Source organism: Melozone crissalis, unplaced genomic scaffold (assembly GCF_028551555.1).
Source record: "Melozone crissalis strain CALT ecotype California unplaced genomic scaffold, PUWL_Pcris_2 ptg000088l_1, whole genome shotgun sequence".
Classification (NCBI taxonomy): Eukaryota; Metazoa; Chordata; class Aves; order Passeriformes; family Passerellidae; genus Melozone; species Melozone crissalis.
In genome coordinates this window covers 4,549,353-4,686,084 of record NW_026535865.1, presented here as the reverse complement: position 1 = coordinate 4,686,084, position 136,732 = coordinate 4,549,353, and the positions used below count along the sequence as shown (strand labels likewise).

Genomic DNA, 136,732 nt, shown 5'->3' with positions numbered 1-136,732 from the left:
ATCCTTGTCCAGGTGACCATCTTTATCAATATCACTGAGATCCCAGACCTACAGTAATTAAGATAAAAAATGATTTGCAGACCAAGTTACACTTTATGTATTCATTGTAATAAGCCCTCTTAGGACTCCTAATAGATTTTGGTGAAGACCATATTAGTTCTACCACCTATCCAAAAATTCTCTGATGAAACACACTGGATTAGAGTTTTCTGGCCACATGAATCAACACTGGCTCTAACAAATTCTGGCTGCAACTCAGGCAGGTTTTTCATCATTCTATGATGCAATTACAGAGTCATCAAGCTGAGTAAAAGCATTCAGAGGTGGCTTTCAGAACTGCCCAGAGGGTGTGGGCTAGCAGATCATTCCAATTCCTCACAAGAAAATTCAACAGAAAATTCAATTCATCTCTAATTCCTATTCCATTCCCAGATGTTTAGGGTTTTCTACTAAAAACTAAAACTATGTGCAACTCCCTCTGGCCCCCTGAATTTCCTGCTGGAGAGAATTTAAGCATTTATCAATGCTTAATTTAGTTCATTATCAGGTGAGGCAGTCAATGAAACTTGCAAAAACTCTGTGAACTCCAACACAGCACTGTTTAATCATCAATATGACCTGGGGACAGTGGAGTACACAAAAAGCCAAGACTTGAGGCTCAATTTTGAGAACTCTGCTTTATCACTGGATCCTTGACAAATTTAAGCTCCTTGATTAGTCCTCTGTCCATTTACTCAGTGCCTTATCTTTTCCACAAATTTCTCTGGAAGAGGCAAAAGCTTCCTGAATTTCTATTGTGACAGTAACAAGATAAAATCCAAAGCCTTTCAAGACTTCTCAATACTCAAGTACAGAATTAAAACAAATCATACTTAGATTTTGTAGATAATACAGAGCAAGAGGCACTTCTTCCTGAAGAGATAAAAGTATGTAATGCAGGTAGAACTCTGACACAGAATGTACTCAAAAATATCAATATGCAAAGCATTAAAGAATGTGGTTTTAATGGAGGCAGAAAAATATTTTAAGGTATGCTTCCCTTGTAAATATACAATGGATGGACAAAACTCAGACCTTGAAAGTATTTATAAATAAACATGAAAGAAAAACCAACCTGACAATTTGCACTATGAATAAAGGAGGATGTTTTAAGGAATTTTCCTGTACAAGCACAGGATGGATTTAATGTATATCTAATAACTCATACTTGTAAAAATGACAAAACAGCAGAATCTAATGTCCTAACAGTTATTATGATTCAGGAAAGCTTTTTCTCATTATTAAACAACCAAAATCAAATTTCCACTTGTAAATGAATAGAGAGACAATGAAGCCAATCTACTCTAGGGTTGAAATTAGAAATAAGAGTAAGAGTTGTAAGTGGAAGACTTCAGAGTCTAAATGTTCCTGCTTTATAGCAAGCACATGATGCAAAACCTCAGCCAAAACCTGATCTCTGTTGATAAATTACATTTTTAACATTGCAATTATGAGAAGCTAAATAGAGACCAGCTCAATCTAAACAACTTACTTACCCTTCCAAGGATATCAAGAGGTAGCTTTGAATTCATCAGAACTGGTTTTACTTTGTCTCCTGAAAGTAAACCATTTACTGGCAAAAGGCTTTCAAAAATACCATCAAACTTTGCTTTTTCTTCCACCTAGTTGGCAAGAAATAGTCTGAATAAGTAAAAAAGTGTGTGTGTGTGAGTAATGAAAATGAGATCTTGCAAGAAATTAAGACTGGTCAGTAATTCATCTTAAATTCCCAAGCTTTCTTGCAAGTGCCACTGTATTGTATTTAAATGTAAACTCATAGAGAAAGCTTTGAAATTAGGCTCCTAAATCTAAAGAAGATTTTACCATGCAGCAGACAAGGTGTGCTTCTGTTTTAAAGTAACTTTGATAAACTCTATAGAACTAAAACTTATTCCTCCCCCTTTAAAGTACATATAACTACAAGTTTTTTTATTCAATTTCTACCTTTTGGAAATGTTTGGAGTTGAAAATTACCTAAATAGAAATATCCCCACATATGCATCAAAAGTTATTTTTTCCAAATTATATCTATTGCTTGTATCATTGAATACTAATTAAAAAGTAGTAACTCAAGCTTTAAATTAACAGTTCAGACTGGATGTGGTGAAACACTTTGCTGTTCCCAGTGGGGTTCCTTTATACAAACAAAGTGCCTAATTGTAGGATTCTGGAAGAAATCCAGGCAGAAGATTAAAATTCATTTTCTTAAAAACATCCCACCAGAGGTTGTCAAAGGGTTGTTTAATACTTATTGCATATCTAAAACTACACCTGGGTGTTCTCTATTGTGCACAGGTTTGCACAGAAAGGGAGGACTTCTGAAATGGGAAATGCATTTGATATAAAATTCTCTCACTGGGAAAATTACACACAAGAAAAATATTTACTTCTAAAAAATGGATGGAATGTGTTCTCTTTTACACTTACCCTAACAGCCCAGTGAGTCTCTGTTGAGGGTGGTGTGATCATTAAAGGACTGCTACTGTCATGCTAAAAATGAGAAAATGGTTTATTTTTATATATATACATTTATAGAAATAGATAAATATACATACTTCTGCCTCTAGTACTTATTAATTGCGCTAAATTTGAGATGGTTATAGACATGAAGCTTAACTACACTGAGGACAACAGGCTGCACATGTACCTAAACAGAAATCACACTCATTTTACAGCATTACAGTCCTTGAGTAAGGACATCCAGAAGATGCAATCAGTGCCCAAACACAGAACCAACACAAGCCAAAGAGGTTCTGCAGCAGCGAGGGCAGGGCAAAGCTGCAGCAATGCCTTTTACTACTCATTCCTGTTGAGCCAGCCCCAAAATAATCATTTTTTGTTTCCTTTTTTTTTAATGAATTAACAGTTTAGCCACAATTTAGCCACATCAGCTTCTTGATCAAGCTGACCAGACTCAAATTCACTCTGGTTTTGCAGTCCAGGAAGGGGCTGGTTTCTTGTCACTCAGCATGACAAGCCTGTGGCAGCCCTGGCTGCTGTGCCCTGAGGAACTGTTTGACAGCAGCCTGAACCCCAGCACCATGACATTTATGAAACATGAGATTATTCCAATGTTCCAACTGAAGCCTTAATCCTCATACAACACATACCTGCATTTAAGTGGGTATTACTTACAAATTTAGGAGGTGGCACAGTCAAATTCAGACTGCTCAGGTTCACATCGTGGCCGTTCTGTGCACATGCCACGAGGCGCAACGCGACGTAGAAACCCTATAAAATATTGTGCTATTAAAAGCCAGTTTCAATCACAAAAAATAACCCACTTCCCATTTTTACTAACACCTGTATATGTGCAACTCAGGAAAAAGAAAACCCCACAAGTACAGCCCCATCATGGCAATCACCCCTTTGTTTTTAAGGATGAGTCGGGAAAAATTTTAGAGTGACAGGAAACAAAGTTAGTTCTTCATAAAAACTCTCTCCTAATTAAAACACAACAGTTTTTCTTAAAAATTAGTTATGTTTTGAATCAGTTAATTTGTAACCTGCTATTTGGTATTCCAAGCCATTTTTTGTAAAAAATGCTGAATTTTTTCACGCACAAAAATTTTCTAAAATCAAATCTTAGTTTTCATTTGTGACTCAATGTCTGTGTACCTACACAGTACACACACCAATTATTTACAAAACAAAAGATATACAGAAAATTAGAAGCAAACTTCTCCTGCAGCCTCACTGAGTAATACACTTGGATATGAGCAGGGGAAAAAAACTCATCTTGTAAATAAAACTGGGGGAAAAACTCATCTTGTAAACAAAACTCAACCCTGAAAAAGATAAAGGAAACTACTAATGGTACCAGGGCTTGATAGAAACAAGGGAAAGGTAATACAGGACGGCTACATGAACATTTTATTTACCTGTTTATCTAAGTATCCTTTACCCTCTGGGTCAGCCAAATCCCATATCTGTGGAGATACAAAATAAAAGCTGCTGTGAATTTCAAAGAAAACTTAGCTCAACAGTTCCTACTGTATGTCTTAAAGTGTTCATTCAGCTTTCAAGTAATGACAAACAATGTTACTGAATTGTTGAGTTAACAACAAAAATGTTACACAAAAACCAAATTTTCTTTTGAAATTTTTCCTTTCACTTAAAAGAAGCGTAAAGACAAGCACTGCATTATCCAATTCCTTCAACTTACTTTTCCAAGGATGATATCAGAGAGACCAGATTTTTTAAGAAACAGAGCAGCTTCACTTGCCCCAACTCTCCCTGTGTATGTTGGATCTACCTGAAGGAGAAAAATTAACATTTAATTGAAACATGGCTGTTGTGAAAGCAGATTTAAGAAATGCAATATGCCTCTAGGTCAAAAGGAGTTACAGAAACTGCATCACCACTCAGAATTCACACAGTTTTAGCACTGCAGTGGAGAAAAGAAAGAGAAGGAAATTTTGGGGAGGAAGAAACTGCACTTTATTTTTTACTTCTTTTTAAGAACATACCTGTTTGTAATATGTTTCATATATTGGATTCCCAGTAGAAAACTGAAACACAAGTTAGAAAACAGAATAAACAACAGTCAGAATTGATAGGAAAAGAAATGTATAGCACTTTGTGCATCACTTCTATTGAGAACCAAAAACAGTGTGTTAATTTGCTGTGTTACAAAATGGACACCTGAAATTTAAGTGTGGATAACAGTGATCCACCAAGACCACAGACTAGTGTCATCTCTTAGAACTTGTCATTCATCAGGATTCCTACCTCTCCTCAGTTTTACTTAGTGACCCTACATAGGGATGAGGTTTTGAAGAACAGCTTTGAATTATTTGCTGAAGTATTTCAGATCTCAGTATGAGAGGGACTGATAACAAAGATCCACCTTTCAACACAATGCTTATCTAACTACCTACTGCAGCATATACATCCTTATAGAATATTTTCAGCAGGCAATCATACACACACACAGTGCCTGTGTTAACACATTTTCAAGACTAGGATCTTAAACTGAAATGGAGTAAAGAAAAAACCAAACCAACCAAACAAAAAAAACCCAAATATATGTATATTAAATGAATGGCAAATTAACAATTTTCAGTTTCCTGACAATGCTTTTGGGGGATTTCAACTTGGTGTAACCACTGCAGACCCAAGGACAGCCCTGCCTTTTCAGTGTCCTAAACAAGCAGATCCCAGTTCCTCTTGCTGACATTCCAAGCAAATGGCAGCTAGAATGCCAAAAAGATGCAGAAAAGGCCCCAAAACCCATTTTCTCACACACTTCCTAGAGTTGCCATGGGATTTCTAACCCTGGGCAGGTTATCCCACCCTGCTCTCCTCAGCCTCAATGCCAACAGCAAAACCAATCTGGTCAAAATCAGGTCAGTCCTTAGACCACTGAGAGGCCTTAAAAAGAAAGCAAGAAAACAACCCCATAAAGATGTCAATGAGCAAAACACAGAGATGTCACAAAACCTGCTTGGGATAAGCACTCTGCACCTCCAGGGCAGCAGTCAGACACCTGAAAAGGAGGATTTCACACTAAGTCCCATCACTGCTATGTCCCCTCCCAAATGTCACCTTCCTCCTTGTTATCCTCGGGGATTTCCAGATGTTCTGCTTACTCTGAGAGGAAGGAAGGCAGGAACATAATGAAAGAGAAAATTTTATTTTACACCAAGAGAACCTTCTTCTGAGTTTACAATAAACATGCTAAATCTTCATTTAAGGAGCTATCCATAATAACTGAGCAGAGCACAGGCAAACACTGACTCTCTAAAGCTAACAGCTCTATTTGCATAGAAAAATCCTGCATTTTCAGAACAGTTTCCTAAGCATCTTAAATGTGCTTCCCTTATATCCATCCACAAAATAAGCTGCTGCATTTTCCAGCTGTGGAAGCTCTCGCTCTCCCGGATGGCAGACAGGATTTCAGGAGGATGCTGCAAACATAACTCATAAATCTGACTATTCTTTGCGCTGGCATGTAAACCATCAGCACATATAAGCATTGTGTTCCTGTCCAAGCAGGAAATACATCACTCAGAGAAAAAGTGGAAGTAGGAAATGGCCTGTTCCACTCTGAATAAAACCATGTTTTCAGCCAACTATCACCAAACTATGCACCTCTTGTTTATCAGAAAGCTCAGACAAGCTCAACCACCAACTACAAGCTCCTCTAACTGATGCAGTGAGTGACCTAGAGCACGCAGAGACTGGATTGGTACCAAGATACACAGCAAACTGCTCCAGCAGCAGGACTGAATGAGCTCATCCCACCACCAGACACTCCTGTCACCCCCATTTGATATTGTCAGCCATGACATGGAGCTGACTTACCTGGCAGAGGTGGCAGGAAGCCAGGGTGATGTGCTTCAATGCTGTGAAATTTCTTTTACAGTAAATTATTCACCCAAGCATTGCTGAAAAGCACCTCAAGATCAATTCTCTACTTGCAGAATTTTAAAAAGATTCAGCCTTTCTGAGCGATTTACCTAAATGACTGCATCTCTGCGATGAAGCAAACCAGACAAAATGGGTTCAAGTGATAAAAATAGCACAGCTCTCTATCTACCCATCACTACACGTGATGACATCACCATCATTGGAGAGGATTCTGAAATTTGGTGGCATCTGCTCATGAAGGACCAACCCAAGACTGCCAACAGTGGCAGAGACAAAAATTTTGAAGAGTGCACTGTTGATGATGTCAAAGCTTAACCTGTTAGAGAGGTTCAGTTTGACCAAGAGTTCATCCTCCCCTGCTCTATACTCTCCAAAACATCACCTCTGACCAATGCTTTAGACCACCTCCCAAAAAGACCCTTCAGAGCCCTAGCACCTTGTTGTTTAACTTCCAATTTGACTTTTTGTTCAGAAGTTGAAGTCCTGAGTCTGCACACTCTGTGGCACACAGTGCACATGCATGGATATTGCTCCAAGTCAATGCTGTGAAATTTCTTCTACAGCAAATTATTCGCCCAAGCACTGCTGAAAAGCACCTCAAGATCAATTCTCTACTTGCAGAATTTTACAAAGATTCAGTCTTTCTGACCAATTTACCTAAATGACTCAGTGCAGGTCTGGAAAAAAGGCACGAGCAAGCACCTGCCACCAGAACAATTAATTCTCGTTCCTGAAGTCATGTCCGGGTCACAAGGATCTCTGGATCACAGTAATTATTTTAAATAAAGTATTATTATGATAATGATAAATGATTAATGGGAAAATATTTTAAGCTGCTTGAATTACCAAAACTCTTTTCAGCTCTTTAAATGTTGGTATCAATAGTCTTATTTTATAGCTTTCTGAGTGGACATGCCTCAATGTTACAACACACATACCCTCTCCTATTCTGTCTAATTCCATTTCTGGCATTTACTCTAATTAACACACATGTCCTTAGTAATCACAAAACTGAGGCTATTACAAGAGGAAGTTTACTACCTTAAAGGAAATTCTGTTTACAGCTAGATTACTCTTGACAGTTCGATGTACAAAAACAACTCTTAGAACTACAATGCTTCCACTGAATTAGTTGGAAAATACTATATAAAAATAACGGATATGTTTACAGAATGTGGTCTTAGTCCCCCTAAACATAACATTGTCTATCAAAAGGAATACCATTGATGCCAGACTCAAAGATCAATGAGAATTTAACCTAGAGAAACTGGATTTCTAGAGTAAGCATTTGATAATTATTTGATTTTTACCAATGTATTATAGAAGTTCACAACTACAGACCCTTTCACATCCAGAGTTTATCTGGCTTCCATATTTTGCACCACATTAATCACTTGAAATTTTTTGATAACAGTTTGTGTGCACATGGATGTTTTCAGATGTTTCTGAATATGTTCACTTAATCAAACCAATGTTAATCAGGAGTCTTACTAAACAGCAGTACATGTTCTTAGTAAGACACACAGCAAGTTATGTTATCCAAGCACCACATAACTCCACTGAGAGATAAATTTTTAGCGTATCACAACTCAAAGATCATTATTAAAAGGAAATTGATATATTTAAATAGTCTGAACTACTAATAGGAGTCATTCAGAATGCCTGACTGGCCTAGGCACAGTATAGAAAACAGTTTTGGTTTTAAGACGTTGAAGGTAGTGGGATATAAATAAGTATACTGACTCTCCTCACATGGCTATAGAAAATAATAAACAGCGATCACACTGCTTAAGCTTGAATTATTTGGGTGAAAAATAAAATTAAAAAAAAAAACTTGTAACAAGAGGAATCAACCAAGGGATCCCGAGCATTCAGCCAGAGCTGGACACAGCCTCTCCCAGGGGTCAGGATGGGCGCCCCGTCCCCTGCCCTGCAGAAGCTTCTCCTCCTCCTCCTGACAGGCGAGCAGCTCCCGCTCATCCCTCAGCCCCTTGCCGGTGTCCCCGCTCCCCACCCGGTCATGGCACCCCGCCACAACAGCTCAGCACTTCCCGGCGGCATCACCCCCGGTACCAACAGGGAAACGGGCTGACGTGCGGAGCACCAACCCTGTCCCCTCCAAACCCCCGGCCCACGGTAATCCCGGCGGTTCGGGGTGGGGAAGCGCCAGGAGACCCTCAGCCCCTCCCCAGGGACGCAGCTCCAGGGCCTCCATGAGGGGAGGGCGGCGGCGCAGCTTGCGGCCCCCCCCAGCACCGCGCACCGCGGTCCCGGGGCACGGCGGGGGCCGCTCGCCGCCCTTGCCCCGCCCGGCTCCCGCTCCCCGCCGCGCCCCGACCCTTATTCCCCGCGGGCCGAGCCCCTCCCGGCACAGGGCCTGTACCCAGCGGCAATTCCAGCCCGGCTGCGCCCGGCTGCGATGCGGCCCCGCTGCCGCTCCCCGCGCCCGCCCGGCCGCCGCTGCGGAGGGCCGCGCGTCCCCGGCAGCCCCGGTACCTGCTGGCTGAGGGGGATGAGCGCCGCCATCTTCCTCCCGCTGGGTCGGGCCGCGGCCGGGGCGGAGCGAGGGGCGGGAGGCGGCGGGAGGCGGCGGCCGGGCCGGGCCGGGCGGGCCCGAGGAGGCGGTGGCGGCGGCTGAGGAGGTGCTCGAGCCCCGCCGGCAGCGGCCGCGGCTTTATCGGGGCCCGGCAGGCGCTCCTGGGCGGCAGTTGCCGCTGCCCGCAGCGCTCCACGGAGTCACCCAAGCATTTAGGACAGAAGAGACTTCTCAGGTCATGGAGTCTTTGACAGATCACCACCTTGTCGCACAGATCACTGTCGCTCCTTAAACACCTCCAGGGACAGGGACTTCACCACCCTGCCCAGCTCCCTGGGCAGCCACATCACCCCAAAACGAGCGAGGTTTGAATGGAGCACAATGGGCCGCCGAGCCCCATCCCAGAGCACATGGCACAGGATTGTGTCCACGCAGTTCTGGAATGTCTCCAGTGAGGGATTGCAGTCTGTTCCAGTGCTCCGTTACTGCGCAGCAAAGTTTTTCTCATATTCAAGTGGAACTTCTTGTCATGTTCTGCCTGCTGCTTCTTGTCCCATTGCTGGGCCCCCTGGTCCGTGCTCTGACCCCTCCCTGCAGACACAGACAGGGCTCCTCTCTATAATATATATTATAAATATCATTCCCCATTGCTCTGTCCCTTCCTGAGTTGTCTTTGCTTTCTAATTATTTTCTTAAGCTATTGTTCAAGTATTTTTCCTCTGTAGTCCTTCCTCCTGCTATTCCTCAACCTACTTTACATTCATTTCCTTTTCAGGACTCTAATTTCAATTGTATACACCAATAGTTTCTCAGTCAGATTAGACAAGGAATCTTTAAAACGAATGAAAACATCCATGGGAATTTCATGTTCATTTCTCGCCAGTTTCTATCTCCAAAATCTTTTGCATAAACCTCAGCATCTGTTAATTTCCCCTAGGATGAACTACATGTCTGGAATACAGTCAGGCAAAGAAAGGGGCTCAAGGTGTTCCCCTAGCTAGGAGAAGGAAATTATTTATAAACTGTATAGAGGAATCTCGACTACAGTATAATACCATTCTGCATTATTATTATTCTTCATCCCAAAATTCAGTCCTCAGCACTAGTTCCACCATGGGTCCAGGTTCATCCCATCCTTTAAAAGACACAGGAAAATTAAGAAAGCAAAACCAGTGCACAGTTCAACTATGTTAAAAGGAAATTAAATAATCCACTAACACAGAATGAGGAGAGAAATTTACCTCAGATCTGATTTAGATCATCAATTGGTCTGTTAGATCACAAATTCGTATTCAGTCATCCCAGTCTGTGGCCTTCTTTGATCATTGATTTTCCTCAGTGGTAAACAGGCTAAATAATCTTCTGGGTTGCCAGATGCATTTGTTATCAGTTTTTATTTCATAAGTCTGATCTGGAATTTTAATCCAAATATATAATTGGAGTATATAGCTGTGTGTATCTGTCAGCCAGGGTTTTAGAGATAGCAAGGGAAAGTTTTTAAGAACATTAAACTCAAGTCTTAGGAACTGACTTACAGCAGAATGATATCACTAGAAAGTACTAGAAAACAAACCCAGAAAAACAAAAAAACTGGGCAAAATAAAAATTATCCATGGCTAAGCTCAATAGCTATATAATTCTATTACAAGTATATATACAAAGGGCAGGTAATAACCTCCAATATGTTGTTTCAGTGAGGGGTTTTAACGCAAATCCTGCGGAACAACCGGATTAATTCCCAACTCGCTCCACTAACTAGCAAATCGCGGGTTCGTAAAAATTCCCATGCATTGACTCCGGTGCATTCTGGGGTTTGTAGTCAGGGCACAGCTACCGGCGGCTGTAAACCTGCTTGTGATTCGCTGGCGGCGCCGAACTGCCGGGCTGAGCCAATCAGTGGGCGGGATATTGGGGAGTCGCGGACTCCAGGAACCGGCGGCACTCCGCCCGCCCTGGCCCGGCCCAGAGAAGCCTGGGCCGCCTCAGGCTGGGCGGGCCCCGGGATGGTGCTCTGTCCGACCCTGTCCCGTCCCGGATGGCCGCGATCTCTCGGGCACCCGCGGGCCGATGGCAGGTGAGGCACCGGTCCCTGTCTCAGCGCGGGCCGGTCTTGTGTGGGGAGGGATCTGTACAAGCCCTACAGGAGGGGGCAGCCAGCTCTGCACCAGGGTACCGGCGACGGGACGAGGGGAGACTCTTGAGCTGTGACAGGGGTGGTTTAGGTTGGGCACCAGAAAGGATTTCTTCGCAGAAAGGGTGGTGGGCATTAGAAGGGGCTGCCCGTGGAGTCACCATCCCTGGAGATGTTTAAGGAAAGTCTGCATGTGGCACTCAGTGCTTTGGTCTGGTTAACAACGTGGGGGTCAGGATCAGTCGCAAGTTGGACTCGGTGTTGTCAGATCTTTCCTAAGGTCGGTAACTCTGTGATTCTTGGCAGGGCCACAGCCGTGTACCCCGCAGGAGCAGCACCCTTGGTGACCTAACGCTGGTGGACACAGAGCTGGAGAGCGCTGGAATTACTCCGTCGCACCAGGGCAGGTTCCTGAAGGTGTGCGATGGAAACGCTGCTGGGACGCGGCGCTGCCCGGGGCCGGGGAGCGCCGGGCGGGCCTGGAGCGGCCGGGCAGCCCCCAGCGCTCCGGGCAGCGCCGCCCACACGCGGCTAAACTCCGTCCTGAACAAAGTGGCACAGCTAGAAAGCAAAATCATGGGTCAAAAAAAGCACCTGGAACTGCAGAACACTGACTCGGGCCTGAAGGCTTTGGATGAGGAGTGCAGCTCATCCACCTCTGGGCATGAAGGTGGTGCCAGGGGCAGGAGGTACTGGAAGAATTATGGTGCCACCAGTGAAATTGGGACCCGCAGAGATGCTTGTTCTGGGGAAGAGGAAAGCATGCAAAGCCCTAAAAGGAGTGTTATGGTTAAACAACAGCTTGATCTGGATAGTGATGAAGAGGAAATGAGAGAACTGATGGAGAGCTCTTTGGGGTTTTCCAGTGGAAGTGGGAATCAGAAGGTTCTGGTAAGTGATGCTCAGTAAGGTAGAAAGGTAAATACAAACTTTGCTGGATTATGTATTTTTATTAATGCTTTCATATAATTGTCTTAATTGGTTGCTTTTTATTTAAATAACACTAGCAACTAAATCTTAAGTTTGCATTTGTGTCTTGCTCATGATAGGATTCAGGTTCACATCTTAACATCTTAAAATTACTCTATTTTACCCACAATGGTTTGTTCTCCCTTTAGCAATCTACACATAACAATGAAGTAACACATAAATCTCTTTTTCATGTTCTTCAAAAAGAGTAAGACTCCAGTGCCACCAGGAAAGGCTCCTCCACCTCGTAAGGAAGTTTCATCAGCAGAATTATCTAAAGCATCTTCTCACAACAAAGACTCAGAGAAAAGTGTGTTTGGTAGAGTTAATTCACCAGCACCTTCACCCACCAGCAGAAACCTGTCAGGACATATCAGGAGATTTCAACTGCTGTCATCTTCCACGAAGGACAACACTGTAAAGCGTGCTCTGCCTAAAGCAGGCTACACCAAGCACATCCAAGAATCTCTTGAAAGTGACAGAAGTGAAATAAAGTCATTAGATGAATTATTTTCTGAAGGAGCTGATGCAGAAGATCCATCCAGCAGCAGTTTGAAATGTAAGTTTTTTCTCAGTAGACTCAGTATCAATTGTACTGATAATCTCCTGATAAATTCTCATGGGCAAATAGGATTCACTGGTGAAATTTCACACAAACCAAGGCCTGATCAAAGTGATTATCTTGATCTGTTTATTTTTTTTCTAGTGTAATAGGTTTGTATTTTTCTTAGCTTTTGACTTAATGGGTTCATATTAATGATGCTGCCCTGGGTGACATGATGATGTCAAAACAATTAGAACATTTAAAGTAGTTTTCCTCTATCAGTGGCACAATGTCCCAATGGGTCAGAGTGAGAACAGCTGGAAATGAGGGGCAGCAAAAATCTCTTGAACTTCAGGAATGTCAGCTGACCAAAGGAGGAAATTTTAGGAGTTTCTATGAAGTTAAAGAATCAGTGACTGATTGCTATTACTTTTCAGTACTGAAGTAGGAAGCTAGTACTGATTTTTTTCCCCCCATTTTTGTCACTTACAGCAAAGTGTACTGTAAATTTCATGCAAATTCTCATGTGTAGGTGTCATTTATTTGCAGATTTTGGACTGAATATCATGAGCCTTGATGATTTGGCACCAGATAATACCAGTAATTCAGCAGAATTAAAGCAGAAAGTAAGTAGAAATTCCCCACTAGCACATATTCCCAGTCTGCCTTTGGCTGAGTGTGGAGGTTCTGAAATAAATACTTTTACAGGGAAAAGACATCCAGTTTACTCAAGAATCAAACAAATATGTGAAAAAAGATAAATTGCTGGTGGAAGAGGACCAGGCTGCTCTAAAAATGACCAGTGCAATAACTGGTGTGGAAGATTCTTCTGAAGAGCAAGTTGAAAAATGTGGCTCTGAAGCTGAAGTCTCGGAACATTTAAGTGGAGCTTCCTCAGATTTCCCTCCACACAAACAGGATTATCTGAATCAGAATGAGAGTACTCTTAATTCAGAATATTCTGAAGACTTTGAAAGGTCTCCATCTGCAACAGACAGGGAATCTGTAGAGGGACATGCTGAGAGCTGCAGGTCTCCTAGAGCACACCCATCTTCAGGGTCATCCCTGCTGGTCACCCCAAAACAGCACAGCCGGGGACACCAAGTGACCGTCACAGAAACTGCAGTGCAGACAGCAGAGCCTCCCTTCACCTACTGCTGGGCAAAGGGTGAGTTCAGCCTGTTAGGCTGTGCTGTGCTTTTAGGGCAGCTGCTGTGCCAAGAAACAGCACAAGAACCAGGCAGTGGCACTAAACCTTTCCCCAAAAAACTGCAGAAGAACCAGGCAGTGGCACTGAACCTTTCCCCTGTCCCCCCAGTAATTCTGATCTCTCCCATGCACAGCAAACCCCACTGCAGTGCTCAGCCCACCCATTGGAACAACCTACATCGACCCAGTGCCAATTGCCAGCCATGTCATCAGCATGGATGCAGTAGAAGGTACCAAAACCACATTTATTCTTCTTTTTTGTTGGAGAATTTTGCTCAGAAATGGCTTATAGAGTTTTGTTCAGACATGCCATAATCATATACACCTGATGGAAAAGTAAAAGGCAGCTGTGAGGAGCAAATTCTCACAGCCTGTTTCTGTAAACAACAAAAGTTCTCAGGCACGTCTATGTAAACAGCAGAGGTTCTCAGGTTGTTTTTAATAACAAGTAAATATCTTGTCCTTGGATAAGTTTTGGGAGAGCAAAAGTTGACAAACATGGAGGCCTTGAGAACTTTCATAACAGGGTGAGAAAATAAATCTTGGATTCAATAACAAACCACAGGTATTGAAAACAAAAGGAGGGGTTAATGTGTAATCTGTGACCTATGATGAGCTCGGATTTTGCAATATGCATGAGCTTAATTAACACCACTATAAAAGTGTGTAAGTGAGATCAATAAATTGGAGTTCAACGCTGATCAACAAAGATGGGTCGTCTCCCTTTGCTTTCAACACTTTTTCACTCTATTTTCTGCACCTGAGCCCAGCTTGGTTTGCTCAGCCCTTGCTGTCCCTTCCTCACAGCCCTGACCGCGTACAGCCCCTCGGTTCTTGTCTTACACACCATGTGCAAGCAGCACCTGATGCTGACCCAGCAGTTTGTCCAGAACGTTCACCACCTTCACACAGCCCTCGTGGAGTCATTGGAGCATGAGAAGTTCCACTACCATACCCTGGAAGAGGCTAAAGAGGTATTTATGACAAACCAGAGACCGAGCGTGAATTCCTTTCCAAACGCTTGTGGTATTGACAGCAAACCTAGTTTCTCTGCATATGAATAATGAATAAGTTTAAAAGGAAAAAAAAAGACTGAAGTCCTGCTAGAGACCATAGTTTTTAAAGATTAAGGTTTCTGCTGTAGCATTTAGCTGTCCTCAAATGAGCAGGGTTCATTCAGATGCTGCAACAGAAGGGTCACTTTTTGTTGCTAGTACAGAAACGTGCAGGTATCTTGACATGAAGATTAGCTGCTTTCTACTATTTAATAAATAATTACCTACATAATGAAGACATTAGCTTATTAACTTTTTTTTTTTTTTTTGCAGTACATCAAGAATCACAAATCCCCACCTCTAACAATTGAGCAAGCACTTGAAGAAATTCGGAGAGAGCCCAGGAGAAATTAAGTGCTTGGGACAGTTACTGAACTTCAAGTGACATTTATATTCACAACTCTAAGGCTGAAACAAGAAACCTTTCCAAGTTGCACGGATAAAAGGTTATAAACTGTATTGGAAGAATTCGTACAAACTGCTAGGTTAGTATAAATTAGTTAGTACACGTTGCTAATTATTATAGATAATTTACTTTTTTATACCTGAATGTTTTACTTGTGTACACAATACAGGGATACACAGGAACCTTCAGCCAGACTATGTCAGCAAAAGAGACATCAAGATAACACTTCTGCCTAATGGGACTGTGATAAGTCATCACAGTGATAAGTCATTAATGATAAGTCATTCACATTTACCCAGTGAATTGTGAGATCTGTGATCTCACCTATGATGGTGGTAGAAGTGAAAGTCTGTACTACAGCCCCTGAGAAACACAACCACAGCAGAAAATTACCATATCCTGACTTCAGTGCCATTATCCAAACAGCATTTCTGTATGATCAGCCTTGTCAGATTACAACAAACCCAAACACACACTTGGGTGTGTTTATTAAGACAAATTAAAAACAAGGAAGGCTTACAGCCAAGCTTCAGGAAATCTCAGCTGCATTTTTATTTTAAAAAAATTGTTTATTGGAAGGCAAAACAACAACATTCACAAGTTGGTAACATACAGGTGTTGTATGCTGATTCACAGACAGGTACAGTTCCACAACTACAGTAGATCTAGAACAAACTGATATTCCACCATACTAACTGAATGGTTTTAAGAGGGTTTTTGCTCTACAAACATCTGGAAAAGGGGCAGACCTGGGGACTGGAAGTGCAGTGTAAGGGCCTAACAGCTCTAGCTGGTGGTCTCTGGAAACAGTTACAAAAGATTTGTTTCTTTTTTTCATTTAGATTACAGCAACTTTCCAAGAACATCTCATTGATAGAAACGTGTAGAGCAGAGAAAATGGATTCTCTTCTATTGAACTAATTAGCTTTTATTAAAGGGTATATACAAAAATATAAAAAGCTCAAAGACTGTGTTCCATTACAAAGCATCACCCATCCCTCAGAGTGCTGGGGAAGCTACCAGAGAAGTGACCCTTGTGTCCTGCCCCGAGTGGTGGCTGCAGCAGCTGCTGGGCAGGGCCTGGAGGTGACTGGAAGGTTCTAAAAGCTTGCACAGTGCTCAGAGGTCACCTGCACTGGAACTAGATGCTTCATTCCCCATTTAGACATTAGGATACACTGCTCAGCATCAGTCTGACTTGATCCCAAGGCAGCACCCCTCCACTTCAAATAGAATTAACCTTTTGAGAGAAATAAATATACATTATGGAACTAGAGAACATAGAACCACATCACATAATGTCTATTCCACAGGAATGAATGAGGCACAGTCCTGCACCAGGAACAGCTTGAGTGGGGTTTAATTCTGCTATAAAATGGGGAACTAATTAGAAAGTTTTGCAAGATAAATGGGAATTTTTAAACTCGCTAGACATGTCACAGTAAGACCTGGCCTTTTTTAAGCACTAATTGACAAGTATTGAAGTACATGTCATCGCTTTCCATTTTTCACCATGGTTTTAAAAGTAATTAATTTGTCACTTTGTCCAGACTTTAATCAGGATTTCTAAACGTTTAATGTTTTGCAGAAGATGCAAGACATGTTTCTTCAGAGAGTCTTACTCGGATGGTGAAGGGTCTTGTGTTTCATGCTTCACTGAAACAACAGGGAGAAGAGCTCTTACACATTCTGCAGTTACCTAAGCTGTCTGAAGTGTTTGGTGGAATGAGGGTTCTGTTAATAAGGAATTTTTCCTTATGGGCTTTATTTGAACCCATTTTCTTGCACTGATCTAGAGGCAGAAGTGACATTTCATTGAGCATGCCAACTTTTTCCTTTTAGCTGCTGGCAAGTGCCAATGTTCAACGTATCACAGATCTGCAAAAATCCATCTTTTGGGTCATTGTCTTTTTCTGAACCCTTCCTGCACTACAGGGAATTTATTACAAATTCTGGCTTTGGCAGAATGTGGTACTAATGGAAGGAAACTCTGTCTAGGGCAGGGGTAAACAGTAAGTGTGGCCTAACTTGGTTCCAACCACAAGGACCTCCCTGCTGTGGCAGCTGTCCCTTGTGTGGCACAGCTCCCCCTCCACGAACTTTGTGACTATTTCAAGTTTTTGTGGGGGAACATTCAAAGATGCAGGTGCTCGGTATTGCAGCCAGGAAGTGACTTACACAGAACACACTGATTAATTAACATTTCAGAAATTAAAACACAACACAATGCCTAAAAAGAAAAAACTTGCTGGGTTAATCAGAGTACACATCCACTTACCTGCTGTTTTACTGTATCAGTTACATTAGAAAAAATTAAGAGCTACTGCTATTTTGATTTGGGTTTACAAAAATCACTTTGAAGTCCATAGAGGTTTCTAAATTGCTGAGAAACATTCACTTACATTCATCCCTGGCCTTCATGCGTGCGATAAATGAGTAACTTTTATTTCTTCTGTAGTTTTCATAAGGGTCGTCCAATGCAACTCCCACTCCTTTGTACTGATCCCATTTGTCTCGGATATCACCTCCTTTAATTGGATCTTGGATTCCTTGCTCCTTGGCTCCCAATCCACCAGATCCACTCCATCCTGCAGCAAGGACACAACATTGCAATCCTTTCACTGCTTTTTTAGGACTATAATTGTGAAGACAAACACATTTTGGAAACAACCAAAGAAAGCATCAGTTTGATAAAGCAGGATGGGAACAGACAACCTGGAACAGCACATGAACTGTCTCATTTATCTCACAAGCATTAATATGCAGAGATTCTAGGAGCTGACAGCAGCAGTATCCCTAAAAACTGTTAGGAGGGTAAGAAGAAAAGCAGAGCAAGTCCAATCTGTCCAGTCAGCCCTGCTGACCTGCACTGCAGGGAGATGAAATACTTCAGGTGGGGTCAGTTCTATCTGATGCCAAACTCACATCCCTGTCTTCTGTATTTTACATCTCTGAATGTTCTTATGCTGACCTTGATGCCAAGGAATAATTCCTTATGAACATGCATTAATTAATTACATCTAAGACTTCGGTGTCTAATTTTGTTTCCTGCCTTGTCTAAGATTCTAGAACAGCATCTTACCCATTTTCACTAGCATTTGATGGCCTTTATTTTCTTCTCCAAGTCTCGATTCTGGTATTGAAGGCCCAGAACTGGAGCCCAAACCAGCAGAAGAACTAAGAAAATAAGAACAACAAATTTAGAACCAGTGATGTTATTCTGACACAAAACACGGTCAGTTCTATTCTGTTAAGCATTAACATCCAACACAATTCTATCCACTCTACTAAGCTATTCTTTACTACAGCCTTCAGATTATGCAGTTATTGAGGTGCCAGAAACACATCACCTGCTTCTCAGCACAAGGGAAATCAAACAGAATCACACACAGAATCACACAGAATTTCTAGATTGGAAGAGACACTGCGCTCTTCCCAATGGAGCACACAGAGAATTACTCCTGCTCCCAAGGAAGGCATACAGACTTCACAGTTTTGCAGTTTTCACTTCTGCACGCAGTTTTGTTAAAATAAAAAGCCACCACAATAGAGTAATATTCTCTCTACAAGCCCATATAGCAGATCAATTATTTCTAGATCTGCTCTCCATCATCTTTCCTGCTCTTTGATGAAATGCTGATTATCCGCTGGTAAGGAGGCAGAGCCCCTGCAGGCTCTGTTCCAACAGCCCAGGTGAGAGGAGACAGAACCAAAGCAGAGCTTACGGAGGAGTGGGGCTGCGAGAGCGGGACCGGCGCCGCCTCCCAGGGGAGTAGGATTTGGAGCGAGACCGGGAGCGGGAGCGCGAGCGGCTGTGCGAGGAGCGGGACCTGCTGCGGCTTCTGCAAGGGAGAGCACACAAGTTACACAGCAACCCCGTGGATCCTTGCGTCAGCCTCCAGGGCTGGGGTTTGCCCACTCCCACACTTCCCAAGGTTCAGCCCCCTGGGCCCTACCTGGACTGCGAGCGAGAATAGGATCGCGACCGAGAGCAAGAGCGCGAGCGGGATCTCGAGTAGGAGCCGGATGATTTTGAAGATCGTGAGTGGGACCGAGAAGATGAACGGCCTCGGCTTTTAGAGCGACTGCGAGACCGAGAGGGCCCACTGCACAAATGAGCAGAGAAACTCCACTGAGATTCCATGGAGAAGCACCACAAACACAAATCTGATCAAATTCAAATTACACACAAGCACTACTTCTGCAGGGAAAGTGAAAGCTTGAGTGTGAAAAACTCTTTCACAGAATCACAAAGTGGTTTGGGTTGGAAGAGACCTTAAAGCTCATCCAGTTCCAACCCCTGCCATTGGGTAGGGACACCCTCCTCACGACCAGGTTTCTCCAAGCCCTTTGTGATTTTGTGATTTCACAAAATCACAAAGCAGTTTGGGTTGGAAGAGACCTTAAAGCTCATCCAACCCCTGCAATTGGGCAGGGACACCCTCCTCTAACCAGGCTGCTCCAAGCCCTGTTTAACCTGGCCTTGGGCACTTCCAGGGATGTGGCACCCACAGCTGCTCTGAGCAACCTGTGCCATGTCCATTTTCTGCAGATTAGACAGAAATTCCAGCACATTGAAACTCATTCTTCCATCAGCATGTTGCTGAACAGACTTTCCCTCTGCATTTAGCCCAAGCACCCTCCAGATGAACAGCACAGAGCAGAAGGTGGCACACAGGAACTCTCACCTGTTTCTCTTCTCTTGACCTTTCCTCCGCCTTGCTCTCATTTTAGCTCTGAAGAATTCGTACAGTCCGTTCTGCTCCCATCCTTCACTGCAACAAATCAACCACACAGAACCCACACGTGTAAATTCCACTTCAGTGGAGACCTTAAGGATTTTCACAGGATTTTGTACAGAAAAAAGGGTCTGGGAAAAACTGTCTCACAAATCGCAGCATAAGATCAAACAGAAAGTGCAGCTGCAATACAACAAGAGCATTAGGAGAACCAAGACACAGGCAAAAGAGAGGGAGGCATTTTGTGATTTGAGGCACCTTCTTAGAGCATTTTCCTTACCATTTTATTGCCTACACCTACTCTTACCTGTTTCTAGGCCTGTCATGAGATGGTGGACTATAAAATGCCTCAACTGCAGCCAGAAGTCTCTCACTGGGGGGCATTGGAGGTGGAAGACGAATATCTTTAGGATCTAAAGGTTTATACTCGTGATCTTCAAGCTGCCAGAAACAAAACAAATTACATTTGTCATGTGTCATGGGGAGGCTACCTGAAGAATAACTACAGATTTAGCTGTGTAGAGATCCCAAATTTTAATACTGGATAAAAAATGATCTGGAAATAAGGATTCTATAGACAAACCAATGCTTCCTCATGCTATCACCATTGTGAGTTCTCTGAGAAAAGCCTGCACTGCACAGGTTGAAATATTAAGTGGGTCACCAGGTAGATAAAATGCAAATCTCATCCACCTTTTGCTGGATGGAAGCCTGGCACAAACTGGTGTCCATCTCAAATACAGAATACATAAATGTAACTATCCCTGAAGAGGCTGATACAGGTATGTTTCCTGTTCTCTATCCTTCTTTGTATATATAACATTGATATTGTAAAACATCTTCAAGAGAATTCTGATTATGAAGAACTAATAGAGTGGCCCCATCAGATCTGTGAAGTCTCTCTGGCCATCTGGAAATCACTGGGGATTTCCATTTCCTACAAAGAGGGGTCAGACTTGCAAGTATAAATTGCTCTTTCACACTGTGGGTTCAACCAGCTTCCTCTAGCACACAACACACAAAAATTCTCACATTTCCACTACCTAGTCCCCCAAACTACTCCTGCTCTTATACCCTAGACTTGCTTGTGGGATGGAAGGATTTGAAATCATACACATCAAAGCTGAACTGTTCCTAATAACAACAACAGGTTTTGGATCTTTTAACCCCACCAGTGTCTTGGTTTGAATCAGTCCCATAGCAAGCACTTACTTTGACCAGTGGAGCCATCAGGCCAGCAGGAAGATCAAAGTAGGGAACATTTGGCACCAGGCTGGGATCATCGTGGTTCATGTGAGGGGGCCCTTGGCGCCGCATGTGAGGGGGCTGCCCGTTAAATCCATGTGGGGGAGGCCCAAAATCTGGGTGCTGTGGCCCTCCCCAGGGAGGATGCTCGCTGATACCAGGGTGAGGCAATCTGTGACCAGGATGATGATGAGGAGGTCCAATTTCTGCAGAGTGGGAGGGTTAAAATGATTTATTTAGCTATTAAAGAAAGAAGGCAGTCAGAGGTGTACTTTAGTTACTGCATTTATCCTAAAACCCAATCTCAGCAGATCCAGCAAAGCACCAGAAATGAAGGACCAGAGGCTGGCTACAGGTCCCTGCAGTGCATCTACCTCCCTGGCCACACTCTCTAGACAAGAGGATAGTTCAGCCCCAAGCCACTGCTTCCTTTGGGACATACTGTGGTCAAAAGGACTCAAATCCATTGGTTTTCAACTATTTTTGGACTTGGAGAATTGAGAAACTTTTAGGATTAATGTAGCAACTCCTACAGAGAAACATAATCTATTTTCTAAATGACTTGTCACACAGAACCAGGGTGATCTTTGGCCTTCACACTGACAAGGATCATTCCAGATTAACAGCAACTCCTGCAGGTGAAATGGAAACTACCTCTGGCCAGGCAAGCTGCACCAGGTTACACTCCCACACATTCCCATGTTCCAACAAGAGAACAATGTTCCCATGTTCCAAACCCAATGAGGAGGAAGAACTGGAGGTAAGGATCGTTTCACCACACACTACCAAGCCACACAACACTAAATGCAGAAAACTAGAGAGCCTGGCAGTCAAAATAAAAAGAAAGAACAAATGAGTGTATGCACAGGAACAAATCCTTTCAGCCTTCCTCTAAAGTTCCTCCATCTACACAGGTCACAGTTCTCATCAGCCCTCACCTATGGGCTGATGTGCAGGTGATTAAATTTACAAGAAAATGCTGCTTCTCACCTTTGAACTTACTACTTTTAAAGCAAAGTAGCTGCAAAAGAGGTGCCTGTTGAGATGCTGACTTGAATTTGGACTACAATTTTTTATTCATTAGGGAAGACTCAAAAAGCAAGGAAGCATCCAACTCTGCACGTGTTTCCTACTGAGTTCTTAGCAGTAGCTTCCCAAACTCCCAAACTAAGGAAAATCACAACAATCCACCGAGAAAAAACTGTCATCCCAAATCACTAAATAATTTTGTAATGGCAATCAGCATTACAACACAAGAAAACCTGGCCTGGTACACACTTTACCTTGAGGAAAATCCCCCTGGGGGTAATCAAAACGATGAGGATAAGGAGGCCTTTCAAAGGGATGGCGAGGTGGAAAATCATCCTGCATGAAGCGAGGTGGAAAGCGGTTGAAATTATGCGGATGCGGGGGCTGGTTGAATTGGGGATGTTGCTGATGTGGAGGAAATGGGCCTCTGAAGTGAGGTGGCCGCTGCATTCGAAATGGAGGTTCCCTCTGACCCCCACCCCATGGAGGCTGTTCATGCTGGTTGTTCCACGGTGCTTCAAACTGGTTGTTCCATGAAGGATCAGGCTGGTTGTTCCAAGGTGTTTCTCGCTGATTGTTCCAGCCTTGATCTCTCTGCTCGTTCCACATTCCTTCGTGGTTGTTGTTCCAGGGAGGACAGTGAGGTGGTCCCTGGAGGTGAAGTCATGAGGTTACAAGAATGAAGAACACAATAATACACCTTCCTAAAGAAATACAGCCCGTGCACAGGTGAAAAAACATTTCAAATACGAGTCTGAATGACTGCAACTTCAGAAAAACGATGGGAAAAGATCAAACTGTTACTGAACCAAACAGCTCTTCGTCATAGGAATAGCGTGGTGGTTAATAAACTGAAATAGGATTAACATTTTGCCTTTAACTGCACTTAGAATGACAAAAGGTTACAAGAATGAAGAACACAATAATATACCTTCCTAAAGAAATACAGCCCATGCACAGGTGAATAAACATTTCAAATACGAGTCTCAATGACTGCAACTCCAGTAAAAAGATGGGAAAAGATCAAACTGTTACTGAAGCAATCAGCTCTTGTTCATAGGAATACTACCATAGTTGTGGTGGTAAACAAACTGAAATAGGATTAACATTTTGCCTTTAACTGCACTCAGAATGACACAGCTTGGCATTGAAATCTGGATTTCTAACTTTCACAGCTTCTAATTTTCTAGCTTTTCACTGCACTTCCACAACCAAGGTGGTCATTCCCAACCTCCACAACCAAGACAGTCATTCTAAACCTCCACACGGGTTTTTAGAACTGTTTCTTACCTGTTGTTGACCCCACGGCGCAACAGGGTGAGGTTGGTCAAACCAGGGTGGTTTATTTGGGGGAATCTGATCATGAGATCCAGGCCCACGTGGTCCACCTGAGGCAGGATCCTGCACTCCAGACCCAGTTGTGTCATACTCTGTAGAACCAGCCAGAGGCAGCTGAGATTTACCATCATCTGGAACAATTTAGAGACTACTGTCAGCATCAAAATCACTTGCAGTTAATAAAACATCAGCACACCAGGCTGCAGATTAATTCCTTCTGCAGAATGCTAATTACTGGGAGACAGGATTTCTGATCCATTTAACACTCATCTCTTTGGTTCTTTTTATACTCAAGCATCCACCTGCACCTGCTGCAAGGTTCTGAACAGGTTCAAGCTGTTGCCTGAACCAAACCAGTCTGAACCAGTGCTTTGTGCCTCATTATTAAAAAAGGAGTGGGGAAAAAAAATCATTACATTGTCAGCCAGTGATTTTTGCACAGGTCCCAGGTCAGCTCAGTACCTGCTTGTGAGACTGGAACAGATGGTGGAGCTGAGGCTGGGGCTGCTGTGGGGGCCTGAGGTGGGGGTGTTGATTTCACCTCGTTCTCCAGTGGGGGGATTTGGATCTGCTGCTGCTGCTGCTGCTGTGTTAAACTGTTCACAAACTCCTCATGTTGAGTTTTCAGGTTCTGAATCTGCTGTTGGAAAGCCACTTGCACAGGCTGGACAACCGTTGCATATTCAGTGATCAAATTTGCCTGATAAAAGAAATGAAGAACAAGTGAACACTGAACCTACAACACCCACCTTATCCACTTGTTCCAAACTCCCTGTATTGTCCTTCATCCTCTCTCCCAAAAGATGCGTGAGGATGCAGGATAATGGTGGCAGAACCACCCAGTGTCATTACAAAGCTTTGTGGAGATTTCCAAAATATTCTCTGCAGCCTAAAACCCGCCATCTTTAGTATTGCCTTTTTCCAATACAGCTCAAACCAACAGCATTCATTATTAATAATAAAAAGTTCCTGCTACCACTACAATTTTTATATTCAATGTATCCAATTTAAAGCCCTGTTTGCTTGTTTCCTTTTAACCAAACACTCCCTGCTATACAAGACACTGTCAAATATGTACAGGACTGTATCAGTCTGTATCCTGTATCCAGGGCCACATCAGCAGCTGGATTATTGAAGGTTTGAAATAACAAGGTTATATTTTACATTATTTTTTGTAATCCCTTGTAAGCAACTTCAAGGGAGGGGAGGGGAGACAAAAATTAACATTATACTTTGAAAAGGAAAGTAATTTTCAAAATATTAGCATAAATAAGAAAACTGATATTTTTGTGGCTAACCTGGTACTGGCCAAGTCCAAGAGCTGGGCTTTGTAACTGCTGAATAATGGACTCATCAAAGTACCCATTTTTCTCCCATAGCTGAAGAAGCTGCATGAATAAGAGTGAAAGGATTTTAGAAATTATGAACAATCAAAGAAAAACTGAGCCACAGCATTTCTGTGTCTTCAGCTTTTCATAAGATCTAGGATTTTTATATTTATTTTTGAATGACTAAAGATTCAGATGCATTCATCATTGTGATAACTCTTAAATAAAGCCAAAGGACTTTGAAGTTCTATTTTAAATGTGTACTAGAGCACCTCCTATAACAGACTTTATGAAAACAATCAGACTAGAAAAATCTCAGTCACCTTCTTGCACCTGCCTATTTGTGAATTTACAGAGCACCAACCTAACAAAGCAAAAGTCAAAGTTAAACCAAAACCAGATACTCACTCTGGCAATTTTCTGTTGCTTATCCTCCTCCACTGCGAGAAAACTGGTACAATAAATAGGCACCACCACCTTCTGTAAAGCAGCCAGAAGATCTCGTGCTTGCTTCCTCTGGCTTCAAGAAAGGAATGGGAAGAGTTTTCTTTTTCACTATAACACTAAGTGCATTGAAATATTCAATACATCTCAACTTCTGCTATACTAAAAGTAGTGGAATCATGAAATAGAGTTCTCTCCCTAATGATTTTACTGTAAAATCTTGTCTGGAGGAAAAATACACAAAGTAGGTAAAATGGTTTTACCTAAATTTGATTACTAAAGTACTAGTAAAATGGACATGTAAGGACAGCTGATAAAAACAATAAAATACCAAGTGACTAGTCAAACCAACACTGTATCTAGGAGAAAAACTTCATCAAAACAGCAAACTGAAGCCCAGAACTGAATTCTTACCAGTGATGCAAAACATCATTGATCAGGTAGATGAGGTGCAGGCGCAGCTCGAAGTGAGCTCCGTCCGCCGTTATCCGGTTCCGCAGGTGCCCGGCCATCAACTCACAGTGAGCAGGAGACTTGGCATTACTAAACATCCAGTTCTTGCCAGCCTGAGAAAAGCAAATTTTAAAATATTATAAGTCAGTCTAATGTGTTCCCACAATATAGGGAACACATATATTTCAGAACTTCCTATAGTTCTGAAATAACTGCAGGAAGGTTTTCAGGTAACAGCTTTCATCTAACCTGCCACACAATATAGACATAAAGCTCTTGTTAATGTACAGAGAATCTCAAAATTCAAATGGACCCACAGTGCCACCAAATCCCTGTGCAGATTCAGATCACTTACTGAGATTGCATCTTTTGTGCAAGTGTCAATTATTGGCTGCAACAAGTTGTCGAATTCGTTCATATCTAACTGGGTTTCCTCCAAAACTTTCTGCATTTGTTGCTCGATTGCAAGGGCTACTGCTGATGTGACTTGTTCCTGAATAAAAAAAGAACAAAAAAAAAAGAAGGAAAAAAAAAAAAGAGAAAGAATTACATTACAGCCAAAACTCTTTTAAAGAATAAAGCTGCTGTATCCTTATCCTCTTGGACCAAAGTGGCAATCTCAAAAACCAAAATCTTTTACAAGCACTGTGACTTCATGAAAATGTTTCAATTTTTGGTTCTGAAAAAACTCTTCATATTTTTCTGGAGAAGTCCAGTTTACTTCTACTTCTAAAATCTATCATGTAATAAAAAATAATTGCAAGTAGCTCTTAAACATAAAGAACATAACCAAGGCACAATGAACTCTTCAGTTTGGTTTTCAGCAGCTTAAACAGTTGAACATCTGCAAAAATCAGCTAGCTGATAGCACACAGTTCCCCTCCAATCTAAGTCAGAATACTACAAACTGGGATAAGTCAGAATAGTACAATCTTGCACTTCCCAGCAATCTGTAGCATCAAACCAAGGTTAAAGCAGTCACAATTTATTCCACTCTAAAACTAACAAGATTTTTCAAAGAGCAAATAGAAGGCTTTAATCATAGATCACTCATCCCATGATAACATAACCCATATGCAATCATAACCCAACCTACACATCAGACACATCCATTCTAGGGGAACGATGGCATTTGCCACACAACAAAAGTAAGGAAAGCAGCATCCCTTCTCCTCACCTCCAGCTCTGCTCAGCACCAAACCATCCTTTCCCCCTTCACTCCTAATCCCACTGACAGGCCAGGACACACCAGATGAGTGCTCATCTCAAACCAACCTGTCTCATGGCCAGGAGATGCTGCTCCTGCTGCTGCAGGTTCCACTGACTCTGCTGGATGAGCTCCTCCACAGACGGGGTGCCCTGAGGGGCTGGGATGGGCGCGGCCGGCGGCAGCGAGGGCTGTGGCAGGGGCTGGATCTGTGCGGAAGCCTCGATATCTTGGCTTTGCTTGCACAACACTATCAGACAGAGTAAACTTTGAAAGTAAACCTCCCAGAGAAACCTGCTACCACCAGCCCACGGGTGAAAATGGCACCAGTTCCAAACAGACCCCCGCGCTGAGGGGGTGAGAGGGGTCTCCAGAGCTGCTCGGACAATGCTCTGACACCTGGTGGGATTCTTGGGGTGTCCTGTGCAGGGCCAGGAGTTGGACTCGATGATCCCGATGGGTCCCTTCCAACTCAGCACATTCTATGATTCTACGGTTAACGCAAAATCACAGGTGGCCGGTGCCAAAGAGGAGAGTCAGCAACTCCCTGTGCACTTCCAGAGGGACAACTCCAGGACAAGCCGAGTGAGTTCCGGCTCTCCGGGTGCCGAGCTCCGTCTCACCACGCTGCCCGTCCCTGCGGCTCCCCCTGCCCGCCTCCAAACCCACAACCGGGGCCGTGAGGAGCCGCGGGCAGCGCTGAGCCAACTACCGGGAACCCCGAGCGCTGCAAACCGGTCCCGGCGGAGCAGGACGAGCCCAGAAGAGACAAAAGTGTCTCCGCCGGCCGACCCCGAGACCCCGCGGCCGGCGAGGGAGGGAGCCCCGAGCCGGCCCTGCCCGAGCCGCAGGCCCCACTCACGCTGCTGCTGCTCCAGGGCCAGCTTGTACTTGTAGTAGCCGTAGAAGTCGCCCCCGAAGAGGAAGGAGAATTTGGGGTTCTCCTTCTGCTTCTCCATCGTCATCTTCTCGAACTCGGGCCCGTTCCGCGCCACAAACTGCGCCAGCTTGTCGATGACATTCCGCAGCTCCTGGTCTGTGGGGAAGCAGCGCCGTCACCCCCCGCTCTCCCCCCATTCCCGCGGTCGCCCCCCGTTCCCCCCGCAGCCCCCGATGGCCCCTCACCGTCGGGCGGCAGCGGCATCTCCATGGCCGCGGCTCCCCGGCCCGCTGGGCCGCGCCGCCCTGCCCGCCGAGCGGCTGCGACACCCGCGCGGCCGCGCTTTACGGCCCCGTCGCCGTGGAGACGGCGCGCGCGCCGGTGACGCGGGGTCGCATGGCGCGGTCGCAGCGGCGTCAGGAGAACATGGAGGAGCCGGGGCTGCGCTCGGGGCTCGACTCACTCGGGGCGCGACTCGCCCTCGCACCCCGCGCCCGGCCCTGGACACCGCAGCCCCTCCGGCCGCCTCCCCGAGCCCCCCAACTTCGCCGTGTTCAGCGGCCCCGGCGCCGAGGGGCTCTGGGGGGACGCGGGGGCCGCGCCCCGGGCTCGCAGCCGCTGCCTCAGCGGCTCCGCCCCACGAGAAGCATGTATTTTATGACTGGATTTTCGCAAATATTGAAATGAATATTATATGTGTTGTGTTAGAAAGGGATGCTGTATTAATTCTCTTAAGTGCTGTGTTAAATGTAGTTTTAGGTTATAAAAATTGTTAAAATAGAAACGATGCTATGTAAGATACTTTTCCTTAAAGGAAGGACTAACACCAGATAGCAGCCACAGGACACCTCAGTCTTTCCGAGAAAAAGAATTTATTGCCCCATTATCAGGAGAAATGAACTTCTTCCTGCTTCGAAGGCACTGTTGGGATTCTAAGGAAGAAGTTGACGATAAGCAAACAAAATCCTGTACTTGAATTGGATTTATGAATCACGTATGAAATGTATGAATATGCAACAGGTGTTGTTTTTAAGGGTTAATCCTCTGTTAACTGTGTCCTTTTTCGGTCTCCTGCTGCCCAGAAAAAGTTACCTGGACTGTCCATAACTCTTTGTATTTTTTGTCTCATATTGTCCTAATTCAGTTTGTCCAAATTGTTATTACTCTAATTGTGTTACTATTCTTTTTAACCATTCCATTACTATTAAACTTTTAAACATTTTAAAAACAAGTGATTGGCGTTTTTCACATTTCTCGACGCAAAATGAGACACTGAACCCTGAAAATTCGCCAGCATTAATCCCAAAATTAGAAAGCACACAAAAATCTTTTGATAATTTTCAACTAACAGACTGGGATGAAGTCAGAGGCCAGATTTGCAAAGAAGAAAGTCTAAATCCTTTAGCTGTGCCTGTGCCATTCAACCAGCAAGGCAGTGGTCCTAGAACATGGGTGGCTATTGTGAAAATTGCATTTATTTTATGATTGGCTTTTCGCAAATATTCAAATGAATATTATATGTGTTGTGTTAGAAAGTGACGCTGTATTAATTCTCCTAAGTGCGGTGTTAAATATAGTTTTAGGTTATAAAAATTGTTAAAATAGAAACGATGCTATGTAAGATACTTTTCCTTAAAGGAAGGACTAACACCAGATAGCAGCCACAGGACACCTCAATCTTTCCGAGAAAAAGAATTTATTGCCCCATTATCAGAAGAAATGAACTTCTTCCTGCTTTGAAGGCGCTGTTGGGATTCTGAGGAAGAAGTTGATGATGACCAGACAGAATTCTGTGTTTGAATGAAATTTATGCACCATGGATGAAGTGTGTGAATATGCAACATCCTTCCCTACAGATCCCCCTTGCTCCAGCAGAACCACACCTGATATTTCAGGAGGGCTGAGCCACAATTCCAATGGGACTGCCACCAGCACCCCACAGGGTGTCAGGTTGGGTTCTGACCCTGGCAGTGTTCTTCTAGTGTACTGCATTGTTTATTTTATCCTTTTATTGTTTTTTTCTTCCCTATTAAAGAACTGTTATTTCCCGCTCCCATATTTTTGCCTGAGAGCCCCCTAATTTAAAATTTACAGCAATTCGGAGGGGTGGGGAGGGTTCACATTCCCCATTTCAGGGGAGGCTCCTGCCTTCCTTAGCAGCCTCCTGTCCTTCCAAACCAAGACACACACATCTCTCCAGGGCAGGCCTTGTTTCCTAAATTCTCCTCACACCTGTCTGTGACACTTCCCCACCATTCCAGCAGTGTCACCTCAGGGACAGTGGCCATGTCCCCTCCCTGTGTCCCCTCCCTGTCCTTCCCCGTGTCCCTCCACTGTGTTTCCTCCCTCTCCCCCCAAGCACGGGCTCTGTTCACGGTCAGCAGCTCCTTTATTGGTGCCAGCACTGTGTCCCCACCCCGCTGTCCCCGTGTCCCCACCCTGCTGTCCCCGTGTCCCCACCCCGCTGTCCCCGTGTCCCCACCCCGCTGTCCCCTACACGTCGCTCTCGGTGACAGTGCCACCCCTGGGGGGGTCACACGGGGGTTTCTGCTCCCCTCCCGTCTCCAGCAGCGCTTGGGTCACCGTGGCCTTGTCCAGGGGCTCGTCCCCAACGCTGGTGTCACCCTTGAGGCCACCCGAGGGTGCAGCCCTGACGATGTCCCACCACAGCACACCCGGGGGACAGCGCGTTGATCCTGCCGGGAGGGGACACCGTGACAGGGAGGGGTGACAGGGAGTGACAGGAATGAGGTCACGGGGAAAGGTGACAGGGACAGGGTGGCAGGGATGGGTGACAGGGGGTGACAGGGACAGGGTGACCAGGAGGGGAGACAGGGGTGGATGACAGGGGTGACAGGAGGGTGACAAGGACAGGGTGACAGGGATGGGTGACAAGAAGGGGCAACAGGGATGGGTGACAGGGGAGTGACAGGGTGACATGGACAGAATGACAGAGAGTGACAGAAATGAGGTCACAGAGAAAGGTGTCAAGGACAGGGTGGCAGGGATGGGTGACAGGGAGGGGTGACAGGAGGGTGACAAGGAGGGGTGGCAGGGACAAGGTGACAGGGAGTGACAGGAATGAGGTCACAGGGACGGGTGACAGGAATGAGGTCACAGGGAAGGGTGACAGGGACAGGGTGTTGGGGGGTGACAGAGGGGGTGGCACAGGGGGTGACACAGGAGGTGACAGAGCCATCTCCCCACTCACCTGGCAGCAGGCTGAGCAGGGCCCCTGTCCCCACAGTCGCCAGTGTCCCCAAGGCGCCGTAGTACAGGTAGGAGATGGAGTAGAAGTCACCCAGGATGGCCGGGCTGTGACAGGGGACAGCAGGGACACACGGTGACGTCACAGGGAATGGGGACACCGTGTGATGTCACAGGGCGTGGGGACAGCGGGGTGTCACCGCCTCCAGGGACACCTGGTGACGTCACTGCCTACAGGAAGACCCGGTGATGTCACAGGGCATGGGGACAGGGTGATGACATCACAGCCAGCAGGGCCAGGGATGTCACATCACAGGGAACAGGGACAGGGATGTGACCTCACAGGGAATGGGGACAGAGCTGTGACATCACAACAAACAGGGACAGGCTGTGATATCATAAGGGACAGGGACATTGTTGTGATGTCACAGGGGCAGTGATGTGACATCACAGCCAGCAGGGCCAGGGATGTGATGTCACAAAAACTGGGACAGGCTGTGACATCATAAGGGACAGGGACATTGTTGTGATGTCACAACAAGCAGAGGTAGTGATGTGACACCAGAGCCAGCAGGGACAGAGATGTGATGTCACAGGAAAGAGGGACAGGGCTGTGATGTCACAAAAACAGGGACAGGCTGTGATATCATAAGGGACAGGGATGTGACATCACAGGGAACAGGGACAGGGATGGATGTGATGTCACAGGGAACGGGGACGGGGATGTGACATCACAGGGAATGGGGTCAGGGATGTGACATCACAGCCAGCAGGGCCAGGGATGTGATGCCACAAAAACCGGGACAGGCTGTGACATCATAAGGGACAGGGACATGGTGGTGATGTCACAACAAGCAGAGGCAGTGATGTGACATCAGAGCCAGCAGGGACAGGGGTGTGACCTCACAGGGAATGGGGACAGTGATGTGACATTAGAGCCAACAGGAAAAGGGATGTGACACCACAGCCAGCAGAGACAGGGCCAGGGCCGTGCCACCCCAGGGGACAGGGATGTGCCACCCCAGGGGACAGGAGCACGCCCGCGCTGTCCCCAGCCCCGCTCACCGCAGCGGCTCCGGGGGTGGCGCGGGCAGGGCAGGGCCGCTGGTGGCGCTGGTGACACTGGTGACGCTGGTGGCATTGGTGGCGCTGGTGGCGTTGGTGGCGTTGTGGGGCGGGCACAGCGTCCCCCAGGTGGGCAGCACCCCCATGGTGGCCGCGCTGGGCGGGTACAGGGTGGCACCCACGGCCACCCAGAGTGACAGTGCCAGGCCCACGGCCAGGCCCCCCAGCACCCCCTGTGCGACAGGGACAGGGACAGGGATGGGGACAGGGACAGGGATAGGGATGGGACAGGGACAGGGATGGGACAGGGACAGGGATAGGGATGGGGATGGGGCAGGGATAGGGACAGGGATAGGGATGGGGATGGGGACAGGGATGGGACAGGGATAGGGAGATAGAGACAGGACAGGGACAAGGATGGGGACAGGGACGGGGACAGGGATAGGATGGGGCAGGGACAGGGAATCAGCAGGGCCCAGGGGAGCTGCAGAGACCCCCCCAAAAATCCCAAATATCCCCATGGCTGCACTGAATGGCAGAACCCCCAAAATCCTCCAAGCCCCAAAATCCTCCCATTCCCAAAATCCCCCTCCCCAAACTCCCCAAATCCCCGATTCCCCAAACCACCCAAACACCCCAAACTCTGCCCCCAAAATCGCCAAACCCCAAATCCCCAAACCCCAAACTGCTGACCCCAAATCCTCAAACCCCCTAAACCCCAAATTCCCCAAAACCCCAAACCTCCAATCTCCAAGCCCCAGACTCTTTCCCGAAATCCCCCAAACTCCAAATCCCGCAAACCACAAACCTCAAATCCCAAACCGCTGATCCCAAACCCCAGACCCTCACACTAAACCCCCCAAACCCCAAATCCCAAAACCACAAATCTCCCAATCCCCAAACACCAAATCCCCGAACCCCAAACCACAAATCTCCCAAATCCCCCAATTCCCAAACCCCAAACCTCCCAAACTCCAAGCCCAAACCTCAAATCCCTCAAACCCCAGACCCTGAACTCCCCAAACTCCGACCCCCAAACCCCAAATCCCCCAAACCCCAAACCCAAACACCCCAAACCCCAAACCCTGACCCCGCACTCACTGCGGTCCCACAGCGGGGCAGGAACATCCCCAGCACGAAGGCGCCCAGCAGGGGCCCGCTGATCACCCCCATCACCGTGAAGGAGCCCTGGCGGTTTTGGGGTTTTTTGGGGTTTTTTTAGGGTCTGGGAGAGCTGCAGGAGAGGCCTGGCACTGCCCCAACCCCTTCACCCTCAAGGGCTCTCCAGGTGCCACCAGAGCGTGGCCGTGTCCTTGTGGTGTCCCCGCTGTGTCCCCACTCAGATGGGCACAGAGAGTGTGGGGGGTTTGGGGTTTTTGGGGTTTTTTGGGGTCTGGGAGAGCTCCAGGGGGGGCTGGCACTGCCCCAACCCCTTCACCCTCAAGGGCTCTCCAGGTGCCACCAGAGCGTGGCTGTGTCCCTGTGATGTCCCCACTGTGTCCCCGCTCGGATGGGCACAGAGAGCACGGGGGGGTTGTTGGGATTTGGGGGGTTTTGGGTTTTTTTGGGGTTTTTTTGGGGTCTGCAAGAGCTCTGGGGGGGGCTGGCACTGCCCCAACCCCTTCACCCTCGAGGGCTCTCCAGGTGTCACCAGAGCGTGGCCGTGTCCCCGCAGTGTCCCTGCGGTGTCACCGCTCGGATGGTCACTGACAGCGTGGGGGAGTTTGGGGGGGGTTCGGTTTTTTGGGGGGGTTTTGGGGCTTTTTTTGGGGTCTGCAAGAGCTCCAGGGGAGGCCTGGCACTGCCTCAATTCCCCCTCCTTGAAGGTTCTTGAGGTGGCACCACCAGAGCTGGGCCATGTCCCTGTGGTGTCCCTGCGATGTCCCTGTGGTGTCCCCGCTCAGATGGGCACAGACAGGGCAGGGGTTTGGGGGGGGTTAGGGGATGTTTTGGGGTTCTTTTGGGGTTTTTGGGGGTTTTTTTGAGGTCTGGGAGAGCTCCAGGAGGGCCTGGCACTGCCCCAACCCCTTCACCCTCGAGGGCTCTCCAGGTGCCACCAGAGCGTGGCCGTGTCCCCGCGGTGTCACCGCTCGGATGGTCACTGACAGCACGGGAGGGTTTTGGGGGGTTTTGGGGTTTTTTTTTTGGTTTTTTGGGGATTTTTAGGGACAGTAGAAGGGGATTTGGGGTCTCGGGGGGCTCTCACCTGCAGGACACCCCCCCCCAGCAGTGAGGACAGAGCGGCCACGGTGATGCAGGAGGTGCCAAAGGTGAGAGCTGTGGGAATATGGGATGGGATGGGATGGGATTTATAGGATGGATGGGATTGGGATGGGGATGGGATTGATGGGATGGATGGGATTTATGGGATTTATGGGATGCAATGGATGGGATTGATGGGAGGAGATTGGGATTTATGGGATTTATGGGATGGGATTGATGGGGTGGGACGGGATCTATGGAATGGGATTGACGGGATTGATGGGATTGATGGGATTGGGATGGGATGGATGGGTTTGATGGGATGAGATTGGGATTTATGGGATGGGTTAGGGTTGGGATTTGAGATGGATTGATGGGATGGGATTGATGGGGTGGGACAGGATCTATGGGATGGGATTGATGGGATTGATGGGATTGGGATTTGGGATGGATTGATGGGATGGGATTGATAGGGTGAGATAGGATCTATGGGATGGGATTGATGAGATTGGGATGAGATTGATGGGATGGGATTGGGATTGATGGGATTTATGGGATGGGTTAGGGTTGGGATTGGGATGAGATTCACGGGATGGGATTGATGGGTGGGACGGGATCTGTGGGATGGGATTGATGGCATTGGGATTGGGATGGATGGGATTGATGGGATGGGATTGGGATTTATGGTATGGGGTTGGGTTGGGATTGATGGGATGGGATTGAGATGGGATCCATAGGGTGGAATGGGACAGCACAGCCTGGCACACCCCAGGCAGGGGTGACCCTGGTGGGTGTCCCATCCCCTCAGGGTGTCCCATCCCTGTCCCCAGGCCGGTGGCACTCACAGAGCCCCTTGGAGATCAGCGTCAGCTTCCTTGGGGACAGCGCCGGCAGCCGCGGCCGCACCAGGTCCTCCACAGTGACAGCAGCCATGGCGTTGATGGACGTGGAGGCCGTGCTGGGCGTGAGGTGGCCCCGTCAGCCCCGTGGGGACACCGGGGTGGTGGCACCGCCCGCCCCTGTCCCCGGGCTGGGACCCCTCCTCACCTGAGCGTGCCGCTGTAGGCGCAGGCCAGGAACAGCCCCGGCACCCCCGGCGTGCTCCCGAAGATGTCCAGGACCAGGTAGGGCATGTACTGAGGGACAGGGGTGAGGAGAGGGGCCAGGGGGGCCCCAAAACCCCCTGGGAGCCCCCAGACTCCCACCCCACTGCCTTGGGGGGTGTTGGACACCTGGGAGACCCCAAAACCCCCTGGCAGCCCCCCAAACTCCCACCCCAATGCCTCAGGGGGTGCTGGAGAGATGAGGATTCTGGAGGACCCCAAAACCCCTTCTGACCCCACTGCTTGAGGGGTTCTAAAAGGGGCAGAACCCCAGGAGACCCCAAAACCCCCTCTGACCCCACTACCTTGAGGGGGGTCCTGGAGAGGATCTGGATACGAAGGGACCCCTGTGCCCCTGAGGGGTCCTGGAAGGGGCAGGACCCCAGGGGACCCCAAAACCCCCTCTGACCCCATTGCTTGAGGGGTCCTGGAAGGGACACGATCCTGTGGGACCCCCTGTGATGCCGGGGGGGTCCCGGGGGGTCGGTACCTGGTCGGGGGCGGCGATGGCCCCGGCCAGCAGAGGGTCACAGTGGCCGTAGAGCGCGAACATGACGAGCCCGCAGGCCACGGCGCTGAACACGATGAAGAAGAGCCCGACCTGATTGACCAGCAGCGCCCTGCGAGGGCACGGGGGGCATGAGTGGCATAGGGGGCACAGAGGGCACGGGGGGCACGGGGGGCATGAGGGGCATGAGGGGCACAGGGGGAATGGGGGGCATGGGGAACACGGGAGGAACAGGGGGTACAGCGGACATGGAGGGAATGGGGACACCCGGGGCATGGGGGGCACGGGGGGCACAGGGAACATGGAGGGCACAGGGGGCACGGGGGATATGGGGGGCACGAGGGGCACAGGGGGCATGACAGTCATGGGGGGCATGGGGGGCACGGGAACACGGGGGGCACCGTGGGCACGTGGGGCATGGAGAACATGGAGGGCACGAGGAACATGGGGGGAACAGGGGGCACAGGGGGCATGTGGGTCATAGGGGGCACGGGGGGCATGGCAGGCAGAGGGGGCACGGGGAACACGGGGGGCATGCAGGTCATGAGGGGCACAGGGGTTCAGGGTCCTGCCAGGGCAGCTGGAGAGGTGCCAGGTCCTGGCAGGGCAGGAGGGGCCGGGCAGGGGGTTGGGGTCCTGGCAGGGGTGTCAGGGGAATTCGGGGTCCTCAAAGGGGTGCAAGGTCCTGGCAGGAGAATTCGGGGTCCATAATGGGGTGCAAGGTCCTGGCGCAGGAATTCGGGGTTCTTAAAGGGGTGCGAGGTCCTGGCAGGGGTTTTAGGTGAATTTAAGGTCCATGAAGGAGTGCGAGGTCCTGGCAGGGGTGTCAGGGGAATTCAAGGTCCATGTAAGGTCCTGGAAGGGGCTGTGCCAGGTCCTTGCAGGGCGCTTTACCCACACAATGACCAAACCGCCCCTCCCAGAGCATCCCTTTCCCTCTGCGACTTCCAGCACGGGATCCGGAGAGTTCTGGGCTTCCCGGGGATCCCGGGGGGGTCCGGACTCACATCTTGGCCTCCCTCTCGCTCCTGCAGGCCACGTAGCGCTGCACCTGCGCCTGGTTGACGCCGTACATGGAGAGCCAGAGCAGCGTCCCGCCCAGCACGAAGGTCCACACGGTGTAGCGGCTCCGCGGGTCCGGGCTGAAACTGGGCACGGCCAGGGGGGCACGGCATGGCACGGAGCCCGGGAGGGCGGGCAGGGGATGGGGGTGACCCCACAGATCACGGGGAGGGGTGAGAGGGGCTGGGGGTGACCCCAGAAGTCAGGGAAGGAGGTGAGGGGCTGGGGGTGACCCCACAGATCATGGGGTTGGGGGTGAGGGGGACTGGGGGTGACCCCAAAACCCAGGGGAAGGGGTGAGAGGGGTTGTGAGTGATCCCAGAATTTAGGGCAGGAGGGAGAGGGGCTGGGAGTGACCCCAGAACCCGGAGTGAGGTGAGAAGGGCTGGGAGTGACCCCAGAACCCAGAACAGGGGGATGGGAGCTGGGAGTGACCCCAGAACTGAGCACAGGGGTGAGAAGGGACTGGGAGAGACCACAGAACGCAGGGAAGGGGGTGAAGGGCTGGGGGTGACCCCACAGATCCTGGGGTTGGGGGTGAGAGGGGCTGGGAGTGACCCCAGAACTCAGAGAAAGGAGATGGGAGCTGGGAGTGACCCCAGAACTCAGGGAAGGGGGTGAAGGGCTGGGGGTGACCCCACATAACCCGGGGAGGGGGGGTGAGAGGGGTTAGGAGTGACCCCAGAACTCAGTACAGAGGGATGGGAGCTGGGAGTGACCCCAGAATCCAGAACAGGGGACGAAGGGGGCCGTGAGTGACTCCACAGACCCCAGGGCAGGGATAGGGGGGTCCCGCGGGGTTCGGGGGGTTTGGGGGGTTCGGGGGCACCCACTCGGCGAAGTTGAGCCTGGAGCCGTTGCTGGCGATGCTCAGCACCTCGGCGGGACCCCCGACCAGCAGCGCCCCCCGGATGGCGATGGCGACAAAGCCCGCGAGCATCACGAACACCTGGAACACGTCGGTCCAGATGACAGCCTTCATCCCGCCCTGCGGCACAGCGAGCGGGGCTGAGCGCCCGGACAGACAGGGACAGACACAGGGACAGACACAGGGACAGACAGGGACAGACACAGGGACAGACACAGGGACAGACACAGGGACAGACAGGGACAGACAGGGACAGCCAGGGACAGACACAGGGACAGACACAGGGACAGACACAGGGACAGACAGGGACAGACAGGGACAGCCAGGGACAGACACAGGGACAGCCAGGGACAGACACAGGGACAGACAGGGACAGACAGGGACAGCCAGGGACAGACACAGGGACAGACACAGGGACAGACACAGGGACAGACAGGGACAGACAGGGACAGCCAGGGACAGACACAGGGACAGCCAGGGACAGACACAGGGACAGACACAGGGACAGACAGGGACAGACAGGGACAGACAGGGACAGACACAGGGACAGCCAGGGACAGACACAGGGACAGACAGGGACAGACAGGGACAGCCAGGGACAGACACAGGGACAGACAGGGACAGGCAGGGACAGCCACAGGGACAGCCACAGGGACAGACACAGGGACACACAGGGACAGACACAGGGACAGACACAGGGACAGCCAGGGACAGCCAGGGACAGACACAGGGACAGCCAGGGACAGACAGGGACACCCTGGGACAGACAGGGACACCCTGGGACCCCTCGGGACACCCCCGGGACAGACAGGGACAGCCAGGGACAACCAGGGACACCTCGGGACATCACCTAGGACAGCCAGGAACACCTCGGGATACCTCGAGACAACCCCAGAACTCTCTAGGAACACCTCAATACACCCACAGGATACCCTGGGACACCCCCAGGACACCTTGGGACACCCCCAAGACCCCCCAGGACACCACGAGACACCCACAGGATACCCTGGGACACCCCCAGGACATCTCGGGAACCCCCCCAGCACACCTCGGGACACCCCCAGGACACCCCCGGGACACCCCATAGAACACTTCGGGACCCCTCAGGACACCCAAGACGCCCCGAGGACACCCTGGGACCCCCCAGGACTCCCCCAGCCCCCCCTTCTCACGATGGTGGTGTAGAAGGTGCAGATGGCCCCCGTGGACAGCAGCGATGCCCAAATGTCCAGCCCGGTCACTGAGGGAAGAGGGGACAGCGCTGAGGGTGGGAATTGTCACCTGGGGAGGGGACACAGGGACGAGGAGAGCCCCCCCCCCGAGCCACAGCACACCTTGGTTCAGGATCAGGGCGGGCGCGTAGATGACGATCCCGGTGTAGAGCATCTGCGGGAAGAGGGGGGTCAGGGTCCCGAGGGGGGCTCAGGGTCTCGAGAGGGGCTCAGGGACACGAGTGGGGCTCAGGGACACGAGGGGGGCTCAGGGACACGAGAGGGGCTCAGTACTCCAAGGGGGGGCTCAGTGCCCCAAGGGTGCTCAGGATTCCAAGGGGGGCTCAGGGTCCTGAGGGGGGCTCAGTGCTCCAAGGAGGGGCTCAGTGCCCCAAGGGGGGGCTCAGGGTCCCAAAAGGGGCTCAGGGGGGGCTCAGTGCCCCAAGGGGGTCTCGGGATCCCAAAGGGGGCGCAGGATTCCGAGGGGGGTTCAGGGTCCCGAGGGGGTCTCAGTGTCCCCAAGGAGGGGGCTCAGGATCCCAAGGGAGGGGCTCAGTGTCCCCTCGCAGGTGACACGGTTTTCTCTCGGCTCCGTTTTCTCTCCAAACAGCGCTCCCGCCGCGCCGCTCTCGCTCCGAGCCAGCGCAAACACCAGCGCGGGGCCGAGGGCGCTCCCCAGGGGCTCGGGGCACCGCCAGCGCTGTCCCCGCGCTGTCCCCAAGGCCAGCACCGCACACGCACCGTGGCCACCACGTACTGCACGGTCCCGCACAGCCGCACGCTCCGGCTGAAGCGCCGCTCCAGGTACTGCGACAAGGACAAGGACAAAGAGCACGTCGGGGCCACCCCGGAGTGAGCCCTGAACGGGGGCTGGGGGGGCTCGAGGGACCCCAAAACCCCGGGCAGGGCGAGCGGGGCTGGGGGGACCCCCAAAACCCCGGCAGGGCGAGTGCGGTCCCGCCGGGTTGGGGGACCCCCAGAACCCCAAGGCAAGGGGGGAGAGGGGCAGGGAGAGACCCCCAAGCACCCCAAGGCAGAGGGAGCGGGGTCCTATGGGGCTGCGAAGGGACACCCCGGGACACCCCCAGGACAGCCAGGGGCACCCCAGAACACCTTGGGACACCTCGGGACCCCCAGGACACACCCCGGGACACCTCCTGGTACACCTTGGGACATCTCAGGACCCCCCGGAACGCCCACCGAGACATCCCCAGGACAGCCAAGGACACCTTGGGACACCTCGGGACACCCCCAGGGACACCCCAGAACACGTCGGGACCCCCGGGACACCTCGGGACACCACCCGGGACCCCTCGGGACACATCAGGAGCGGGGTCCGCATCCCTCGGGGGGGGTCTCATCCGCCGAGTGGAGCCCGGACCCGTTGGCAGCGATGCTCGGCACCTCGACGGGACCCCCCCAAGCCGTGTCCCCGCCGTGTCCCCACCTCGTAGGTGCTGGTGAGCCCCAGGCGGTAGAAGACGGGCAGGAAGAGCTGCGCGGTGAGCGCGCTGTTGATGAGCTGCGCCAGGCACATCCAGAGGAATTTGGCTCCGTAGCGGAACGCCTCGGCCGGCACCCCCAGCACCTGGATGGCCGACATGAAGCTGGCCGACAGCGAGAGCCCCACGGGCAGCGCCGACATCCTCCGGCCACCCGTGAAAAAATCCTCCGAGGTTTTCTGGCCGCCCTTGGCCAGCCCGTGGAAGAGCCCGATGGCCGTGGAGATCAGCAGCATCAGCGCGAACACCCCGTAATCCCACGGGCTGAAGGTGAGCTCCCGCACGTCCTGGGGGCCCTGCATGCTGGCTTTAGGGTGTGGGGGACCCCAAATGGGGCGGCTGAGGGAGCGGGGTTAGGCCGGGGCTCGGCGGCAGGGGCGCATCCGAGGAGGGGGAGACTGGAGGCAGAGAGAATTCCTTGGAATGGGAGCGCCCAGCGGAAAGCAGGAGCGGGGAGCGGGATTTTGTGCCGCACCCCGTGCCCTCTGTGCCCTTCCCAGGCGGGGGTTGTGCCAAGGGGTGCCAAAGGGCAGAGTCCCAGAAGGAACAGGCAGAATTTGTCCTGGGAATTGCCCCCGATCTCTCCCCGGTTCGGCTGCTCCGGCCACCGGCTCCGAAGGGACACGGCCGGGAGGGAGCGAGGAGAGAGACAGAGGGGGAGAGACCCCTCCCCAAAGCAGCACAAACAAGGAGGGGCAGAGCCTCCGGCGGAGCCAAATTTATCTCCAGCCGAGGGGAAAAAACAACAAACCCGAAGGAAACCTTTACCCCAGAAGGAACAGGTTGTTGTTTGCCGGCCGAGCGGGACGGACCGGCCGCACCGAGCCCGAGGAGCCCAGCGGGGGCTGCTCCCCGGGGTGGGGTCCCTGCCGTGTCCCCGGAGGTGTCGAGGGCCCGGCCGTGCCTCGAGCAGCTCCGGGCGGTGGGAGGCACGTTCAGCAGGTCGGGGAGGGAGCCGCGGCGGGGAGGATGGAGCTGTCGGCCATAAATAAATAACCCCTTCCCTCCCGTGCGGCCGCGGTGCCGGTGCGGAGCTCCGAGCCCCGCGGAGCCCCGGCGGTGAGCGGCGGTGGCGGGGCAGGACGGTGGCTCCCGGAGGGATACGTGGCACCGGGCGTGGGGCTGGCCCCGCTTCCTCATTCCCTGCCACCAACGCCACCTTGTCCCGCCCGGGCTCGGACAGGTTTGGGGATTTCCACGCTCTTGACCCAAAGCTCGCAGGTGAGGTTGGGGTTGGGGCAGGGGAGCAGCGCTGAGGTGGGGACAGAGGGGGCAGTGATTTGTCACCGCCCCCTCCGAGGTGTCACCGAGGGGGAAGGGTCCACTCCAGGGTGTCACCGCGGGGGCACTGTCCCCTCCAAGGTGTAGCCACGGAGGAACCGTCCCCTGTGAAGTGTCGCTGCAAGGTCACTGTCCCCTACACAGCATCACCACGAGGTCACTGTCCCCTCCAGGTCATCACCGTGGAGGCACCGTCCTCTCCAGGCCATCACCACGAGGTCACTGTCCCCTCCAGGTCACCAGCATGAAGGCACCGTCCCCTCCAGGATGTCACCGCGCAGGCATTGTCCCCTCCCAGGTGTCACCACGAAGGCTCCGTCCCCTCTGACCCATCACCGCCATGTCCCCGTCCCCTCCCCGGTGCCACCCTCTGAGTCCTCCCCGCCGGGCACACGAGGGTCCCTGTCCCTTCCTCCAGCCCGGGTGGTGGCACTGTCCCCACCACATGTCCCCGGAGGGGGGGGGGACAGGGCAGGGCAGGGCAGGGCAGGACCCCTTCCCCTCCCCGCCGCGGCGCCTCCTCCTCGCCGAGCGGGCTTGGAGCAGCTCCAGGGGAAAAAACAACGAGTTTGGGCCACATCCGCCGGGCGGGGACGTGCGACACCGCACGGGTCCGGGGCTGGCACACGCCCAGCCCCGCGGTGGCACCAGAGGCAGGACCGGGGCACTGGGAGTGGCAGCAATGAGGGGCTGGCAGCGCCCTGGCTGAGCTGCCCTGGCAGAGCATCCCCCGTGCCTGTGGTACCCACGGTGCCAGCACCGGGGGGTGCCCAGAGTGTGCTCGGGGGTGCCCAAAGGGGTGGCCGGGGCTGCCCAGAGGATGCCCGGGGTGCCCAGATTGTCCCTGGGGGTGCCCAGAGGGTCCCCGAGAGTGCTCAAAGGGTCCCCGGGGGTGTCCAGATTGTCCCTGGGGGTGCCCAAAAGGATGGCCGGGGGTGCCCAGAGGATGCTCGAGGGTGCTCAGAGGGGCACCGGGGGTACCCAGAGGGTCTCCGGAGGTGACCAGAGTGTCCCCGAGAGTGCCCAGATTGTCCCCAGGGGTGCCCAGATTGTCCCCAGGGGTGCCCAGAGGGTTTCCGGGGGTGCCCAGATTGTCCCCGAGAGTGCCCAGACTGTCCCCAGCTTTGCCCAAAGGGGTGCCCTGAGGTGCCCAGAGAGTCCTGGGGGTGCCCAGAGTGTGCCCAGGTTTTCAGCCCTCCACCCTCCCGACACCCCCTGGCTGCGCCCCGGGGTGTCGCGTTCTGTCCCCCCTCCCCTGGCAGGAAGCCGCCCGCCCAGGAGGCCTCGGGCAGGAAGGAAGTCGCCCGGGGGATTTTTTATCTCCCCTTCGCTCGCAGCCACCTACGCACCCCCAGAACCCCGATTTGGCAGCGCAGCCCGTCCGGGACCCCCGCCCCAGGCCCGGGGAGGTACCGGGGGGGGGGAGCCGGGGGGGCGGCCAGGCCGGGATGGAACCGGGATGGGGCAGGGATGGGGCCGGGATGGGGCCGGGATGGAACAGAGATGGGGCCAGGATGGAGCCGGGATGGAGCCGGGGATGGGGCCGGGATGGAACCGGGGATGGAACCGGGGATAGAGCCGGGGATGGGTGCGGGATGGAACTGGGGATGGAGCTGGGATGGAACCGGGGATGGAGCCGGGACGGAGCTAGGATGGAACCGGGGATGGAGCCGGGACGGAACCGGGGATGGGGACGGGATGGAACTGGGAATGGAATGGGGATGGAGCCGGGATAGAACCGGGGTTGGAACCGGGGATGGAGCCGGGTCCCCCCCGCTCACACCGAGAGCGCTGAGGCAGAGGAGGAGCGGCCAGGAGGGTGGGACAGGCTGGGAGAGTGGGAGAATATCCAACCGCGTGCCTCAGTTTCCCCTCCCTCCTTCCCAGCAGCGGCCCATCTCAGCTCTGCGGGTGCTGCTGAGAGGTTTTGATAGTGGAGCCCTGGAAAAAGTTAAAGATAGAATCTAAAATTCTAAAATTAAGCTTTGTGTTTTCCCAGATCAACTGCACCTGCGTAAGCAGTATGATAAATTATATAATTGTTAGATGTGATGATTGTTTAGTAATTAAATATAATTACTATATAAACATAAGAAGAATAATGAGAAACCATGTTGGAAATTCAGAGGGGGGCTAAATCTATGTATACAATAGAACAATATAAGTTTAATAATTAACATGAAAGCTATATAACAATAGAGTATAAAAACATGATCATTTCGGATGTATGGTCCGAGTCAGATTTGGGTTGAATATACCCCTGGCACCCAGAGCTCTTAAATAAAAAGCACCGCATACAATCCCTCCGTGATTATTTATTTTTGAACGCTGACACTTTGACTGTGGGGAGGATGATGAGGGTGGGACAAAGGGGTGACCCCGAGTCTCCCTTTCCTTGCAGCGCCCGCCATGGCCCCGCTGGGCGAGGAGACGCCGCTGATCGGGGGCCGCTCCTGCAGCCTCTCGTCGGCCGAGAGCGGCACCCTGCAGGTGTTCCTGTACCACCGGGCCCCCGGCCCGCACCGCGCCCCAGGCAGCGCCGCGGGCACGCTCAGCTTCACCTTCGGCGAGTACACGGCCGAGGAGCTCTGCGTGCGCGCTGCCAAAGCCTGCGGTGAGCGACGGGGGCACCTGACAGGGTGGGGGGTCTGGGGTGTGGGAATGGGGTCATGGGTGTGGAAATGGGGTTCTGTTTGGGGGTATGGGGTCCTGGGTGTGGGTACAGGGTCCTGGGTTTGGGGATGGGGTCCTGGATGTGCGGATGGGGTTCTGTTTGTGGGAATGGGGTCGTGGATGGGGGAATGGGGTCTGGGGCGTGGGTACGGGGTCCTGGATGGGGGAATGGGGTCCTGAATGAGAGAATGGGGTCCTGGATGGGAGAATGGAATTCTGTTTGTGGGTATGAGGTCCTGGGTTTGGGGATGGGGTCCTGGATGGGGGAATAGGGCCCTGAATGGTAGAATGGGGTCCTGGATGTGGAAATGGGGTTCTGTTTGTGGGTACGGGGTCCAGGATGTGGATACAGGGTCCTGGATGTGGAAATGGGGTTCTGTTTATGGGTACGGGGTCCTGGATTTGGATATGGGTCCTGGATGAGGGAATAGGGTCCTGGGTGCGGGTACAGGGCCCTAGAAGTGGAAATGGCGTCCTGCATGGGGGAATGGGGTTCTGAATGGGAGAATGGGGTCCTGGGTGTGGGTATGGGGTCCTGGATGGGAGAATTGGGTCCTGGATGGGAGAATGGGGTCCTGGATGGGAGAATGGGGTCCTGGATGTGGAAATGGAGTTCTGTTTGTGGGCACAGGGCCCTGGATGTGGAAATGGGGGTTTGGATGTGGGTACAGGGTCCTGGGTGTGGGGATGGGGTCCTAGGTGTAGAAATGGCATCCTGGATGGTGGAATGGGGCCCTGGGTGTGATTACAGGGTCCTGGATGGGAGAATGGGGTCCTGGATGTGGGTACGGGGTCCTGGGTGTGGAAATGGGTTCCTGTACTCATCCTCAGCAGGGAATTCTGGCTGTGAACTCCAGATCCCAGCTGTGGGGTTTGGGTCCTGCCTGTGGGGTTTGGGACCTGGCTGTGGCCTCAGGATCCCGGTGATGGGCTCAGCGTCCCCAGCACATCCTTGCCAGGGGATCCTGGCTGTGGCTGTGGGGTCTCAGCCCCGAGCTGAGCCCCTGGCCATGGGCTCAGGTCCCAGCCCCGTGTCTGTCCCCAGGCGTGCTGCCCGTGTGCCACCCCCTCTTTGCCCTGGCCACCGAGGACCTGAGCTGCTGGTTCCCCCCCAACCACGTGTTCACCGTGGACGAGTCCTGCAGCCAGGTGGTGGTGTACAGGATCAGGTGAGGCTCCCACCCTTCCCTGACATCCCTGGGGTCCTGCTCTCTGGGGGACACAGCGCTGAGACCCCTCCTCTGTCCCCACCAGGTTCTTCTTCCCCAACTGGTGCGGACTGGGACAGTCCCACCGCTTCCAGCTGCTCAACGGCCGGGCCAGCCCCGTCCTGGATTATCCTGTCATCGATTACCTGTTCGCCCAGGTGAGCGCTGCCAGCCTGGCTCCTCCTCCTCCTCATCCTCACCCTCCTCATCCCCCGGGCTCTCTCTGTCACCTGTGGGGACCAGGATCATGCCAGGGGTGGCTTTGGGGTGTTCTGACCCCTCTCCTCCTCTCCCCCTTCTCCTCTTTCTCTTCCTCCTCCTCCTCCAGCCTGGGGAATGTGGATTCTCTTCCCTGGCTCACCTGGAGCTGCTCATGGCCACCCCCAGATGGGGTCACCCTGTCCCCTGACGGGGACACACCCCAGGGACAGGGAAGCAGAGCCTGGGCAGGATGTGACTCCTGGGTGCTCTGGGACACGAGGGTGACACTGGCACGGTTTGGGGGGTCTGGGGAGATGGGAGAGCCCCCCCTGAGCCTCGTGCCCCTCCCAGTCCCGCAGTGATTTCATCGGGGGCCGCGTGGCCGTGGGGCTGAGCCTGCCCTCGCAGGAGCAGTGCCTGAGCCTGGCCGTGCTGGACATGCTGCGCATCGCCCAGGAGCAGCGGCAGAGCCCCGCGCAGGTCTGCAGCCACGTCAGGTGAGACAGGGACAGTGACACCCCTGGAGACAGTGTGACACCCATGGGGAAAGCCCAGCATGGCTGGGGACAGTCTGAACCCCATAGGGACAGTGTGACACCCCCAGGACAGTGTGGCACCCATGGGGACAGTGTGACACTCATAGGGACACCCTGGCATGGCTGGGGATGGCCTGAATCCCATAGAGACAGTGTGACATCCATGGGGACAGTGTGACACCCATGGGGACACCCTGGCATGGCTGGGGACAGCCTGAATCCTATGGGGACAGTGTGACATCCCTGGGGACAGCCTGGCATGGCTGGGGACAGTCTGAATCCCCTAGGGACAGTGTGGCACCCCCAGGACAGTGTGGCACCCATGGGGACAGTGTGACACCCATGGGGACAGCCCAGCACCACCAGGGACACCCTGATACCCATGGGGACAGTGTGACACCACTGAGGACAGTGTGACAGCCCCAGGGACGCCCCAACACTCCTGGGGACACCCTGACACCCCCAAAGACAGCCTGAATCCCATAGGGACAGTGTGACACCCATGAGGACAGCACGGTATGGCTGGGGACGGCCTGAATCCCCTCGGGACAGTGTGACACCCCTGAGGACAGTGTGACATCCCCAGGGACACCACAACACCCCTGGGGAGAGTCTGAATCCCCTGGGGACAGTGTGATACCCCTGGGGACAGTGCGACACCCCCGGGGACACCCTAACATCCCTGGGGACACCCGGACACCCCCAGGGACAGCCTGAATCCCATGGGGACAGTGTGACATCCCCAAGGACAGTGTGACACCCCTGAGGACACCCCAATACTGCCGCGGACAGCCTGAATCCCATAGGGACAGCGTGACACCCCCAAGGACAGTGTGACACCCCCGGGGACAGCCTGAATCCCACGGGGACACTGTGACACCCCCGAGGACACCCCACTCCGCTCCCCACAGCTACAAGTCGTGCCTGCCGGCGCCGCTGCGCTCGCAGATCCAGCAGCACAACTTCGTGACCCGCAAGCGCCTGCGGCGCCGCTTCGGCAAATCCCTGCGGCGCCTGGGGGGCTGCGGGCCCGACGCGCCGCACCTGAAGCTCAAGTACCTGCTGGACCTGGAGCGGCTCCAGCGCCGCCGCAGTGAGGAGATTTTCCACGTGCGCTCGCCCGGATCCGCGGCTCCCGTCACCATCCACGTGTGCGGCGACAGCGGCGTGGCCTGGAGCTGCGGCGGCTCTGAGGTGCTCCGGTGTTGTGGTCCCTCTGAGTGTCACTGAATCCTTCTGAGTGTCACTGAGTCCCTCTGAGTGCCACTGAGGGGACCCCAGCCAGCCCTGAGACAGTGAACAGCGTGGGGAGGGCACTGTCTCATGCCCTGGGGGTACCAAAGGCAGCCAGGCTGATCCTGGGGGTACAGAGGGCAGCCAGGCTGATCTCGGGAGTTCCAAAGGCAGCCAGGGTGATCCAGGGGTGCCAAAGGCAGCCAGGCTGATCCCTGGGGGTACAGAAGGACAGAAGGCAGCCAGGCTGATCCCCATCCTTGGGGGTACCAAAGGCAGCCAGGCTGATCCTGAGGGTACCAAAGGCAGCCAGGGTGATCCAGGGGGTACCAAAGGCAGCCAGGCTGATCCCCAGGGTACCAAAGGCAGCCAGGCTGATCCTGAGGGTACCAAAGGCAGCCAGGCTGATCCCAGGGCGTACAGAAGGACAGCCAGGCTGATCCCCTGCAGCAGAGGAGATGCTGGAACAACAGTGGAAGATGAAGGGGCCGACTCTTAGCAGGGGTTAATCCAAGATTTATTTCAGGAGTTCCAAGGAGCCCCTACAAACCTCAGGGGGCTCCTGTTCAGAGCCCCAGAGAGGTGCTAAGATTACATTTAAAGGGAGGTGGAAACCTAAAGTAGATAATAACATTTTACTAACCAATAAGAAAAATTAAGGTATGGATACCGGGGAATGGACATTTAGGACAGAGTATGGGGTAACACTTGGGGGGTTGACCCCTGGCCTCTGGATAATCACTCAATGTCCTAGACAGAAAGTTCTAGATGGAGGGGATGGGATGCTGAGTGACTGACAGGGAGCCAGGGTGGGGATTTGGGGATGATTATAGCAGTATAGTAGGAGTCCTTGTAAACTCTATGTACTCCACTTATTGTAATCATACTGTTGTTATTGTATTTCCAGAGTCCGTACCTTCGGGCTGGTTTTCTCACATGCAGCTCTTCTCAGCAGTGTAGTTCCTTGTGGTCTCATCAGGGCTCCTCCAGAGCCCTCAACCCATCCCCTTTTATCCTAGTTGCCTTCATTAGCCACAGCTGCCACTCAATGAAGGGTATCACACCTGTAGCCTACTTAGAATAACTAGGAGTGGGGCAAGGCCACTTACACAGTACACAGATTTTACAAGGACTCCTGCTATACTACTATAGATGATGTCAGCTAAGGAAAGGGATTACACGGGTAGAGGGAGGGGGAACAATCTGGTGCGTGGCCTGGAGCTGCGGTGGCTCTGAGGTGCTCTGGCGTGGCTGGGTGCGCTGCAGGGAGCTGCCAGGACGGGGTTGTCACCTTTGCTGTCCCCTCACAGAGCCGCCAGCACTTCTGCGACTTCCCCGACATCGCCGACATCAGCATCAAGCAGGCGGCGAGCCGCGACGGCGGCGGCGGCGCCGTGGAGAACCGGCTGGTCACCGTCACCAAGGCGGACAACCGGGTGCTGGTGAGCTGGGGAAGGGCTTGGGGAGCCCCGGGAGGGCTGCAGGGGGACAAGGGGGTGACACCAAGGCTGGCACAGTGTGAAAAGTGCATGTATTTTATGATTGGCTTTTGGCAAATATTGAAGTGAATATTATATGTGTTGTGTTATAAAGTGATGCTGTGTTAATTCTCTGAAGTAGTGTGGTAAATATAGTTTTAGGTTATAAAAAGTGTTAAAATAGAAACTCTGCTATGGAGGATACTTTTTTAAAAGAAAGGGCTTGCAGTGAGATAGCAGCCACAGGACACCTAAATCTTTCAGAGAAAAAGAATTTATTGCCCCATCATCAGAAGAAACTAACTTCTTCCCACCTCAAAGGTGCTGTTAGGATTGGAGGCAGAAGCTGACGATGACCAGATAGAATTCTATTTTTTAATGGAATTTTTGCATCATGTATGAAGTGTATGAATATACAATGGGCTATTGCTTTTAAGAGTTAATCCTGTGTTAACTGTGTCCTTTTTCGGGCTCAGACTGCCCAGAAAAAGGTACCCGGATATCCGTAACTCTTTGTATTTATTGTCTCATATTGTCCTAATTCAAATTGTCCAAATTATAATTGTATTACTATTTTTATAACCATTTTATTACTATGAAACTTTTACAATTTTAAAACCAAGAGATTGGCGTTTTCCACACGCAGGAGGTGGAGTTCTCCACGCTGCGGGAGGCTCGCTCCTTTGTGGCTCTGCTCGATGGTTACTACCGGCTGACCGCAGATGCCCAGCACTACTTCTGCAGGGAGGTGGCACCGCCACGGCTGCTGGAGGACCTGGAGAACCAGTGCCACGGGCCCATCAGGTGGGCACCGGGACACCCTGGGCACCGGGTGCTGGGAAACCCTGGGAACTGGGTACCAGGAACCCCTGGGCACTGGGTACTGGCAACTCCTGGGAATTGGGTACCAGGAACCCCTGGGAATTGGGTACAGGAACCCTGGGGAATTGGGTACCAGGAATCCCTGGGTACCAGGTGCTGGGAATCCCTGGGAATTGGGTACCAGGACCCCTGGGCACTGGGAACCCCTGGGAATTGGGTACCAGGAACCTCTGGGAATTGGGTACTGGGAATCCCTGGGAATCGGGCACTGGGACCCCCTGGGCACCCTCGAGCCCGAGGGAATGCAGGGATGGAGGGGACGGAGCCACCCCCGGCCCAGGTGGGGCTCCACGGGGATTTGCTGGGTTTGGGGAGGGGGCACAGGAATGGGCACAGGGATGGGGACAGGGATGGGGACAGGAGGAGGGCACAGGGCGTGGGCACAGTGGGTGCCCACGATATCCCTGAGTGGCACCACGGCCATCCCTGCCTTTGGCAGTGCTGAGTTTGCCGTGAACAAGCTGGAGGCGGCCGGGGGTGCCCCGGGGCTGTTCCTGCTGCGCCGCAGCCCCCAGGACTTTGACAGTTACCTGCTGACCGTGTGCGTGCAGGTGAGACCCCCAGGAGACCCCCGGGACACCGGGCAGGGGGGCTTGGGTGGCATCATGACCACAACCCTGGCACCTACAGGGCGGTGACACAAGGACGGTGCCACCGTGGTGTCCCCTTGGGGCAGGAGGGGTTTGGGGGTGTCCTGGGGGGTCCCCTCAATGCTGACCCCAGTGTTTCCCCCCCAGACCCGCTCCGGCCGGGATTACAAGCGGTGCCGCATCCGCCGGGACGAGGACGGGCACTGGTGGCTCTCGGGGCTGGCGCGGAGGTTCTGCAGCCTGCGGGAGCTGCTGGGCACCTACGGGCACCGCGGGCTGCAGGCCGAGGGGGCACCCATGCGCCTGGAGGTGGCCTGTCCCCCCCGGGCCAAAGGTGACACCTGGGGGGCATGGCAGAGTGGGGTGTGAGGTCACAGAACTGCTGTGATGTCACAGAGTGGCTGTGATGTCACAGAGCAGTGGTGATGTCACAGAGCAGCTGTGATGTCACAGAGCAGGCTGTGACATCACAATTGCTGTGATGTCACAGGGTGGCTGTGATGTCATAGAGCTGCTGTAATATCAGAGTGGTTGTGATGTCGCAGAGGGAGTTGTGAGGTCACAAAAGAGGCTGTGATGTCACAGAGCGGGCTGTGATGTCACAGGGCAGGCTGTGATGTCACATAGTAGCTATGACATCACAGAGTGGGTTGTGATGTCACAGAGCAGTTGTGATATCACAGAGTGGACCGTGATGTCACAGAATGACTGAGGTCACAGAGCAGGCTATGATGTCACCAAGTGGGCTGTGATGTCACAGAGCTGCTGTGACATCACAGAGCAGGCTGTGGTGTCACAGAAAGGGCTGTGATGTCACAAAGAAGGCTGTGATGTCACAGAGCAGCTATGATGTCACAGAGTGACTGTGATGTCACAGAGCAGCTATGATGTCACAGAATGACTGAGGTCACAGAGTGGCTGTGATGTCACAGAGCAGACTGATATCACAGAGCTGCTGTGACATCACCTGGTGGCTGTGTGAGGTCCCCAGGTGGGGTTCCCCTGCCCCAGCCCCCCCTCACGCCCTCTCTGCCCCCCAGAGAAGTCCAACCTGCTGATCGTGCGCAGCGGGGTCCCCTGTCCCCCCGGGTCCCCTCCCGCGCCCCGGCGCCGCAGCCTGCAGCAGATGATGTTCCACAAGATCGACCCGCAGAGCCTGACACGGGTACGGGGCGGGGCAGGGCCACGGGGGGGTGGCACAGGGGGACAGGAACCCCCCGGCAATGCCCCCCTGTCCCCCAGGGCGAGAGCCTGGGCCAGGGCTCCTTTACCCAGATCTACAAAGGCGTCAAACGGGACGAGGACGAGGAGGACGGAGCCCGGCAGACCCCGGTGGTGCTCAAGGTCATGGACAGCAGCCACCGCAACTGCCTGGAGGTGAGGGGTGGCACCGCCACCTCCATGAGGTCACCTAGGGGTCCCCGAGGCCCGCTCTGACCATCTGTCCCTGTCCCAGTCCTTCCTGGAGGCCGCCAGCACCATGAGCCAGCTCTCCCACAAGCACCTGGTGCTGCTGCACGGCGTCAGCCTCGGCAAGGACAGTGAGTGCCTGGCAGGGTGGGTGGCCACGGTGCCACCTGGGCAGCCTGAGCACAGTGTGGGCACCCCCTGACCCTCCCGGGGTGCCCACAGGTGTGATGGTGCAGGAGCACGTCCGGCACGGGCCCCTGGACCTGTACCTGCGCAAGAAACGGGGCGCGGTGACCACGGGATGGAAGCTGACGGTGGCCAAGCAGTTGGCCTATGCCCTCAACTACCTGGTGAGCCCACAGTGGTGGGAGGGGGTCCTGGGGGGCTGGATTTGGGGTTCTGGCTTTGGGTGTGGGGTCCTGTGTTCATCCTCCATGGGGAATCCTGGTTCTGGGTTTGGGGTCCTGTCCTCATCCTCCATGCGGAATCCTGGCTGTGAGCTCTGGATCCCAGGTGGATCCCACAGCCCTCATACCCCCACATCCCATGGATCTCATGGATCCCCATCCCACAGCCCCCGGTCCATTCCCATCCCACAGTTCCCACACCCCCACATCCAATGGATCCCATTGATCCCCATCCCACAGATCCCATGGATCCCCATCCCACAGCCCCCACCCATCCCTGGTGCTCCCCCAGCCCACCCCAATGTGTGGGACCACCCTGAGTGTCCCAACCCCTCTTCCCCCCATCCAGGAGGACAAGAAGATCCCGCATGGGAACGTCTCTGCCAAGAAGGTGCTGCTGGCACGGGAGGGGGACACAGCCGGGGGGAGCCCCCCCTTCATCAAACTCAACGACCCCGGGGTCAGCGTCACCATCCTGGCCCGGGACAGTGAGTCTGGGGGTCCCAGGGGGTCCTGAGGGTGCTGGTTTTGGGGTTCTGCCTTTGGGTTTGGGGTCCTGTGTTCATCCTCCATGGGGAATCCTGGCTGTGGGCTCTGGATCCCCGGTATGGGTTTGGGGTCCTGGTTCTGGGTTTGGGGTCCTGTGTTCATCCTCCATGGGGAATTCAGGTCTGGGTTTGGGGTCCCAGTTCTGGGTTCAGGGTCCTGGTTCTGGGTTCAGGGTCCTGTTTCTGGGTTTGGGGTCCTGGTTCTGGGTTTGGGGTCCTGTGTTCACCCTCCGTGGGGAATCCTGGCTGTGGGGTCTGAATCCCCTTGATCAAACTCACCCACCCGGGGGTCAGTGTCACCCTCCTGGTCCGGGGGAGGTCCTGGGTGGTCCTGGGGGTGCTGGGCCCCCACACTAGATGCTGAGCAGGGCTGGGCACCCCACAGTGCTGGTGGAGAGGATCCCATGGGTGGCCCCCGAGTGTGTCAGCGACCCCGGGAGCCTGGCACTGCCAGCTGACAAGTGGGGCTTCGGAGCCACCCTCTGGGAGATCTTCAGTGGGGGGAACATGCCCCTGAGCCTGCTGGAGCCCCAGAGGGTGAGACTGATCCCGCTGGATCCCAATCTTCCTGCCCCATACTGACCTTCCTGCCCCATCCCGTTCCATCCCAACCCTCCTGCCCCATCCTGACCCTCCTATTCCATCCCAATTGATCCCAACCCTACCACCCCTTCCTACGGTATCCAGACCTTCCTGCCCCAGTCCTCCTGTCCCTTTCTGCTACATCCCAGCCCATCCCATTCCCTGCTACGGATCCCATTCCCCCCCACAAATCCCATAAATCCCATCCCATCCTCATCCCCTGCTATGGATCCCATCCCATCCCACGCCATCCCATATTCCCATCCCATCCCACCCCACCTGTCCTGCCCCATCCTGCTGCACCCTGCCCCATCTCAGAGCTGTTCAGGGGCTCTTTGGGGGTCCCACACCCCCTGACCCCCGTTCCCCACAGAAGCTGGAGTTCTACCAGAGCCAGCAGCAGCTCCCAGCCCCGCGCTGGCCCGAGCTGGCCGCGCTGGTGTCCCAGTGCATGGAGTACGAGCCCCAGCGCCGGCCCTGCTTCCGCGCCCTCATCCGCGACCTCAACAGCCTCATCACCTCTGGTGGGCACGGGGACGGGCTGGGGGGGCACGGGGGGACCCCACAGTGGCCTCACCCCCTCCTCCCCACAGACTACGAGCTGCTGTCGGACCTGTCCCCCGCGGATGTGACGCTCCGGGATGGCTTTTGGGGACACGAGTGCCTGGCCATGAGCCAGGACCCCGAGCAGTTCCAGGAGAGGCACCTCAAGTACATCTCGCTGCTGGGCAAGGTGGGGGCACAGCAGAGACCCCCTCAACCCCAAAATTCAGCCCAGACGTTCTTCCCATCCCGGATTTGGGGTGTGGGACATCCTGGCTGGATCCTGATCATCCTGCACTGTCCTGCTGCCAACCCTTCCTGCCCCATCCCACTCGATCCCAACCCTCCTGTCCCATCCTGTTCTATCCCAACCTTCCTGGGGTTCCCACTTGATCCCAACCCTCCTGTCCCATCCTGACCCTCCTGCCCCATCCTGACCCATCCCAACCTTCCTGGGGTTCCCACCTTGATCCCAACCCTCCTGCCCCATCCCAACCCTTCTGTACCATCCTGACCCTCCTGTCCCATCCTGTTCTATCCCATCCCAGACTTCCTGGTGTTCCCACTTGATCCCAACCCTTCTGCCCCATCCTGTTCTATCCCAACCTTCCTGGGGCTGGGATAGAATCCCAATCCCCTTCAGGCTGTCACCCATTACAGTCTCCTGGCTGTATCAGTTGGGATTAATTAATTATGCAATTAATGGGGTCATTACCAGTAATCAGAGGAAGTTCTTTTGAGCAGTACCAGCTGATGCAGGTGTGAAAAGGCAGCTGGGGGGGATTTTGGGGTGGGGGGGGATGAGGTACTGGGAATGTGGGGGGCACCCCCAACATCCTGCAAAATTCCCAGGGGAATTTCGGGAGCGTGGAGCTGTGCCGCTACGACCCCCTGGGTGACAGCACGGGCGAGCTGGTGGCGGTGAAGAGGCTGCAGCAGGATTCGGCCAAGGAAATTCGGGATTTCGAGCGGGAGATCCAAATCCTGCACTCGCTGCAGCACGACTTCATCGTCAGATACCGGGGTGTCTGCTACAGCCGGGGTGAGCTGGGAATGGGGCAGGAATGGGGCAGGGAATGGGGTAGGGAATGGGGCAGGAATGGGGCTGGGAATGGGGCAGGAATGGGGCTGGGAATGGGGCTAGGAGTGAGGCAGGAATAGACAAGGAAGGGCAGGGAACGGACAGGGAATAGACAGAGAATGGGGCAGGAATAGACAGGGGATGGGACGGGGAACACTGGGAATGGGGCAGGGAATGCACAGAGAATGCACAGGGAATGGGGCTGGGAATGAGCTGTGAATGGGGCAGCAATAGACAGGGAAGGGCAGGGAATGGGGCAGGAATGGGGCAGGGAATGGAGCTGGAAATGAGCTAGGAATGGGGCAGGGATCGGGGCTGGGAATGGGGCAGGGAACACTGGAAATGGAGCAGGGAATGGAGCTGGCAATGGGACAGGAATGGGGCTAGGAATGGGGCAGGAATGGGGCTAGGAATGGGGCAGGAATAGACGGGAAAGGGCAGGGAATGGAGAGGGAATGGGGCTGGGAATGGGCTGTGAATGGGGCAGGAATGGGGCTCTGAATGGAGTAGGAATAGACAGGGAATGGGGCTGTGAATGGGCAGGGAATGCACAGGGAATGGGGCTGTGAATGGGCAGGGAATGCACAGGGAATGGGCAGGGAATGAGGCAGAGAATGCACAGGGAATGGGGCAGGAATGGGGCTCTGAACGGGGCAGGGATCCCCAGTCCCAGCTCCAGCCATCCCGGTGCTGGCTGTGGCCGCAGGGATGCGCGGGCTGCGGCTGGTGATGGAATTCCTGCCCAACGGCTGCCTGCGGGATTTCCTGCAGAAGAACCAGCCCCGCCTGGAGCACAGGACGCTGCTCCTCTACGCCTGGCAGATCTGCAAGGTGGGATCGGGGCAGGAATGGGGGGAAACGGGGGTGCTGCTGTCCTGGGATGGGGTGGAGCAATGCCATGGGTCAGCCACAGGTTGTGGGTCATCCTTGGGTCCTGCCCCTGCCAGCAGCTCTGTCCTGGCCAAAGCAATGCCTGGGTCTCTCAAGGGTCATTGTCCAGCCCTGGGGATGCTGCAGGATCAACCCTCACCCCCGGGGCTGTGCTCCAGCCGGGATGAGCCCCCAGGTACCCTCACCCGGGGGTTCCCCAGCCCTGGGGACGCTGCTGTGTCCCGGCAGGGCATGGAGTACCTGGGGGCGCAGCGCTGCGTGCACCGCGACCTGGCGAGCAGGAACATCCTGGTGGAGAGCGACAGCCACGTCAAGATCGGCGACTTCGGGCTGGCCAAGCTGCTCCCGCAGGACAAGGATTACTACGTGGTGCGGGAGCCCGGCCAGAGCCCCGTTTTCTGGTGAGAGGGGGATGCGGGGAGGGCTGGAATTCTAGCGGGATCCAGGGCTCAGAATCTGCTTTTCTTGGGGCTCAGAACCCGCTTTTCCCAGAGTTCTGGATGCCCTTTTCCCAGAGTTCAGAATCATCTTTACCCAGAGCTCAGAACCCGTTTTTCCCAGAGCTCAGAACCCACTATTTCCAGGGCTCTGGACCTGTTTTTCCTGGGGCTCTGGGCCCATTTTTCCCAGGGCTCTGGACTCATTTTTCCCGGGGCTCAGAATCCCCTTTTTCCAGCGCTCAGAAGCGATTTTTCCTGGAGCTCAAAACCCATTTTTCCCAGGGCTCAGGTTCCCCTTTTCCCAGAGCTCAGAACCCACTTTTCCCAGAGCTCAGAATCCCCTTCTCCCAGCGATCAGAATCCCATTTTTGTGGAGCTCAGAAGCCATTTTTCCCGGGGCTCAGGATCCCCTTTTCCCGGGGCTCTGGACTCATTTTTCCAAGATTCTGACCCTGTTTTTCCTGGCAGGTACGCTCCGGAATCCCTGGCTGACAACATCTTCTCCTGCGCCTCCGACGCCTGGAGCTTCGGGGTGCTCCTCTACGAGCTCTTCACCTACAGCTCCAAGAGCAAGAGCCCCTCAGAGGTGACGTTTTCCCTGGAAAATGGGAGGGGCCATTCCCACTGGGACAAACCCCTCGCACCCCTCCTGGTGCTCCTGGTGTCCCGGTGATCCCAGATGTCCCAGAGCTCCTGGGTGTCCCATTGTCCCCAGATGTCCCAGAGCTCCTGGGTGTCCCAGACTTTTGGGCACGCTGGTGGCTCCCAGGTGTCCCAGTGCTCCTGAGCGTCCCAGAGCTCCTGGGTGTCCCATTGTCCCCAGGTGTCCTGGAGCTCCTGGGTGTCCCAGAGCTTTTGGGCATTCTGATGCTCCCAGGTGTCCTAGTGTTCCCAAGTGTCCCAGAGCTCCTGGGTGTCCTGGATCTCCTAGATGTCCCAGAGATTTTGGGCATCCTGGTGGCTCCCAGGTGTCCCAGTGTTCCCAAGTGTCCCAGTGCTCTCCTGGTTGTCCCGGAGCTCACGGTTGTCCCCCACAGGAATTCCTGCGCATGATGGGCACCGCGAGGCCACCTCAGATCATCTGCCACCTGCTGGAGCTCCTCAAGGACAACCGGCGACTCCCGGCCCCTGCTGGCTGTCCCTTGGAGGTGACACCGCTGTCCTAGGGCTGGTGGGGGGGTCCCCATGGTGTCCCTCCTGCCCTGATGTCCCCGCCGTGTCCCTTGTCCCCCCCAGGTGTACGCGCTGATGATGAGCTGCTGGGCCTTCACCCCTGGCGCCAGACCCACTTTTGGGGAGCTTTCCCCCAAAATCGAGGCGCTGCGGGACGGGCGGAGCAAAACTCGGGGTTGAGACCCCCCCAGAATGGATCCTCAATCCATGGTGATGCTTCCCTGAGTTTTGAGGGGACAGTGAGGGGGGACACAGCCCCCTTTCCCACATCACAACCCTCCTCCCATCCCTTTGGCTTTTCCCCCTTTTTACCTTTACCTCCCCTTCCATGGCAGAATTGGGATTGGAATTGGGATTTATGGGATTTATGGGAATAGGGGATTTATGGGATTTATGGGAATATGGGATTTTTGGGATTTTTGGGATTTATGGGATTTATGGGATTGGCGCCGTGGCAAGAAGGAGGCAGCAGCCGGCGGGGGGGAGTTTATTAGAAAATAAAGTGTTTAATAAAAGAGCAGCTCCTGCTCCCTTCACAGCACAGGGGAGGGCGGCGGGAGGGGGAGCAGGAGACGACGCGGGGACAGCGACAGGGAGGGGACAGGAGGGAGGAGGAGGAGGAAAAGGAGGAGGAGGAGGAGGCGCCCCCTCCCCAGCCCGCCTCCATCCAGTGTTTCCAATTCACACAACCGCGGGAAAAGCCCGGGGGGGGCCCGGGGGGGTCCGGGAGCCTCTCAGGACCCCGCCAGGTAAATCCCTGCGGAGGAAAGGTGGGCACAGAGCAGGGAGGGCACGGCCCCGGCCGGGCACGGGCACTGCCCAGCAACCTGAGCTCGGTGCCAGCACCAGACTGGGGGACCCCAAAGAGCAGGGAAAGGACCCCATGAACCCCATAGAGCAGAAAAGGGACTTCTGAGCACCCCAAATTGCAGGGAAAGGACCCTAAATACCCCAGGGAAAAGACCCTGAGCAACCCAAAGAGCAGGGAAAGAACCCTAAATGCCCCAGGGAAGGGACACCGTGCACCTCAAGGATCAAGAAACAGATCCCATGAACCCCAAAGAGCAGAAAAGGAACCCCTGTGCACCCCAAAAAGCAGGAAAAGGACCCTAAATACCCCATGGAAAAGACCCTGAGCACCCCAAATTGCAGGGAAAAGACCCTAAATACTCCAGGGAAAAGACCCTGAGCACTCCAAAGAGCAGAGAAAGGACCCTAAATACCCCAGGGAAATGCCCCCCATGCACCCCAAGGAAGGGACCCCCTGTCCCCCCAAAACCCAGGGGATGGGGAGAGGACCTCGCACCCCCCAAGGCTGTGGGGAAAGGGCCCCCCATCCCCACCCCCGGCCATACCTGTAGCAAACCTCTTCTTGACCAGCGACATGCGGTACCCGGCGCCCGCCAGCTCCACCTCCACTCCCGACAGGGTGCTGCCCTCGCTGCTGAACTGGGCGGCCACGGGGCTGGGCTTGCTGGGCCCCCCCAGCGGCTCCCAGCTGGCCGAGAGCCGCCCGCAGCCTGGGCAGGGGGACAGTGCAGGGGTTTGGGGGCGTCGGGATGCGGAGCCCCCGCCCCGCGACCCCCGAGCAGGGCGGGCCCGGCCTCACCTCCCTGCCCCGGGGCTCCGGGGATGTCCAGCAGCTTCCAGAGCAGCCGCTTCTCCTCCAGGTTCCTGCCGGGGTAAGGGGGTGTCCTCAAGCCCTCAGAGGCCAAAAATTCAGCCCTTGCTGCTCATCCTCACATCCTGCCTTCCTTACCCCGTCAGCGTCCCCATTTCCCAGTTCAGTGTCCCCATTTCCCAGTTCAGTGTCCCCTTTCCCCAGTCCAGCATCCCCATTTCCCAGTTCAGCGTCCTCATTTCCCAGTCCAGGGTCCCCATTTCTCCCACCCTGGGCACATGCTGACCCCACTCCTGTGCTCCCCATCTTGGGCAAGTGTGGGGCTCCCAGCCCTGTGTCATCCACCGTGTGAAGGTTTGGGATCCCAGATCCTTCATCCCCCACCCTGCTCAGCCTCAGGACCCCAGACCCTTAATCCCCCACCCTGTTCATGGTCAGGACCCCAGACCCTTAATTCCCCACCCTATAAAGGTTTGGGACCCCAGACCCTTCACTTCCCACCCCATTCAGCCTCAGGACCCCAGACTCTCCACCTTCATCCCCCTGTTCATGCTCAGGACCCCAGACCCTTCATCCCCCGCCCTGTGAAGATTTGGGACCCCAGACCCTTCATCCCTGACCCTGTTCATGCTCAGGACCCCAGACCCTTCTTCTCCCAGCCCTTTCAGGCTCAGGACTCCAGACTCTCCACCTCCTCCTTATTCGGCCTCAGGACCCCAGACCCTTCATCCTCCACCCTGTTCATGGTCAGGACCCCAGACCCTTCATCCCCCATCTGTGAAGGTTTGGGACCCCAGACCCATCATTTCCCACCTCGTTCAGCCTCAGGACCCCAGACTCCCCACCTTCATCCCCCTGTTCATGCTCAGGACCCCAGACCCTTCTTCTCCCACCCCTTTCAGGCTCAGGACCCCAGATTCTCCACCTCCTCCTTATTCAGCCTCAGGACCCCAGACCCTTAATTCCCCACCCCATAAAGGTTTGGGACCCCAGACCCTTCATTTCCCACCCCATTCAGCCTCAGGACCCCAGACTCTCCACCTTCATCCCCCTGTTCATGCTCAGGACCCCAGACCCTTCTTCTCCCACCCCTTTCAAGCTCAGGACCCCAGACCCTTCATCCCCCGCCCTGTGAAGGTTTGGGACCCCAGACCCTTCATCCCCGCCCCTGTTCATGCTCAGGACCCCAGACCCTTCATTCCCCACTCCACCACAGCCCATCCCCGCTCTCTCCCCATTCCCCCTCTCCATTACCAGCTGGCGGCGGGCTGCAGCCGCAGGTTGGTCAGGGGCTCCTCCACGGGCAGCAGGACGTGCACGTTGCCCAGGGGCACGGGCAGTGCCAGGGCGGCCGCGTTGTAGCCGTACTCCACGCTGACCCGCGTGGCGCCGGGCGCGCAGTCCCAGCGCACGCAGAGCCGCAGCGGCGCCGAGCCGGGGCCCAGCCGCGAGAACTGCGCCACATCGGGGGGTTCAGGGGGGCGCCCCGACCCTGCCGTGCCCGGGGGGGGGTGCCCCGAGGGGCTCACCTGGTACTTGAGCAGCGCCACGTTGTAGTAGGAGGCGGCCGGGCTCTGCTCCGCCTGCTTCTGCAGGTGTCCGGTCAGCGCTGCCATGTTCAGCCAGAAGTCCTTGGTGCTGGGGTCGCTCTGGGAGGGGTCGCTGGGGGCGTGGGGGGACAGGGGCAGCAAGGTCTGGGTACCCCCAGAAGCTGGCACCCCGGTACCCAGCTCCAAACGATGCCCAGAGCGCTGGGATCCTCAAAAATCAGCCCCCCATCGCTGCATTCTCAGCATGCTCAGACCCCCAAAAATCCCAAAATCTCAACACTCAGCTCCCAATCACTGCATTCTCAGCATGCCCAGACCCCCAGGAATCCCAAAATCTCAATACCCAGCTCCCCATTGCTGCATTCCCAGCATGCCCAGACCCCCAAAAACCCCAAACTCTCAGTACACAGCTCCCCATCACAGCATTCCCAGGACAGTCAGACCCCTGGAACCCCCAAAATCAGCTCCCCATTGCTGCAATCCCAGCATGCCCAGACCCCCAAAAATCCCAAAATCCCAACACCCAGCTCCCCATCGCTGCATTCCCAGGACACTCAGAGCCCTGGAACCCCCAAAACTCTGCTCCCCATCCCTCAGCTCCTGAGGGTATCCCCAGGAAAACAGGGACACTCTGTACCCCAAAACCCACCCCTATCCCTGCATCCATCACCTCCCAAGATCCCTGTATCCCCCAGACACCCCCTGTACCCCAAAACCTGCCCCTATTGCTGCATCCATCACCTCCCAAGCTCCCCGTGTCCCTCCTATACCCCAAAACCTGCCCCTATTGCTACATCCATCACCTCCCAAGCCCCCTGAATCCCCCAGACACCCCCTGTACCCCAAAACCCACCCCTATTGCTACATCTACCATCTCCTCAAGACCCCTGTATCCCCCCCAGACATCCCCTGTACCCCAAAACCCGCCCCCATCACGGCATCCACACTTCCCAAGCTCCCCATTTCTCTCCTGTACCCCCAAACCTGCTCCCATCCCTGCATCCATCACCTCCCAAGGTCCCTAAATCCCCCCGTACCCCAACCCCAGCCCCTCACCACTGCCCCCCGCCCCTCTCAGGCTGTCCCCCCGCTGTGCCCCCGTGCCCCCCGTGCCCACACCTGTAGAGCAGCTCGGCGTTGGGCAGGAACTGCTCGATGGCTCCGGCGTTGAGCAGGCGGAAGCTGAGCACGGGCGGCGCCGCGGGGCCGCCGAACACGCGCACGATGCCGGCGGGGAAGGACATGGTCAGCTCCCCGGTCACCTTCACCAGGCAGCTGCGGGGACACGCCGGGGCTCAGGGGACATCCCACGGGCAGGACACGGCGGCCGGAGGGACCCCCACATTTCCAGCTCCCCCTCAGTTTTGGGGTTCCATGTTCCAGGATCCTCCCCCATGCTCCACGATCCCCCTGCGGTTTTGGAGTCTCCCCCATGTTTTGGGGTCCATGTCCCAGTTTTGGGGTCCATATTCCAGTTTTGGGGTCCCCCTGCAGTTTTGGGGTCGGATACAGCCCAGGGCTTTGGTTGTGACCATGGTGACCCCCAGGTTTTTGGGGTCCCCCCCATGTTTTGGGGTCCATGTTCCAGTTTTGGGGTCCCCTGCGGTTTTGGGGTCTCCCTCAATTTTTGGGGTCTCCCCCCATATTTCCAGCTCCCCCCCAGGTTTTGGGGTCCCTCCTATGTTTTGGCGTCCCTCCTCGCGTTTTTGGGGTGCCCTGATTTAGGTTTGGATACGTCCCCGAGCTCCGAGCAGCGGCTGCACCCCCCACAGCACCCCCCAAAATCCTCTGAACCCCAAAATCCCCGCACAGCACCCCTGGGGACCCCAAAATCAGACTGAACCCCAAAATCCCCGCACAGCACCCCAAATCCTCTGAACCCCCGTACCTGTCGGCATCGCGCCCCTTGAAGTAGGCGTGCACGTACTCGGTGAAGGCGGTGGCCACGGGCAGCGCGTCCTGCGAGCCCAGCACCACGGGGCTGGGGCCGCGGGACAGCCCTGGGGAGGGGGCACCGGGGTCAGCGCGGGGCGGGGACCCCCTGCCCAAAGCCCCCCGGATCCCCCCGGGACGCACCGAGAGCCGGAGGGGCCACGGTGAAGAAGCCGCGCTCGCCCAGGCTGGCGGGGGCCGAGTGCGAGGGGCCGCAGCTCCAGGAGGGCGAGGGGCTCAGCGAGCGCGACTGCGGGGGCGAGGCGGGCTGGGGTGGGTGTGTGCACCCCGAATTCTGCACACCTGCACCCCGAATTCTGCATCCCTGCACCCCGAATTCTGCACACCTGCACTCCGAATTCTGCATCCCTGCACCCCGAATTCTGCACACCTGCACCCCTGAATTCCGCATCCCTGCATCCTCAAACTCCACATCCCTGCACCCCGAATTCCGCATCCCTGTACCCCAAATTCTACATCCCTGCACCCCGAATTCTGCATCTCTGCACCCCGAATTCCACATCCCTGCACCCCAAATTCCGCACACTCGCACCCCTGCACCCCTGAATTCCACATCCCTGCATCCTCAAACTCCACATCCCTGCACCCCGAATTCCATATCCCTGTATCCCCATATCCCCAAATTCCACATCCCTGCCTCCCTGCATCCCCAAATCCCACATCCCTGCATCCCTGTATCCCCAAATTCCACATCTCTGCACCCCCGAATTCCCAAATTCCACATCCCAGCATCTCCGTGCATCCCTGCATTCCCAAAATCCTGTATCCCTGCATCACTCCATCCCCAAATTCCGCATCCCTGCACCCCAAAATTCCACATCCCTGCACCCCGAATTCCACATCCCTGCATCCCTGCAGCCCCGAATTCCGCATCTCTGCACCCCGAATTCCACATCCCTGCATCCCCTTGTACCCCTGCACTCCCAAAATCCTGCATCCCTGCATTCCCACATCCTCTATCCCGAAATTCCCAAATCCTGCAACCCCCACCCCTGAACTCCAAAACTCAATATCCCTGCACCTCACGTCCCTAAATCCTTGTATCCCCAAATTCCCACACTCCCAAATTCCCCCACTCCGAATTCCCACATCCCCGAACTCTTGTATCCCCAAATTCCCACACCCCCAAATCTCCACATCCCCAAAACCCCACATATCAAATTCCCACACCCCAAATTCCCATACCCCTGAATTCCCACATCCTCAAATCTCCAAATCCCCACATCCCCAAATCCCCCCACTCCCAATTCCCACATCCCCGAACTCTTGCATCCCCAAATCCCCACATCCCCAAATCCCCACACCTTCAAATTCCCACATATTAAATTCCCACACATCAAATCCCCACACCCCCAAATTCCCACACCCCCGAACCCCCAAATTCCCACCCCTCCATCCCACCCCCCCCTCCATCACCTCCCCCTTCTCATTCCCATGGATTCTCCTCCCAGTTCCCCCTTCCCCTCGCTGCCATTCCCATACTGGGAGCACTGGCAAGCCGGGCCGTGTCCGACCGCCCCTCCCGGGGGTCCCCTCGCCCCTCCCCAGCCCGGGGGTCCCCACGCCCCCCCAGCCCCGCACCAGGTCGCTGTTGCTGCCCGGCCCGGCCGGCGGCCGCTTGGTGCGGGAGCGGCGCGGGGGGGCCACGAGAGGAACGTCCCGAGGGGCAGCGCTGGGCCAGGGGGGCACCGAATCTGGGGGGGCACGAATGGGGGGGTGAGGGGAGAGCCCTGACACCACAGGACCCCCCCCGAAATCCGGGACCACCTGCCAGGAGTTGAGCAGGGCTCGGTTTTGGGGTGGGGGGCAGACTTGGGGGTGATGAGGGCAGATTTTGACATTATGGGGGCAGATTTAGGTGTTGGGGGGGGCAGGGTTAAGGGTAATGGGGGGCAGAGTTGGGGATTTTGGGGGCACAGTTCAGGGTAATTGGGGAGCAGAGTTTGGGGTCACTCAGGACAGAGTTGGGGGTTATGGACGGCACAGTTTGGGTTAATTGGGGGGCAGAGTTTGGGGTCATGGGGGGCACAGTTCAGGCTAATTGGGGGCAGAGTTTGGGGTCATTCGGGGCAGAGTTTGGGGTCATGGGGGGCACAGTTCAGGCTAACTGGGGGGCAGAATTTGGGGTCATGGGGGGGGCAGAATTTTGGGCCACTTGGGGCAGAGTTGGGGGTTATGGGGGAAACAGTTTGAGGTCATGGGGGAGCAGAGTTTGGGGTCATGGGAGGGTCAGATTTTGGGGTCACTCGGGACAGAATTGGGGCTTATGGGGGGCACAGTTCAGGTTAATTGGGGGCAGAATTTGGGGTCACTCAGGACAGAGTTTGGGGTCACTTGGGTCAGAGTTCGGGGTCACGGGGGCAGATTTAGAGGTAATGATGGGCCAGGGTTAAGGATAATGGGGCAGGGGGCAGAGTTGGGGCTGTGGGAGTCACATTTAGGGGTACCGTGGGGCTGCTCCCCCCCACTCACCCGGCTCCGACTGCAGAGGGGGGGTCCCGGCCGTGCCCCCCTCGCTCAGCCTGGCCCCCGGCCCTTGGCAGCCCCAGGGAGAGGGGCTGGAGGACTCCCCCCCGCTCGGGGGGGCCGGCGAGGAGGAGGACGAGGAGGCCGAGTTGGAGGAAGGCCGCGTCAGGGGGGGCTGCTCCCCGCCGGGGCTGCGGGGTCTGCCCCACACCGGGGGATCCCCAAAAGGGTCCGGCGAGGGCGCTTCTCGTGGGGCGGCGCCGCTGAGGCAGCGGCTGCGAGCCCGGGGCGCGGCCCCCGCGTCCCCCCAGAGCCCCTCGGCGCCGGGGCCGCTGAACACGGCGAAGTTGGGGGGCTCGGGGAGGCGGCCGGAGGGGCTGCGGGGCCGCGGGGCCCAGGCGCTGCTGCTGCTCAAGCCGGGGGGCGGCTCCGCTTTGGGGCCGGGGCTCTGCGGCGTCCCCGGCTGCGGGGTCCAGGGCCGGGAGTCCGGGGAGGGACCGGGAGCGGGGTGGGAGGGCGAGTCCAGCCCCGAGTCCTCCACGTTCTCTGGGGACGAGGAGGAGAAGGGCGACGAGGACGAGGTGAGCACGTAGGAGCGGGGAGCTGCGGGACAGAGCACGGGTCAAAGCGTGGCTCCCACCCTGCCCTGCCAGGGGTTCCAATCCTGCCCCCCCAATCCTCACCTGGAATTCCCTCGTTCCCATCCCGCACCCCCAATCCTCACCTGGGAATTCCTCTGCCTCCAACGCCGACTCCAGGGGGGGACCGAAGAGCGCGGCTGAGGGTGGGGGGTCCTGCGGGGGCTTTCCGGGGCCGCTGGGATAGAGACAGAGTGGGGGGGTGCTCAGAGCCTGCCCAGAACCCCCCAGAAATGGGGGGTGGCCACCCCATGGCACCCCAATCCTTCGCTGTCCCCTACCTGTTCACCTGTGCCATTGGGAGAGCTCTCCCCGTGCTGTCACCTGCAGAGAGAGGAGACACTGCATTGCACCCCACAAGGACCCCTGTGTGCCCCCCCAAATCATCAGGACACCCCTCCCAGTCTCACCTGCTGCCAGTGTCCCCTCGGGGTCTGTGTCACCGCAGGCTGGGGTCAGGGACGCCGTGTGCCCTGCGGGGGGATGTCACCGTGAGGGGACACGGAGCCACGGGGACTCTGGGGTGGCTCAGGAAGGGCGGGGTGTTGTCCCCCAGCAGACAGGGAAGGGGGCTCAGGAAAGGTGGCATTGTCCCCAGGGATTGGGTTTAAGGAAGGGTGGCATTGTCCGCAAGGATTGGGTTTAGGGAAGGGTGGCATTGTCCCCAAAGAAAGGGGTTCAGGAAGGATGGGATGTCCCCAAGGAAGGGGATTAGGAGGATGTGATGTCCTCAAGGATTGGGTTTAGGGAAGGGTGGCATTGTCCCCAAAGAAAGGGGTTCAGGAAGGATGGGATGTCCCCAAGGAAGGGGGCTTAGGAGGATGTGATGTCCCCAAGGACTGGGTTTAAGGGTGGCATTGTCCCTAAGGAAGGGGGTCAGGAATGGTGTGATGTCCCCAAGGATTGGGTTAAAGGAAGGGCGGCATTGTCCCCAAGAAGGGGCTCAGGAATTATGACATGTCCCCAAGGAAGGGGGCTTAGGAGGACGTGATGTCCCCAAGGAAGGGGCTCAGGAAGGATGGGATGTCCTCAAGCAGTGGGGCTTAGGAGGATGAGATGTCCCCAAGGAGGGGGTCAGGAAGGATGAGATGTCCCCAAGCAGTGGCTCTCAGCCTCTGTGCCACCCTCCCAGGCCGCTTACGTGACGCCTGCCTCCTGACGGTGCCCTGCAAGAGAAGGGGACAGGGCTGAGGTGACCCCATGAACTCCGGGGGTCCCCGCAGCCCCCCAGGCTCACCCCAACGCCGGGGGCCAGGATGAGATTGCCCACGGTGGCCTTGAGCTGCTCCACGGCGGCCTCGGCGCTGCCGGGCGCCTCCCGCGGCTGCACCGGCTTGATGTGCACGTAGAACTTGCGCGGCTCGTCCTCGTCGTAGTCGGAGTCGCTGGAGGAGCAGCCGGGGTTCTCCACCTCGCCTGAGCCCATGTCAAGGCAATGCCTGGCTGGAATTCCCCTTGGATCCCCCCAAAACCCCTGCTTGGGGTTCCCCTTGGATCCCCCAAAATGCCTGGTTGGAATTTTCCTTGGATCCCCCAAAAATGCCCGGTCGGAATTCCCTTTGGATCCTCAAAAATGCCCGGTTGGAATTCCTTTTGGATCCCCCAAAAGTGCCCAGTTGGAATTCTCCTTGGATCCTCCAAAATGCCCGGTAGGAATTGTCCTTGGATCCCCCAAAAATCTCTGCTTGGTGTTCCCTTTGGATCCTCAAAAATACCCAGTTGGAATTCCCCTTGAATCCCCAAAAATCCCGGCTTGGGGTTCCCCTTGGATCCCCCCAAAATCCCTCCTTGGGGTTCCCCTTGGATTCCCCAAAAATCCCTGCTTGGGGTTCCCCTTGGATCCCCCAAAATCCCTGCTTGGAATCCCCCTTGGATCCCCCAAAATCCCCCTTTGCCAAGGATACTGCGGGCGCTGTCCAGGCGCACGGTGAATCCGTCCTCGTCCACCTCGGGGCAGCCCTGCAGGGACACAGCCCGACATTCCCAGTGCTCCCAGTTTGGGAATGGCAGTGCCAGGGCGGGGCACTGGGACACTCACCAGGTCGTTATCCGGAGATTCCCTGGGAAATGATGGGGGGAGAGTCAGGGGATGTGGGAATTCAGGGATGTGGGAATTCAGGGATTCAGGGATGTGGGAATTCAGGGATATAGGATGTGGGAATTCAGGGATATAGGGATTCAGGGATGTGGGAATTCAGGGATGTGGGAATTCAGGGATGCAGGGATGTGGGAATTCAGGGATGTAGGGATGGGGGAATTCAAGGATGTGGGAATTCAGGGATATAGGGATTCAGGGATGTGGGAATTCAGGGATGTAAAAATGTGGGAATTCAGGGATATAGGGATTCAAGGATGTGGGAATTCAGGGATACAGGGATTCAGGGATGTGGGACTTCAGGGATGCGGGACTTCAGGGATGCAGGAATGTGAGAATTCAGGCATGTGGGAATTCAGTGATGCAGGAATTCAGGGATGCAGAGATGTGGGAATTCAGGGATGTGGGAATTCAGGGATGCAGGAATTCAGGGATGCAGGAATTCAGGGATGCGGGGATGTGGGAAATCAGGGATGAAACAATGCAGGGACGAAACAATGCAGGGATGAAGGGCTGCAGGGATGTGGAATGTGGGAATGCAGGGATGCAGGAACTCTGGGATGCGGGGATTGAGGCTCTTACACAGCGTCACGCTCCCGCTCCTTACGGCTCAAGCCCGGGATCCGGAACGCTTTGCTCCGGCTCCTTTTGGGTCCTGGGGAAAGCGGGAGCGGGGTGAGGAAGGGCCTCCGCAGCCCCCGGCACTCCCAGCTGGATGCAGACGTACTTGCCTTCCTGCGCTGGAGCCAGGCGGTACTCATCGAAATCCAACGCTCCTGCCATGGAGAACGAGATCAGCTGGGATCAACCCAGGATCAGCCCGAGATCAGCCCAGGATTAGCTGGGATCAACCTGGGATCAGCCAGGGGTTATCAACCCAGGATCAGCCCGAGATCCACCCAGGATCAACCCAGGATCAGTTGGGATCAAACCAGGATCAGCCTGGGATCAGCCCGGGATCAGCCCAGGATTAACCAGGACCAGCTGGGATCAACCCAGAATGAGCTGGGAACAACCGGGGATGAGCTGGGCATCAGCAGAGATCAGCCCAGGATCAATAAAGATCAGCCCGGGACCAACCCAGGATCAGCTGGAATTAACCAGGATCAGCTCGGGATCAACCCAGGATCAGCCAGGGACCAGCCAATATCAACCCAGGATCAGCCTGGGATCAGCCCGGATCAGCCAGGGAGCAGCCGGTATCAACCCAGGATCAGCTCAGCATCAGCCAAGATCAACCCAGGATTAGTCCAGGATCAATCCAGGATCAGCCCAGGATCACCTGGGATCAGCCAGGGATCAACCTGGATCAGCCTGAGATCAACTGGGATCAACCCAGGATCAGCCCAGATCAGTCCAGGATCAGCCTGGACCAACCCGGGATCAACCCAGATCAGCCCAGGATCAATCCAGGATCAGCCCGGGATCATCAGGGACCCATCCCCGCCCAGGTGGGACCCCCAGCTCACCTGGCCGCTCCCTCCCCGTGCCCTTGCTCTCGGCAAACCTCCGCAGCAGCATCTCCGTGCCGATGTTCTCCACGTTCTGCTTGAACTCCTCGTGCACCTGGGGGGGCAAAAACGGAAGGGGACATGGAATAAAGAGGGGGAATGGGAATGGGGAGGGGGTCCACACTCACCTGGGGACTCACCTGGCCGATCTGGACGTGGGTGTCCTCCACGGAGTGCGAGTAGGAGCCGATGAGCCCCTTCATGTGCCGCAGGTGGGCTTCTTCCACCTCCTGGAAGCGCTGGAGCGGGGAAAAACGGGGGTCAGGGATGGGGGGGACATCCCCAGGGATCGGCAGGTGGGCAGGGAAGGGGGTCGGCATGGGTGGGATGTCCCCAGTGGGCAGGGAGGGGGGTCAGCATGGGTGATGGGTGGGATGTCCCCAGGGATCCCACCTCTTCCCAAATCCCACCAATGCCCATCCACACCCAATTTCCATCAGTTCCCATCCCTTTCCCAGTTTCCATCAGTTCTCATCCCTTCCCAGGTCCCAGCAGTGTCCATTCCTGCCCACATGCCCCCAATGCCCCGTCCCTTTCCCAGTTCCCACCAGTTCCCATGCCTCTCCCAGTTCCCATCAATGCCCATCCCTCTCCCAGTTCCCAAGAGTTCCCATCCCTCTCCCAGTTCCCACCAGTTCCCATCCCTTTCCCAGATCCCAGCCATGCCCATCCCTTTCCCAAATCCCATCAATGCCCATCCCTTTCCCAGTTCCCATCCCTCTCCCAGGGGTGCCAGCCGTGCCCACCATGGCCGAGTCCAGCATGCGCTGCTCGAAGTCGGCGCGGGCAGCGTTGTATTTGTCCACCGCCCTCCGCAGAGCCTCGCCCGCCTTCCGCGACTTCAGCTCCGCCTGCGCCACCGCCGGGCACGGGGACAGCCGGGGGACAATGACAGGGACAGCCAGGGATCGTCAGGAATGGGACGGAGACCACCAGGGGGGACAGGGGACACTCAGGGGACAGCCGGGGACAATGACAGGGATCATCAGGAACAGGACAAGGAACAGCCAGGGATAGCCAGGGGACAGCTGGGACAAGGACAGGGATGGTCTGGAAAAGGACAGAGATCACGCAGGGGGGACAGGGGACAACCAGGACAGAGACAAGGATCCTCAGGGAGGGGACAGGGGACAGCCAGGACAATGACAGGGATTGGGATCATCAGTAATGGGACAGAGACCACCAAGGGGGACAGGGGACAGCTGGGACAAGGACAGGGACCATCAGGGAGGGGATAGGAACCTTCTGGAGGGGACAGGAACCTTCTGGAGGGGACAGGGATCACTGTGACACAAAAAGACCATCAAGGGACGGTCAAGAATCGCCAGGGAAGGGACACGGACACTGAGGGAAGTGACAGGAACCACAGGGAGGAGGAAGAAGAACCACCACCAGAGGACAGGAACCACCAAGGACAGGACAAAAACCACCAAGAGGAGCCAGAGATCACCCAGGGGGACACGGGGACACTGAGGGGAAGGGGACACTGGGGGTGGCACCTTGTCGATCTCCTTCTGGCTGGTGCCCTCCTTGCGCAGCCGCTCGTACTCCTGGCACTTGCTGTGGTAGCTCTCCTTGGACTTGGGCAGCAGCTGGGCCACCCCGTGCAGCAGCTGCACGGCCTCCAGCGTCCCTGCCACCTCCTCCTTGGACTGTGGGCACACGGCAGCGTGGGCAGGGCTGCCTGGGGACACCGGGGAGGGGACAACGCCGGGGAGGGGACGGCGGTACCTTCTTGTGCACCCGGCCTTGCTCCTCGCCGTAGCGCGAGATCTCCTTGATGAGGTCGTGCAGCTTCTTCATCAGCTCCAGGTGGCACAGCGCCAGCTTGTCCGAGGAGATGCGGAAAACCTCCCACAGAGGCGCGAAGGTCCTGCCCGGGGGGCCACCACAACGGTCACCAAAGTGTCTCCAAAGCCACCTCGAGGTGTCCCAGACCCCCCCGTACCCCAGCTGGGTCCCGTTCGTGGCCATCTTCGACAGCTTCACCATGGCCTTGGCGTAGTTCTCCTCGATGGCGGCCCTGGGGATGGTGAGGAGGGGGATTTGGGTTTTGGGGACCCCCCATAAAGGGTTCTGGGGAGCCCCCAAAGGTGTCCCCAACCCCGGGTACCTCTCCCGGACAAAGTCAGCGAGCTCCTTGGTGGAGATCTGCCCGTGCTTCATGTTGTGGTAGAGGACATCGAAGCCGTGGTTCTTCTCACCCTGCCAGGGGAGCCCCCTCACTCAGATCCCAAATCCCAAGGGACCCCACACCCCCTTTTCCCTGGGAGCAGCGTCTGGAGTGACCCAAACCCCCCCCAATTGGGGTGCTGAACTCCCCCCCATCCCCACCCCAAACCAGCTCCCCAGGACGGGCTGGGCTGAACCCCAAAAATCCCCGGGGTTATTTTGGGTGCTGCCCCGCACCCACAAAGTGGCTTCACTTCAGTCCCCACCCCCCCCAAACCGCGCTGGGGCTGCAGGTGAACCCCCAGGGGAAACTGAGGCAGGAGGAAGAGGAAGGTGACGAACCAGGAAGCGCCGGCCACGCGACTTCCCCCGCCCCCCCCCGGGCTGGGGACACCCAGGGAGGGGGGGACAGCGATGTCCCCACGGCGGGGAGACCCCCCCAGACCACCCCCCCACACCGCCCACCCGCCAATTAACTAATTAACAGCATTAATGATGGTGCCAAATTAATGAAAATTCACCTCCCCCAAGGGCTGGGGGGTCTTTGAGAGTGGGGGGCACCCACGGAGGGGTGGGGGGCACCCAAAGGTGTAGGGGGGGGGTCCCGGCTTACCCAGAAGTGCTCGGTGAAATAGGACATCTTGGAGGGGGGGCAGCGGCGCGGGGACCCCGCAGCTCAACTCCCGGCGCCCTGGGGGGGGGACACCGGGATTTTACCGGGGGGAGGGCTCCGCGGGGTCGCACCCCCCCGTTTTTATCGGTTTTGCCGGGAAAACGCAGCCCCGTGGTCATGGAAACCGCTGGGTCCCCCCTACACTCCCTATCAGCGACCCCTCCCCAAGGTGTGCGGTACCGGCGGTACCGGGGGGGGCACCGGGGAGGGCACCGGGGAGGGCACCGGGGGGGCCCCGGGGCGGCGCTGGGCCCGACACCAGATACGCAGATCAATAATAAATGAGCGGCTGCTGCGTGCGGCGGCGGCTGCTCCCACACCCGGCCCTGCCCGTGCCCCCCGGGCCTCCCCAAAAACTCCCCTAAAACACCCCCAGGAACCCCCACAGAAAAAGGATCCAAGCACCCCCCCCCCCTAAATTTGCCGTGCTGGGGATCCCCGAGCCCTCCAGCACTCAATGGGGGGACCCCCAGATGTGCCCCCCACCCTTGGCTGTGCCCCCCACCCTTGGCTGTGCCCCCCACCCCGCTCTGTGCCCCCCCCGAGCCCGCTCCCCATCATGCACCGGAGAAAAACAGGAAACCCCAAAAATTCGCGCCCGGTTGGCGCCACCGGGGGAGGCCCCCCCGACTCACGCTGCGCTCTTGGGGGGTTCGCGGGGTCCCCCCGAGCATCCTCGGCGTGCCGGGGGTCTGGTGGGGTTCAAGGGAGGGCCCAGGGCCCCCAAACCCGCTGGGAGCCCCCGCCGCTGCCCGGTCCCTCCGCACCGGTTCCGCCACCTGTGTCACGAGCGGGGCGGGCTCAGCGCGGCCCCCCCGGTAAACGGGGGGGGGGGGGGGGGGGGGAAGCTGGGAGGGGTCTCAGGGGGGGCTCGGGGCCCGCTGGACCCCCCCTATCGCCCCCCCAGCCCCGCCTGTCCCGGGCGGCCGCAAACGCCACGAACGCTCCGCCGGCCAAAGTCCCCGCGGGCACCGAGTCCCCGAGCGGGACGGGGGGTGCGGGATGGGGGGGGATGCGGCACCGGGACCCCCCCCCCATACCCGCGCCCCAAAACCAAAACCGGGCGGGTCGGGACACACCCGCAGCCGTGACCTTCAGTGGGGGGCGCGGGGGTCCCCCCGGAGGATGCGGGGGGACGGGAAGGGGAGGGTCCGGTTCGAGAATGCGGTGGGGGCTGCGCACCCCAAAACCCTCCGGTAACAGGAGGCACCGCGGAGGTTTTTATTTTTGGGGCGTGCACCCCTAAAATGAAAAAGGAGGGAAAGCGGCGAACCGAGCACTGCACCTGCAGCGCGGGGAGGCGGCGGGGGGGCCGCCCGCAGCACCGGGAGCGGGCTCGTGGCCAGCGGGGGCTGCACCGATGCACCGGGGCGTTATTAACGGTGGGCGCCGGTGCAGCGCAGCGGGGCGCGGTGCACAGCGAGGGATGGAGGGGATCCCCGGTACGGCGGGGGCGGCGCGGGGATGCACCGCGCATCCCGGTGAGGGCGATGCTGCGGGGGCGGCGCGGGGGAACCCGCGCGGGAACGGCGGGGCCGGGGGGCAGCGCGGCGGGGGCACTCCGGGACGGGACGGGACCCCCGTGCGGGGCGCGGGGCCGGGGCGCGGTGCCCGCTCCGGGGAGGACGCGGGACTCACCTGCGGGGCCGCCGCCCCCGCCCCGCTCCGCCGCCGCCGCCGCCCCGGGACCGCGCCGGGACCGCGCCGGGGGCGGTGCTGGCCACGCCCCCTCCCGCCAAGTCGCGCCGCCATTGGCCGGCGCGCCCGGCAGCGGTGACCGCAGCCAGCGGCCGCCGCTTCCCATTGGTCGGGGCGCCGCCGCGCCGCGCGCGGGGAGGGGGCTCATTTGCATTTTTAAAGCGGCCGCCGCCCCAAAGCGCGGCGGGAGCGGCGCGGGGGGAGATGCGCGAGCGGAGCCGCCGGTACCGGGGAGCGGCGCTGGAGCTGGAGCTGCCGCCGTCCCCCGGCTGTCACCCAGCCCGAGCTGTCACCCCCCCCCTCCCTCCCGGCACTGCCGCCACCGCGCGCGCTCCCCGCCCCGCCGTTCTGCTCCCGGTGCTGCTCCCGGTGCGGCGGCTCCCCCACGACCCCGGCCGTGTCACCGCACCCGCGGTGCCCGGCTGTCCCCCCCCTACACCCGCCGCCGGTGCCAGCCGGTGCCTCGCACCCCGCTGAGCTCATGGCCCGGCTGTCACCGGCTGTCACCGGCGCAGCTGCGGGAGCGTCCCCGCGGGGCGGGGGGGGGGGGGGGACATTCCCGTATTCCCGTCGGGAATGCACCGCACATCCCGCCGTGAGCGGGAACGCGGCGGCCCCGCGGTGCCACCGGAGCCGGGACGGCGGGGACGTCACGCGGCGGTTTCGGTTACGCCGCCTTTTGTCCCGGCGACACCTGACAGGTGCCACCGCGCCCGGGGGGCAGTGCCAGGCCCAGCCGGTGGCGCCGCGGCAGCGCCGCTGGGCTCGGGGGGCTCAGACCCCTCCCCAGCTCCACGCACCGTCCCCACGTGTCCCCGCAGTGTCCCCCGGAGAAGCCCCCTCTGAGACCCCGCCCCAGAACCCAAAGCCACTGAGGGCAGTCACAGCAGTGGGGGGCTCAGAAGGGGACTGGGGGGACAGGGACAGCCCCGGGGACAAGCCCGGGGGTCACACCTGAACCCCCCCTGAGCCCCCTCCCCAAAAGAGCCCCGCTGGAGCAAAGGGCTGGGAACGACGGGATTTTGGGGAAGGGGAGGTTTGGGATTGGCTGGAAGGGGGTGGGAAGGGGAATTTGGGGTGAGCACGGGGGGCTTTGAGGGGGTTTTGTCCCCTGGTCCTGCCAGCCCCGTGCTGCCCACAGGGCTGAGCACAGGGATCTCCCCACCGCACCGAGGAGGCTCCAAACCCCCCCAAAATCCCCCCAAAATCCGCGGGGGCTGAAGGCAGCGGGTGCAGCCCCCTCTTCCTCCTCCTCCTCCTCCTCCTGCCGCTGCTGGTGGGGCCGGGGGCGGCGGGGCTGGGATGCAGGGATGGGGATGGGGATGGCGTTGTCATGGCAACCCCGCATCCAGCCTCAGCCTCGGCGCTGCCGCACCGCAGCGCATCCACCCCCCCCCCGACCCCTCTGAACCCCCCCCCGACACCCCGGACCCCCCCAAACCCCCCCCCACCACCTGCACCCCCCCACCCCAAACCCCCCCCCCCCCAAAATCCCTTTCCCACCCCAAAACCCTCACAAAGACCGAGCCCAACCCATCCTTTTCCACCCCTTCCCCAAATCCATGGGGACCCCCCCCGCCCCAAAAAAAAAAAAAAAAAAAAATAAAACCCAAAAGACAAAGATCCACTGGGAATGATCCTCTTTAATGCTCATTTTCCACACAATTGCCAAACGGGAAGGTGGCGTGCAAGACGGGGAGTGTGTGCCGGTGGCCACGGGCAGGGGTTGGGGTTTGGGGGGATTGTGGGGGGGGTTAAAACCACCCCAGCCACCCCAAAAAACGCCCCCCCCAGCATCCTCCAACCCTTCCAGCTGAGAAAATAATGATATAAAGCACTAAAGGTGAAACATTCAGTGCCCCCTCCCCGAACACAATCAAAGGTAAAAGCCCCCAAGGGCATTTATTGAGGGTGGGGGGGGGGGGGAGCAAAGATAAATAAACCCCCCCCGAAAGAAAAAAAACAACAACAACAACAAAAAAAAAAGGTTTGGTTTCTTCAGTTTTCACGATTTTTGTCTTTTTTTTCTGTTTTGTTTTATCTTAAAAAGTCATTACAAAAAGAGCCATCGAGGAGCCTCCTACAAAAACAGGTTAGTGTTTGTCCCGGGGGGGGGGAATTTTGGGGTGGGGGTGGGGGTCGTCACATTCTGTCCCCCTCCTTACCCCAAACTCCACCATGACCCCCCTTTGGTGCTCTCAGCTCATAAAACCCCTTAAAAATTGCACGTGACGTTTGGTTCTGAACAGCTTTCTGCAGCTCCCGGGGGTGGGGGTGGATGTGGGGGGGCTGCTTTTCACTCCCCCCCCAAAAAATGAGAGGCTGGGGGGCGCCTTTGTCTATCCCCCACCCCAAAATTTTAGGGGGGGAAGGGTTGGGGAGGGAAGGGCCATCAGTGCAGCGAGCTGGGCAGGTCTCAGCCCAATGGAGGGGATGCTGCATGTGAGGGGTGGGGGGTTACAATCAATTTAGGGGTGTGGGGAGGGGGTCACAGAAGTTTTTTTGGGGGGGGGCACAATGTTTTGGGGTGGGGCAGAACAGCAGGGACAACCCCATAACCCCAAACCCTGCAGGGATGGGAACCCCGAGGTTGTCCCAGCTTTGTGCCCCCCCAAAAAAAAAGGGAGACCCAACCTCTACCCCAACACTTTGAGGGTATTTTGGGGAGGGGGGGGGGGGGGATTGTGGCTCATCCAGGAAAAGGGGGGAAAAAAAACCAACAAAACACCAAAATTTACCCTGTTCCATCGAGCTGCCCGTGAGGGACGGCTCAGCCCCGCTGCTGGGAGGGAGGGGAGGGGGACACATCCTGTCACATCCTTGTGTCCCCATCTGGTCCCTTGTCCCCTCCCCGGGCTGGCTGCAGAGCGTGGGCATGCGGGGATGTCACCCTGGTGTCCCCATCCCCGGTGTCCCCATCCCCGGTGTCCCCATCCCTGGTGTCCCCATCCCTCCCCTCTGGGGGCTCACAGAGGGCTGGGGGGCTCGGGGAGGAGGAAGAGGAGGGGCAGGGGGTGGCACCCGGGCCGTGCCCCCCCTCAGAACTCCACCTTGCAGGCGGGGAAGGTCTCGTCCTGCATGGCCACGGTGCTGTTGCTGCCCAGCACGGTGATGCCCAGCTCCTGCTGCCGCTCGTGCGTCTCCTGGTACCACTCGTGCATCACCAGAGAGTCGAAGGTGGGGATCAAGGTCACCTGAAAGGACACCCAGGCCACCTTGTCACCACCTTCAGGGCTGGGAAGGGGCATCCAGGTTACTTTGTCACTCCTCAGATACCAGGAGGAGCACCCAGGACTCTTTGTCACCCCCCAAATATCGGGAAGGGACCCTCGGGGCACTTTGCCACCCCCCAGCAGTGGAAAGGTGCATCCAGGACACTTTGTCACCCCCAAGATTTTGGGAAGGAACCCCCAGGACACTTTGTCACCCCCTGGCAACGGAAAGGGACCCCCAGGACACCTTGTCAACCCCTAGCAGTGGAAAGGGACCCCCAGGACACTTTGTCATCCCCCAAATATTGGGAAGGGACCCCCAGGATGCTTTGCTACCCCCCAGATATCAGGAAGGGACCCCAGGACATTTTGTCACCCCCCAACAGTGAGAAGGAACCCCCAGGACACTTTGTCACCCCCAGTTATCAGGAAGGGACCCCGAGGACACTTTGTCACGCCCCAGCATTGAGAAGAAACCCTGAGGACACTTTGTCACCCCATCAATATCAGGAAGGGACCCCCCAGGACTTTGTCACCCCCTAAATATGGGAATGGACCTTGAGGACACTTTGTCACCCCCCAGCACTGGGAAGGAACCCCAAGGACACTTTATCACCCCCCAGCACCACAAGGGAGCCAATCCCAGCCCTCCCCTCACCCCAGGCTGGGCACCCACCTGGATGTCGATGCCCCACTGGTGCTTGCCCGCCAGGAGGGCATCGAGCAGCGGGCGCAGCACGCCCTCCTTCAGGTGGTCGTCGCCGCTGACCACGTAGCAGAGCGCGCGGATCCGCCGGAAGAACTCCTCGTCCACCGTGCGGGCGCTCCACGAGCCGGGCAGGTACGCCAGGTCCACGTACACCGGGGGTCCCTGGGGGGCTGCGGCCCTGGTGCCTGCCAGGAGAGTGGGACAGAGTCACAGAGGTCCCCTGCAGTGCCACCCTGCAGTGCCACCCCGCAGTGCCACCCCGCAGCGCCACCCCTCGCTGCCTGCTCATACCTGCTGGCGATGCCCGCCCCGCTGCGGATGCCGGCCGGGCTGTGGCGCCGCGGGCGTTGCTGGAGGCGCCGCTGGATGGTCCCTTCTTGTCCCCAAGGGGCGGCCTGGCCTTGTCACCTGCAGCGCTGGCCGCAGGCCTGGCCTTGTTGGCCGAGGGGACGCGGGGGGGCTCGGCTTTGGGGGCTGAGCCCACGCGGGACGGGGTCCTCTTCACCTTGGTGGGCTCCTTGCGGCCGGGGGGCAGCGCCTCGGGGTCCACCATGCAGATTCCGGGCTGGGCAGGGAGGGGACAGGGGTCCTTCAGGGGGGCTGGCAGAGGGTCGCACGCTCTGGCCACGCCGCGGGGCGGCCGCTCCGAGTCCTCGTCCGACTCCAGCCCGTCGGCCAGGATGGACGGGCAGTCCTCGGTGGCCGCAGGGACGTCGGAGTCGGACAGGGTGGGCAGCGACTCGCTGACCGACGTGGGGGGGGTCTCGCCCGGCCGGCCCCGGGGCGGCGCCAGCTCCTGCGAGGGGTCGCTGTCCGACAGCTCCCGCGGGCTGGCGGCGGCCGACGGCGACCGCTCGGATTTGGGGTGCTCGAACTCGCAGGGGGACACCAGGCACAGGTCCACGTCGTGAGGCGAGTCCGAGCGGCGGCCGGGCCGCGGTGCCGCGTCCCCGTCGGCCCAGGGCGGGTGGTGGCACGGGCGCAGCGGCAGGGACAGCCCTCCTTTGGTGGCTTCGGGCTCCTGCGTGTCCCCAGAGGCGCGGGATCGCCGCCCATCCTCCGGGGGGGACTCGCTGACCGGCGGCAGCACCTGCTCGAAGGACACCGAGAGCGACTCGTCCACCTCGGTGGAGTGCGGCGAGCCCACCTCGGCCGGCAGCGAGGGCGTGGTGATGGTGGGGGACACGTCGGGGACATCATCCTTGAAGGGGCTGAGGGACAGGCACCCCGCCTGCTTGTCCGGCGCCGAGCCCTCCTTGCCCTCCTTGCCCGCCGGCCACGCGCTCTGCTGCCGGGCGGCGCCGGTGCCCGGCTCCTCGGCGCCATCCTCCACCGGGGACTGGTGGAAGGGCGTGTGGCCGGCGCTGGCCGGCCCCGAGCTGGCCGGGGACATCATCTCCAGGGTCTTCTCCTCGGAGCTGCCGCAGGGATCCTCGGCGCCCTCGGGGCCGTGGTTGAGCAGCCCGGTGGGCGTCAGGTCGAAGTTGACGCTGCGGTCGCTCTTGGGGGTCTTGGCCATGGGCGACGGGGGGCACACGGCTCGCAGGGGGCTGCTCTCCAGGTAGCGCAGGCGCTGGGGGCTCTCGGGGTCTTCCAGGCCGTTCTCCAGGCAGGATGGATCCCCCGGGCGCCGGTTCCCCCCGTTCTCCAGGGATAACGGCTCCAGCTCGCTGTCGGCCGTGGCGATGCCTTCATCCGTGGATTCCTCCTTCCTCCTCCTCCCGCCATCCCGCTCGGCCTCCGGCAGCATCTCCTCGGGGGAGGAGGATTTGGAGCCGTCCGACGTCCCCGGCTCCTTCCGGGCGGTTTTAGCCTTGGGTTTCTCTGGTTCTTTCTTCAACGTGGATTTCTTAATGCTGCCGGCCTTGGCCAGGGGTTTGCGGCTCTCTGGGACCGGCGCCTTCCGGGCTGGAGCCTTGGCCGGAGCCTTGGCCTCAGCCTTGCTGTCCTTCGAGTCCTTCCGCAGCGTCTCGGCCTTCGCCTCCTTCTTCACCACCTTCACCTCCTTCTTGGCCTCCACCTTGGCCTCGGCCCCCTCGTCCTTCTTTGGTGGCTTCTTCTCCTCCTTCTTGGCCACCGTCTCCTTCTTGGGCGCTGTTTTCTCCTTGTTTGGCTTCGGCTTCGCGTCCCCCTTCGCCTTCTCGGCCGCCGAGTCCGGCTTGGCTCGGGCATCCTTGGCTTTCTCCTCTTCTGACCCCATTTTGGCCGTGTCCCCCAGGGATTTTGGCTTCTCCTTGGTCCCAGCTTTCACCTCCTTCCTCTCCACCTTCGCAGCCTTCTCCTTGGGCGCCGGCGCCGCGGCCTCCACCAAGCTCAGCTTGGAGCCCGACTTGAGGCTCTCCTTGCTCTCCGCCCTCCTCTGCTTCAGCGGCTTCTCCGCCTGCGCCGTCCCCTTCAGGTCATTCTTGGTGACCACGGGGTGCTTGAGGAACTCCAGGTGCTTCACCTTCTCCAGCCCCTCCAGGATCCGCGCCTGCGGCGTGCAGCCGGGGAACAGCACCCGGATGATCTTCTCGGAGCGGCTGACGGGGTGCCACACCAGCAGCACGCACACCGACGTCAGGCACTGCAGGGGCAGCTCCTGCTCCTTGGGGAAGCCGTTCCCCGACCAGTGCTGCAGGAGGAACTCCAGCTCCTTGGTGCCCTTCACGGGGTTCAGCACGTACATGTCCAACCTGCCCACCCCCATCTTCTGGAAGAGCACGGTGGGCTCGGCGCGGGGGCCGCTGTCTCGGGCCAGCAGGTTGGGCTGGATGCCCAACTTGTCCAGGTAGTGCAGGGTCAGAGCGGCCTCATCGCAGCTCTTCAGCACCTTTGAGTCGCCCTGGATGTCCTTCAGCTTCTCGGAGGCGTTGAGGAAGACGACGCCCAGCTCGGGCGAGATGAGGTTCTTGGCCCAGTCGCCGTTGCCCTGGGAGCTCTGGGATGGGTCCTCCTCCAGCTCGGCCAGCTTCCTCTGGAGCAGGCTGTTGATGCCAGGCAGGCTGTCGGTGCCCATGTGGGTCACCAGGATGGAGTCGATGCGGTCCAGGTGCCTCACCAGCTTCCAGAAGGAGGATTTGGGGTTGGAGCCGCCGTTGACCAAGACGTTGAAGCCGTTGACGGCGAAGAAAGCCGAGTCCCCTCTCCCGCCCGGGAAGATGTAGCAGCAGGGCTTGGAGAGCTTCAGGAATCCCACCATGGTGGGGGGCTCCAGCAGGTCAAAAGGGGATTGGGGCTCCAGAGACTCGGACAGGTACTCCATGAACTCCTCCAGCCCCTCCATCTCCGGCAGGACGCAGCCGGGGTTGTAGCGCAGCTCGATGAAGTCCTGCAGGTTGTGGTGCTCCAAGCCCGAGTCCCTCCACTCCCCGAAATCGGGGCAGCTGATGGTCAGCCTGGCCTTGGCCGAGGGGTCTGCAGAGCTCAGGATCTCGCCCACCTGCACAGAGGGGCAGCTCCAGGTGGGAGGGGGCACTGGGGTTGCCCCCATGGCCCACCAGGATGGACCCATGGGGGTGGGACACCTTAAACCACTGGATCCACACCTGCTGCCTGGTTTTTGGGGGGATTTTGGGGTGCTGCTGGGCAGGGGGCTCCCAAGGAGGGGCTTTCCCTGACCCCCCATCCTGGCTGAGACTGTGGACCCCCAGGGCTGGCAGCTGAGAATCTGCCCTCCTAAACTAGAGGATTTGCATCCCTAAACTACAAGAATCTCCACCCCTAAATCCCCAGGATCTGTACCTCTAAATCCCCAGGATGTGCCCCTCAACCCCCCAGAATCTTCCCCCCAACACCCCCAGGATTTGCTCCCCAAACTCCCAGCATCTGCCCCTGAGATTTACATTCCCAGATTCCCAGTATCTACCTGACTAAATTCCCAGGATCTGTACCTCCTAAATCCACAGGATCTGTATCCCCTAAATCCCCAAGACCTGCCCCACAAAACTCCCAGCATCTATCCCCTGAATCCCCAGGGTCTGCCCCACAAAACTCCCCTAAATCCCCAGGATTTGCCCCTTTTCCTGCCACAAACCCCACAGCTTTGCCCCACACCTTGCGGGGACCCCCCTGTGAGGAGTGGGGAGGATGTGCCAGCATTCCCAGGAGCTGCTCTATGCTCAGACAGCAGCTCCAGCCCCAAAACCCCCCTGTCCCCTTCCCTGTCCCCTTCCCTGACCTCCTTATCAGTGAAGATCTGGATGAAATCCCGCAGGGAGAAGCAGCCGGTCTGCAGCATCAGCTCCCCAGTGTCCTCCACACAGGGCCCAGCAAACACCAGCAGCTTGTGCTGGGACACATCTGTGATGAGGTTCCTCAGCTGGGGACAGAGAGGGGACATCAGCACAGAGGGGACACTGAGGGGACAGCCCCAAGGCTCATGCCGCCCCGGCTCACCTCGTCACACAGGGATTTGTCGGAAGGGTTGAGCAGCACCAGGGTCTCCAGCACATCCCCACGGTGGTGGAGGGTCCTCTGACCTGTGGGGTGACACCCATGCCCCCCCAGTTTGTCCCCATGGCGGTGGCACTGCCCAGTTTTCCCGTGGAAGAAGGACCAGGGACACATTTCCCGTGTCCTTCCTGCCCAGGGACGGGAGGGAACAGGACAGGGACACTCCCCCAAACTCTCTGGGTGCTCCCATGGCGATTTTGGGGTTCATTTCCCCCTCTCAGCAAGGAAACACCCACCAGGACCCAGCTGAGGGTGAGGAAAAAGGCCCTGGAGCAGCCCCAGCTCCGTTTTCCCCTTTCCACCCCTCTGTGGAAAATCCCATTTTTCCACGCTGGAAAAGGAAGCAGCTTCTCACGTGGGGATCACGGGGTTTGGATGGGGGAGGCACAAAGCCAACCCTGTTCCCACAAAATCTGGGGGGAGGGAGCGTCCCTGATCCCAACCCCCATTCCCACCCTTCCCTGGCAGCTTTTCATCCCCTTTTTCCCATTTTTTACCCCTTTTATTACCTTTGACAATGCTGGAGAAGGTGGCCGAGTGCCGGGACACGAAGAGCTTCAGCTGCTCGTCCAGGTTGCAGCAGGTGAGGTCGATGTCCCACGAGCGGATCCCTGAGGAGAAAAACAATAAAAATTTGGGATTTGGGGGGCTCAAAACCCACCAGCACCACCCCAAAACCCCACACAATGCCAATGGGAGCTGACCCCATTAAATATCCTGTAAAATCCCCTCCTCAAATCCCCTCTAAGGTATTTTTGGGGTGTCTCCAAGCCCACCTGTGCCAACACCTGCCCGGCAGGTGAGCTCCTTGTGCTGTGATTCACACCCCGGCTCTGCCAAATCCCAAATCCCAAATCCCAACCCCCCAGGGCACGGAGCAGCTCTGCCAACGCCTCCTCAAAGGTGCCAATTAAGGTATTAAAAGATTTGGTGCTACCTGTCAGCACCGGGACAGGTGCAGCACCCGAAAAAAAAACCCTTCAGGATTTCCCAGGAGGGATTTTTGGGATTTTATTCCCAAAAAATTTTGGGGTGGCTCCGGGTGCTGCCGGGAACGGCCAGAGAATGGGTGGGGGATGGTGCAACCGGGGTTGCACAAGGGTTTGGGGCCGTTTTTGGGGCGGTTTCGGTGAGGTTTGGGACAGGGAGGGGACAATGGAGTGGGGAATGTGGGGTTGGGATCTGCTCCCGTTGGGATGTCACGGCCTGAGACCCCCCCCCCCAAAATCTGGGCAGGGCTCAGGGAGGGGTGTGGGGGCTGGAGGGGGGTCCCTAAAAAATGTGGGGTCAGTCCTGGGGATTTGGGAGGAGATCCGGGGATTTAGGGGCAGATCCGGGGATTTAGGGCTGCAGGGAAAGGGGAAGATCCTGGAGGGGGAAAATCCAGGAGGAGCAAATCCCGGAGGTCTTGAGAGAATAAAGAGATGGAGAATTCAGATCCCCGAGGGTTTTGGGGCAGGAAAAAGGGGCAGATCTGGGATTTCTGAGGGGCAATCGAGGCGGCTGAGAGGGAGGAGAGGGCGCAGATTCCGGGGGGGGGGCAGGAAATGGGGCAAATCCTGGGAATTTCGGGATTTCGGGGCGCAAACCCTGGGAAGGCGCAGGGGCGGATCCCGGCGGGCTGGGGCGGAACGGGGCATCCCCACAGGGGCGATCACACCCCGGGACCGAACGGAACCGAGCGCGGCATCCCCGGGGGGGCTCCCCCGGTGGCGGCGGGGCGGGTCCCGGAGGATCCCGCGGAGCATCACGCGAGTCTCACCTCGCTCCAGCTGCTGCAGGGCGGCGGCCCTGAGGCCGGGCCGGTGGCAGCCGCCGCCCACGATGGCGAGCAGCGAGAAGCGGCGCGGCCCCGCCGCCGGAGCCGCCGGAGCCGCCGGAGCCACCGGAGCCGCCGCCATCTTCGGCGCCCCCCGCCCGCCCCGCTGACCACGCCCCCTGCGTCACCACCGCCCAGACCACACCCACTGATGTCACCGACAGCCAATGGGAGAGGCAGAATGGGAGGCGGGTGGGCGGAGCGGAGGTGGGAGAGAGGGGTCTTAAAGGGGCAACGCGCGGGGTGGGGCAGCGGGTGGGGCCCGCGCGGGCGGTGCGGGGTCGTGGATGGAGATTTGGGATGGTGGATAGGGATTTGGGATCGTGGATGGGGAATGCGGGATTCTGGATGGGGAATGCGGGATTCTGGATGGGGATGCGGGATTTTGGGCGGGGATCCGAGATTCTGGATGCGGATTTGGAATCTGGATGCGGGATTTGGGATGCGGCCGGGCCGGGCCGGGCCGTATGAGCCCCCCGCATCCCTCGGATCCTCCGTCCATCCCCGTCCATCAGCTCGGGAATCCAGGACTCAGATCCAGGACTCACCTCCCTGCCCGTCCCCGCAGCGCTCCCATTCCCGCTCCCCCTCTCCCGCAGCGGGAGGAGATTCCCATTCCTTGTCCCCCATTCCCGCCCCAACCTCAAATTCCCGACACGGGAGGCGAGCAGGATGGGACCCCCACCCCGCTCAGGAGGCAAAGGGAGCTGGGAACCTCAAAATCCCCCCAAAAAAGCAGGCGGCAGGCATGGATCCAAGGGTTTAATGTGTCCCTGGACACCGCCAGCCCCACGGGCCGGGGCACGGGCGATGCCGTGCGGGTCCATCCCGGGTCGCGGGCGGGTGGCAGCTGGTGTCCCCCGGTGTCCCTCGGTGTCCCCCGGTGTCCCCGCTCCCTCAGGAGCACTTGAGGATGAAGAGGTTGCAGGAGGTGCCGCGGGGGCAGCTGCAGAGTTTCCCGATGCGCGCCCCGCGCCGCACCGCGCACGGCTCCCCGAGCAAGCACTGCGGGGCGGCACCGTCAGCCCCGGGGCCGGACCCCCGCCGAAGGGGGGGTTTGGGGTCCCCCCGAGCCGCCCCCAGCCCCGCCGTACCCAGGGCACCCGGCTCAGCCGCTTCTCCAGCGCCGGCGGCTCCCGCGTCCCCAGCTCGGCCAGAACCTCCCGGAGCGCCCCTGCCTGCCGCGGGGAGGGGCACCCCGAAATGCCGGGATATCGGGGGCTCCAAGGGGCACCCCGAAATGCCGGGATATCGGGGGCTCCAAGGGGCACCCCGAAATGCCGGGATACGCACGGACAGCAGCGGGGCACCCCGAAATGCCGGGATATCAGGGGCTCCAGAGGGGCACCCCCAAATCCCGGGACACCCAGGGACTCCAGAGGGTCATTCCCGGGACGCCCAAGGAAAAGGAACCTCCCGAAACGCCCCAAACCCTCACTGGGGGAACAGGAACACCCCGAAACGCCCCAAACCGGGCAGGGGGAACGGGAACACCCCGAAACGCCTCAAATCCTCGCGGTGGGAACAGAAACACCCCCAAACCCTCACGGAGGGAACAGGAACACCCCAAAACGACCCAAACCCTCACGGAGGGAACAGGAACCCCCTCAACCGGGCTGGGGAGGACAGGAACACCCCAAAACGCCCCAAACCCTCATGGGGAGGACAGGAACACCCCAAAACGCCCCAAACCCTCACGGGGGGAACAGGAACACCCCGAAATGCCCCAGACCCTCCCGGGGGTGCTGGGGACCCCCCGCCCCAGCTCCCCAGCCCCTCACCAGCTCCGGCTCCTCCCGGCCGTGCCCGGGCGGGCTCAGTCCGGGCCGGAGCTCCGGTACCGGTTCGGGGGTGCCGAGCAGGACGAGGCCGGAGCCCAGCAGGCAGAGCAGGCACAGCAGAGCCCTCTCCATGTTCTGCATGCCCTGGATGCTCCGGGATGTGCCAGCTCGGCTTTATACCCCCACCCCTGGACACCCCCAAACACGCAGTGACGCACACGGGGCGCCTGTGTCCCCCCAAAGCCCCGCACTGTCGCTGTCACCGGGCTGCGGGGGGCACACAGCGGCCCTGGGGACACAGCGGCCACCGGGCAGCGGGCAGGGACGGACGTCAGAGCCGGGCCCAGGCGGGGACCCCCCGGTGACCCCCCCGGGCCGCAGCCGCTGCCAATTCCGTGAGCAAACAAACACCGGGAGCGGCTCCGGACACCGCTCAGACCGGGGGGGCACGGACGGGGAGGTGGGGACAGACAGGGGACAGGCGGGGGATGGAAAGGAGGACAGACAGGGGGACAGACGGGATGGAAAAGGGACAGACAAGGGAACAGACAGGAGACGGACGGGGGGACGGAAAGGGGAACAGACGGGGGGGACAGAGAGGAAACACAGACAGAAGGACAGCCAGGCAATACAGACAGGGGGACAGCCATGGGGACAGATAGGGGACGGACAGCGGACAGAAAGGGGGACAGACAGGGGAGGGAAAGGAGGACAAACAGGGGACGTAGGGGGGGACAGACAGGGGACAGAGAGGACATACAGACAGATGGACAGACAGGGAATACAGACAGGGGGACAGACCTGGGGACAGAGGGGGATAGCCGAGAGAACAGAGAAGGGACCGATAGGGAATACAACAGGGGGACAGACAGGCGATCGACAGGGAACACAGACAGAGGGACGGACAGGGGGACACAGGGGCGCTGCCGCTCTGTTGTCCCACAGCCCTTCCGGGCTCTCCAGCATCCCCAGCGGGGCTCTCCGGTCCCGTTCCATCCCTGTCCGGTCCCTTTATGTCCCTCCGGTCCCCAGGGATCCCCAAAACCCACAGGATCCCCACAGACACCCGGGACGGGGGGGCACCGGCGGACACCGGCAGGACCGGAGCATGGGGAACCCCGACCCGACCACCGCCGAGTCCGCTCCCCCCGGTCCGGTCTAGCGCAACCCCCGCAGTCCCGGTCCGGTCCCGGTCCAGTGGCCCCTCTCAGTTTCGGCTCCCCCACTCGGTCTGGTCTCCCTTCGGTTGCCCCCAGCCCAGTTCGGTCCCCGTTTGGCGGCACCGCGCCCTGCCCACACCCCGAGTCCCCGCCCAGTCGTGGTCACAAAGCCTTCTGGGTAATGTAGTCTCCGTGTAATGGCGCGGGAAAGGCGGGCGCTGCCGGACTACACTTCCCAGAAGGCTTTGCGGCGGCGGCCATAGAGAGGGCGCTGACAGCGCCGCCTGGCGGCTCGGAGGAGTCGGAGCGGGAGCGCGGCCATGGCTGTGGTGGCACACGGGGGACGCCGAGGGGACACCGGGAGGGGACAGCGGCGACACGCACGTAGCGCCAGCACCGCCGTGGGCGGGGGCAGCGTGGGGAATACAGCTCAGGACGCGTCCGAGGGAAACTGAGGCACGGCGTGGGCGCCTTCCGCGACCCCCGGGGGTTCACGGACCGGTCCGGCCCGGCAGCTGCGGGACTCGGGGCCAAAGTGAGGTGACCCCGGTGTGCCCAAGTCCCGGGACAGCGGGAGCGCTGTGTCCCCGGCGGGCCCGGTGTGTCCCCGCTGTGTCCCCGCTGTGTCCCCGGCAGGTGGCGGCCGCCGCCCGCGCCGCCCGGAGCTCCCCGCGTGTCCCCGTTTCCCCCGGCTCTGAGCGCACCGACCCCTCCCGCCCCCGCCTGCGGGTCCCGGTGCACGGACCGACCGCCCCCGCGGCCCGGTGCGTGAATTGCCGCCCCCGGTGCAGGCCTCGCTCCACCGACAGACCCCCGGTGCGGCCGCCGGTGCACGGACCGTTCCGCCGCCCACGGACCGACCCCCGCCGTGCAGACCCCTGTGCACGAACCGGCCCCTGCAAAAGCCCCCGGTGTCAAGGGCCGACCCGTGCACCGAGCGACCCCCGGTGCAGCCCCCAGTCTCTCAGATCACCCTCCGGCGCACCGACCGACTCCCGGTGCAAGAAACGACCCCTGGAGCGACCCCCGGTGCACGGGGCGACCCCCCTGCGCAGCCCCCTGTCCCACCGACCCACTCCCGGTGCACCGGCTGACCCTCGGAGCGACCCCCAGTGCACGGAGCGACCCCCGGAGCGGGTCCCGGTGCAAGAAACGACCCCCCTGTGCAGCCTGCGGTCCCACAGATTAACCCCCGGTGCACTGACCGCCCCCGGAGCGACCCCCGCTGCACGAACCGACCCCCCTGTGCAACCCCCGGTGCACGGAGCGACCCTCGGTGCAGCCCCCGGTCCCACAAATCAACCCCCGGTGCAGGGAGCGACCCCCGGAGCGACCCCTGGTGCAGCCCCCGGTCCCACAGATCAGTCCCCGGTGCACGGAGCGACCCCCGGAGCGGGTCCCGGTCCCCCAGACCGACCCCAGCCCGGTTCCGACCCCCGGTTTCCCCCCGGTCCCGCCGGTCCCACGCCCGTGCCCGCGGGGGGGGCGCAGTTTCAGGGCGGGGGTTTCCCCCGCGCTTTCCCCCCCCGCGTTTCACCCCCACGTGGGTCCCGCCGGCGGCGCCCAATCAGCGCCGCGCCTGTGGGTGGTTCCGCGCGGCGCCAGCCAATAGACGAGGCGGGGGCGCCGCGCGAGGCCACGCCCTTCGGAGGAAGGATATAAAATGAGGCGCAGGGCGCGGCTGGGGCTCAGAGCGATCGCGCTGGAGCGGCGGCGGGAGCGGAGCGGGACAGGGGATCGCGATAGCGCCGCGGTATCTCCGCGATATCCCCGTCGTAGCCGCGCTCGGGATTATTGCTCTTGGAGTCTGCCTTCTTCTCCTGCGGATTACAATTGCACCATGACCCTGGAGGAGCTGGTGCCTTGCGATAGCAGCAAGTAAGTGGCGGGCGGCTCGGGGCGCTCGGAGGGGGAATCTGTGTTTGTCGCCGTCGCCGCTCACCGGCTGTGCCGTTCCTCCCGACAGGATGCAGGCGGTGAGCGAGGCGGTGGAGCGGGTGCTGGTGGCGGCTCAGCGGCAGGACCGCCTCACCGTGGGGGTCTACGAGTCGGCCAAGCTGATGAATGTGTGAGTATCGCGATATGGCTCTGTCGGGGGGTTTGTCGGGGGGGTCTGGCTCGTGTGGCGGGGTTCATCCCGGCCCGTTTAGCGCAGGGCTGGAGCGTTTTACGGAGTGATGGTGACCACACAGAATTTGGGGGGTCTGTCGCGACAGCGGGGTGACACAGAGGAGTGACAGGTCCGCGGGAAGGGGTTCCATTATCCCGAGCTGTCCCGGTCGCCCCTAACCCGCCTGTCCCCCGCAGGGACCCGGACAGCGTGGTGCTGTGCGTGCTGGCCACGGACGAGGAGGACGAGGGTGACATCGCCCTGCAGATCCACTTCACGCTCATCCAGGCGTTCTGCTGCGACAACGACATCCACATCCTGCGCGTGTCGGGCATGCAGCGCCTGGCCGCCATCCTGGGCGAGCCGCAGGCGGACTCCGAGCCCCGCGACCTGCACTGCCTGCTTGTCACGGTGAGCACGGGGGTGACGCCGCCGGCCCCGTGACACGGCCGGGGAGGGTGACGGGGCGGCTCGGGGACACGTGTCGGGGCGCTGGTGGCACTAATGTCATGCTCCTGATCCTCCAGAACCCGCACACGGACGCCTGGAAGAGCCAGGGCTTGGCGGAGGTGGCGAATTACTGCGCCGAGAGTCGCGATAGGAACCAGTGGGTGCCATTCGTGTGTCTGCAGGAGCGCTGAGCCCTTCCCGGCCTGGACTTGAAAGGATTAAAACCCTTTTTAAAAAAAAAAAATAACCTAAACAGCAGGAAAAAAAACAAAAAAAGAAGGGAGAAACAGCCAGTTCCAACCCACAACGCCCCACAAAACCCACCGATTTTATTTTTCTTTTGAACCGGAGAGGAGGAAGGGGGAGCGCGGCGGCTGCGGTGGGAATGGAGGGAGCCGGGCCGAGCCCGGCGGGGGACGCCGGATGGACACTGGCCGGAGCCCGGAGCCCGATGGACGCTGGCCGGAGCCGGATGGACACTGGCCGGAGCCCGGAGCCCGATGGACGCTGGCCGGAGCCGCCGGCCGAGGAGTCGTGTTGGAGCTGGGGAGCCCCGGGCGGGCGCTGCGGAGCGCGGGGGTGACCCCCGAGCTGGAAACTGTCGCGATTTTGGGACCCGATGGAGGCGAGGACTGCAGAGAGAGCTGGAGTTTTAATTTTTTTTTTTTTTTTTGGTGCACAAACTGTTTTTTCCAAGGAATTACGGACATCTGCGCGGATGGACTTGCACCCTCCGGGTGCTGCTTTTGCACTTGGACACCCTGAGCTGAACCTTTTCCAGAGTTTATTCTTCTACCGAGCGAGGAACTAAATTTATTTGCAATAAAATGTCTGACGTTAGTGGTGTTTGCTCTTCCCTGTGCTCTGCTGGAGCCGTTCCCAAGGGAGCGGGAGCGGGATCGGCGCTTCCTGGGTGGGTTTTGGGGTGGGCTCCACCTTTTATAGGGCCGGGGGGTTCCCACCCGTGTGTGGCCTCGCTGCTGCTGCTGGAGGAGAAATTCCCACCCCACCCTTCTCTGAATAAGGGTTTTTCCAAGAAAAACACCCACGGGCTCTGTGGGAAACTGAGGCACGGCCCCCCCCCCCAGGCTCGGGGCTGGAGCTTCCCCCACCCGCGCAGAAACCGTGGGAACCGGGCCGGGGGCTGCAGCGGGGGTGGGGGGAGCCCCAATCCCGGCTGGGGAATTCCCTTTGTCCTCCGGGGGTGGGGACAAGGAGAACCCCGAGGGCTGCGGGGACAGCGAGGGCGGTGGGCTCAGGGGTGGGGTCCCCCTTTTGTGGGCAGTGGGGGCTCCCCGGACCCCGCCCCGGTGCATGCGGGGCTCACCTGAGCTCGCGCTGTCCCCGTCACACGCGCGGTGTCACCCGGGGTGGCCCCGGTGACAGCCCCGGGAGCGGCGCCAGCCCCGGCCCGGAGCCAGGCGGATCCTGAGCCCGGGACACGGCGTCCGCCGGGGCAGGGACACAACGACCGGCCAGCCCCGGCTGGGGACACGGTGGCCGTCCCGGAGTGTCGCGTGCCTTGGGGACCGTGCCCTGTGCCCTCCTTTGGGGGTTGATTGCGGGGGAAACTGAGGCACGGCGTGACGGCCACTCCGCCGCGTCCTGGCGGGGACAAAGCGGTGACAACACCCCGAACTGTGATCCCTTCAGGTCCCCCAGCTGTGGGGGTCTCGGCTCGGGGCGGGGTCGCGCTGTTCCTGGGAAAATCACAAAGGGAAAGGGCCCGAGGGCGGCTGAGGCCGCCCAAACTCGTTTCACTGATGAGGCAGCCGCCTGTCGCCGCTGTCACCGCGGGGTCACGCGGCCATTCCTGTCGCCGCTGTCACCGCGGCCGTGCCACTCGTGTGACCGCTGTGTCAGGCTGGGGCCGTGTCACGGGGCTGCGAAGGGTGAGACCCCCCCAGACCCCCCAAAATCCTCAGGACCCCCCCGGAGCCCACCCAGCGGGACCACCCGCCTCGATACGCGCGGTAATTAAACCCTGAGCGATAATTAGCTAGTTAATAATTAATTAGGAGGTCGCAGCCAGCCCTGGGGGTGCAGGGTGGGTGGTGGGCACCCCCCCCAAAAGGTAACACGGCGGGTTTTTGTTTTTTGGGGGGTGGCGGTGACACGGGGGACGCAGATGTCGCCCCGAGGGTGACGCCAGGGGGGCGGGGGGTGACACGGGGGGTGACACGGGGGGGGTTCGGTTCGGGTGGGGACACCGAGCCCCTTCCCGGCTCTGGGGCGGCCGCAGCCAGACAGGGCAGGGCCGGAGCCGCGCCGGAGCCGCTGATTTATGAGTCTGGCCTGGGCGGCTCCGGCGGCTCCGGCGGCTCCGGCTCCACCCTGGCAGCGACATCGGGGACACGAAACCAGGGGGACACCGCCCACCCCAAACCCCCCCCCGGGGGGCAGCTCAGCCCACCCCGATACCCCAAACCCGCTGCAAATCGGGGGAAACTGAGGCACGGAGCCGCCTCCCCTCCCCCGCCGGTGACGCCCGGAGCGGGAAGTCCGCCCGTGACGTCACCGTGGTGGCACCATTGCGTCACGGGTGTCCCCGTGTCACCCGCGTGGGGACACGGGGGGATCCTCCACGGCCGCGGGGTGACCTCGGTGCTGCCCCCGCTCCGGTGGCACCGGGGGGACCCGCGGTTGTCCCTGCGCCACCCGCGCCGTCCCGGTGGCCGCGGCTCCGGGGGTAAGGAGTTAATTAGCGCTGCCGGGAGTTAATTAGAGCGGCAGCCAGGCTAAGAATAGCCCGGCGGAGGAGGGAGGGTTATTTTTAGCCGCTCCCAGCCCGGTGCCACCCGGCCGGTGTCGCTTTGGCGCTGGCACCGCCACCCGCTGCCACCTCCGGGTATAGAAGGGAATTTGGGATTCTGGCTTGGGGACAATGACACAGGACCTGCTGTTTGTCCCCCTGTGTCCATCCCGCCCTCCCCAGCGGCGTTTTTGGGAGCAGACGCTGAAAAATCCCAACAATTCCCGGCCCGCGGCTGCAGCGGGAGCGGCGCATTCCAAGGACTCGCTCCCGGCCTTGGATCCCGCTGGGTTTCCAGCCGGGCCGGGATCGCTTTTAACGGGAAATAAAAGGGAAGGAATTCAGCGCTGGGTTTGGTTTTCTCTGTGGGATGGGGTGGGATGGCTCCGGAGATTCCCGGGGAAAAGGAGATTCCCAAAAGGTCCCAGGAGGAGCCACCAGGGATGGGGAGAACAGGGGTGGGAAAAGGGAATCCCTGAGAGCCGCGGATTCCCAAGGGGGGATTTTTGAGGAGCTGAGATCCTTGAGGGGCTGCAATTCCTTGGAATTGGCATTCCCAATCCCACCTGAGCATCCAGGGGATGGGAAAGGGGAATCCCTGAGAGTGGAGATTCCCAAGGAGGGATTTTTGAGGAGCTGAGACCCTTGAGGAGTTGCAATTCCTGGGAATTGGCATTCCCGATCCCACCTGAGCATCCAGGAGGTGGAAAAGGGGAATCCCAAAAAGTGGAGGGATTCCCAAGGATTTGGGATTTCCGAGGAGCTGAGATCCTTGAGGGGCTTCAATTCCTGGGAATTGGCATTCCTGATCCCATTTGAGCATCCAGGGGATGGGAAAGGGGAATCTCTGAGGGTGGAGGGATTCCCAACGTGGATTTCCAAGGAGTTGAGACCCTTGAGGAGCTGCAATTCCTGGGAATTGGCATTCCCGATCCCACCTGAGCATCCAGGGCATGAGAAAAGGGAATCCCTGAGAGTTGGAGGATTCCCAAGGATTTGGGATTTCTGAGGAGCTGAGATCCTTGAAGGGCTTCAATTCCTGGGAATTGGAATTCCTAATCCCGATGGGAGCTCCAGGGAATGGGAAAGGGGAATCCAGGGGAGAGGAGGGATTCCCAACGTGGATTTCTGAGCTGAGACCCTTGAGAAGTTGCAATTCCTGGGAACTGGCATTCCTAATCCCATTTGAGCATCCAGGGGGTGGGAAATGGGAATCCCAAAAAGTGGAGGGATTCCCTGGGGTGGATTTTTGAGGAGCTGAGACCCTTGAGAAGTTGCAATTCCTGGGAATGGGCATTCCCGATCCCACCTGAGCATCCAGGAGGTGGAAAAGGGGAATCCCAAAAAGTGAAGGAATTCCCAAGGATTTGGGATTTCCGAGGAGCTGAGACCCTTGAGGAATTGCAATTCCTGGGAATTGGCATTCCCGATCCCAATGGGAGCTCCAGGGGGTGGGAAAGGGGAATCCCAAGGGTGGAAAAGGGGACAAGGGAAATCCCGAGGGAGGATCCGGAATTCCCACACGGAATTCTCAGCACAGGCAGGCAGAGCAAATTGGCAAAATGCAAAGTGAGCCTTTTTTATTGTGTTATCCATTCACTTGGGAACAACGATTCCACGAAATATTAAACACGGTGCAAGGAGGGGTTTGGGGCTATGGCACACGAGAAAGGGCAAAATCAACAAAACAACCCCAAAAAAAAATCAGGAATTGCAGACGGATGAGGAGCCTACGGCACAGACACCGACCACTTCCTAAGGACAGTCCGGAAAAAACCTGGATTGGCGTTTGGCAACGAGATCAGAGTTTGGCAAATAATAATATTAATAATAATAATTAATGATTATTTGAATGATAGACCAGAGAGAAGGAGAAAACGAGGAGAGCCAAGGATCCCGCGTGGGTTCAGAGTAAAGGAATTATTGGGATTTTGTTAAATAAAGGTGGATTTTTTAAGGAGTTTAAGGGGGGAAATGAAAAGGGGCATTTGGGAGATGCAGAGGCTCCGGGGTGTCCCAGCTCCGTCCCCCGAGACAGGGAGGGGAGGAAAACTGGAATAGGAGCAATGTTTGGTTTCCCTGGCCCTTTTATTCCCAGATTTCTATTTTTGGCACTGGCTTCACCACATCCCATAAAGAAAGGCCGGGCAGATCTGGGCATGTGGTTAAATCCCAAAAAAAAGGCTTTTGTGGAGCTGGGCTCCAGCTCCTCCTGCTCCCCCTTCCAGCACTTAAAAAGTTCTGAAAAGTCTTTTTTTGTGTGTTTTTTTTGTTTTTTTCCCCCTCTTTTTTTTTTTTTTTTTTTTTGTGGGTTTTTTTTCCTCCTTTTTCCTTTTTTTTTTTTCTTTTAAATTTTTTTTTTTTTAAATAAATTGATTTGGCAAATGCACTGAACAAAGTACAAGCAACTACTGGGAATCTGCACTTCTATTTCTGCCATACAAAAAACACCCACGGCATGAGCACGGATTTACTCGGACAAGGAGAAAATTCTGGGGGAAAAAAAAAAAAAAAAGGGGAAAAAAAAGGTGGGGAAAAAAAAAAAAAGAAAAAAAAAATTAAGGAATTTTTTTCCCAACAAAAATGAGTCATCCATGGAGACACCAGCACCTGCCAGCAGCTCCCACCCCCAGCTCCTGGTGGGACCCTTGGCATTCAGGGATCCCATGGGAGATGCTCCGTGGCCTTTCTCCCTCTCCCTGCCCCTTTCCCTGGCTCCTTTTCCCTTTTCCCAACCCCTTTTCCCCTCTCCCTGCCCCTGTTCCTTCTCCTGAGTCCTTTTCACTTTTCCCAGTTACCTTCCCCTCTCCTGACCCCTTCTCCCAAACCTTTTTCCCTTCTCCCAACCCCTTTTCCCTTTTCCAAACTTCTTCTCCCATCCCTTTTCCCTTTTCCCAACCCCTTTTCCCTGCTCCTTGTCCCTTTTTCCTCCAGCTCCTTGTCCCCTTTCCTGTCTTCTTTTCCCATCTCCCAACCCCCTTTCCCTTCTCCCAACCCCTTTTTCCCTTTTCCAAACTTCTCCCATCCCTTTTCCTTCTCCCATCCCTTTTCCCATCTCCCAACCCCTGTTCCCTTCTCCCAACCTCTTTTCCCTTTTCCCAACCCCTTTTCCCTGCTCCTTGCCCCTATTTCCCCCAGCTCCTTGTCCCTTTTCCTGGCTCCTTTTCCCATCTCCCATTTCCCTTTTCCCAATCTCTTTTCCCTTCTCCCAACCCCTTTTTCCCTTCTCCCAACCTCTTCTCCCACCCCTTTTCCTTCTTCCATCCCTTTTCCCTTCTCCTATCCCTTTTCCCTGCTCCTTGCCCCTTTTCCTGCCTCCTTTTCCCATCCCTTTTCTTCCCTTTTCCCTTTTCCCTTTTCTCTTTTCCCTTTTCCCATCCCATTTCCCTTCTCCCATCCCTTTTCCCATCTCCCTTTTCCCATCTCCCTTCTCCCATTTCCCTTCTCCCATCCCTTTTCCCATTTCCCATTTCCCAGATCCTTTTCCCTTTTCCCATTTCCCGGCTCCAGCGTGGCTTTGGCTCGGGCAGGACCCCGGCACGGGGGAGGCAGAGCGACCCCAAAGCACCCAGACCCCAAAATATCTGACCCAGCATCCCTCGGGATTCCCATCCCACGGGATCCTCCCGGGATGGAGGGGTTGGAGCCCCTGAGGAGGAGGAGAAGGAGGAGGAGGAGGAGGAGGAGGAAGAATTCCCGGCTCCAGCCCCGGCTCCAAGGATAGCACCAAGCTCTGGTCTCGAACACAGAGGAAGAATCAGATCTGGAGTAGAAAAATAAGGCTGGAACTGTCCGAGAGATTAAGGACAAGAGGGAATTCCCTCCTGGAGGAGGAATCCCGGGCTGGGCTCGGGAGTGGCCGCGGGAATCCCGGCGGGCGGAGCTTGGAGCGGGGTTTGGGATTCGGGATTTGGGATCAAACCCTCCAATAAAGGCTTTGCTGGGGCTGAGGGACAGGGAGGGAAATTATTGGGAAATAATCTCGTTTTCCCTGCTCTGCTCCCCCCCAATGGATGGGGGGGGACATTCCCGAGCTCTGGAATTCGGGGAGCATTCCCAGGAAAAGCCGCACAGCTTTAGGGTTAAACGTGGCATTTCCCCGGCTTTGTGGCAAAGGCAAATGGCAGAAAACGAGGAACAGCGACATTCCTGCAGCCGGGGAGGGGACAGGAGGCCCCTGGAATTCCATCTGCCTCTGGAAAAGGGCTGGAGCAGCTCCAGCACCGGTGACCCCTCCCAGCAGCACCAGGTTGGGCCGCGGGGGTTCAGAGGGAATCCAGGGAATTGCAAATTCCTCTCCCATGGGAATTGCTCCCTGCCCCGTGATGGGATCCCTGGTATTGCTAACCCTGGCATTCCTAACCCCATCCTGGCATTCCTAACCCCATCCCTGGCATTCCTAACCCTGGCATTCCTAACCCCATCCTGGCATTCCTAACCCCATCCCTGGCATTCCTAACCCTGGCATTCCTAACCCCATCCCTGGAATTCCTAACCCAATCCCTGGCATCGCTAACCCCATCCTGGCATTCCTAACCCCATCCTGGCATTGCTAACCCTGGCATTTCCAACCCAATCCCTGCCATTGCTAACCCCATCCTGGCATTGCTAACCCAATCCCTGGCATTCCTAACCCTGTCATTCCTAAACCAATCCCTGCCATTCCTAACCCCATCCTGGCATTCCTAACCCCATCCTGGCATTCCTGACCCCATCCCTGGCATTCCTAACCCTGGCATTCCCAACCCCATCCCTGGCATTGCCATCCCTGGCATTCCTAACCCACCCCTAGCATTCCTGACCCCATCCCTGGCATTCCTAACCCTGGCATTCCCATCCCTGGCATTCCCAACCCCATCCTTGGCATTCCCAACTCCATCCAAAGCTTTGTGGGGAATGGGGAAACTCCCAGGATTTGACATCAGCTCTGGCTGGGTTGTTTTTATCCCTTCTCTCCCCAAAAATCCTGTGCTCAGGATAACCAGGAATGGCCTCTGCCTACGGTGGTTTTGGGAAATCTTTTCCGGCCTCATGGATTCTGGGATTCTGGGAATGTCTCCCAGGAGCTGCTGAGCCCCAGGATGGGCCCTGGGGACATGGATTGGGCACTGCATCCAAATCCTGGGATTTGTCCTTTTCCCACTTTGTGGAATTCCTGGAGTTCTCCTGAGCATCCACCCAGGGGCTCCATGGAAGCTTCTCCAGCTCCCCCTTCTTCTGTTCCCCTTTTCCTGCTCCCCTTTTCCAGATCCCCTTTCCCTGCTCCCCTTTTCCTGTTCCCCTTTTCCTGCTCCCTTTTTCTATCTCCCTCTTCTCCTGCTCCCCTTTTCCTGCTCCCCTTTTCCTGCTCCCTTTTTCTGCTCCCCTTTTCCTGCTCCCCTTTTCCTGCTCCCCTTTTCCTGCTCCCCTTTTCCAGATCCCCTTTTCCTGCTCCCCTTTTCCTGCTCCCTTTTTCTGCTCCCCTTTTCCTGCTCCCTTTTCCTGCTCCCATTTTCCTGCTCCCTTTTCCTGCTCCCCTTTTCCTGCTCCCCTTTTCCAGATCCCCTTTCCCTGCTCCCCTTTTTCTATCTCCCTCTTTTCCTGCTCCCCTTTCCCTGCTCCCATTTTCCTGTTCCCTTTTCCTGCTCCCTTTTCCAGATCCCCTTTTCCTGCTCCCCTTTCCCTGCTCCCCTTCTCCTGCTCTCCCCTCCATGCCAGCTCATCCCCATGAGATCCAAGCGCTCCCAGTTCAATCCCAGTCCCAGATTCCCAAGGGATGGGAACACAACTGATTCTTCCATTCCCCTTCCCCACCTGCCCTAAACCTCCCTGGACAATTCCCAGGCCCTGGATTTAGTGGGAAGAATTCCAGTGTTGGAAAAGGGAGATGGGAAACGCTGGGGATTTGTTGATTCGGGTTGAAACTCCCCCAAAATTTGATTTTTCCAAGATTCTGGATGCACCAGGAAGCTCCTTCCTTTCCCTCCCTCCCTGAATTTGGGGACAGCACAGAGACCCCCAAAGATCCCGACCTCCCCCATCCCTGGGGATCCCTAAAATTCCTCCTGGGGTCTCTCCCAGCTGGGAATTGCCCTGCAGGGCCATTCCTGGATCCCAGCAGAGCCCTGGGATTCAGGGAAAAGCCTCCCCAGCCTCCCTTTGGCCATTCCCAACTGGGATTTTTCCAGCTGGATTTGGGGGTTTTGGGGTTTTTTTTTTTTCTTTTTGTACTGATTTTTTACAAAATGGATCCCACCTCACCCCTTCTCCAGAGGAAATTCCTGCTGATTTGGCTCTGATTGGATCCAGGTCCAGCTCTCACATCCCACTGGGAATGACCCCACAAGCACCCCTTTCCCAAATCCAAATATCCCGATTAAAAAAAATCCCCCTCTCCACCTTCCTTTCCTCCCTCAACCCTGGGTAAATTTTAAAATCCTGATTCCAATTCTTAATCCCACTTTCCTCCCCAGGAAGCAGCCACCCTTTCCCTAAAAACCCCCCATTCCAAATTTACTTTTTGGGGTATTTTTTTTGTTTTGTTTTTCTCTGGGATTTTTTTTTTGTTTTGTTTTTCTTGGATATTTTTGTTTTTCTTGGATTTTTTTTTGTTTTGTTTTGTTTTTCTCAGGAAATTTTTAAGTTCTGTTTGAAGCCAGCGTTGAGTTTTTACCCCTGGGTGCAGGTGGAGCTGTGGAGGAGCCTGGATCCAGAGGCTGGATGGGGATTTCCTTCCAGAAGGATCCACAGCTATAGGATGATACAGGGCTTTTTGTCCTTAAAGGGATTCTCAGAAGCAGGAACTCCCACCAGGAGAGGATCATTCCGAGCATGCTGCTCACAGTAATTCATCAGCTCCGAGGATGCTTTGGAGACCTGGAGTTTGGGGATAAAAAAAAAGCAGGAATTTGAGGGATAATCACAGGAATTTGGGGGATAATCCCATCTCAAAGTCAGCAGCACTTCCAGGATTTTTGGGCTTTGACATCCAGCTTTTCCCAAGAGAAATTCTGGGGAGATGAGGAGGAAAATGGGAATTTTGGAGGTGGAAAATCAGAGTTTACAGTGAGGAGTGTGGGGAAATGCCCCAGCTGGGAGATTTAAATTGAATATTGTATCTGTGTTATTCAGGGATTTGGGATGAGCTTTAAAGACCTGGATATTGGAGAAAAAAACAGGAATTTATGGGAATATTCCCAGCTCAGAGTCACCAGTGCTTACAGGATTTTTGGAGATTTACATCCAGCCTTTCCCTATAGGATTTAAAAGGGATATTATTGTAGCTGTGTTTTTCAGAGATTTGGGATGAGCTTTAAAGATCTGGATATTGGAGAAAAAAGCAGGAATTTATGGGAATATTCCCAGGATTTTTGGGGATTTACATCCAGCTTTTCTCTATAGGATTTCAAAGGGATATTATGGTAGCTGCGTTTTTCATGGATTTGGGATGAAAAAGTGAAGGAAAAGATTCCCTGAGTGCAGCCTCTTGTCAAGGTTTGGAAAACTTTAGGATCCATTGTTTAAGGCAGTGCTTGGTTTAGTTCCAAGCTGGTTTTTTGGGAAGGGAGAGCTTGGAGGGATCAGAGGAGGCTCCAAATCCCCAGGGAGCTGCTGGAGGCTCTGGAGATTTCCTGATCTTGTTTTTATTAATTTCAATTTCCTTAATGACACAGGGCAGAGATGGAGCCGCATCTGGAGGTTTCTCTTTCCCTCCAAGCTCATCCAGCCTGGCCCTGGGCACTTCCAGGGGCAGCCAGAGCTGTTTTGTGCCATGGAGAGAATTCCTTCTGTCCACCAACCCTAAAATTCCCCTCTTTCCATCCAAATCCATTTGTTCTTGTCACCAAATCCTGATGGAGAGACCCTCTCTGGCTTCCTTGGAGGGAATCCTGGAATGCTGGGGGGAAACCCAGGATCTCTTCCCACTCCCACCTGAATTAGGAGTCTTTTGGAGCCAGGTCTCATCAACTCTTGGGAGATTTCACACCTAAGATAGCTCAGCTACTTTAGAAGGCATAAAATGAGTGAGATGGCTTTTGTGGCAGTGTTGGAAACAAAAAGGTTTTAATAAAAGGCAAAATAACAAATTTTTTTATAGAGAAAAACTAATCTAAGTGCATCTCTTGTCCTCCAGAAAAACACCTCACAAAAGCCACTAGTTTTTTTGTTCTCTTCTTTTTCTAGTAAATTGTCCAAGCCAGACTTTTTAACTCTTGTCCAATTAGCTATCCTTAATGAAGTGAAGTCTCCCAAGTCCTATGAGATGCCTTTTCACCTCATTAAGGAGAGACACTTTGAGCTTATTTCCTTTTCAAGGGGACAAAGGAGAGTTTTGTCACTGTGTCAACAAAGTCAAAGAGCACATTCCTGTAACAAAGAGCAAGTTCCTGTAACAAAGAGCACAATCCTATAACAAAGAGCACAATCCTATAACAGTTCCTATAACAAAGAGCACAACCCTATAACAAAGAGCACATTCCTATAACAGTTCCTATAACAAAGAGCACAACCCTATAACAAAGAGCACAATCCTATAACAGTTCCTATAACAAAGAGCACATTCCTATAACAGTTCCCATAACAAAGAGAGCACATTCCCAGTCCCATCCTCACCTTGATCCTCTCGATCCCGGCCTCGATGCGGAGCTGCTCCACGAGCTTCCTGGCCTGAGCTATGTTGTTAGTCGTGGACATTCTCTGCCATCGGCTCCGGGCCCCAGCACAGCAGAATCCTGCAGGGAACACGGGCACAGAGGGGCTGGAGCAGGGCTGGAGCTGCCCTGACTTTGTGCTCCATCCCAGCATCATGGATGGATGGGATGGGAGGTTAAAATTCATCCCCCACACCCACAGCCACCAAAAAGAGCTTTGGTGGCCCCACTGATGCTTCCTGAGCTTGTTTCAAGTTCCCCTTTCCCTGAAGGAGCTCTCAGGATCCCCTTTCCAGGGAGTTCTGTTGAAAGCTCTGCTGAGCAGACGGAAAAATCCGCCCGGTTCTGTGGGAGGGAAGCTCTGCCCCAGGGCTGGGCACCAAGGGGGGCTCTGGGGGCTCCTGGAGCAGCCCTGGGGGCTTTGGGGTCCCTGGGGGGCTCCTGGAACCTTCTGGGACAGCCCTGGGGGCTTTGGGGTCCCTGGACAGGTGACACCTGCATGTGGGTCACATCCAACCTGCACACGGGGCTGTGTCCATGGGACCACATCTGAATTTCCCACGGGATTTATGTCCAACCTTTCCATGGGATTTGTGTCCAACCTTTCCATAGGATTTATGTCCAACTTTCCAATGGGATTTGTGTCCCACCTGCCCATAGGATTCATGTCCAACCTTCCTATGGGATTTATGTCCAACCTTTCCATGGGATTTGTGTCCAACCTTTCCATGGGATTTATATCCAAATTTCCCACAGAATTCGTGTCCAACCTTCCCATGGGATTCATGTCCAACCTTCCCATGGGATTTATGTCCAACATGCCCATGGGATTTGTGTCCAAACCTCTGTCCTGGTTTGAAAAGGAAGTGAGATTTTTGGAAGTTTGTGGTCAAACCAATCAGGGCTGAGATTTGAATATTGGCACCTGGTGTCAAACCATGACACCTTCCTATAGAATTTGTGTCCAATCTTTCCATGGGATTCATGTCCAACCTTCCTATGGGATTTGTGTCCAACATTTCCATGGGATTTGTGTCCCACCTGTCCATGGGATTTGTGTCCAACCTTTCCATGGGATTCATGTCCAACCTTCCCATAGGGTTCATGTCCAACCTTCCTATGGGATTTGTGTCCAACCTGTCCATGGGATTTGTGCCCAACCTTTCCATGGGATTTATATCCCAATTTCCCATAGAATTCGTGTCCTACCTTTCCATGGGATTCATGTCCAACCTTCCCATGGGATTTGTGTCCCACCTGCCCATGGGATTTATGTCCAACCTTTCCATGGGATTTATATCCAATTTTCCCATAGGATTCATGCCCAACCTTCCCATGGGATTTATATACAACCTGCCCATGGGATTTATGTCCAACCTTCCCATAGAATTTATGTCCAATCTTCCCATAGGATTTGTGTCCAACCTTCCCACAGGATTTATGTCCAACCTTCCTATAGGATTTATTCTAACCTTTCCATAGGATTTGTGTCCCACCTGCCTATAGGATTCATGTCCAACCTGCCCATGGGATTTATGTCCAACCTGCCCATGGGATTTACATCCCACCTGTTAATGGGGCTGTCCCTACACCCCCACAATGCCCTGACAGGCCCTGAACCCCTTCCTTGGTTTCACAGCAGGAACTGACGGATTTTTTCCACAACACCCAAACAATCCCCTCTGTCCCGGGGGCACCTCCAGCCACACCAAACCCCTTGTCCAGACACCACCCTTGGCCTGTCCCCTCTGTGCCACCCCCGTGGAGGTGTCCCAGCCGCTGACTCAGCCCCCAGGGCACGGGGGGCAGCTCCCACCTCCCACCAGAGCCAGACACGATTCCAGGAGGGGAAGGAGCCAAAGCAAACCCGCCGGCCGCCCACTGCAGCCCTTCCATGCCTTAATTAGAGGCTCCTCCAAGCTTCTCCCCGGGCCTGGCAGCTTCAAAGCCGAGCGTTCCCGGCGGGACCGGGGGTGGGAGCGCCCGGCCCAGCCCAAATCCTCGCTGTCTCGCCTATGTTTAGACGTTTGAGGAGTTCATTCCAGACCACGAGGGCACTCTCAGGGATTATTTTGCTTGGCAGCGCTCTCAGCTCCTCAATCCCTGAGCAGCACTCGGGAATGGGGCAGGGAAGGAGGAAAGTGCAGCTCCGCATTCCCGGCTCCCCGAGGGAGGGAGGGAGGGAGGATTCCCTGAATTATCGGCGCTGTTTGGGAATCTCCGCCTCTCTCCCGTCCTGGAAGTTAAGTCAGGCCAGCACGGGGAAGCTGCCAGGGTGAAATCAGGTCCGGTTCTGTGGAAAACGGGAGGAGGAAGGAGGCTGTTCCCTGGGGAAGGAGCTGCTGCTCCGCTTTGAGGCGCTCCAAAACAGCCCAGCTGCAGCTCCCCAGTGAATCCCAGTGAATCCCAGTGAAACCCAGTGAAACCCAGTGAATCCCAGTGAATCCCAGTTTCCCTGTTCCCATTTGAGGCGCTCCCAAACAGCCCAGCTGCAGCTGCCCAGTGAATCCCAGTGAATCCCAGTTTCCTTCTTCCCAGCACGGCATTTTCCACCCCCAAGAGCAGACAGAAGCAGCAGTCAGTGCTGTCCCACAGTGGGATCTGAATCCCTCCCAATCCCAAATTTTGCAATGGGATCAGGAGCAGGGAAAAGCTCTGTGCCAAACTCCAGCTCCTTCCAAACCCGTGCCATGACCTCCAGAGCCCTTCCTGCTGCACAACTGCCAGAACAACACTTCACCTGGACAAGAGTTAGCAGGCAGCTGGGGGGAAAAAATGCCAGGAATTTGTGTTCCCAAGTGTTTGCAGCAGCACAGGATCACCTGCCTGGACTTTCTCAGCTTCCTGTTTACGGAGCGAGGCCGATGAATCAGCCCAGGGAGAGTTCAGAGAACTTCTGGGAGCTGCTCCCACCCCCATCCCTGTCCCTGCAGCAGCCTGAGGATCCAAAGCAGGGCAGTGCTGGATCCACAGCCTGGACAGTGCTGGATCCACATCTGGGCAGTGCTGGATCCAGATTTGGGCAGTGCTGGATCCAAACCAAGAGCACAGCTGGATCCAAACTAGGGCACTGCTGGATCCACAGCCAGGGCAGTGCTGAATCTACACCAGGGCACTTCTGGATCCAAAACCAGGGCCCTGCTGGATCCAAAACCTGGGCACTGCTGGATCCACATCTGGGAACTGCTGGATCCACAGTACTGCCCTGGGTTGGGATCCAGCACTGCCCTGGTTTGGGATCCAGCACTGCCCTGTTTTTGGATCCAGCAGTGCCCAGATGTGGATCCAGCAGTGCTCTGGTTTTGGATCCAGCAGTGCCCAGATGTGGATCCAGCAGTGCCCTGGCTGTGGATCCAGCACTGCCCAAGTTTTGGATCCAGCAGTGCCCAAATTTGGATCCAGCACTGCCCTGGTCTGGATCCAGCACTGCCCTGTCTGTGGATCCAGCACTGCCCTGGGTTGGATCCAGCAGAGCTCCGATTTTGGATCCATCTCCATCGTCCCTTTGCCCATTTTTTAACGCAATCATCGTTTGGCAAAGGGCTGGGATGTGACGCCTGCAGCCTGGGCAGGGAGCACAGGACAGCGGGGACACCCAGGTCTCCTGCACACCCCCAAAAGTGAAGCAATGACCCCCACAGAGGCAGAACTCCTCCTGCCAGGGGGGCAAACCTCTGGAGCCCGGCGTGGTCCCACCTCCTGCTGCTGCTGGAGCGGGGCCAGCGCTGACTCCTGCCTCGCCTGGCTCTGCTCCGTGACTCAGCACCGGGCCTGAGTCACCGCAGCCCTCCTGAGCACAAACAAAAACCCTCCTGAATTCTGCAGCAGCGCTTCCCGCCTGCTCCCGGCAGCTCGGGACAGGGCGGGCGATTTTCGGGAATGGCTCTGGTGGCGCTGTTCCTCACGCTGTGCCCTGGAGCTCCTCCAGCAGGGATGGAGTCACCGGGCTGCTCCTCCTGGGTCTGGCACATCCCAGTGCAGGGGACACTGACAGAAAGGGTTCCCAGCAGCACTGAAACCACGGGAAATCGATACAAATACAGGGAACACAAGAGCAAAGGCAGGGAGAGATCATCGGGGTGGCACAGGTGGGAGGGAGGTTGGGAAATCCGGGATCCCACAGCGCAGGTGTGGTTTGGGAATGATGCAAACACAGCTCAGGAGGGTCTGGCTGTGGCACAAACCCCCCGGGAGCACTCTTGAATGGTTTAGGGAAAGCACTGAGGTCAGGATGAACCCTGGAATTATCAGGATTTGGTGTTTAATCAGGATTTAATTTAATAAGGAGTTTAATCAGGATTTAAACTCCAGCAGGGATGGAGTCACTGGGCTGCTCCTCCTGGGTCTGGCAGATCCCAGCACAGGGAAATCTGACAGAAAGTTTTCCCAGCAGCACTGAAACCACGGGAAATCGATGCAAATACAGGGTATCGATTATAGGGAACCGATACAAATAAAGGGAAACACAAAGCAAGGGCAGGGAGGGATCATCCAGAGTGGCACAGGTGGGAGGGAGGTTGGGAAATCCGGGATCCCACAGTGCAGGTGAGGTTTGGGAATGATGCAAACACAGCTCAGGAGGGTCTGGCTGGGGCAGGAACACTCATGCCCTTTTTAGGGAAAGCACTGAGGTCAGGATGAACCCTGGAATGGTCAGGATTTGGTGTTTTAAACCGGTTTGGATATTCAGGACTAAAACCAGGACGCTCAGAGCCACGTGTGACTCATGAACAGCCCCAAATCTCTCCTGGGTTCCATCCCTGCATTTCCAAGCTCAAATCCCGAAGTTTTGTGCTCACATTCCCCCCAGAACAGTGGAGGCTGTGCCACCCTCCCGGTGTCGCGTCACGGCAGCACCGAGTGACGGCCGGGGCGGCCCCTCCGCGTCCCACGGCGCCGCTTTGTTCCCGAGCTCCCTCTCCCTGCGTGTGCCCGGCAGGCTGAGCAAGTCCCGATTTGGGGCTGTTTTTCTTGGGAAAAAGCAGCGCAAACCCGCGCAGCTCCTGAGTCAGCGGCGCGCAGCAGCGGCGGGTGACAGCGCGGTGACAGCGCGGTGACAGAGCGGTGACAACAGCGCTGGCTCTGCCGAGCCGTGACTCAGCAGCGGCTCCGTGCTGCAGGAGACGCCTCCTCCTCCTCTCCCATCACGGAGCTGGGCTGGCTCCGAGCAGCCTCTGCCCTTTCATCCATTTATTTATTGATTGATTTATTCATGGATTTATTATTACGTGGAGGAGGCGCGGATCCCCCAAAAATCCATCCCCAAACCCATCCCCAAACCCACCCCTGCCTTTTCCCCGGGCTCAGCCCAACCTTTCCCAGCCTTTCCCAACCGAAACGCGGCGCGGGGATCGCGGTCACGAGGGTGAAACCGTTCGGGAAGCCGGGCCTGTCCCGGCCTGACGGGCACCGGGGCTGGCACGGCTCCCGGGCGGCTCCGGCCCGCGGTGCCACCTGCCCGGGCTGACGGCAGCGCGGAAAAATGCGCTGATCCCGAGAGCGCCGGCAATTCCTGCATTCCTCCCATAGCTGCGAGTGCCACTCCTCCGACAGCCACAGCCTGAGTGGCACTCACCCTTCCAGGACCCCATTTGCTTCTCAGGGCTGTATTTACCCTTCCAGGACCCCATAAACACCTCAGGGTGCATTCACTCTTCCAGGACCCCATAAACCTCTCCGGGCCGCGTTGACCCTTCCAGGACCCCAGAAACCCCTCAGGACCGCGTTTACCCTTCCAGGACCCCATTTACTTCTCAGGGCCACGTTTACCCTTCCAGGACCCCATAAACACCTCAGGACCGCATTTACCCTTACAGGACCCCATAAACCCCTCAGGACCGCGTTTACCCTTACAGGACCCCATTTACTTCTCAGGACCCTCTCTACCCCTCCAAGACCCTATAAACCCCACAAGGCCGCATTTACCCTTCCAAGACCCCATAAACCCCTCAGGGCTGCATTTACTCTTCCAGGACCCTATAAACCCCCTCAGGGTCTCATTTACCCTTCCAGGACCCCATTTACCTCCCAGGACCGCACTCACCCTTCCAGGACCCCATAAACCTCTCAGGACCGCGTTTACCCTTCCAGGACCCCATAAACACCTCAGGGCCCTCTCTATCGTCCAGGACCCTATAAACCCCCTCAGGGTCTCATTTACCCTTCCAGGATCCTATAAACCTCTCAAGACCCTCTCTCTACCCTTCCAGGACCCTATAAACCCCTCAAGGGTGCATTTACCCTTCCAGGACCCCATTTACCTCTCAGGACTGCATTTACACTTCCAAACCCACCAGGATTGGGAATTCGGGGATGGAGCAGCCCCAGGGTCTCCAAACCCTCCATTTTTTGGGATTTCGGGATGGAGCAGCCTGAGGGTTTTGGGATTTAGGGATGCAGCACTTCCATGTTTCGGGATTTCAGGATGGAACAGCCCCAGGGTCTCCAAACCCTCTGTGTTTTGGGATTTCAGGATGGGGCAGCCTGAGGGTCTCCAAACTCTCCATGTTTTGGGATTTAGGGAGGTCTCCAAACCCTCTGTGTTTTGGGATTTAGGGACAGAGAAGCCTTAGGGTCTCCAAACCCTCTGTGTTTTGGGATTCAGAGATGCAGCAGCTCTGTGTTTTGGGATTTCAGGATGAAGAAGCCCCAGGGTCTCCAAACCCTCCGTGTTTTGGGATTTCAGGATGGAGCAGCTCGAGGGTCTCCAAACCCACCAGGATTGGGAATGCAGGGACGGAGCAGCCTGAGGTTTTTGGGATTTGGGGATGCAGCAGTTCCATGTTTTGGGATTTAAGGATGGAGCAGCCCCAGGGTTTTGGGATTTAGGGACGGAGCAGCCCGAGGGTTTTGGGATCCGGGGATGCAGCAGCTCCCCCTGGCTGGAGCCGGCCCAGGAGCCGCCGCCACCTCCTTGGAGCGAGCCCGGAGCCAGGAAAAGCGGGGGGAGCCGGGCCGGCGATCCCAGAGCCCGTTCCTGCTTTTCGGGATGACCTCATGGCTCTGGGGAACAGAGCGCGGCTGTTGGGGCCGCGGCGCTCGCTCCTTGTCTGGGCAAGAACAAAGCCGGCTCCATTTTCCCTTCACACTTCCTGCAGCCGCCTCAATGAGCCATTGAATTTTTCCCTGACTGCAGCAAGTTTTTATTCCCTTTTTTTTCCCTCCCTTCACCTCCTTTCAGACCTCAAGATTTCTGTGGCGTGGGACCAGGAGCCATCGCAGGGTGGGAAAACTCCCCTGAAAATTTCCTAAAAACTCCTTAAAAACTTCTAAAAACTCCTTAAAAACTCCTGGGCTCTGCTCAGGAATGGATTTTCAGCCACTCCATGTCCCACCAACAGCATGCACGGACCCTTTGGAGCTGCTCCATCCCACTTCAATCCATCCAAACCTTAAAATCCAGGGAAACCTGAAGCATCCCCAAGGAATTCATCCCTTTTTTCCTTCTCTCCCATTCCAGGGAGCTCAGGCCTGGCTGGAATCTCCTTCTCCCCAATTTCCCAGGTGCAGCCCCATAATTAACAGCCCTTTGCTAATGGAGCCTCAGAAGCCCAAGGGAGAATCTTCTCCCTAAGGCAGGAATTCACCTGGAGGGGGAGAACTCAGCCCTGCTGGGGAGCAAAACCCCAAAACATGAACCCCAAAACTCTGGGATGAAAACCCAGCTCCAGCTGCGGGCTGGAATGGGGACACGGAGCCACTGTGGGATCCTCATTCCCTACAAACAGGCCCTGCTGGCATCAGGGATTGGGGCTCATTCCTGTTCTGGAATGGACACAGAGCTGCTCCAGGACCCCCATCCCCTACAAAATGAAATGTAGGGAATGGGGACCCTGCTGGCATTGGGGCTCATTCCCATTCTGGAATGGGGACACAGAGCAGCTCCAGGGCCCTGCTGGCATCAGGGCCCTGCTCATTCCCGGCCCTTTCCCGCTCCCTGGCCACGTGAGTGCCCTTTGGGGCACGGCCATCACATGAGTGCCACCCCCTGCTCTTTCCTCCTCCACCCATCCCCACAGTCCTGTGACTTTCCCTCCCCAGCTTTGTTTTCATTCCCGCCGGAGCTCCAGAGGGTGACAGCGATGACAAAGCCACCCTAAATCATCCCCAAACCCCACGAGGGGTTCAGAGCCCGATGACTCCTCTGTGCTTGCTGGAGCCCGGCGGCTTTTTGCGTTTTCCCGCAAAACCGCGGCTTTTTGGGAAAAGGCCGATGACTGCAGCGTCATGTGAGGGTCTGCCCTCCCTGCTGGGGCTGGGAGGAAGCTGAAGGTTCTTTTCTCTCGGTCACGCTGGGCTGGCACGGCTCCAGGGCTGAGCTCAGGGCTGGGGTTGCTGCCAGCGGCCGGCCCAGGCTAAAAAAGGGAATTTTCCCCACTGTGTCAAAGGGCTGAGGCACGTGAGGGAGCTGCCCCGGGGTCACGGGCAGCTTTGGGCTGGATGGGGTTTAAATTTAGAAAATTATCTGCTGCAGGTTGGGGAAAAACAGGGAGAGGGGGAAGAGGGAAAATTCTCCAGCTTTGGAGAGAGCTGATTGCAGCCTGCAGGAGCTGGCAGGGAGGTGGAGGGGTTATTTACAGAGAGCCAGGATACAGGGAATGGATTCCAGACTGGAAAAGGGGGATTTGGGTGAGATTTGGGAGGGAATTCCTGCCTGTGAGGGGCTGGGATGGGATTCCTGGAGAAGCTGCTTGATCAGAAAATGATAAGGCCAAGAAAATGATCAGGAGGGAATGGCTTCCAAACTGGAAAAGAGGAGATTTGGGTGGGATTTGGGAAGGAATTCCTGCCTGAGAGGGGCTGGGATGGATTCCTGGAGAAGCTGTGGCCTTTGCTGGGGTTTGATGGTGAAACAAGCGCAGAGGAGTCATCAGGAAATGATCAAGCCAAGAAAATTATCAGGAGGGAATGGCTTCCAGATTGAAAAAGGGGAGATTTGGGTGGGATTTGGGAAGGAATTCCTGCCTCTGAGGGGTTGAAATGGGATTTCTGAAGAAGCTGCGGCCTTTGCTGGGGTTTGATGGTGAAACAAGTGCAGAGGAGTCATCAGGCTCTGAACCCAGCTTTGGCTGAGGCCTCGTGGTGTTTGGGGATGACTGAGGGTGGCTTTGTCACCCTGTCACCCTCTGGAGCTCCAGCAGGAACAAAAACAAAGCTGGGGAGGGAAAGTCACAGGACTGTGGGGATGGGTGGAGGAGGAAAAGCAGCAGCTGGGCCTGGATCCCTGGAAATTCCAGGGATGGAGCAACCTGGGACAGTGGAAAGTGTCCCCTGCTCGTGGCAGAATGGTGTTGGCTTGGAATTCCCAGCTGCAAATCCCAATTTGCATCCCTAATTGGATAAAAACAAAATGGATAAACAACATTTCTGTGCTGCTGGGAAAAGCCTTGGAGTGGCCAGACTGGGACAAAGTGGGACAAAGTGGGATAAACTGGGATAAACTGGGACAAGGATGAAGGAGAGGCTCACCTGAGCTGGCCAACCTGGCCCTGTGCAATCCCTGCCTAATTAGCACCTTCATTTAGCAGGTGAAATTAGGAGGAGCTCGGTGCCAGGACACTGAGGTGACACAGCTGATCCCGTCCCCCTCCTCCTCACCCATTCCAGCTACTTTTAATCCACTTATTTTTGCTTGTGAACTGTTAATTTCCATGTATTTTTATCCCAAATTTCACTATTTTAAAGCCAACACCCACCCACCCAACCTGCTGCAAAACCATCTGCATTTAAGAGCTGAATTTAAAACTCAGGGTCAAAAATCCAACCCCCCCAACCACCTAAATTCAGGTTTTATTTGCCCAAAATTCACTTTTGAGCGCTTTTTACAGCACTGAAGGAACTCAACTTAACCTCCAGTCCTCAAATCCTGAATTTGAGATTAATTTGTGCTGCTCCTACCTGGAGTCTCCCAGGGCTTAAAAATAGAGGGAGGAGAAGGAGAATTTAGCATGGTGTGAAAAAAAACGGGAATTTGGAATTCCAATTTGGGAATTCAGCTGCTACTAAGGGCTAAAAAAAGGAGGCAGCAGGAGGAGTGAAGTCCTTGGCACAGAGTGGCTCCTCCTCCTCCTCCTGTTCCACCTTCTCCTCCTCTTCCCCATCCTTCCCTGGCACATGAGTCACGTTCCCTGAGGAACCCACTCAGCCCAGTTTTCCTCTCTGGGTGTGAACAGAGCAGGGGAAATATCCTGGAATTGCCAGCAAGGTGGGGCTGAGCCCGTGGCAGGTGCTGGGGGATCCCACAGCAGCCCCAGCCCCAAACCTGGGCACAAACAGGGCTGAGTCAGCTGGGACACAACCCCAAATCCCCAAATCCCCAAATCCCCATATCACCAAATCCCCAAATCCCCAAATTCCCAAATCCCCATATCACCAAATCACCAAATTCCCAAATCCCCAAATCCCCAAATCCCCAAATCCCCATATCACCAAATCTCCAAATCCCCAAATTCCCAAATCCCCATATCACCAAATCACCAAATTCCCAAATCCCCAAATCACCATATCACCATATCACCAAATCACCATATCACCAAATCACCAATTCCCCAAATTCCCAAATGTCCAAATCCCCAAATCACCAAATTCCCAAATCACCAAATCACCAATTCCCCAAATTCGCAAATCCCCAAATTCCCAAATCCCCAAATCACCAAATTCCCAAATTCCCAAATCACCAAATTCCCAAATCCCCAAACCCCCAAATCCCCAAATCACCAAATTCCCAAATCCCCAAATTCCCAAATCCCCAAATCCCCAAATCACCAAATTCCCAAATCCCCAAATTCCCAAATCCCCAAATCCCCAAATCACCAAATTCCCAAATCACCAAATCCCCAAATCCCCAAATTCCCAAATGTCACCATGGGAGGCTGCAGGGAACGTGTCCCGAGGGATGAAACAAGGACAGAATTTGGGCATGCAAAGAGCCTTAAATGCAGATTTTTGGTTAAAAATGGGGATTTTTGGATGGATGCAGGCACGTGGCACTGCTCTGGTGCCATGTGAGGAAATTCTGCTGGCTGGGATTGCCAAAAACAGGAGAGAGGGAGAGGGATCAGAGCCCCAGGAGTGCTGGTGTGTGATAACTGCAGAGTCCTGATGGCTGATATTGGATAAAATGGATAATTGATAATTGGATAACGATGATACTTGGTAATTGTATAATCCTGCTATTTGATAATATTGATATTTGATAATTTGGTAATGTTTATATTGGATAATTGGATAATGCTGAAGCTTGATAACTGGATAATATTGATATTTGATAATGCTGATGTTTGATAACTGGACAATATTGATATCTGATTATTGGATAATCCTGATATTTGATAATTGGATAGTATTGATATTGGATCATTTGTAATGTTTATATTTGAGAATTGGATAATGCTGATGCTTGATAACTGGATAATACTGATATTTGATAATTTGATAATATTGATAATTGATAATTGGTAATGTTCATATTTGATAACTAGATAATGTTGCTGCTTGATATTGGATAATTGGATAATGATGACACTTGATAATTATATAATCCTGATATTTGATAATGGGATAATATTGATATTGGATAATTGATAATGATCATATTTGATAATTGGATAATGCTGATGCTTTCTAACTGGATAATATTGATATTGGATCATTTGTAATGTTTATATTTGATAATTGGATAATACTGATGTTTGATATTGGATAATGATATTTGATATCTGATATTTGATAGTTGGATAATGCTGATATTCGATATTTGATAACTGGATAATCATGATATTTGATAATTTGATAATATTGATATTTGATAATTGGATAATGTTTATATTTGATAATTGGATAATGCTGATGTTTGATATTGGATAATATTGATATTGAATAATTGGATAATGATGATACTTGATAATTGTATAATCCTCATATTTGATATTGGATAATATTGATATTTGATCATTTGGTAATGTTTATATTTGATAACTGGATAATACTGATATTTGATAATTTGATAAGATTGATATTTGATAATTGTGCAATATTAATATTTGATAACTGGATAATATTGACATTTGATTATTGAATAATGCTGATATTTGATATTAAGATAATATCTGATACTTGCATAATGCTGATATTTGATAATTGTATAATTCTGCTATTTTATTACTGGAAAATGCTGATATTTGATAATTGGACGATGCTGATATTTAATAACTGGATAATGCTGATACTTGATAATTGGACAAGGCTGATATTTAATAATTGGATAATGGTGATATTTAATAATTGGATAATGCTGATATTTGATAATTGGATAATGCTGATATTTGATAATTGGACAATGCTGATATTTAATAATTGGACAATGCTGATATTTAATAATTGGATAATGCTGATATTTGACAATTGGATAATGCTGATATTTGAGAATTGGACAATGCTGATATTTGATAATTGGATAATGCTGATATTTGATAACTGGATAATGCTGATATTTAATAATTGGATAATGCTGATATTTGACAATTGGATAATGCTGATATTTGATAATTGGATGATGTTGATATTTAATAATTGGATAATGCTGATATTTGAGAATTGGACAATGCTGATATTTGATAATTGGATAATGCTGATATTTGATAACTGGATAATGCTGATATTTAATAATTGGATAATGCTGATATTTGATAATTGGACAATGCTGATATTTAATAATTGGACAATGCTGATATTTAATAATTGGATAATGCTGATATTTGATAATTGGATGACGTTGATATTTAATAATTGGATAATGCTGATATTTGAGAATTTTTCCACCAGTCCTGACTCCTGGGACAGGACAGGACAGGACAGGAGGTTCCTGCTCATCTGTCCCTCCCCTGTCACCTCCTGCAGCAGCTCCAGCCCAAAGCTCCTCAACATTCCCAACCCCAGGTGGCTCCTTGGACACTCCCAGGGATCCACAGCTGCTCTAGGAATCTCCAAAAAATCCTGAATTTGGGGCTGGGAACTGCGGCTGGAGCCGTTCCCAGCCTGTGATGCCTTTCCCAGATGTGCACCCAGATAAAAATTGAGTTTTCCCAGGGGCTGGGATCCCCCTCTGTGGGAAAACTGAGCTCAAATTCCCCCAAAACCTGGGAAAACAAAGAGGTGTCAACTCTCTGAAGGGAGGAAAATCAACATCCAGGAGGGAAGGAGCAAAGGATCAGCAATTCCAGCTTGTTCCCTGTGTTTGCAGACTGAGTTTATGATAAAACCTGAGGCTTTCAAAAATATTTAAACCGATTAAAAATCAGTTTTCAAGTTTCAAGTTTCAGTTTTACGTTAAAAAAAAAATGGTTTAAAAATCAGTTTTGTGCTGGTGAGCTCAAGTGCAGGAGCTCAGGAGGAAGCAAAAGGTTTCTTACAAACCACAGATGTTTCACTGCTGCCTAAAAACCCTTCCCAGTTTGTTGGGTTTTCCCTGAAAACTTGGGCTTTTCACCCAAATCTTTCATCAGTGATCTCACTTCCAAGAGCTGCAATTTCCTCAGCTTTTCCCAGCTTTTCTGTGGGTTCAGCAGCTCTTCCAGGCAGCGTTTCCTATTTCCCCCAAAAAGGTTCAGCTGAGCCATCCCCAAACGAGCATTTTGTGCTTTGACAGCTCTGAACTTCTCAGAATTCTGACAAATCACCCTGAGCTCGGAGAGCACGTGAGCCTTGCTGGGAAACAATCCCCAAACCAACCCCAAACCCAGGGATTTGGGGTTTTTTTTATGGATGGGGGGTGTTTTGTGGGGAGGATTTTATGGATTTGTGTGGATTTATGAGGATTTGCTCCTCGGTTTGGGGTGCAGACAAGGCAAACCTTCCTGCAGCTGGAATGGGACGTCTGGGGGTGTTTATTGGGATGATCCTGGTGTTTATTGGGATGATCCTGGTGTTTATTGGGATGATCCTGGTGTTTATTTCTCAGCATTCCCAGGGAAAGCTTGGGTGACTCAGGATGGGAAAAGCAGCACCAAGCAAACCCCGGTGATCCCTTTGTCCTGCCCACATCTCCCCAAAAACAAACCCCAGGGGTTTCCTCAGCTGGTGGAGCAGCAGAAAAGGGAAATTTTGGGGTTGGAAAAGCCGTGTGGGGGCAGCGGGGTGAAGGTTTCTGGGTGTGCAGGTGCAGTGTGGGAGGGCAGGAAGGACAAACCCCAGAGTGAGTCAGCAGCGCTCCGGCTGCTTCCTTATCTCCCATCTCCGAGCAGAAAGGGCAAAGCAGCAAAACTGAGCTGAGCTGAGCTGGAAAAGGGCTCCAGAGCTGCTGGGAACTGCAGGCAGGGCTTGGGTTTGGGATTTTCCTGCTGCCAGAGAGGAAAATCTGGCAGAGATGAGGGGGAATTGGGATGCAGCTGCAAACAAAGGCGGCGCCGTGAGCGTGGATGGAAATGGGGGATGCAGATCACCCCCAAAAAACAGAATTTCCAGCAGGAAAACACAGATCACAGTGGGAAGGAGGGTCCCACCCAGGAAAAGACAGAATCACAGTTCTCATGGTGGGAAATGAGGGTCCCACCCTGCTCAGAGTTTCCCTCGTGGCTCTGTTTGGGGGAATTCCTCCTGTTCTTCATATTCCCTCCTAAAAATGGGGGAAACATCTTTCCTTCTCCTCATTCCCTCCCAAAAATGGGGCAAACACTTCTCCTTCTCCTCATTCCCACCTAAATATGGGGCAAACACCTCTCCCTCTCCTCATTCCTTCCCAATAATGGGGCAAAAACTTCTCCTTCTCCTCATTTCCCCCCAAAATGAGACAAACACCTCTCCTTCTTCTCATTCTCTCCCAAAAATGGGGGAAGCAGCTCCTATCCTTCCAATACCCCCCAAATATGGGGTAAACACCTCTCCTTCTCCTCATTTCCCCCCAAAATGGGGAACACATCTCTCCTTCTCCTTATTTTCTCCCAAAAATGAGACAAACACCTTTCCTTCTCCTCACTCCCTCCCAAAAATGGGGGAAGCAGTTCACATCCTTCACATTCCCTCCCAAAAATGGGGCAAACATCTCTCCTTCTCCTCATTTCCCCCCAAAATGGAGTAAATACCTCTCCTTCTCTTCATTCCCTCCTAAAAATGGGGAAAACATCTTTCCTTCTACTCATTCCCCCCCAAAAAATGGGGCAAACCCTCTCCTTCTCCTCATTCCCTCCCAAAAATGAGGGAAGCGGCTCCTATCCTTCTAATTCCCCCCAAAAAATGGGGAAAACATCTTTCCTTCTCCTCATTCCCACCTAAAAATGAGACAAGCACCTCTCCCTCTCCTCATTCCCCCCCAAAAATGGAGTAAATATCTCTCCTTTTCCTCATTCCCACCTAAAAATGAGACAAACACTTCTCTTCATTCCCTCCCAAAAATGGGGCAAACCCCTCTCCCTCTCCTCATTTCTCCCTAAAACAAGAGTGAACATCCCAACTTTTCTTCCCTTTAATCCTTAAAGGATTAACTGTGCCCCTAAACAAACAACACTCAGGAAAACAGGAGGGATGATGCAATTTTAAAAAGAAAAACAACACAACAGATTAATTTTCCTGCCTTTTTTTTAAAGGCAAGGAATAGAAGAGCAGAGCTGGTACTGACAAGGCTGAGAGGCCACCACAAAGAAACCAGAACAAACTCCTCACCCTGAGCCAGCACCACCCCATGCAGGGATTTCTGAGCCAGCCTTCCAAGTGAATTCCCAGAAAATCACGTGGATTCAGGAGCAGGAGGGTTTCCAATGCTTTCCTGGCAGGGCTGAGAGCCAATTCCCAACTCCTGGAGCAGCTCAGGAGCTCAGCCCTGATCTCTTTGTGTGCTCTGAAGGGGCTGCAGCAGCTCCAAAGTGAGATTTGGGGAGAGATTTTAGCTACAGGTTTTAGGTACAGATTTTAGGGACTGGAAGATCACGTGGATTCGGGAGCAGGAGGGTTTCCAATGTTTTCCTGGCAGGGCCGAGGGCCAATTCCCAATTCCTGGAGCAGCTCAGTCTGAGCTCTTGGTGTGCTCCAGGTTGGGGCAGGAGAGATTTGGGGGACAGATTTTACAGAGAGATTTTAGGGATGGATTTTAGGGACTGGAAGATCACGTGGATTCAGGAGCAGGAGGGTTTCCAATGTTTTCCTGAGGGAAAACATTGGCAGGGCTGAGAGCCAATTCTCAACTCCTGGAGCAGCTCAGTCTGAGTTCTTTGTGTGCTCCAAGGAGAGATTTGGGGGAGAGATTTTACAGACAGATTTTAAGGATGGATTTTAGGGATGGATTTTAGGGACAGAAGCAGGATGGAAGGAAAATTCCTGGGAAATTCAGAATGGTGGAAGAGCCAGAGCAGCACAAACAACTCTGCAGCCACAGGGCTTGAAAGGCTCTTTGAATTTCTGTGTGCATGAAAAGGACAGAGTGCAAATGGCACAGAGCGCTCCAAAGGCTCTGGATCATCCCTGATGATCCATCCCCACCTCCTCCAGCCCCAGCAATGAGTCAGGCAGGCCCTGAGCAGGGCAACACCTCCGTGCAAGGCTGGGTCACTGCACCTTCCCCACTCACAGCTGACTGCAAAAAACGCCATGAGTTCTGTGCAAAAAATAAATATAAAACACATTTAACAGCACCCAGCAGCAAGAGGCACGACAGGAGCCTAAAAGTTTTTTTTATCTGCCCAATTTTCTCTCCTCCCTGCACATCTGGGCAGTTTTTGAGGCCAAAATTCAGGCTGTGCTGATCAGAAGAAGAAAAGAATTGAAAAAAAAAATCCCACCTCCAGCTGGAAGGCACCCAAAAGCTTGGGTCTGAAACAGCACCTTATTTAGACAATCTGAGGAATGTTTGGGAGGCTGCTCAGGCTGGGGATTTGCATAATGGGTGTCTGTCCGTGCTTACCTAAGAGCACAGGAATCCTGTCTGTCAGTCGGTCTAGACTGTGGGGCTGGATCCAGGGAATCTCCCAGCCAGGAATAACACGGGGCAGCAGGGCAGGCTGCTGCCACCTGCCGATGGCACCCAGAGCTTTGGCAGCGAATTTGATTTTTGGGGTGATTTTTTGGGCGTTGGGGTTGTGGTGAAGAGACCTCGGCTCAGGGTGAAAATCCATCCTCATCCTCATCATCCTCATCCAAAAAACCCCACTGCTCCTGGTGGCCCTGCAGAGCCTCACCCCGCTCTGCTGGTGGTTCCAGTTTTAATTAAAGCATTGGGAGCGTTTTGATGAAGGAATTTCCACAGAAATAATGAGATTAAACTAATTAATAGATAATAAAAGCGAAGCCCCACAAGCGCGGCCCACGCGCGCCCTCTGCGGGCCGCACTGAGGAACTGCAGGCAAGGAAATCCTGGGAGATTTTTTTCCCTTAAAAAATGGGATTTTAAGGGATTTTTCACAAAAAATGCACAAAATCAGCCCATTTCCATTTCCCAAAGCTGGGGAAACGCAGAGCTCTGGATCCACCTGGATCTCAGCTCTTTGGGTGAGCCAGGAGCAGCAACCACTCATCATCATCATCATCCTCATCACCTCAATGTCCTCTTGTCCCAAAGTTTGATCTCCTGTGGGGAGCTCAAACCCCTCCCAAATCCAGACAGGGCTCAGCCTCCTGCCCCTTGAATTCACAAAGTTATTCCAACAAAAACCCTGAGGAGGATCCAGCCCTGGGACAACAAAGGCACAATTCCCAGCTCTGGGTTTGTCACTTCCAAACAATCCCAAAAAGCCCCAAAACAACCCCAAAAAACCCCAAATAACCCCAAACAACCCCTTCACAGAGCTTCCCATGGAACAGCAGCTCCCACACAGCTCCAGGTCCCCTCTGGAATGCAGAGATTTCTCTCCCTAATTAATGAGGTAATTGCAGCACATAATGAGGCCTCATAACCAGCAGCACCCACAGAACCCAAATTCACATCCAAACCCCTCATCCAGACAGTTTTCCAGATAAATTAACCAATTAATAGGAAATCAATCAATAATGAGACAAATGTGCTCACCTTCCTACTGCAGAGCAGCCTCGTTCTCCAGGTGGATTCCTTGATTTTTTTCTGGATTCCTGGATTGTCCTGCCAAGAAAAATGGGAATTCAGATAAACCAGCCTGAGCAGATGGAGCTGGGTTATTAATAAAGTTATAATTTGGGATATTTACCCCATCATGGCATTAATTATAATTGGTGAGGGACATGCCTGGTTTGATCAATATCCAATTATTCACTGGAAAATCAGGGCTGACATTCATTGATCAAAAATCAGAATAATGACAGAGAAGTTGTGGAATTTTCCTTTGTTTTTATAAATCACAGCTTGAGTGAGGGCTCAGGGAAATATTTGGGTCTAAATTGTATTTTTTGGGGGGAAAGCAGAGAGGGAAAGGGGTTTGTATAATTCTGGGGGAATGGGGAGAGGGAGAGGTGTTTGCCTCATTTTTGGGGGGAAATGAAGGAAAAGATTTTGCATCATTTTTGAGGGGAATGAGGAATTGGAAAAGTGTTTGCTTGCCTCATTTTTTGGAGGAAATGTTAAAAATAGGAAGTGCTTCCCTATTTTAGGGGGCAATGAGGAGAGGGAGAAGTGTTTGCACCATTTTTTAGGGGGGAATATGAAAAATAAAGAGGAATTTCCCCCATTTTTGGGGGGAATATGAAGAAGAGAAGGAGTTTGCCCTGTTTCAGAGAAGAATAATAAGAGGAGAAGTTTGCATTTTTTTTTTTGTGGGGAATATGAAGAAGGGGAGGAGTTTGCCCCAATTTTGAGAATGATGGGAGGGAGAAGTGTTTCCTCCATTTTTAGGGGTAATATGAAAAAGAGGAGGAGTTTGCACCATTTCAGAGGAAAACATGAAGGAATTTGCATCATTTTTTTAGGGAGAAATATGAATAAAAGGAGGAATTTGACCCATTTCAGAAGAGAATAAAAATAAGAGGATTTTGCATCATTTTTGGGGGGGAAATATGAAAAAGAGGAGGAATTTCCCCCATTTTAGAGGAGAATATGAAGAAGAGGAGTTCGCACCATTTTTTGGGGGGAATATGAAGAACGGGAGGAGATTGCCCCATTTCAGAGGAAAACATGAAGGAATTTGCATCATTTTTTGGGGGGAATATGAATAAAAGGAGGAGTTTGCCTCATTTCAGAAGAGAATAAAAATAAGAGGATTTTGCATCATTTTTTGGGGGGAATATGAAGAAGAGGAGGAGTTTTCCCCCTTTTTTGAAGGGGATGATGGGAGGCAGAAGTTTCTCCCATTTTTAGGGGCAGTATGAACAAGAGGAGAAGTTTCCCCCATTTCAGAGGAAAATATGAAAGAATTTGCATCATTTTTTTGGGGGAATATGAAGAAAAGGAGGAGTTTGCCTCATTTCAGAAGAGAATAAAAATAAGAGGATTTTGCATCATTTTTTGGGGGGAATATGAAGGAGAGGAGGAGTTTTTGCCCCATTTCAGAGAAGAAGATGAGGAAGAAAAATTTGCATCATTTTTTTAGGGGGGAATACGAAGAAAGAAGAAGCATTTACATCATTCCAGGGACGGTTACAGAGCATTTCACCACCAAAAAAAAGAGGTTTCACCACAGAAAAAAGTTCCTGAGCATTTCAGCACTGAAAAAAAAAGTTTCCTGCCGTGGCTGAGCACATCCTGGACGGTTGAATTTCCAAGAAAAGCTCAGTCCCAGGCTGCAGGAACGAGCTGCCCTTGGGAGAGCTCCCAAAAGCCTCCCCAGAACCCCTCGTGCCTCACGTCCCCTTCCCAGCACAGCATTGCTCAACCCAGCTGAAATCAGAGAGGAGAATTCCAAGAATCCACCAGAGCTGAAATCCAGCCCTGCTTGTTTTCCTCGCTTGAGCACAAACAGAGTTTTTTTAGTTTTGTTTTGGTTTGGTTTTTTTTCCTCTGAAGGAGTCAAACCCCACGTCAGGGATTCTGGGCTGGGGTTCCTTTCACCTCCTCCTTCTCTGCAGTGGGTTCAGGGGTGAGGAACAGCCAAAAAAAACAAGTTTAAGCTTGTTTTGGTTTTGGTTTTTAACAGAGATTTTTGACAGGTTTCACATTGCAGGGCCAGCTCTGTGTGGAAATAGCAAGGTGAAGGCAGAGGGGAAAAAAAGGTGAATTTGGGGCAAGGTCAGGGGAGCAAAAAGGAGTTGGGGACAAAGGCAAAAACACCTCAAAGAGCTCCAGGTTTGGAATTGGCTTTGGAATGGGCAATCCCTGAGGCTCAGGGAATCCTGGAATGGTTTGGAATGGAAAAAGCTCAAATCCCACCCAGTTCACTGCCCCAGGTTCCTCCAAACCTCTGCAATTGGGCATTTCCAGCCATTCCCATTGCTCCAGAGAGATTTTCCACAGCACCACCCATGAATTCTTGGATTCTGGGGAGGTTTCAGCTGGATTTGGGATGGAGGAATGGCAAAAAGCACCTGGATCATCAGGATCCCTTGGAAGGTGAAATCCCTGAGGCTCAGGGAATTCTGGAACGGTTTGGGCTGGAAAGAGCTCAAATCCCACCCAGTTCCACCCTTCCCACTGCTCCAAACCTCTGGAATTGGGCATTTCCAGCCATTCCCATTGCTCCAGAGAGATTTTCCACAGCACCACCCATGAATCCTTGGATCCACACAGCCAATTGTGGATTTGGGGTTTTAGCTGGATTTGGGGTGGGGGGATTGCAGAATTGGGGTTTTAGCTGGATTTGGGATGAGAGGATGGAAAAAAAGCACCTGGATCATCAGGATCACTCCTCCTTCCTGCTGATTCCCTCCAGAATCCTGCAACTGACCCCAAAAGGTCTGAAATTCCAGGGAATTCATCCCCACAGTGCAGCTGATGAACAAACAGGAGCATGAGCTGACAAAATGCAGCAGCACCTGGGAGGTTCCACCAGGAATTTTGGGATGAGATCCAACCTTCAGCTGCCATCCTGACTGCAGAGGGATTTTCCAAGGCAAACAATTCCATGGAGGTGAAGCTGCTGCCAAAATCAGCTCCACACAAAGCACCCCAAACCAAACCACCTCCAAACCCCTCAGCCGGGTAAAATGAACCCATTAAGGTCAGATTAATCAATAATGAGAATTCCCTTCCCTTCAGACCGAGCTGAGCTGAAATCCTGCAGTGACAGCACAACCTGTGCCTCATTTCTGTCAGTTTTCCCTGGAATTTTAGGCTGCTTTGGGTTTTCCTTTTTTGTTTTCCTTTCCAAAGCCACACAGGTTTTCCTGCCCTAAAAATTATTAAATTTCGTTTTTAGAGCTGCTCCCAGAGACCCCACGGGGACCTGGCAGCAGCCACACCACAACCAGAGGGGAAAAAAAACAACCCTGGAGCTTTGCAGAGGGCCAGGATCCCATCTCTGGGTTGTTGTTTACAGCCCTGCAGGATCCCAGCTCTGCGAGGGAAAACAAGGCTGACCTCAGCTGGAAGAAACTCTGCAATAAACTCTGCCCCCTCCTTCCTGCCAGCCCTGTCCCGGTGCAAAGGTTTGGAACTCGATATTCCACAGGCTCCTGTTTACACACACGGCAGCGGAGCAGCCCTGCTCTGCTGCCAGCCCAGCTGGGGACACTCTGGGGACACTCTGGGGACACTGAGAATTCCCTGTCCCCCAGACTCTGCCATTCCCTCTGGGAAACGTTCCCTGGATCTGGGGCTGGGGGGCTTGGCAAGGCTCTGCCCCCTCCCCACAAAGGCGATTCCTGCTGGGAATGTCACACTGGGGCAAAATCCTGCCCGGATCTGGGTTTTCCTGGTTGTAACCAGGCTTCCTTAGCTCTATCCAGGTTTCCCTGAGTGTTTCCCTGCCTGTGGCTAAGTTTCCCTGTCTGTATCCTGGTTTTCCTGCCTCTATCCAAGTTTTCCTGCCTGTATCCAGGTTTTCCTGCCTGTATCCAGGTTTTCCTGTCTGGATTCAGGTTTTCCTGCCTCTGTCCAGATTTCCCTGCCTTCATCAAAGTTTCCCTGCCTCTATCCAGGTTTTCCTACCTGCATCCAGATTTTCCTGCCTCTATCCAGGTTTCCCTGGTTGTATCCAGGTTTTCTTGCCTCTATCCAGGTTCTCTGCCTCTATCCAAGTTTTCCTGGCTCTGTCCAAGTTTTCCTGCCTCTATCCAGGTTTTCCTGCCTCCATCCATGTTTCCCTGTCTGTATCCAGTTTTCCCTGCCTCCATCCATGTTTTCCTGCCTCCATCCATGTTTTCCTGCCTCTATCCATGTTTCCCTGCCTCCATCCAGCTTTTCCTGCCCGCCCTTCCTCCCCTGACCCTGCCAAGCCTGACCCATCCCTTTCAGAGATGCCCGGAGCGGGTGCGGGCAGCAGGAAGGGGAATTCCTTCCCCAATTCTCTGCAAGCACCAACAGTTGGGAATGTGAAGCATCCTGGAGGGGCCAGAGCCAGGAAAGGAACCGGATCCTGCAGCCCAGCCCAGCAGAATTCCCCCCTGGAGCCAGGAATGCCGAGGGGAGGAGCAGGAGCCTTCCCAGGAGGAGCTCCCAGCTCAGCAGCAGAAGGAATTTCGTGCTGCAGGAATTTTGTGTCCCCCGAATTCTGTGCCCCTGGAATTTTGTGTCCCTGGAATTTTGTACAGCAGGAATTCTGTGTCCCTGGAATTTTGTACAGCAGGAATTCTGTGTTGCTGGAATTTTGTACAGCAGGAATTCTGTGTCCCTGGAATTCTGTGCCCCTGGAATTTTGTACAGCAGGAATTCTGTGTCCCCCGAATTCTGTGCCCCTGGAATTTTGTGCTGCAGGAATTTTGTGCTCCCAGAACTCTTTGCTGCAGGAATTCTGTGCGCCCCTGGAACTTTGTGTCCCTGGAATTTTGTACTGCAGGAATTCTGTGCTGCAGGAATTCTGTGTCCCTGGAATGCTGTGCTGCAGGAATTTTGTATTGCAGGAATTCTTTGCTGCTGGAATTCTGTGTCCCTGGAATTCCACGTCCCTGGAATTCTGGGCTGCAGGAATTCTGTGCCCCTGGAATTCTGTGCTGCTGGAATTTTGTACAGCAGGAATTCTGTGCTGCAGGAATTCTCTGCCCCTGGAATTCTGTGCTGCTGGAATTCTGTGCTGCAGGAATTTTGTACAGCAGGAATTCTGTGTCCCTGGAATTCTGTGTTGCAGGAATTCTGTGTCCCTGGAATTTTCTGCTGCTGGAATTCTGTGGCCCCGAAATTCTGGGCTGCAGGAATTCTCTGCTGCTGGAGTTCTGTGCTGCAGGAACTCTGTGCCCCTGGAATTCCATGTTCCTGGAATGCTGTACTGCAGGAATTCTTTGCTGCAGGAACTCTGTGCCCCTGGAATTCTGTGTTGCAGGAATTCTGTGTCCCTGGAATTCCATGCCCCTGGAATTCTGTACTGCAAGAGTTCTGTGCTGCAGGAATTCTCTGTCCCTGGAACTCAGTGCTGCAGGAATTCCGTGCTGCAGGAATTCCATGTCCTTGGAATTCTGTGCCCCTGGAATTTCATGCACCTGAAATTCTGTGCCCCTGGAATTCTGTGTCCTTGGAATTCTGTGCCCCTGAAATCTCTGCTGCTGGAATTCCATGTCCCTGGAATTCTGTGCCCCTGGAACTCTGTGTCCCTGGAATGCTGTGCTGTAGGAATTCTTTGCTGCAGGAATTCTGTGCCCCTGGAATTCTCCAACCCTGGAATTCTCCAGCCCATTCCCATCTCCCTCAGGAATTCTCCAGCTCTTTCCTAGCTCCTTCAGGAATTCTCCATTCCCTTCCTATTTCCCTCAGGAATTCTCCACTCCATTCCCATCTCCCTCAGGAATTCTCCATCCCTTTCCCAGCCCTGGTGTCTCTCTGGATGCCCAGCTCACCCCCACCATTCAATCCCCTCCATGCAGCAGCACCACAGCTTCCGTTCTGCCCCTTTTGTGCTCCATAAACATCCCCAAATCCACGTCCAGAGCCAGACTTGTCACATCCCTAAAAACACCCCCCTATAAATAGCAAATCACCCAACAATGGCACCAGGGCAACCACCCCAAAACATCCAGGGCAGAGCTCCAAACGTGAACTTTTCCCTGGGAGCTCCTCCAAGGGATGAGCAGATCCTTCTTTCCCTGTGCCCTTTTCCAGCTGGGATTTTTGGGGTTTTTTGGGGGTTTTTTTTTGGGAACAGCTGCTGCAGCCAGCACTCATTTGCTGTTGGAAGTTCTGTGCTGGCAACTGGATCTGGAATATTTTTATAAAGTCCTAAAAAGGGAAGAATTGGAGGAGAGGGAAGCAAAAAGGGTCTGCAGGATTCACAATCCCAGCAAAGTGACCACGCTTGGCATTTTAAAATATTTCCTAAAGCAAACCCTGCCCCTGGGAAGATCAGGAATTTTGGGATTTCACACAGCTGTGTGGAGGGAAAAGGTGAAATAACCCAAATTCATGCAGAAGTGGAGTTAAAATGTAGAAAGCCTCATGGATCCAAGGAAAAGGAGCTGCACATTTCCCCACCTGGGATATTCCAAGAGATTTTTCCAACCCTCTCAGGGCATTCCTACCCAGGAATTGTAAAAAAGGGGAAAAGAATTTAAAATAAACCCTTCAGACAGCAGCAGGAGCTCATTCCTCACAGGAAATGTGTGGGGATTGTGCTGAGCAGAATCTCCTCAAAGCCCTCAGAGTTTTGGAGGGGTTTGAGGATCAGGAATTTTGGGAGGATCAGGAATTTTGGGAGGATCAGGAATTTTGGGATTTCACACACCTGTGTGTGGGCAAAAGGTGAAATAACCCAAATTCATGCACAAGTGGAGTTAAAATGTGAATCCAAGGAAAAGGAGCTGCACATTTCCCCACCTGGGATATTCCAAAGGATTCTTCCAACCCTCTCAGGGCATTCCTGCCCAGGAATTGTAAAAAAGGGGAAAAGAATTTAAAATAAACCCTTCAGACAGCAGCAGGAGCTCATTCCTCACAGGAAATGTGTGGGGATTGTGCTGAGCAGAATCTCCTCAAACCCTTCAGAGTTTCAGGGATCCTCAGGACAAGGGGCCATGGAAACAACAGGGCTCATCTCATTTCAGAGCTATTTTTAAAAGAGTTTTTTTTTTTTGCTTCTGGGATGCCAATTTCCAGGAGTTGTTTGGAAAATGAGATGTTTAAAATGTCCCCATGCTAATGGAACAAACTGTGCTGGAGCAGCAGCTCCTCCTGCTCGGGGTTCTCCAGGGATGCCTTTGACTTTCCAGCTTCCTTTCATCCAAAAAATAAAAATAAAAATCATCTTTTCTTCCTTTTACAGGGCAAAACAGCCACAAAAAAAAAAAAAAAAAAAAGAAATTTGTGTTTAAATCCTCCTGTTTTAATGCCTGCAGCTGTTCCAAGCAGATCAAACCAGGGATCAAACCCTTCCCTGCTCCTGAGGTTTAATGGAATTATTGAATTATTTCAGCCCAAAGACCCTGCCAGGATCTAAAGGGATCTCTTGTATCGCTGACAACATCCCCAAAACAACAGGAAATTTAAAATCCACACCAACAACATCTCAAAAACAGCAGGAATTTTAAAATCTACACCAAGAACATCCCAAAACCAGCAAGAATTTAAACATCCACACCAAGAACATCCCCAAAAATGGGAGGAATTTAAAATCCACACCAAGAACATCCTAAAAATGGGAGGAATTTTAAAATTCACACCAACAACATCCCAAAAATGGCAAAATCCACACCAAGAACATCCTAAAACCCGCAGGAATTTAAAATCCACACCAAGAACATCCCAAAAATGGGAGGAATTTGAAATCCACACCAACAACATCCCAAAAATGGGAGGAATTCAAAATCCACACCAAGAACATCCTAAAACCAGCAGGAATTTTAAAATCGACACCAACAACATCTCAAAAATTGGAGGAATTTTAAAATCCACACCAAGAACATTCCAAAAATGGGAGGAATTTAAAATCCACACAAAGAACATCTTAAAACCAGCAGGAATTTTAAAGTCCACACTGACAACATCCCCAAAATGGGAGGAATTTTGAAATCCACACCAAGAACATCCCAAAAATTGCAAGAATTTTAAAATCCACACCAAGAACATCCCAAAAAGGGCAGGAATTTTAAAATCCACACAAAAAAATCTCAAAAATTTTAAAATCCACACTAAGAACATCCCAAAAACGAGAGGAATTTTGAAATGCACACCAAAAACATCCCAAAAACTGCAGGAATTTTAAAATCCACACTAAGAACAATCCAAAAAGGGCAGGAATTTTGAAATGCACACCAACAACTGTGTGGAAGGTGAAAGAGGATCCAGCTGAGGGGAATTCCTGACACTGTAAATACCAGATGAGATGCTGAGGTTTGGGATTCCTGGAGTGCTGCTGGAAAAACCAGCAGGAATTTTGCTTTGCAGGGTTCTCAGAGTTATCCCATAGGTTGCTCCAACAATTTGGGGATTTCTCCAGTAAAATATTAAATATCAAGTTGTTTAAAATCCCTAAAAACACCCACAAAAATAATTCTGATAAACCAAACACTCCCCAGGGTGGGGATATTCCCCTTTTTCCTTCCAGCTGGCAAAAATTCACCACAGAAAAACAGGGAAAGGAGGAAAAATATCCAGAGGAAGGATTTGGAAGCAAGGTTTGGGTTTAAATGAGGTTGTTTCACCTCAGAGCAATTTCTGAGGTTGTTTCAATGTGGTTTGTGTTACACAAGTGGCCTCAATCTTCCAGGATCAGCAATTTTGTCCAGGCAATTAGTGAAAAAAATTAAATGTCTTAATGACCCCTGGGAAATGGGATCCATCAGTGATTGCTGAGCCAGGGCAGCTCCATTTCTGCAGGATATAAATCCCAAAAAAAAAGGGGATTTGTGTCATTTCAGGAATGGGGGGAGAACTGAGGGCATGAAAAGCTGCTCCTAAAAATCAGAAATGTGTGTGAGAGTCTTAATTGGCACCACAAAGACATTAAAAAAGGGGGAAAATCAGAAGCATGGGATCATTCTCTTCCCAAGGGAAAGAGAAAAACCCTTTCCATGAGGGAATTCCTGCTGCTGTCCTACCTGGGGCTGCTGCCTCCTGTCCTGGTGTCCCCTGGGAGCAGCGCCACTCCTGTTGGGGACTTGGGGACATTGGGAATGTCCCCCTGATCCTGCTTTGCTCCAGGCTGAGCCTCTTCTCATTTCCCTCAGGAATTCTCCAGCCCCCTCAGGAATTCTCCATTCCCTTCACATTTCCCTCAGGAATTCTCCATTCCCTTCCCACTTTTCTCAGGAATTCTCCATTCCCTTCCTATTTCCCTCAGGAATTCTCCATTCCCTTCCCATTTCTCCCAGGAATTCTCCAGCCCCTTCAGGAATTCTCTATTCCCTTCCCATCTCCCTCAGAAATTCTCCAGCCCCTTCCAATCTCCCTCAGGAATTCTCCATTCCCTTCCCATCTCCCTCAGGCATTCTCTAGCCCCCTCAGGAATTCTCCATTCCGTTCACATTTCCCTCAGGAATTCTCCATTCCCTTCCCATCTCCCTCAGGAATTCTCCAGCTCTTTCCCAGCTCCTTCAGAAATTCTCCATTCCCTTCCCACTTTTCTCAGGAATTCTCCATTCCCTTCCTATTTCCCTCAGGAATTCTCCATTCCCTTCCCACTTTTCTCAGGAATTCTCCATTCCCTTCCCATTTCTCCCAGGAATTCTCCAGCCCCTTCAGGAATTCTCCATTCCCTTCCCATCTCCCTCAGGAATTCTCCAGTCTTTTCCAAACCCCTTCAGGAATTCTCCATTCCCTTCCCATCTCCCTCAGGAATTCTCCATTCCCTTCCCATCTCCCTCAGGAATTCTCCAGTCTTTTCCAAACCCCTTCAGGAATTCTCCAGCTCTTTCCCATCTCCTTCAGAAATTCTCCAGCCCCTTCCCATTTCCCTCAGGAATTCTCCATTCCATTCCCATCTCCCTCAGGAATTCTCCATCCCTTTCCCAGCCCTGGTGTCTCTCTGGATGCCCAGCTCACCCCCACCATTCAATCCCCTCCATGCAGCAGCACCACAGCTTCCGTTCTGCCCCTTTTGTGCACCATAAACATCCCCAAATCCACGTCCAGAGCCAGACTTGTCACATCCCTAAAAACACCCCCGTATAAATAGCAAATTATCCAACAATGGCACCAGGGCAATCACCCCAAAACATCCAGGGCAGAGCTCCAAATCCTCCTCTCAGGTCCATCCTGAGCACTCAGGGCTGGAGAAATGAAATCCCCCCTTCCACACTTCCATAAAAAATTGTGAACAAAGATTTGGAGCACAAATATTTCCCACAATAAATTACAATGAGAACAACCTCGCTGAGTTTTCCTTTTTTTGTTTTTCTCTGTTTTGCTCCTGGTTTGGATGAAATTTGTGACTCGGGGACCCCACATCCATCCCCTCCTGAGGAAACCCCAAGTGCACAAATCAGGGCAAAAAGGACATTTTTGGGTTATTTTTTTAGGAAAATGAGGCAAGAGGAAGCTGTGCCAAGGAGCAGCGGTCACATGAGGATGTCCAGCCCCCAAAGCAGCTGCTAATGAGTGTCTCAGTTAATTACTGGGCTCGCTGGGATGAGGAGCTCAGAGCTGGCAGCTCATCCTCGGCTCCACTGCCAGGGACACAGTGCCCTCTCTTGGAGACTCCAAATGCAGCCTGAGGCTCGGAGTGAGGACAAAAACCTCCTGGAATCTCCTAAAAAAAGAGATTTCTGCCCAAGAAACAACTCTGGCCTGGCTGGGAATTCCTTGAGGAACAGGGGAACGACTCTGGAGCTGCTCCTGAGGCAGGTCAGTGACTCAGGACCTTCATTAACCTTTGGATCTTCTTATCAAAACGCTGATCTTCTTTTAAATTTAGAATTTTTAAAGATGGAGAATACTTCAATTGGAAACTCCAAATGCAGCCTAAAGCCGGGAGTGAGGACAAAAACCTCCTGGAATCTCCAAAAAAAAATTATTTCTGCCCAATTCTGGCTGGGAATTCCTTGGAGAAACCTCTGGAGCTGCTCCTGAGGCAGGTGAGTGACTCATGACCTTGATAAACCTTTACATCTTCTTATCAAAACTCAGATATTTTTTAAAATTTAGAATTTTTAAGATGGAGAATATTGAAACACCTAAAGAGTGGTGATGGTGTGGTGTCACAGAGGGGTTTGGGATGGATCAGCCAGTTCCAGGGAAAAGAATGGAATTGTTTCATTCCAGTCGGAGGCAGCAGCTCCACATCAGATTTCTGTGTGTCCCCAGGGCTTGGCCACCACCTCTGAGTGCCCACCTGGCACAGGTGACCATGGACAGCCCCATGCTAAGGCTGGGCAGGGCTTGGAGCACCCTGGGATGGTGGAAAGGGCTTCAGGATCCTTCCCACCCAAATTCCAGGTGGGAAATGCCCCAATTTAGAGCTCAGGAGGCGTTTGGGTGTCTGTGGGTGCTGCTGGCACCTACCTGGGCAGGCGTCCCCACCTCCTCTGGCACTTGCTGCAGGGGGAAAGGACAAATCTCCTAAAATAAATAAAAAAAGGAGAGAATTTTCAGCAATTGAAAGGATCCTGCAGGGAATTCAGCTCCTCTCAACAGCAGGTTTGAGCCCAGCAGCTGAAGCACCTCACACCTTTTCCCCATCCCCATCATCCCATTTTTGCCCTGTTTTTTCCCTGCTGGAATCCAGCCCTTTCCTGAACTATTTAAAGCACCTCACAGCTTTATCCCCATTTCCAGCAGCCCATTTTTTCCATGTGTTTTCCCCATTTTCTGCCCACTCCAAGTTGATTTAAATCCACCCAGCCACACGAGGAGTGTCCCCTTTGGGGTGGTTTATTTACATTTCAATCTGTTCAGGACCTGCCTTGGAGATTTTTTTGGAAGGGGGATAAAATCCTAAAAGCCCTCACAGGAGAGGTTTAGTGAGGATGATGCAGGTGGCACTTGAGGCTTTCTCCATGCTCATCCATGGAATGGGGGATAAAAAAAACCCAATTTCTACCAACTCAGACCTGGCTTTGAACACATTGAATCCAACAGAGAATTTTGTGGTGGGGGGGAAAGTCTTTCCCCAAGGAGCCTGGCAGCTCCCAGGCTGTCACTGTGCAATTCCAGATGTGAGTCTGAAGATGGCTCCATCGGAATGAGGGATGCCATCCATCCATCCATCCATCCATCCATCCATCCATCCATCCCTGTGTCCATTCATCTCTCCATTCCTGTGTCCATCCCTGTGTCCATCCATCCATCCATGGATGCATCCGTCCATCCATCCTGCATCCATCATCAATCCACCCATCCTTGTGTCCATCCATCCATTATTCAATCTCTCCACCCATCCATCGTCCATCCATCCCTGTGTCCGTCCGTCCGTCCATCTGTCCATATCCATCCATTCCTCCCTCCCTCCTTCCTTCCACCCATCTATCATCCATCCCTGTCTCTGTCCATCCATCCATCATCATCCATCTATCCATCCCTCCCTCCATTATCCATCCATCCATCCATCCATCCATCCATCCATCCATCCATCATCCCTCCACTCATCCACCCCTGTGTCCGTCCGTCCATCCATCCATCACCCGTCCATCCATCCATCCATCCATCCATCCATCCATCCATCATCCCTCAGTCCATGGATCCATGCATCAATCCCTCCATCCATCATCCCTTCATCCATCCTTCCCTTCCTCCATCAGTCCGTCCATCCATCCATCCATCCATCCATCCATCCATCCATCCATCCCTCCATCCATCCATCCATCCATCCATCCCCATGTCCATCCATCCCTCCATCCATCCCTGTGTCCATGGATCCATCCATGGATCCATCCATCCATCCATCCCCATGTCTGTCCATCCATCATCCAATCATCTCTCCCATCCATCCATCCATCCATCCATCCATCCATCCATCATCCATCCATCCATCCATCCATCCATCCATCCATCCCTGTGTCCATTCATCTCTCCATTCCTGTGTCCATCCCTGTGTCCATCCATCCATCCATCCATCCATCCATCCATCCATCCATCCATCCATCCATCCCTGTGTCCATTCATCTCTCCATTCCTGTGTCCATCCCTGTGTCCATCCATCCATCCATCCATCCATCCATCCATCCCTCCCCATGTCCATCCATCCCTCCATCCATCCCTGTGTCCATGGATCCATCCATGGATCCATCCATGGATCCATCCATGCATCCATCCCCATGTCTGTCCATCCATCATCCAATCATCTCTCCCATCCATCCATCATCCATCCATCCATCCATCCATCCATCCATCCATCCATCCATCCATCCCCACAATTCCAATTCCCTCCCCCATCCAAGGGGATTTCTCCCTTCTGAAGGAACCAGGCCACATCCATGACATCCCTGAGGCTCCCACAAAAGAAACCGGGGAAAAACAACCTGAGCACCTGATGGTAGTGAGAGCCAAGGAGAGTGACAGAGAAAGGGAAGGGGAAGGCAGAGCTGCAGCTTTTCATCTTCTGTTCCTCCCCACAACCAGCCAATTAAAAAGCCCACACACCAAATTAATTCCAGTTCCAGGGGAGCTGGAAATACAGAGCCACTATTTAGGTTAGGGAAAATTGCTGCGTTCTGTTCCTTTGTCAGGTGGCAGAGAATGACATCTGCAAAGGGGGAAAAAAAAAGGAGAAAAAAAGCGAAAAAAAAAGCAGATTTGGGGCCCAGCACAGCAGAAGCAAAGGAAAAGGAGGGAATTCAGGGAAGGAACCCCATCCCTATGTGTTGGAGAATGGCTTAAAGAAAAAGGCCATGAAGACATACAATTGAGAGAAAAGTAAAAGGTAAAAGTAAAGCAGTTCCTAAAGCAGTTCCAGGCTTAATTTTATAAATAATAAGGTTCTCAGACAGTCTTCCCATAACAAGCAAAGCACTCTGTCTGGGAAAAGCTGGCTCCCTGGGAGCAGATATGGAAGTTTTGGGAAACTCTCATATCACAATGGGAACGTTGGTTCTGTTTTGAATAAACAATTGTAGGTATTGTAAAACAAAAGGAGTGGTTAGAGTTTTCTCTGTTAGCCTATCGTGAGCTTGGATTTTGCAATATGCATGAGGTTAATTAACACTGTTATTTAAAGTGGCTGATTGATCAATAAATCGGAGTTCGATGCATCAATCGGATGGTCCTTCTCCCTTCACTTCAATACCTATGGACAGGGCACAGAGCTGAGCAGAGACCTGTTGGGAAATTCAGGAGACTAGAGAATGGAAAAGTACAAAGCAGTGGCTAATTCCAAGTCCTGCACCTGTGAGATAGCGTGTCCTTGGGCCTGGCTGTAGTAGGATAACAAATAGTGAAAGAGACATGAGAAAAGAGAGATGTAACCCCTAAGGAATGGGGAAGAGTTCATGGTATAGTTTAACCAATAGATTGCTTGGCTTACAGAATATTCATAAGCTTATTATTTGCTGTATAAGTGTTTGATGCTTTCTTTAATAAACTGGACCTGTGATGAACTGTGGGATCTCAGCACAGCAGTGCTGATGTGCAGAGTCACCGAGACAACCCTTGGGGGGCTCGGAGGTCCTGGAATGTTGCCAGAAGTGTCTGGTGGCTGGACTTTGATCCTGCACGGGAAACGACACCTGTATGAGGATGGGAGGATCACACTGGGATAAATGGTGAAGGGATAGGTTAATTAGAGTGTGAAACACAGGTTTTAGAATCTCGGTACAGGGGGGTTCTAGAGAAACAAGATGGAGGAATTGGGGCGTGTCCTGTCCTTCTTCTTCTTGGCCTCCATCTTCTGTGGTGATGGTGGCACTTTGGGATTGGTCCTTACTAAAAGTGCACTTGTCAATAAGGATAAGAGGTATTGGTGAAAATAGGTAAATATTGTGTACGTAATTTAGAGTATAAAGATAAGTGACCGCCCCGAGGGCTCTCAGTGTGCACATGGCTGGCTTGCTGTGCAGACCTCTGTCGGGCCGAGAGAAAACTTTGTAGATAAACAACTAATAAACACTGAAGACCGAGAAAAAACCTGAAGGCTTTGTTTCGTCCTTCGGAGCGCGGGCTGCCCAAGGCCTCCCCGAGCCTTTGCAGGCCATCACAAACAGCCGAGACAGCGACAATGAACCAGCTGGTGTCCTGGTCCCCTTCCTACGACAGAGACCCCCATGCCCTCCCAACCCTCACACCTCCCCAGTTCCTGCTTTTGTTTGGAACGAGTGCCCAGGATGTGCTTACAGAGCTCTGCTTCCCTAAAACCCTTCCCAATGTTTAATTTATCCCTCTGATAAAACCCAGCCCCGCCAGCGTCATCAGCTCCAGGGCAAACATCCCAGCCAGCTTTGTGGGCACTCTGAAATTTCATTTCTCTCTTCTGGGCAGAGAAACCCCTCAATTCATGCTGGAATTTTAATGGAATAACCCCAGAGGGAGCAGAGAATACAAATTATTATCCCAAATTCTTTCCAAGGATGACAAAACCCAGCTGCTCTTGTGGCTCTGCCCTGGGGACAGCAGCAATGGCAATCAGGGAAACTCATCCATTTGTTTGGGAATTGGGAAAACCCATAAATTTGTTTAGGAATTGGGAAACCTATCAATTTGTTTGGCAATTGGGAAAACTCATCCATTTGTTTGGGAGCTCAAAAAACTCATCTATTTATTTAGGAACTGGGAAAAATCACCCATTTGTTTGGGAATTGGAAAAACTCATAAATTTGTTTGGGAGCTGGGAAAACCCATCCACTTATTTGGGAATTGGGAAAACTCATCTATTTGTTTAAGAACTGGGAAAATCCATCCATTTGTTTGGGAGCTGAAAAAACTCATCTATTTATTTAGGAACTGGGAAAACCCATAAATTTGTTTAGGAATTGGGAAAACCCATCCATTTCTTTGGGAATTGGAAAAACCCACCCATTTGTTTGGGAACTGGGAAAACCCATCAATTTATTTGGGAGCTGGAAAAACTCATCAATTTGTTTGGAAACTGGGAAAACTCACCCATCCATTTGTTTAGGAATTGGGAAAACCCACCCATTTGTTTGGGAGCTGGAAAAATCCATCCATTTGTTTGGAAACTGGGAAAACTCATAAATATGTTTAGAAATTGGGAAAACCCACCCATTTGTTTGGGAGCTGAAAAAACTCATCAATTTATTTAGGAACTGGGAAAACCCATAAATTTGTTTAGGAATTGGGAAACCTATTGATTTGTTTGGGAATTGGGAAAACTCATAAATATGTTCAGAAATTGGGAAAACCCATCCATTTGTTTAGGAATTGGGAGAACCAATCTATTTGTTTGGAAACTGGGAAAACCCATAAATTTGTTTAAGAATTGGGAAAACTCATAAATTTGTTTAGGAATTGGGAAAACCCATCCATTTGTTTGGGAATTGGGAAAACTCATAAATTTGTTTGGAAACTGGGAAAACTCTTCCGTCCATTTGTTTAGGAATTGGGAAAACTCACCCATCCATTTATTTGGAAACTGGGAAAACCCATAAATTTGCTTAGAAATTGGGAAACCTATTGATTTGTTTGGGAACTGGGGAAACTCATAAATTTGTTTAGGAATTGGGAAAACCCATCCATTTGTTTGGGAGCTGGAAAAACTCATCCATTTATTTAGGAACTGGGAAAACCCATAAATTTGCTTAGGAATTGGGAAAACTCACTCATCCATTTCTTTGGGAACTGGAAAAACCCACCAATTTTTTTGGGAACTTGGGAAACCCATCCATTTGTTTGGGAATTGGGAAAACTGATGCCAGGCCCTGGACCCAGAGCTCTGTGGTGCCACCAGGACCTGCTGGGGACAAGGACAAACCCCCCAGGACGTGGCACAGGGTGGGGCAGAGCTGGCCCCACACACAGAGAAATAATTCAGGAAAACGAGCTGGGAGTACAGGAAACCAGTGGAGTTTATGGAGCCTTTTCCTGCCTGCTCTGAGCTCCCAAAATTTGGGATTTACACCAAAACCCCTTCAGGCTGCTCTGACAGGGTCATGGATGTGGCATATGGAGAAAAAAATGTGTTTAGGATCATGGAACCTCAGGAAAACAAGTTGGGATTACAGGAAACCACTGGAGTTTAAGGGAGCCTTTTCCTGCCTGCTCTGAGCTCCCAAACTTTGGGATTTACACCAAAACCCTTCAGGGCTGCACTGACAGAATCACGGCTGTGGGATTTGGAGAAAAATCCTATTTAGGGTCACAGAACCTCAGGAAAACAAGTTGGGATTACAGGAAAGCCAGTGGGAGTTCAGTGGAGTTTATGGAGCCTTTTCCTGCCTGTTCTGAGCTCCCAAACCTCAGGATTTACACCAAAACCCCCTCAGGATGCACTGACAGGATCATGGCTGTGGGATTTGGAGAAAAATTGTGTTTAGGATAACAGAATCTCAGGAAAACAAATTGGGACTATAGGAAACCCAGTGGAGTTTAAGGGAGCCTTTTCCTGCCTGCTCTGAGCTCCCAAAATTTGGGATTTACACCAAAACCCCTCAGGGCTGCTCTGAGAGGATCATGGATGTGGGATTTGGAGAAAAATCCTATTTAG

General features: G+C 54.4%; 10 protein-coding genes across 16 annotated transcripts in view; 3 read left to right on the top strand and 7 right to left on the bottom strand.

Moving 5' to 3' along the window:
- EPS15L1 (epidermal growth factor receptor pathway substrate 15 like 1) overlaps nt 1-8,958 on the bottom strand; it is a 46,031-nt gene extending 37,073 nt beyond the window's left edge. For all 4 annotated transcript variants that reach the window (XM_054290992.1, XM_054290993.1, XM_054290994.1 and 1 more), the window contains exons 1-8: nt 8,908-8,958; nt 4,509-4,550; nt 4,205-4,294; nt 3,921-3,968; nt 3,175-3,270; nt 2,467-2,529; nt 1,536-1,661; nt 1-48 (exon numbers count right to left, since the gene is read on the bottom strand). The exon at nt 1-48 is cut by the window's left edge and continues 12 nt beyond it. In XM_054290992.1, the coding sequence (XP_054146967.1) occupies nt 1-48; nt 1,536-1,661; nt 2,467-2,529; nt 3,175-3,270; nt 3,921-3,968; nt 4,205-4,294; nt 4,509-4,550; nt 8,908-8,937 (543 nt within the window). In that variant the 5' untranslated portion in view covers nt 8,938-8,958. The remainder of the gene's footprint in view (nt 49-1,535; nt 1,662-2,466; nt 2,530-3,174; nt 3,271-3,920; nt 3,969-4,204; nt 4,295-4,508; nt 4,551-8,907) is intronic.
- A 1,962-nt stretch (nt 8,959-10,920) lies between these two features.
- Nucleotides 10,921-15,688, top strand: CUNH19orf44 (chromosome unknown C19orf44 homolog). Its single transcript, XM_054291001.1, has 8 exons — nt 10,921-11,021; nt 11,385-11,969; nt 12,255-12,606; nt 13,141-13,217; nt 13,300-13,759; nt 13,935-14,030; nt 14,608-14,774; nt 15,129-15,688. Exons 1-8 carry the CDS (start codon nt 10,983-10,985, stop codon nt 15,207-15,209), a joined length of 1,857 nt encoding a protein of 618 aa, XP_054146976.1. The 5' UTR covers nt 10,921-10,982; the 3' UTR covers nt 15,210-15,688.
- A 103-nt stretch (nt 15,689-15,791) lies between these two features.
- Nucleotides 15,792-28,252, bottom strand: CHERP (calcium homeostasis endoplasmic reticulum protein). Of its 2 annotated transcripts, XM_054291000.1 has the most exons (18): nt 28,170-28,252; nt 27,907-28,080; nt 27,113-27,294; nt 26,193-26,330; nt 25,799-25,950; nt 25,349-25,460; nt 24,911-25,000; nt 24,075-24,312; nt 23,565-23,743; nt 22,529-22,925; nt 21,213-21,451; nt 20,308-20,441; nt 19,950-20,036; nt 19,218-19,367; nt 18,987-19,103; nt 18,344-18,438; nt 17,664-17,849; nt 15,792-16,501 (listed from the first exon to the last, which is right to left on the bottom strand). In XM_054291000.1, exons 1-18 carry the CDS (start codon nt 28,192-28,194, stop codon nt 16,497-16,499), a joined length of 2,700 nt encoding a protein of 899 aa, XP_054146975.1. In that variant the 5' UTR covers nt 28,195-28,252; the 3' UTR covers nt 15,792-16,496. The 2 variants fall into 2 exon arrangements, with proteins under 2 accessions (XP_054146975.1, XP_054146973.1); XM_054290998.1 differs by lacking the exon at nt 15,792-16,501 and having other exon boundaries at nt 17,656-17,849.
- A 2,165-nt stretch (nt 28,253-30,417) lies between these two features.
- Nucleotides 30,418-40,954, bottom strand: SLC5A5 (solute carrier family 5 member 5). Its single transcript, XM_054290887.1, has 14 exons — nt 40,598-40,954; nt 39,892-39,957; nt 39,274-39,325; nt 39,112-39,179; nt 37,905-38,059; nt 37,017-37,157; nt 35,992-36,121; nt 35,446-35,534; nt 35,244-35,356; nt 34,403-34,473; nt 33,298-33,384; nt 32,197-32,429; nt 31,136-31,239; nt 30,418-30,620 (listed from the first exon to the last, which is right to left on the bottom strand). The coding sequence occupies exons 1-14, from the start codon at nt 40,952-40,954 to the stop codon at nt 30,418-30,420; spliced, it is 1,869 nt and encodes a 622-aa protein (XP_054146862.1).
- Nucleotides 40,955-44,327: 3,373 nt separating this feature from the next.
- Nucleotides 44,328-57,989, top strand: JAK3 (Janus kinase 3). The gene is made up of 23 exons (XM_054291030.1): nt 44,328-44,547; nt 45,652-45,775; nt 45,861-45,972; nt 46,367-46,512; nt 47,463-47,745; nt 49,095-49,226; nt 49,909-50,066; nt 50,584-50,695; nt 50,882-51,068; nt 51,775-51,899; nt 51,977-52,111; nt 52,191-52,275; nt 52,367-52,494; nt 52,901-53,039; nt 53,485-53,636; nt 54,055-54,205; nt 54,275-54,414; nt 55,077-55,266; nt 56,012-56,136; nt 56,425-56,597; nt 57,105-57,222; nt 57,674-57,784; nt 57,873-57,989. Exons 1-23 carry the CDS (start codon nt 44,343-44,345, stop codon nt 57,987-57,989), a joined length of 3,348 nt encoding a protein of 1,115 aa, XP_054147005.1. The 5' UTR covers nt 44,328-44,342.
- Nucleotides 57,990-58,319: 330 nt separating this feature from the next.
- Nucleotides 58,320-74,163, bottom strand: FCHO1 (FCH and mu domain containing endocytic adaptor 1). The gene is made up of 29 exons (XM_054290966.1): nt 74,127-74,163; nt 73,124-73,267; nt 72,429-72,506; nt 71,757-71,848; nt 71,592-71,666; nt 71,375-71,516; nt 71,143-71,295; nt 70,390-70,494; nt 69,784-69,882; nt 69,602-69,698; nt 68,864-68,908; nt 68,715-68,787; nt 68,076-68,097; nt 67,942-67,996; nt 67,275-67,453; nt 67,179-67,203; nt 66,412-66,510; nt 66,319-66,379; nt 66,124-66,215; nt 65,406-66,002; nt 64,515-64,627; nt 63,057-63,162; nt 62,869-62,980; nt 62,100-62,255; nt 60,960-61,092; nt 60,685-60,884; nt 59,419-59,483; nt 59,165-59,329; nt 58,320-58,566 (listed from the first exon to the last, which is right to left on the bottom strand). The coding sequence occupies exons 3-29, from the start codon at nt 72,453-72,455 to the stop codon at nt 58,544-58,546; spliced, it is 3,111 nt and encodes a 1,036-aa protein (XP_054146941.1). The 5' UTR covers nt 72,456-72,506; nt 73,124-73,267; nt 74,127-74,163; the 3' UTR covers nt 58,320-58,543.
- A 2,948-nt stretch (nt 74,164-77,111) lies between these two features.
- MAP1S (microtubule associated protein 1S) lies at nt 77,112-84,990 on the bottom strand. Its single transcript, XM_054290886.1, has 8 exons — nt 84,909-84,990; nt 84,304-84,405; nt 83,051-83,152; nt 82,485-82,567; nt 82,267-82,407; nt 78,399-81,528; nt 78,075-78,292; nt 77,112-77,380 (listed from the first exon to the last, which is right to left on the bottom strand). Exons 1-8 carry the CDS (start codon nt 84,988-84,990, stop codon nt 77,225-77,227), a joined length of 4,014 nt encoding a protein of 1,337 aa, XP_054146861.1. The 3' UTR covers nt 77,112-77,224.
- A 251-nt stretch (nt 84,991-85,241) lies between these two features.
- On the bottom strand, nt 85,242-86,300 carry LOC128947058 (cocaine- and amphetamine-regulated transcript protein-like). The gene is made up of 3 exons (XM_054291150.1): nt 86,142-86,300; nt 85,455-85,538; nt 85,242-85,365 (listed from the first exon to the last, which is right to left on the bottom strand). The coding sequence occupies exons 1-3, from the start codon at nt 86,280-86,282 to the stop codon at nt 85,258-85,260; spliced, it is 333 nt and encodes a 110-aa protein (XP_054147125.1). The 5' UTR covers nt 86,283-86,300; the 3' UTR covers nt 85,242-85,257.
- A 2,704-nt stretch (nt 86,301-89,004) lies between these two features.
- GADD45B (growth arrest and DNA damage inducible beta) lies at nt 89,005-90,283 on the top strand. Its single transcript, XM_054291099.1, has 4 exons — nt 89,005-89,179; nt 89,268-89,369; nt 89,609-89,822; nt 89,939-90,283. Exons 1-4 carry the CDS (start codon nt 89,142-89,144, stop codon nt 90,050-90,052), a joined length of 468 nt encoding a protein of 155 aa, XP_054147074.1. The 5' UTR covers nt 89,005-89,141; the 3' UTR covers nt 90,053-90,283.
- Nucleotides 90,284-94,949: 4,666 nt separating this feature from the next.
- GNG7 (G protein subunit gamma 7) lies at nt 94,950-119,299 on the bottom strand. 3 transcript variants are annotated; one of them, XR_008484018.1, is made up of 4 exons: nt 119,233-119,299; nt 101,206-101,324; nt 99,266-99,468; nt 94,950-95,105 (listed from the first exon to the last, which is right to left on the bottom strand). XR_008484018.1 is itself a non-coding variant. In XM_054291127.1 (3 exons), exons 2-3 carry the CDS (start codon nt 101,284-101,286, stop codon nt 99,343-99,345), a joined length of 207 nt encoding a protein of 68 aa, XP_054147102.1. In that variant the 5' UTR covers nt 101,287-101,324; nt 119,233-119,299; the 3' UTR covers nt 99,194-99,342. The 3 variants fall into 3 exon arrangements, 1 of the variants encoding a protein (XP_054147102.1); XR_008484017.1 differs by lacking the exon at nt 94,950-95,105 and adding an exon at nt 96,075-96,376; XM_054291127.1 differs by lacking the exon at nt 94,950-95,105 and having other exon boundaries at nt 99,194-99,468.
- Between the last annotated feature and the right edge of the window lie 17,433 nt (nt 119,300-136,732).

Excerpts from the sequence above, each read along its gene's own strand:
- CUNH19orf44 (XM_054291001.1), top strand. The coding sequence starts at position 10,983 with ATGGCCGCGATCTCTCGGGCACCCGCGGGCCGATGGCAG. Across the intron at positions 11,022-11,384 it reads CACCCGCGGGCCGATGGCAG|GGCCACAGCCGTGTACCCCG; the intron begins GTGAGGCACCGG and ends GATTCTTGGCAG. Across the intron at positions 12,607-13,140 it reads ATCCAGCAGCAGTTTGAAAT|ATTTTGGACTGAATATCATG; the intron begins GTAAGTTTTTTC and ends ATTTATTTGCAG.
- CHERP (XM_054290998.1), bottom strand. The coding sequence starts at position 28,194 with ATGGAGATGCCGCTGCCGCCCGACG. Across the intron at positions 28,081-28,169 it reads GATGCCGCTGCCGCCCGACG|ACCAGGAGCTGCGGAATGTC; the intron begins GTGAGGGGCCAT and ends GCTTCCCCACAG. Across the intron at positions 23,744-24,074 it reads TGTTCCAGTCTCACAAGCAG|ATGATGGTAAATCTCAGCTG; the intron begins GTACTGAGCTGA and ends AAATTGTTCCAG.
- SLC5A5 (XM_054290887.1), bottom strand. The coding sequence starts at position 40,954 with ATGCAGGGCCCCCAGGACGTGCGGGAGCTCACCTTCAGCCCGTGGGAT. Across the intron at positions 37,158-37,904 it reads TCCAGGCTCAACTTCGCCGA|TTTCAGCCCGGACCCGCGGA; the intron begins GTGGGTGCCCCC and ends GGCCGTGCCCAG. Across the intron at positions 35,357-35,445 it reads GCCTACAGCGGCACGCTCAG|CACGGCCTCCACGTCCATCA; the intron begins GTGAGGAGGGGT and ends CCTCACGCCCAG.
- JAK3 (XM_054291030.1), top strand. The coding sequence starts at position 44,343 with ATGGCCCCGCTGGGCGAGGAGACGCCGCTGATCGGGGGCCGCTCCTGC. Across the intron at positions 52,112-52,190 it reads GCCACCGCAACTGCCTGGAG|TCCTTCCTGGAGGCCGCCAG; the intron begins GTGAGGGGTGGC and ends TCCCTGTCCCAG. Across the intron at positions 57,785-57,872 it reads CTGCTGGCTGTCCCTTGGAG|GTGTACGCGCTGATGATGAG; the intron begins GTGACACCGCTG and ends TGTCCCCCCCAG.
- FCHO1 (XM_054290966.1), bottom strand. The coding sequence starts at position 72,455 with ATGTCCTATTTCACCGAGCACTTCTGG. Across the intron at positions 67,997-68,075 it reads AATCTCCGGATAACGACCTG|GGCTGCCCCGAGGTGGACGA; the intron begins GTGAGTGTCCCA and ends GTGTCCCTGCAG. Across the intron at positions 59,484-60,684 it reads CTGCAGCCCGCCGCCAGCTG|GAACCTGGAGGAGAAGCGGC; the intron begins GTAATGGAGAGG and ends TTACCCCGGCAG.
- MAP1S (XM_054290886.1), bottom strand. The coding sequence starts at position 84,990 with ATGGGGGACAAGGAATGGGAATCTCCTCCCGCTGCGGGAGAGGGGGAG. Across the intron at positions 84,406-84,908 it reads CTGCGGGGACGGGCAGGGAG|CTCCGGCGGCGGGGCCGCGC; the intron begins GTGAGTCCTGGA and ends CGGCTCCGGCGG. Across the intron at positions 82,408-82,484 it reads ACAAATCCCTGTGTGACGAG|CTGAGGAACCTCATCACAGA; the intron begins GTGAGCCGGGGC and ends CTCTGTCCCCAG.
- LOC128947058 (XM_054291150.1), bottom strand. The coding sequence starts at position 86,282 with ATGCAGAACATGGAGAGGGCTCTGCTGTGCCTGCTCTGCCTGCTGGGC. Across the intron at positions 85,539-86,141 it reads GCCGGGAGGAGCCGGAGCTG|GCAGGGGCGCTCCGGGAGGT; the intron begins GTGAGGGGCTGG and ends TCCCCGCGGCAG. Across the intron at positions 85,366-85,454 it reads GGCTGAGCCGGGTGCCCTGG|TGCTTGCTCGGGGAGCCGTG; the intron begins GTACGGCGGGGC and ends GCCGCCCCGCAG.
- GADD45B (XM_054291099.1), top strand. The coding sequence starts at position 89,142 with ATGACCCTGGAGGAGCTGGTGCCTTGCGATAGCAGCAA. Across the intron at positions 89,370-89,608 it reads TCGGCCAAGCTGATGAATGT|GGACCCGGACAGCGTGGTGC; the intron begins GTGAGTATCGCG and ends TGTCCCCCGCAG. Across the intron at positions 89,823-89,938 it reads TGCACTGCCTGCTTGTCACG|AACCCGCACACGGACGCCTG; the intron begins GTGAGCACGGGG and ends CTGATCCTCCAG.
- GNG7 (XM_054291127.1), bottom strand. The coding sequence starts at position 101,286 with ATGTCCACGACTAACAACATAGCTCAGGCCAGGAAGCTCGTGGAGCAG. Across the intron at positions 99,469-101,205 it reads CCGGGATCGAGAGGATCAAG|GTCTCCAAAGCATCCTCGGA; the intron begins GTGAGGATGGGA and ends CCCAAACTCCAG.